Here is a 103216-nt window from a genome sequence, read left to right on the forward strand (position 1 = left end):
GGAATACACAAGCTTTTGTTTGATTGATATTTTCTTGGGGGTGCTCAGGCTGGAATCAGCCCCTTGGCATCCTTAGCAGCAAGGGCTACATGTGCACATTATCTCTGGCCAGCTGGAATTACTAAGTAATTCCAGACCAAGTGGCTGGGTAAACAGGAGGAAGATTCTTCCAGAACTTCTGTGAACACTGGACTCTCCAGGCTTTGATTAAAAACAGTTTATTATGCCATCACAGAAATGCCATAGGGAGTGGAGTGGCTGCTGCTGCCGCAGCCGCCAGCATCCACTTACCTCCATCCACAACTGCCAGAGCTGAGACAGGGAGGAGTTTCACATTACATGACATGACTCAGGTTCCCCAACACAAGTGCTGATTCGTATGTCCTAAGGGAGCGGTGAGAATACACATTCAAGGGATTCTTTTAGGAGCTATGAGTTCAAACAGGCCTCCAGTCACACTACTTCATGTTCTACTTCAAGCTGCAAGTCGGAAGCTCTGTAAAACAAGAAGTACAGCTGTAAGGAGCAGGCTTTCAGCCCCTCCCTCCTGCCACATTTCTGGGAGGTGCTGGAGATGTACCAACAACTTCGGGGACAAGCAGCCTTGAGGCCTGAGACAGCGCCCACTCAGAGCCAGTCATCCTGTTGATGGTAGGCAGGGCCGGGATGAGAGCAGGTGACATGAGGTGAATGTGATTGGCATCAGGGAATGCCAGGATGGTGAGTGTACTGGCTAGTTTTGTGTCAACTTGACACAGCTGGAGTTATCACAGAGAAAGGAGCTTCAGTTGGGGAAATGCCTCCATGAGATCCAACTGTAAGGCATTTCCTCAATTAGTGATCAAAGGGGAAAGGCCCCTTGTGGGTGGGGCCATCTCTGGGCTGGTAGTCTTGGATTCTATAAGAGAGCAGGCTGAGCAAGGCAGGAAAAGCAAGCCAGTAAGGAACTCCATGGCCTCTGCATCAGCTCCTGCTTCCTGACCTGCTTGAGTTCCAGTTCTGACTTCTTTGAGTGATGAACAGCAGTGTGGAAGTGTAAGCTCAATAAATCCTTTCCTCCCCAGCTTGCTTCTTGGTCATGATGTTTGTGCAGGCATAGAAGCCCTAAGACAGGGAGGGAGGCTCTGGTAATCCCAGCACTCTGGAGGAAGGGGCAGAGGAATCAGAACCAAGGTCTGCCTCGGCTACAGACTTTGAGCATTGCCTGAGTTTCGTGGGACCTGGTCTCAAACACACAAACAGGAAAAGAGGGGCAGTGCCCCAGGTCCTGAGACAGAAGCAAAGGTCCAAGAGAGCTATGGAGGCCAGTGTCTGGTGGACTCCAGGGAGGGGAAGATGCTGTATAAGGAGACAGCCTGTTACCAGGAAGTGCCACTCATTACACACTCACCAGACACTAGTGGTGTCTGGTAGATGATGCTGTCAGGGTAGAAGTGGGGCTGGCTGTGCCCTGCAGAGTGTTCAGTTAGCTTCCTCATCTCTGCTGCTCCATGCCATGGGACATTCCAGCCAAAATGTCTCCAAATGCATAGTTTCCCATTCCTACATGTTCGAGTGTGTGTGTGTGGCTGCACATGCATGCTGTACAAGCTTTGCAGCCAACCACAATGAGAGAAACAGGTGCTCTGGGAGAGAGCATGGCCTTGGGGACTTCCACTTGGGGACACAACCTTGCTATGGGACATTCTCTAGAACTCATGACAGACTGAGATGGGGTGTAGGGTAGCCCAGTCTGGCCTAGCTTCTGAGCTGTGCCCTTACCTCCTGTGTGACACCATGTCCAGTTTATGGGCTGTGAGGGATGAAGCCCAGGATCCAGCCTGGCAGGCCAGCACTACCAACTGAGCCCCAGTCCCAACCCCATTGGTTTGTTTTGTTTTGGCTTTTTAAAAACACTGTCTTGTATAGCTAAGGTTAGCATTGAATGTCTGATCCTCCTGCCTCCACCTCAGAGTTCGGATAACAGGTATGCACCATCATCACACCTGAGTGACCAAAATTTTTTCTAGTTACTGAAGATCACCCAGCTGAATTTTAGCTGGCTGGATTCCTCTTGAATTGACTTCAGGAGCTGATGAAAAACCAAGGGTATATACCAGGGGCTGGGGCATCCAGCCCCCTCACAGGCTTGGGTGGGGTGAGGGGCTAAGTGAACAACCTCCTCACCTGGATTCCATCTAAGGCACCATCTGGAGGTCCAGGGGGTCATAGGGTGACACCCGCATATCCTGCAGCAGAGCTTCTAGGCTGTTCCTCAGCGTGGCATAGGGTGGCTTCTCCTCGTAATTGAGGGCCATCACCACCTTCAGGTACTCCCGCAGGGTCTCTGTGGTCAAGACACCCAAAAGCACAGGTGAGGCCCAAGAGGTGGTGCTCGCAGCCCCCTGTGCTCAGCGCCACTGGGAGTCCTTGTATCTGCTGTCGGTGTGTGAAGCATCAAGGGAGCAGCAGTGGAATGGTAAACACCAGAGTGCTCAGTGGCCAGCCATCACCAACCCTCACCCGCTGCTCATCCTGTACTACTTCCCAACAGATTCCTGAGCAAACCTGTGGGCACCTCTAACACAGGGCCTGCAGGTTCCAGTCGAGGCAGGAATGGAATGTGAGCACAGAGCACAGAAGGAACCACTGAGCAGAGGGAAGCACTGGGCATCACATCACGGTGACTGACCGGCATGAGTGGCAGGCAAGCCCCATGTGCAATTAGATGTCCTTTAAACATTTCTTTCTTTCTTTCTTTCTTTCTTTCTTTCTTTCTTTCTTTCTTTCTTTCTTTCTTCCTTCCTTCCTTCCTTCCTTCCTTCCTTCCTTCCTTCCTTCCTTAAAACAATTTATCTTTATTTTATGAGCACTGGTGTTTTGCCTGCAAGTGTGTCTGTATGAGAGATCTTGGATTTACTGACAGTTGTAAGCTACCATGTGGATGCTGGGAACTGAACCCAGGTCCTCATGAAGAGCAGCCAGTGCTCTTAACTGCCAGGCCATCTCTCCAGCCCTTAAAAAAATTTTCAACCATTGGAAAACACAAAACAGTATTAAGTTCATGGCAGCAGAAGAACAGGTGTGCTACACTGCAGGAAACCATGGAGTTGGCCTGGTCTTGTTACCTTGAGAGACATGCGACATGGTTTTCATACTCATATGTCTTTAAGAGTCCATGGCTCCTAGGGCACAAGGTGCCTTCCAGTTCCTGAGGGATCAATGCACTCCCTCAGGCAGTAAGGCACGCAGGCCACTTTGTGTTTCTCTGTATGTTCCCTTAGAAGGCAAGGAAGCGTGGAATCCTGCCATGACAACTGGTCTCAGACACTAATCTCATATACTCTGTATAGCTTGCAAACACCATTGTATCCTGGCAACTGCACATATATAGATCCTGGCAAATGCCACTATATTCGGTTTCTTATAAGGGTATAAAAAGTGTGATTACTTTCAATAAAGTTGTCACAGCCTCAGTCTTGCTGTGACTCCTTCAACCTGAGCCTGGATCCTAATCCAGGCTCTTGCCAGTTATACAAGTAATTTTGGCCCTCTAAGTGCAGGTGCTTATACCACACAGGTTAGAAGAAAACGGCTCTTTTTAAATTTAATTTGGGGGAGGGAGGAGTCTATAGAGTCTCACTCTGGCTATGCATGGTGGCGCATGCCTTTAATCCCACTAGTTGGGAGGCAGAGGAAGGCGGATCTCTGAGTTCCAGGACAGCTAGGACTACACAGAGAAATCCTATCTCAAACCAAAACCAAAACCAAACAAAAAGTTTTACTTTGTAGCACAGGCTGGTCTTGAATTCCTTAGTCTCTCAAATGCTGGGAAACAGGCCAATACCATGATTAACATTTTGTTGTTTTGTTTTTCTGAGACAGTCTCTATATAGCGCTGGCTGGCTCAGAACTCACAGAGATCCACCAGTCTCTGCCTTTCAGATGCTGAGATGGAAGGTGTGCACCACCACTCCTGCCATGATGGTACCTGTAAAAAGTATATTGACTTTTATGTGTGTATGTGACCGGATGAGTGTGTGGAGTGCCCTCAGACAGCAGGAAGTGTCCTGGAGTCAAGCAGTGTCAGTGTGGGAGCTGGACTCAGATCTCTGCAAGAGCAGCAAGCGCTCATAGCTGATGAAGCCTCCATCCCAATGGTACTTTTCCCTAACAACCATTTACTGTGTGTGTGGACATCAGAGCTCAACTTGTAGTAATTCTTTCTTCTCACCACGTGGCTCTTGAGGGAGTGCCTGTACCCTCTGAGCCATGCCAATAGCCCTACCGTGGTATTCTTAATTTTCAGGTGTATTTATGATACATATGTGTACTGCTCTGTACGTGCAGGGCTGTGTGTTGAATGAGACACACATACACATACAAAATAAAATAAATACAAGTTAAAAAAAAAAGCTTAAAAAAAAAAGTACGCGTATGTAGGCATGGTGCTTGCCTGTGATCCCAGCACTCAAGACCAGCCTGGGGACCACAGCAAGTGTGAGGCCAGTCTAGGCTGGTATAGGAGACCCTGTATCAAATCAAATAAATACAATGTATAGAGTTCAATTAAAATAACTGAAAAATAAACTATGTGTACAGGCAGGGGAAACAGCTTGGCTCATTGGTGAGCGCTTGCCTGGCATGTACCAGCCCTGGATTCCGTTCCCAGCTTCGAACAACTCAAGGACTGTGTAAATGGTTGCAACCCTGCTACTACTGGGAGACACTGAATATTTTTACTGAATATGTTTGCTTGTGTCCTACAGGAAGCATACATAACACGAGACTGGGCAAACGAGGAAAAAAACATGGCAAAGAAAGGCCTCCAAGCCGCGAGGCTTGCTGGCACCTCCCCCTTTAGGACATACCTGAGGCCCTGTTCCAGCGGCCACATAGTCCCACGAGGGGCTCGGGGCTGTCCAGATACCTTCAGGGGAGAAACATGTGGGACAGGAGAGTGATGTGTTAAGATGAAGTGTCCTCTAAACACATACACACACCCCACTTAGGAAAGACAGACACGACTTCAGGCTCCTCCCTCAAGGCCCCTTTCCTTCTGCTTCTCTAGTTTAGACGGTCAGGCTGGCTCCTATCATTCATCTGATCTCTCCTACAATCAGCCAAAAGTTCTCAAGCCCCACCCTCCTGCTTCTCAGTCCCTACTATGCTCCTGACCTGCCTATGGATCTACTTCAGGCTTCCTGCTTCTGTGTGTGTTCCCTCAACTGCTCACTCTTTTCTCAGAGATCCCATCTTCCCAGGAACCAGCTACCAATCCCGGAGACAGCCAGGAAGTCTGACCTCTGTTAGCACCTCAGTCTCCTGTGAAGGCCATCTTGGACCTTCAGGGCTTTCTGCTGTCCTTGGTGCTGAAGCAATACCCCAGGCACCCAGCAGATGGCACATTTCCTCACAATCGAGCAAGCCCTAAGACCAACACTTAGTCATCCCTGGTTCCGAAGTGGACAGCATCGAGCCTCCTTTCAAAGTCATCTGTGTGCTTCGATTTCCAAAGAGGAATCCCTGCCGCTATCCTAGGTGCTGAATGGCAGTTAGGAGGCACCAACATGGGTGTGTAGCTGTCCTCGGTGCTGAACGCCAGCACACTGCTTCCTTCTATCACTAACAACTGTGTAACTGCCAAGTACAACTGCCAAGATCTAAAGACTCACTGAGTCTTTACCTCCTAATCCTGGAGGTATGGAGGCAGGGTGACTGACTGGAGCTGTAGGCCCTCAGACTACAGCCTGTGAATAAGTTGTGGTGTGTTTCATGCAATGAGCATGAAACCCTGTACAGAGTGCTTACTCCCTAACTGTGTATGCTTGTGACTCAGGTGCTGCTTACATAGCAGTCTACAGTGGGAGAACACCAGGGCTCACATGGCTCACAGAAGTCAAGGTCACCCAGCACCCAGAACAGTGGGCCAGAAGCCGACCCTGGGCAGCACGGTCCCAGAGCCCAAAACTGTCTCCTGCTAGAATGCATGGCAGAGAATTCACATGAGGCTGCAGAAGGCTGTGGCTCTCTTGAGTGGCTGCCTACCCATCCCTTCTGCTCCTCACAGGGGTCTGAACTCCTCCCCTATCAGAGGAGAGCTTGGGCTAGTACAGGGTGCTGCAGACCCTCACACTCACTTCTGCTTCTGCCTAGTTATCTTTTCAGTGTTGGGAAGGCAATTTGTCCATGGCAGGGACCCATAAAGCCACTTGAGCATACAGTAGCCCAAGGTCTGGAGATCGCTGCGGCGGGAGGGTCCTGGGGAGAAAGGGGGAGAGGTGGTGGTTTAGTCTAGCTGTCAGACCTCTTCATGTGTCTACCCCCAGCTCTCCACTCCAGCTGTGAAAACCATCTTAGCCATCACTGCTCAGTCCCTGGCTTCCCTTATACTCCCCAAGACTCTCACATACTCTGCTGCTGTCACCCACTCCAGTATCCCATTGCCCTGTCTGCTCATCCTCTGTTAATACAGTTATCAAAGGAGCCCTGGGTGCCTGTGCACCCGGCCTGGCCTCTCATCTCCCAAACCATTCATTTCCCCACATAGTTAAGTGGGAAGATTGTGGTGCTGAGCTACCTCATCATAGAGGAGAGAGAACAGGGCACTTTCCTTTTGCCTCCTAACTCACTCTTCAGATGGCTGCGCACTAAGATGCAGTGCAGGCACTCCCCTGGGCAGGGACCTTAGTCTGATGGAAGCATGTGTGCTGGCAGAGGGATGGTCATGACACAGATTCAGAAAGAGGGGCTGGGGGACCTGTGGAAGGCTGTCAGCCCTCTTCGCACATTTTCCCCGGATAGCCTGCTCCTCTTGTTCGGTGCTTAATTCCCATAAGACTACAAAGATCTCATGCTCCAGTAGTGAATGGCCCACGTTTCTGTACTGCCCTTCCTAGGTGACCCTAAAGCAGCACTCATCATCTCTCAATTCTGCCAGATTAGAAATCTGAACCTCTGGAAACATGAGATTCCTGTCCAGCTGTTCACGTTCCTGGGTTCTAGATCCCATATCCCTACTACTTAAAGGCCACCATACAGCCCTCCTTGGTTTTGAAGAAGAGAACAAATTCCCTTTCATGGCCAGGACACCCCTACAGTCCCAGTCCCCACTAGGGGACTTTTATGCTCCTCTACTTCTGGTGTCTATTATGCATGATCCAGAATGTGGAAGCCATGGGTGTGAGCGTAGCACGTAGGAGGCATGTCATGGTGGAGCCACTCTCACCGCATCCCTTGTGCAGGTCCATGCTAATGAACTCCAAGTCCCCATCGTGTGGACTCCTGCTGCCTTCTTTGTAGGCCACGTGTTTGCCACCTGGGCAGTATCGGTAGGTGAAGCCATAGCCCACCAGGGTCACCTGTGGACAAGGAGGAGGCACACAGACCTGAGGTTAGGGCTGCAGACTCCAATGTGGCATAGATGCCTGTGTCAATCGCTGCCTATCTAATCCCAGCAGCTATAAAGGGGGAGGCATGGGGCTAGCTATGACTGCAGGAGGCCACACGTGAATTCAGCAGCATCCCTACTTTGGGCCTCAGCTGAGATGCAACACTATGGTGGACCAAGTGTGGAGTGGGGGCTGCTAACATTGCAGGCTAAAGAGTAGAGAGCAATGGAGGGGAGACAGGGAGAAGACAAGATACATCTTCCACAGGCTGGAGAGATGCCTGAGCAGTTAAAAGCACTGGCCGTTCTTCAGAGGCTCTGCGCTCGATTTCCAGCACCCACATGGTAGCTCACAATAGTCTCTAACTCCAATTTCAGGGAATCCTACACCCTCACAAATATACACATGCACGTGAAACATCAATGCTCATAAAATTAAAATAAATAGTTCTTGAAAAAAAAAAAGATGCACCCTTGAAAGGCATGCTCTTGGGCCCCACTCCTCCGGATTCCCACCACCTTGTAAAGACACTTCCAAATGATGGCGCCAACAGTCGAGAAGTCCAGTGTAGAGTCAGAGCCCTTTGATCAACTCACACACAAAGCCCAACTCTGAACACTAAGTGGGAACTGAGCTTTCAACACACAAGTGTTGTTGTTAGTTAGAACAAGCTTAGTTCTGACCGTGCTTGAACTCCTAGCACTCCACCTGCCTCAGGTCCTAAAGCTCCACCAGCACATGTGCCTTTGGAGAGACTCATATCCAAATGCTAACACTGGTTTTGGAGACCCCTCAAGGCCAGGCTAACCTGAAACTGTATGTAGTTGAGGATGACTGAACATTTTTGTTTTGTCTGAGACAGGGTCTTTACACAGCCCTGGATATATTGGAACTCACTATGTAGACCAGGCTAGCCTTGACAAACTCAGAGATAACCTGACCCTGCTCCCCAAGTGCTGGGATTAAGGCATGCACCATTGCAACCAGCTTAGGGTAACTGAACTCCTGATCCTCCTATCACCACTCTCTGAACGCTGGGATGATAGCTGTGTGCCGATATGCCCAGTTTATGTAGTGCCAGAGATGGAACCCAGGGTTTTATACACGTTAGGCAATGGAGCCACATCCCCAGCACCACAAAAGTATGTGTGTGTGTTGGAGGGGTCTCACTCTCACCTGGCTCAGATCCTCTGGATTCACAAAGACATTCTCAGCTGTCAGGTTCCCGTGAACATACTCGTTTTCATGCAGATACTCCAGAGCATCCAGCTGGAGGAAGGAGGTGTTGAGGTGGGATGACAGAGCAATGACAAATGGGGAAGGGGCAACGCTGTCAACCTGGGACCATCATTGTGAGTGGAGTACCTTGCCAAGTTCTAGGGTAGCATTCACTGTGGTGGCAAGCCTGTGAAGAACTCAGCAGTCAGCTGGTGTGTGGCTTTTCCTCTACCTCCTGTGCTGACTTAACGTTCCCCTGCAGCTGCACTGCACTGCACCCTGCAACTGCACTGTACTCTGCACTGTCAGAGCTCTGCTAAGTTTTCTAAGAGAGAAGGCAAATGGTTAAACTCCACACTGGGGGTTCTAGGTAGGCGCTCTGCTGTTGAGCTACATCCCTTCCCAGCAATTTCTGCCTGTCTGTTCAGCTCCACCTTTTACAGGAAGCTTTAGAGTGCTGTGAGGACTCATCTGAGTGTCAGTCACATCCTGCTTATCTCTGCAGACACCTCCTTGACTCTGGGGCTGAGACATCCATCAAGTACCACTTGTTCTGTTTCTAGTCTCTCCCTCCCCTGGCCAGGATGCTCTGCAAGCCCATCTTCTTCCAGCCGAGCCTTCATCTTGCCTCTAATCTTCTTAGTCCAGCTCAACTCCGCATGGCTTGAGGGTCTTTCTGCCTCATCTGCCCAACTTTCTCAGGGATCCCAGTATCCCCTGCTACTTACCTGGAACTTGCAACTCTGTGATAATCGCTTGCTGCTCTCTGCACACATCAACCGCCCCTCTCCCCACTATATACTGAGCTACAACATTTACCTCACCCAACAAGTACATCACTCCCTTGGTACTTCTATCACTCCAGCGATGTGATCCGACTTCTTCATTAAGCATGGGTCATTTCTAAAAACCAACTGTTTGCCAGAGCCCTATCCACCTAACTGTGAGAATGAAGTCATGAAGACAGGGCTGGCTGCCCTCTGTTCCACCCCAGCCAGAGGAAGCTTGGTATTTGGTGACTACTGAGAGCATGAATGAGTCAATGAATGAATATGAGAGTAAGTGAATGAGTGACATCTGTACAAGCTGTGGTGGTCTGAATGAGATGTCCTCCAAATAGTCTTGGGTATTTGACAACTTGGTCCCTAGTTGGTGCAACTGTTTGAGAAGCATTAGGAGATGTGGCCTTGAGGGAGGTGGGTGTTACTGGGGTTGGACTCATGGTTTCAAAAGCCTCCTGCCATTCCCATACACACTCTGCCTGTGCTCTGTGGCTGTAAGGTATGAGTGCTTGGCTGCTCAGCTGCTCAATGACTGTTACTGCCACTCTGCTATCATGGACTCATCTCTCTGGAACTGGAAGCTTTCTTAAGTGATCCTTTCTAAGGGGAGGTATTGATACTAACATCCTGTTTCCTGATTGGTTCTTGATTTGTTAGTAAAGAAGGCTGGGGGACAATTGCTGGGCAGAAAGTACAGGTGGGACTTCCAGGTCCCAGGGGAAAAAGGCAGATGCGAGGAAGGGGAGGGAGCTTTTTCTGCCATGCTTTGGAGGAAGAAGAACACAGCAGTCATGAGAGGTCTCGGGGAGAGCTTGGGCCTATGGACTCCACTACAGGCAGGTGGCCAAGGCTGCTTGGCAGGGGCTAAGTGGGACTAGCCACTCAGCTTAGGGCAAGTGGAGAGACGGAGATAATAAACTGGAAAGGGCACGCTTTTCAATGTGGGAGGTATCTGCCCCCAGCAATTGTGTCTAGAAGGTAAGTTGTAAAATGACAAGCTGTGTGTGTCTTTTATCCTCAGGTTCAGGGAAATTGGAGAGGATTGGTAGCAGGGTCATCCCCAGAGCCAGAGGTGGGCAGTACAAAGGGAAGGTGGGAGGGGCCTGAGCGCAGTCCATCATGGCAAAGGCAGTAGTTTTTTTTAAAACTACACACAACAGTCCTTGGTCATAGTGTCTTATCATAGTAAGAGAAGAGTAAAAGATAGCCTTGGCCCAAGTGATCTCCTTAGCTTGGGAAGTTCTCTTCCATAACACCACGAGTCCTTGTCCTAGTGCCTTGCTACTTTCCACTCATCCTGAGAGTCCAAGCTCACAAGCCATGGCCTGCGCCCTCTGTTCCAGGCTGAACCTCCTGGCTGATCTTACAAGGCATTGTCACCCCCCGGGGCTAGACCACTTGCATTCTGCCCTCTGTGTATCCCATCCCTGAAGATCACTTTATCAGCCTGATGGGGAAGTTGGGGTTTAAAGAGGATGTGGGATGGTTTTGAGGTACGTACCAGCCTGCAGGCCACCTGCAGCACACATCTCTCTGATACCACATGCTTTGGGTTGTCATCCAGGGCTGACTGAAGGCTCCTCCCCAGGGTAGGGAATACTAGGAACCTAGAACACAGAGGACCTGTGGAGCTGGAGATGTGCAATGCCAAGCCCTGCAAGATATTCTATAGGGACTGGGCAGTGCTGGCAAGCCAGGACAGTAGTCTCCATCAGTGCTAATCTACAGCTGTGTGTGCCTGCTGTTGGGTTCACTGTCCCGCTTTCCTGTAAGTTCTCACACTGCAGTTAAGGGGACTGAGGTGCCTCACCCCTTAGTTCTTACCCAATCCATAAACAAGTCCATTTACTTCTGCCAATGCCCACATCCTGGTTCTAGGCAAGCAAGGAGCATTTTAGGTGTCTCTTAGCCCCTGCCCTCTGCTGTTTCTTTTCCCTTTCCCTCTGCTGCCCAGATTGAAAAATTAAATGAAAATTTAAAAAGCACAATTACAGGACAGTGGGGCTTTGGTCACCTGCTGTTCTGCAAGTGAAGCTGAATAAACTCAGCATTTGGCAAGCTGGACCTATGCTAATCATGAGGCACAGTCCCATCCTGAGGGAAGGCAATCCCTTTATCCTCGAGAAATGCCCATCCATGCCATACAGAGACCAGCAGGCGGGGGCGGCGGGGATGGCAGGGGCGACCAGCAAGTGAGGAGGCTCACCTGTACTTGTCCTGGTGAATGCCAAAGCCGATACAGGTGGGGATGGCCAGGAGTGGGAGCAAGAACTGCTTCTTCCACTTGTTCACTGCAGGAGGCAGAGACTCGGGGTCAGATCCATGGCCAATGCCAGTCCCAAAGAAATAGCCTCTGCTTAGGCCAGAAGCAGAGAGAACCCATACAGACTCTAGGTCTCTTTATTGGTTCTCATTGGTCTGACAGCCTTGTGGTGTCAGGGAGAAGAGGTGGGGACAGGTGGGCACATCTGTGGTCCATGTCTACAGGTGACTTCTGAGCGAGCATGCACAAAGCTGGCACAAAGGGAAGAGGGTAATCGCAACAGGGCAGGGCTTTGATGGGCTCAGTTGGCAGAGTGCTTTTACATTAGATAATGTTCTATCCACAGCACTGCATAAAAGCTACTGTGGAGGAGCACACTGGTAATCCTGTTACTCAGGAGGCCAAGGTCTTCCTTGGCTACATTTCTAGTTCAAAGAACCCAGGACTTCATGAGACTGTGTCTCAAAAACAGAAAAGAAGGGAGGTGATCTCTGAGTTTACAAGTAAAGCTGACAAGATTAATAGAAGTCTAGCCAGCTACAGCATCACTGGGCCCCTGTGCTACTGCAGAGGACTGTGTGTGTGTGTGTGTGTGTGTGTGTAGACCTGGCCAGGTACAGGTGAGCAGGGAAACCCATGGGGGCCAGCATCTCAACTACTACCTATGAGGTGAATCCTTCCCACCAGGCCAGTTTCAGGGCAGCAATACAACAGGACTGAATGCAGCTGGACAGGGGCGGAGCACGCAGAGTAGCATTTCCACAGATTTATACAACCTGTGCATGGCTCACAGAACACAGAATAAAATGTGAGTAATTTTGTTTTGAATGTAACCAATTTGGTTAAAAGTTTCCCTAACAATTTATGATGTCACAGCCAGCACACAGTGTTCACAACAGTCATCGCGTATTTCTTAAGAGCTGCTACAGGCCAGGCCCACCTGTCTGTCCTCTGAGGTCGGGGGGCTGAAGGTGATGGGGGCTGGCTTGTGTGTGCAGGAGAGATGCACACTCAGGCCTTCGGCCACTTCATAAAATACCTCGAGGACCCTGTCACCCAACCCAACTGCCCTGCCCAGTCCCCGTGGAATACCTTGCAGAGGCTTGGCTACTCTCTGAAAGAAGTTCTGCTCATTGAAAAGGCGCCCATCCTTGGAGTCCTGGGGGTGACAGGGGAACAGAACAGAGACTGTCACACCCAACTCCCTTAGACAAGGGCCATAGATTCCCACAAGACCTCACTGCCGCCTCAACAGATTCAGTCTCTTCCTGTCCTACACCAGATCCAGTTCCTGGACTGCCACGACTGAGCAGGCTTTGCTTCCTGGTGCCCAGCAATCTTTGATTATTTTATGGTAAAATCCACGCATTTGCCCCCAGATATGTGGCCCTCAGCTAAAAACCTTAATTTTCTAGCCTCCTTTTCAATTAGGCATGGCTTCATGATCAAGTTCTGGCCAATGAGGACATGACCAGAACTTCCAGGGAGTTCCAGATCAACCTAGCCTATGTACTGAAAACCTGTCAAAAACAAACAAACAAAAATATGTATCAGGGGCTGAAGGAACAGCTCAGTGGTTAAGAGCACAGGCTGTTCTTGCAGAGAGCCCAGGTTTGGTTCTCAGAGACTATCATCAGGCAGCTCACAACCACTTGTAACCCTAGTTCTAGGGGGGCTGGCACCCACTCCTGGCCTTTGTGGGCACCAAACATGCAAGTGGTACAGATATACAGGCAGTCAAAATACTCCTATACATAAAATAAATATATATATTAAAGACTGGGTCTTTTTCATATATATCTATACACACATCTCCATCCTTCCATCCATCCATCCATCCATCCATGAATGAATCAGCCAAGCCTAATTTTTTAGTTATACATAGTACTCTTCCTTGGTTCTTGTTTTTGTTTTGTTTTGTTTTGTTTTGAGACAGGGTTTCTCTGTATAGCTCTGGCTGTCCTGGAACTCACTCTGTAGACCAAGCTGGCCTCGAACTCAGAAATCCGCCTGCCTCTGCCTCCTGCGTGCTGGGATCACAGGCGGGCGCCACTACGCCCGGCCTTTGTTTTTTTGTTTTTCTCCCTTGGTTCTTATGACCACAGTGTTAGACACAGCGAGGTTTCTGTCCAACACCCTTCTCCCTTTCTCTCTTCTCCTGGTCTCCCTTCCCTTCCCTTTCTCTCTTCTCCTGGTCTCTCTCCCTTCCCTTCCCTTTCTCTCCCACCTCTACATCCCCTTAATTCTTCTAGGACATGGCTTCATGTATCTAAGGCTGGCCTCAAACTGCTGGTGTAGCTGAAGACTGTGAATGCCTGATTCTCCTGCCTCCACATTCTAAGTGTCGGGATGACAGGCATGCACCATACCTGGCTTGTGTGGTGCTGGGAATGGAGCCTGGGACTCTGCATGCTGGGCAAGTACTATACCTCCTGAGCTGCATCTCCAACCTCTCCTTTCTTCTTTCTTTCTACCCACCTCTCTCCATTCCTTTCTTCTTATCTGTTAAGTCTGGAATACAGTAGCTACCTCAAAGGCTTGCTGATAGAGTCCAGGGACAGTGCATGGGGCTCACTTAGCTGGGCTCGGCAGCAGATGGCACTAGGTCTTGGGGTTCCTGCAGAGACTTATTTCACCCTACATCCTCTTGCTCATGCTATCACTCTCTCCACTTCCTGGCTGCCACAACTGGAGCTGCTCTTGGCCACACCCCTCCCACGTGATTGACAAGAGAGCTGCACTGCTTGGCAATGGCTTCCCCATATGACAGACTCATAGTTCTGAAACCAGGAACCAGATAAATCCTCCCTCCCTTGATGTGCTTTACCGACATTTTGTCACAGTGACAAAAAGGTGATAAATACAGTAGTGACAATCACACTCTATGTATGAGGTGGGCAGCAGAGGAAAGGTAGGCACAGGAAGCTAGCTGTACTGATGCAGAAACTTGAAGCTGACAGGGGACGGGGTTCCATGGTCAGGAAACATCAGAGGCAGATGTAAGGACAAGCCTCACCTCTGCTCCCCAGTATGAGGAAGGAATGTGCCCAGCCAGAGTCCCACGGCTATTCACAGACCAGGAGCACCCTGTTTTCGGGGAGGGCTCGGTCAGCGGTCAAGCATGAATTTGAAAAGCCCCACACCTGCCTGCCTTTCTCAGCTGCTTGCTCCTGGACCACTCACCAGTTTGAGTGAGAATCTCCACTTCTGGGTCCTTGATTCAGAGGGGATGGCAGAAGTGGGCTCAGCTGTGGAATGGCCAGAGAGAAACATTAGAACAGAAGGGGAGTGTCAGGGCCTAATCCTCGAGCTGCTCATAACCAAGGACCAGTTCTCTGGTTCCCATGGGGAAGTGCACACTTGGTGCTCAGCAGCTGCCCTTCATGCCTTCTGCTTCCCTATCTTCCTTCCTCTCTTCAAAGTTGCAAGGGCTGAATCTAGAGTCTTGTATTAGCCAACTGTGATACATCTGTCAACTTGACACAACCCAGAATTAAGTGGAAACAAAGTCTCAGTGAGGGATTGTTTGTACTGGTTTGGCCTGTAAGGGAGTGTCTTATTTGATGTGGGAGAACTTAGTCCATGTAGGTAGCTCCATTCCCTCGGCAGGGTTTCCTGACTGTTAAGAGTGGAGACAAGCTGATCACAAGTAAGCAAACACGCATCCAACCCTTTTCTTCATTCTTTATGGCTGTGACCAGTCCCCTCGAGTTCCCGCCTTAATTTTCAGGTTACTATGACCTGGGACTGTGGGCTAAATGCACCTCCTTCTCTCAAAGTGGCTTCCTGGCAGTGTTCTGACACTCCACCACCTCCATCACACCCCCAGCTCTGATGCCTCATTGTGACCATCAACTTGATGGGCTTGAGGAGAGGCAAGGCTGTGCAAGCACAGTTCTGTGTGACTCTCTGATGACATCAGAGATTAGGGGGTCCTCGGGGCTCTGACCTGAACAGTGTGTTAATCCTTTGAAGGATTCAATTATACTGGCATCACTAGGGGATGGGGCTAAGCTGGAGGAAGTGGTTGTGGCATGGCCCTGAAGGCCATCCCTTGCCCTGGTCACTCCCTAGAATGCTCTGATTCCTGGATACATAGTCTGGGCTCCTCTGCTCTATGGTTCCTCCCTCCTGAGCCCTAGCCCATCTTTCCCCCTGAACTTGCTGTGCTTGGGAATCATACTTCGTCTGTGTGGTGCTGCATGGCCTGGAGCATCCCTGTGCACTGGGACAGTGTGTACCTTCATAGAGAATGCCTTGGTCATCCCGGATCTGCAGGGCCCCCAGGGTCCAGTGTTTCCCATTCTGGTCTGTCAGCTCTGTCCCTGTGGGCAGAGCCTGGAGTGAGGTGGTCACCCGGGTCCGCTTCAGAGTCTGAGGGCTCCGCCTGTTGGAAAGTGGGCTGCCTTTGGGAGTCAGGGATCTTCTCCGGGTGCCTGCAGGGAAATGACCCCATAAAGAGAAAGCAGAATGGAGCGAAGCAGTGCCCAGGACACTGCTCCTGATTTTGTTCAGGAATTTTTCCTGACTTCCCACAGAGCAGAATCTTTGCTCCACAATACTGGAGACTGTCATGAATCAGGTTTGGACTCCTCCCAGTGTGGTAAGGATTGTGACTTAGACATAACCCATCAGAATTGAATCTGAGATGAAGCATTCAAGGCAGATAGTGGGGCCAGAAGAGGGATAGATGGCTGGCAGAAGTCAAAGGAGGATAGCACATTAGAGAAGGGTTTTACTGGTTACAGACATTCACCCAAAGTGTCCTGAAATGGGTCTTGGCTATGTGCTGAGCTATGCAAAATGCCCAGAAATGTGTTAAGACTCAGGCTTGATCTTGAAGGGCCACCAGACAGGCTCTCTTGCCCAACACTGTTTGGAAAGATACAGAGGAGTCCTGTATGGTCCTTTCCAAGACTATGCAGGCCAGGAAAAGAGGCTGCAAGGGACATGGGATCATGAGTGATGAGTAGATCAATGAGGGCATGTCTGCCAGAGGCAGCAGAGAAGCCCACACATTCAGGAAGCACTCCAAGAGATCAGGCCTCTGAACGGTCAGGGTGGGTGAGTATGGCAGGCCAGCTGGAGGTGAAGGCACACTGGTCTGAGGGAATAGATGAACAGAGTTTAGAGGTGGACAGCCCCTCAAGTGGCCTTTCTGTTTACAGGGACCTGGAGTCAGAAACACAGTATGTGTTGCTGCCTTGTTGGAGTAGGTGTGTCACTGCAGGAGTGGGCTTTGAGACCCTCCTCCTAGCTGCCTGGAAGCCAGTCTTCTAGCAGCCTTCAGATGAAGATGTAGAACTCTCAGCTCCTCCCACACCATGCCTGCCTGGATGCTGCCATGCCCCTGCCTTGATGATAAGGGACTGAACCTCTGAACCTGTAAGCCAGCCCCAATTAAATGTTATCTTATAAGGGTTGCCTTGGCCATGGGGTCTGTTCACAGCAATGGAAACTCTAAGACAATGTGGTTTACATGTCAGACTAGACATGGCTAGAGAAAGAATTTGTGAACTAAAAGATAGAGATGAAGAAATTACTCAAAAACTGAATGTAATGGCATATTCCCATAATCCCAGTACTTGGAAGGCTGAAGCAGGAGAATTGCTATGAATTCCAGGCCAGCTTAGGCTATATAGTGAGAACCTATCTCAAACAAACAAACAAACAAACCAATGAAATTGTCTAGAAAACAAACAGAATGACAAAAGTTAGCAGATGGAATAGGTACTGTTTGTGGAGTGATGAGAGTCAAGGCAGAGACCATGGACTATGGGCCATAGGTCCACTTGGGGGGTGAAAGGTATCTATGGGGATGGACAAAAGGGACACTGGAAAGATGCTGGGAAGAGGTTCAAGGCAGGAATGACTGGCTGGTGCTTCAGCTGGAATACCAGCAGTCTTTTCTTATAACACTGTTCTAATTTTTAGATTTTATTTTTAATTATGTCTATCTGCCTATTTGTGTGGGGGCTGTGTGTTTGTGTTTGGTTTCTGTTGTCTGGGTGTTTTCACAGGAGTCTAGTGGCTGTGGAGGACAGAGCAGAGCACTGATCTCTAGGATCTGGAGCTACAGGTGATGGGGAGTTGTCAGACATAGATACTGGAGACTGAACCTGAGTGCAAACGCCTAACTGCTGAACCATCTCTCCATCCCCTTGCCCCCCACCCTGCCAAACCACCCAGACAAGGACCAGTCCCAGCTCTCACCTGTGGCCCTGTCAGGAGAAGTCAAGGTGTTGTCTGACCCAGAACTGTCACAGTCAGAGTGGAGGGAGAGTGGGAGAGAAGTGACAGTGTGCGACCATTTCACTTTCTTGGGAGAGGTTTCAAAACTGGAGTTCAGGTTTCTCCTGGAGCCTAAAGGTGAACCAAATGCAGATTAGCATTCTGAGGGAAGGGCCATCTGTGCACGGCGAAAGCCATGCTTTGCTCTGATTTTCGCAGGACAGCTCTGCTCTCTGCTGCCTACTGATGGAGAGCGCTTGTTTCCTGCTGTCTCTCCTCCACTAGCCCAGCCTCTTTATTCACATCGTCCATCACTTGTCATTCTGATGTCTTCTGGCCAACTTCTTTTTTGAAAATATTAATGTAGTGTATTATTATAATACAATGTAATACACTGTAATACCATGGGGTACTTGTGGAGGTCATACAGTGACTTTTGAGAACTAGTTATTTCTCTGCACTGTGGCTTCCAGGGACTGAGCTCAGTTCTTCTACAGGTTTCTGCAGCAAGTGCTTTCATTCTCAGATCTATTCTGCTGGCTCAGCAATTTGGTTTTGTTTAAGAGAAAGATTTTCAGCAGGGCAGTGGTGGCGCAGGTCTTTAATCCCAGCACTTGGAAGGGAGAGGCAGGCAGATCTCTGAGTTTGAGGCCAGCCTGGTCTACAGAGTGAGTTCCAGGACAGCCAGGGCTACACAGAGAAACCCTGTCCCAAAAAACCAACCAAACAAACAGAAACACAAAAAGAGAGCTAAGGCCTTCTTAAACTCAAGAAGGTTACAGTTGTTCTCCCTAGGTCTCCTAGGGCTGGGGTTACACATATGTGCTACTGTGGCATGCTTTTGAATAAATTCTCCAGCTCTTTCTTCTACTTGAAGTGGAAACTTCTACTTCTTTGGAAAGTCAGTTGTGTCAAATGCTGGTTTGCTGGGGCACACAGGTGAAAGGCTGTTTTCCTGAAGCAGACCCAGGTGAAAGGATGTTCTGCTACAGACATGTGAAAGGGCCTGTGATGAAGGAGTCTATGTATGACCCCACAGACAGTGGGAAGAGCACAGAGCATTGGTTTGGTCTGTTCTGCCTCGCTATTCTTCCCTAAAGACATGCATGTATTGGTTCTCGTTGTTTAGCTCAACTTGTGATAATACCACCACTGAGAGAAACTTGCCCAAGAACTGCTCACGAGGATCCTGTGGCAGCTGCTGCTTCACAGGGCTCACCTCAGGCCACCAGGAAGACTGGCAGTTTCTTCAGGATTGAACTACAGCTGCCTGGTGTCTGCCTGCCTAGAGGACTGGTCTGCAGCTGCTGAATCGTATTTGGTGTTTGCTACAGGACTGAACTGTTGCCCAAGGAGATCAAGCTCGCTCTCAAAGAGCTATTGCTGAACAGGTCCACTCCCCCCCATCCTAATAGCTCTTCTCTTCCACTGCCTCTGATGAGTGGAGGGCTAGAGGAGGGGTTGGATCCTTATTAAAAGTAGGCTGCAAAAATTTTTGCCTACATCTACTTCATGAATTCTCTCTCCAGCTGTGTCTAGTCTGGCATTTAAAGCATACACCTTCTTACTGCATAATTATGTACACATATATGGACTTAAAGCACTTTTATTACATTCTGCAAACATATTAAACAACTGAGCCATCTCTCCAGCTCCATTTCTGTCTTACACTTGAGACAGAATCTCACTCTTTAGACCTGGTTGCAGCTGTTAATTCTGAGTGATTCAGTGATTGCAGACTCCTTGAACTTCTTTATAATCCATGTGTATGACAAGTGGCACACCCCTGTAGCATGGCAGTTGTCAACTGCCATGATGATCACTGGAAAGCACCATAGAGGCCATGGATAAAGTGGAATTTTTGGGCTTCTTTGGTGACTCACTTGGGTCATGTGACACTTTCCTGGAAACTGTCTTAGGAGAGGATGTTTTGCTGAGAACAGACAGGTGGGGTTTTCCTGGAAGCTGCCTGGTGAAAGGGCATGTGACGTTTTGCTAGACAGGATGCTTGAGAGGACATGTGATGTTTGCAAGGGCTAACCCGACAGGCAGTGGAGGATGCTGTGGCATTAGTTCCCCTTGGAACTCTTTGCAGCTGGTGGCTGGGCTTTGCTAATGCTGGTCTTCAGTGATGACACTGTGGCTTTGGTTTGCCTTGCCTTTTTTTGCAGATCATCATTTGTCATGGTAGAGGGAAACACACCAAAGAACTTCTAGAGCTGTTCCAAAGGCTTTTTGCTGCTTCCAAAGACTTGGCAGAGCCTCAAGGTTTCCTCGGGATCCAGCTGCTGTTGCTAATTCCTGAATAGTGTTTGCACGTGGATCGAGCTACGGCCACTGACTGGTGTGAACTGAACTGCTGATGTCCTGACAATAAAGACTGGAATTGCCCCAAAGAACAATTTCTACAGTTCCACATTCTCCTTTGCCCTATTAACCTTTCTTTTCCACTAACTCTGGTGAGTGGTAGCCTAGAAGGGAGGTTAAAGCATTTAAGAATCATTATTAAAGTAGGTTGTGAAAATGGAAGCCTACACCTGGCAAGATGGCTCATTGGGTAAAGGTTCTTGCTACTGAGCCTAAGGATGAGTGTTCAATCCTCAGGCCCCACATGGGAGAGAGAACACAAACTCCTGTAAGCTGCCTTCTGAATGCCACATGTGTGCTCTTGAAGAAATGTGCACTGAACACTCAGTGTTTTACTATGCATCCAACATAGTCCAACTCTGGCCTTGCACTGTAAGTGCATTACAGTCTGCTGAGGAGCTGGGACTGTGTGGAGGGGACAGGGCTACACTTTACTGAGTTCAGCCTGGTGTGCTCCTGCTCACTTCAGCTGCATCTCCATCCTCTAAGACACAGCTGCACCATGTCCAGTCAAACTGTTTGCTAAAGAAAAGTGTCACCTGCTGACCCCTGCAAAAGAAAAAGTATACCCATGTCTACCTCTTGTAGGCATACATTTTTTTGCAATCTACTTTAATAAATGTTCAACCTCTCCTCTTGCCAGAGTAGAAGAGAAAAGTTAGTAGCATACAGAGAAGTGAACCTGTTTAGCAATAGTTCTTTGGGGGTGACATTAATCTTCCTAGACAGCAGCTCAGCCCTGTAGCAAACACCGAATCAGACTCAGCAGCTGCAGACCAGTCCTCTAGGCAGGCAGACACCACATGTGAACCAGCAGCTTCACTCCAGTCCTGAAGAAACTGCAAGAGCTGCTGAAGAGGCAAGCTGTCACAGGAACCTCATAAGCAGTTCTTTGGAGAGTTTCTTTTAATGGCAGTGTTACTACAGCGGAGCTCAGCAATGGTCTTCGATTCAAGGCGAACCAATGCATGGGTGTTGTTAGCAAAAAATAGTGAGACAGAGCAAACCAAACCAATGCTCAGTGCTCATCTCCCACTGTCTGTGGGGTCATGTTTATACTCCTTCATCAAGCATCCTTTCACATGTTTGCTGTGTCAGAACATCCTTTCTCCTGGGTCTTCTTCAGGAAAACATTCATCCCTGTGTCTGTTTTAGCAAGACATCCTTTCACCCGTGTGCCCCAGCAAAACATCATTGGACACAACTGACTTTCCAAAGAAACTACAAGTTTCCAATTCAATCTCTGCTTCTGCAACCGTGCTTAACCGTAACAGAAACTTCCCTTCTTGTGATCATGAGACCCAGAGAGCACCCTGACAGTCACATAGTCAGGGATTTCAACACTGACCAGCTACAGGAAGCTGTAAGAATCTGCAGGACTGGGCATACAGGAGCTGTAAGAAACTGCAGGACTGGGTACACAGGAGCTGTAAGAAACTGCAGGACAGGGCGGGACTTCCTGGTTCCTACCTGGAACGGATGACACATGAGGCGTCACGGCAGGCTGGGTGCCTCCATCCTCCTCTACAGGCAGGGCCTTGCCACAGTAAGGGCAGAACTTGAATGATACCTTGACACTTTTGCCACAGACTGGACAGAAGGAGATCATGCTGAAACACAGAAAGGGAGGGGACAGGAATCAGAATGACACCATCAGCACAATATGAGCTGAGAGTAACGGCAAAGGCAGTGTGCAAGCAGATGGAGGCCGGATGTCACCCTCGGGCCGGATGTCACCCTCGGGTACTGCTCCCCAGGCACCACCCACCTTGTTTTGTGAGGCAATTCCTCTCACTGGCCTGTAGCTTGTCAAGTAGAGAAATCTATCTGGTCCTCCTGTCTCTGACTCCCCAGGTTAGGATTATAGGTGTGCACCATCATACCCAGATTTTTCTGTGAGTCCTAAGGTCTTTATGGTGTCTTAGCTTTAATTATCAACTTCACAACTAGACTCAGTCAAGAGGAATGCTTCAATTGAGGAATTGTTGGATCAGATCTGCATGTGGGGGGATTGTCTTGACAGATGTAGGAGGACCAGCTCACCGCAGGCAGCACCACTGCCTATTAGATGGTCCTAGGCTATATAAGAAACCCAGATGTTTCTGGAGATTTGGCTCAGTGGTTAAGAGCACTGACTGCTCTTCCAGAGGTCAGGAAGGACAGCCAGAGCTACACAGAGAAACCCTGTCTCGAAAAACAAACAAACAGCCGGGCGTGGTGGCGCACGCCTTTAGTCCCAGCACTCAGGAGGCAGAGGCAGGCGGATTTCTGAGTTTGAGGCCAGCCTGGTCTACAAAGTGAGTGCCAGGACAGCCAGGGCTACACAGAGAAACCCTGTCTCGAAAAAACCAAAAAAACAAACAAACAAACAAACAAACAAACAAAGGACTTATTCAGCTCCTAGCTCAGGTCATGAAGGCAGGGAAGGCACAGTGGAAGCTTGCAGCTCATGGCGGTGGCACTGGGAGCATGTGGCTGTGATCGTTCCCATTCCTCATCCTGAGGAAGCAAAGAGCCGCGCCCAGAAGCTCCCTGTCTGTGGCCTTCTGTCTGCCAGCTCTGCTGTAAGCCCAAACAGCTCACGGCCCCAGACCACCACCACCAGCTGGGGAAGGGCAGTCAATCACATGGACCTGTTGGGGATGTGTCCCATTGAAACTACCATCGGGTTTGCCAAAGGCATAAATGCTGGGAGGTTTTAAATTTTCTTTGTTCATGTCTCTTTCTCCTTCTCCCTTTAGGTATCAACAAAGTTGAAGCTTAGATGGTGACTCTGGAACCACCAAATCAAAACTGGATGTGGGCAGCTGTCCAAAGGTGGCACCAGGGAGACTTGGGGCTGTTTCCACCGTGGCACTGTATAGCCTAGACTGGAAAATAACCCAGTCCACTTGACTTACTTCTTATATAAAAAGTGGTTTGGAAACCCCTGGAGGTTTTATGTCTGTAAACTCTATGTATGTGTGTCTTTTGTTTGAGATAGTGTTTTAATTACTTTCTTTGCTGTGATAAAATATCTGGACAAACGCAGGTTAAGGCTCCCAGTTCAAGGGTACAGTTCATCACGGTGGAAGCCACAGTAGCCTAGCTGATCCCTGTCACGAATGCTCAGAGGCTTGTCTCCCAGGTGATCCTATTAGTCAAGTTAACCGTTCCATCGGGTCTTGCTGCATAACCCCAGTCCTCTGCTGATGCTGGGATAACAGGTGTCACCACCACACCTTGCTTTGCTGGTGGACTTTGGTCATCCTACGTTAAGCCCATTTGATGGCCTCTTGGAAGGAACAAGTGCCTGACTAGGTGAGCCTTGCCACACCTTGCTGGATCAAAGGAAAAGTCCACCTGCAGCCGTAAGAGAGGAGACAGTAGTGCTGGGCTGTTGGTGGGAAATAGGCCGCAGAGGCAACGGTACCTTTGTGGACTCAGGGTCTGGTCCTTGGATTACTGGGTTAGACACTCCATCTCGACAACAGCCTGGAAATGAACAAGGATGGAGACACTGAGGATCACTCCGCAAGTGGAAAGTTCTAACAGATACTGGGCAAATAGCCAGCAAGTGCTACTTGAATGCTTATTCATTCATCCTTTAGTTTAAAACTCATTTTAGGTTTTTTTGTTTGTGTTTTTTTTGTTTTTTTGTTTTTTGGTTTTTCGAGACGTGGCGTGGTAGTGCATGCCTTTAATCCCAACACTTGGGAGGCAGAGGCAGGCAGATTTCTGAGTTCCAGGACAGCCTGGTCTACAAAGTGAGTTCCAGGACAGCCAGGGCTATACAGAGAAACCCTGTCTCAAAAAAACCAAAACAACAAAAAAAAAAAAAAAAAAAAGGGTTGAGGCTTAATAGTGATGTATTTGTGTGTCAAGTTGACAAGGGGTAAATTGTTCTGGCTGGTTTTGTGTATCAACTTGACACAGCTGGAGTTATCACAGAGAAAGGAGCTTCAGCTGAGGAAATGCCTCCATGAGATCCAACTGTAAGGCATTTTCTCAATTAGTGATCAAGGAAGGAGGGTCCATTGTGGGTGATGCCATCCCTGGGCTGGTAGTCTTGGTTCTATAAGAAAGCAAGCTGAGCAAGCCAGGGGGAGCAAGCCAGTAAGTAACATCCCTCTATGGCTCTCCATCAGCTCCTGCTTCCTGACCTGCTTGAGTTCCAGTCCTGACTTCCTTTAGTGATGACCAGCAATGTGGAAATGTAAGCTAAATAAGCCCTTTCCTCCCCAACTTGCTTCTTGTTCATGATGTTTCGTGCAGGAATAGAAACCCTGACTAAGACACCAGCACACCCTGGTACCGACTTCTACAGTCAACATGATGAAACCCATCGGCTTCTTAGCTTCAGACCAGAATATCCTTGCAGGTTCTCACCTGGAAGCAGATGCTCAGCATGGCCCTGAGCTGGCAACATCAGGCTTTTCACCAGGTAGCCTCTATCTCTTCCAGCCTATCACAGCTGTCATCTCTCCCTCTTTACTGCAGTCACATCCTAACTACAATGACCATCAGCCTCGGCACCTTGTCACCGTGGTCTGTTAACCGAACAGTGGTCACAATGATCCAGTTATAGTCAGTTCTGAGGGTAGGCTGGAGGTCTCGGGGATTTAGAATGCACTGTTCTTCCAGAGGACCCAGATTGGGTCTCCAGCACCCCAGTCTGATGGGTGGCTCACATCACCTGTAACTTCAGCTCCAGGGGATCTGACACCCTCTTCTGGCACTTGCAAATTCATGCCATATACACAAACAGAGCCCATGACGAGTGCTGCGCCATCTCTAATGATGGTAAACAGGCACAGCCCTGTGGGTGAGTCGTCAGCAAATGAGTTCGGGCAGGCAAGCATGGGCTGAATTGCAAGCAGAGAAAGCCTCTCTCATTTTCTAAGGCATTCTAGATGCAAACATGTAGATAAGATACCATAGAAAAAATATTATACAATTGACTGCAATTTCTGTCTGGCACCTCAACCAAAGTTAGAATGTAAACTAGTTGTGCAGAATTTAAAAATACTCATCTTTATGATCTTTAATTTTGTGTATGTGTGTGTTTGCATGTGGGTATGTGTAAAAGGTCTTTGCTACTTTGTGAGGTTTTTTTTTTTCCTGCCTTTATCCCCCCTTCTCATTTCACCCCCTCCCTATCCCTTGATAGAGAAAAAGGGACAGAGGGAGAGAGATCGAGAACTCTGAATCTAATTTCTTCTTTGAGCACAACTACTAACAAACTGCAAACACCGCCCCGCTGCCCCACCAAACAACTGTCACTGTCCCCAGTTGAGGCCCTAGTATTTATATACTCTCTGAGAAGGTCCCAGAATTCCAAACGTCACACATTTGTAGAAACTATGTGCAGCTGGCACATATGGCAAATCATGAGCTGCTGGAGCAGAAGGCAAAGCTTAGTCAGCTGTGGGGAAGCAGCCCCATAGCCCCACTCCTGGGATTGAAACAAAAACATATTCTTAAATTTCTGTGTTTTTTAAAGAAATGAAAATTCCAGAATTTTCAGTACAGATATGTGCATGTGAACCCGTGTGAAAGCCAATCCCTGATTCCCTAGAACTAGGGTTACAGGCAGTCATGTGCTGGGAACCAACTTGAGTCCTCCGGAAGACAGTAAGCACTCAAATATTGAACCAACTCTCCAGTCCTTAGGCAGGGCTAAATTGTTTTTTAAAGACAGTGTTTCATGTAGCCTAGGCCCACCTTGAACTTTTGATCCCCCGGCATTTGAAACTCCTAAGTGCGGAGCTTACCCAAGCATACATCCAGCTTTAATTAAAATGAGGTGCCTGTTACTATGTAGTCCATCCTAGGCTGTCCTGGAATTCACTATTCTCGAAAATCCTCCTGACTCAGCCTCCCAAGTGCTAGAACATTACTGAATTTAGAGCTACTCCTAGGGGAGGTGGCAGTTTGGGTCTATAATGCAGTAAGTGTCTGTTGCGCAGATCCTTGCATACAGTAAGTGCTCGGATCTTGAGTGTTGAGGTCTCCTGTCTAAGGTTGCACATTCAGTTCCGACTACTGATACTCAAGTCGGCTTTTATTATGCACCCATTTGTTTAGTTCATTTATCCTACGTATGAACATCAGCTTGCTACCATCAAGTATGCTCCGGATGCAGGAACGCAGCACAGCAGAGGACCAAAGTCTAAACTCCTCCACAGGTGCGGAACTGACACTTCCCTAAGTAGCAGAGACTGGACCGGGGCCCCACAATCCGAAAGAAACCAGTGGCGAGGTACCCCTGGAGGAGGAGCGTCTGACATTCCTCACAGGCTCCGCCCAACACCTCCCCGGCAAAACAGAGCAAGTGGGTGCTCCCCCCTCCCGCCCCCAACCCCAGCCTCGGTCGGTCCTCAGGCGGTGACGTCACAGGCTGCCGGACCGAGCGGCCCCTCATCAGTGTACTTGAGGGAAAGCCGTGGGTGCCGTGGGTGCCGAGGTTTCTCACGGCGCGGACTCTCGCTCCGACCCGGAGCAGAAACTTGGACTCACCTTTACAGTTGCCCCACAGAAACTTCCGGGGAGGGAGGGCGAAGGAAGGGCTGCGCGCGCATCCCCTGGCCGGCCGTGCGACAGCAGCGTCCAGACGCGGCCTATTTCCTCTAATACAGGGCATCCGGACACGCTGTGCCCTGCTGGAAACTCCATTTCCCAGAAGCCTGAGCGACACTGATTAGTCCATCCCCCTAATTGCTCACCGTTTTTCCCGGCCTTCTCTGGGGTGGTTTCCTTCTACTGTGGTAATCTGACGCCAATCTTGATGAAATACGTGACAGCCACCAATCAAAGGTCCTGTTGCCATTTCTAAACTCTCCTGGCTTCTGTGCCCTCTCTGTAATCTCAGTTTTGCCTTCCAACTGTATCTATGGCAACCCGCTGTCACCTCCAAATGGAATTTTCGGGGTGTAGAAGGTGAAAGTAGTCCTATAACAGGGTAGTGGGCCATCCAACCTTGGTGTCACTTAGCCATGAATCTGTTTCCTCTCTACTTCCTAGAGGGCTCAGTGGGTGGAGACCAGAGGTGGTGGGTCCTGGAATTTGGCGCAGAGTTACCTGGGTGGGATAAATTTGAGGAGAAGTTTCTGGAACCGGAACTTCCTCAGAGGAATTTCTCCCTGTACTCTGAGGGAGCCCTCCTCCTCGTGAAGAGTTGGGTTTTCTTGGGATCCCGGAAAGCATATGTTCTCTGGGCTGCCAGCCATGCTGAAGTACGGAGACACGGAGCCATGCCGAGGTATGGACACTAAGCCCAAGCACTCATGGCCTTAGTCCTCTGTGGCCGGGGTGGGCGGCCCTGACAGAATCCTGAACCCTTGCGTGCTCACAGCCCGGCGTAGGCCCGGCTCTTACGCTGGGGTTTCTTCTCGTGACCAATACCTACATGATGACCCAGAGACATCTGTTGCTTCAGTTTCGGGGTATCAGATCTCCTGTTTGACCTCTAAAGGCACTCAGTTGTACACACATAGCACTTTGAAGCAGTCATAAACAAATTTAAAAGGAAAGAATATTTGTATCTATTCTTTGAGCATCTCAAATGTATACTGTTATGTTGTATAAAAAAGACAGGGAAAGAGAGGCCCATTGGACTTGCAAACTTTATATGCCCCAATATAGGGGAATGCCAGGGCCAAAAGAATGGGAATGGGTGGGTAGGGAAGTGGGGGGCGCTATGGGGGACTTTTGGGATAGCATTGGAAATGTAATTGAGGAAAATATGTAATAAAAATATTAAAAATTAAAAAAAAAAAAGACAGGGAAGCCAGAGATCTGTTTGGTAGGGCGAGGTATGGTGCTGGGGAAGGGGGTGCCTCTGCGGGCCCATGCTGAGGCATCCCTTCCCCTTGAGGTACCAGCCACAGTGGGTATAGTGTAGAATAGAGTTTTTTTAGGGCATGGGGAGGGGAGTTGAGAGGTAGTAGAAACAGAGAAAGGTAGGGAGCGGGAGTAGAGGCTGGCCATGAACACGTGTAGAGAGAGGGGAGAGGGGAATAGGGCAAGAAGGGACAGAGAAGGAAGAGAGTGTGGGGAGGGAGGGGCAAGCAGCCCCTTTTATAGTGAGTCAGGCATACCTGGCTTTTGCCAGGTAACTGTAGGGTGGAGTATAGAAGAAACGCTAACATTCCTCCGTTTTAGCTTAATTTAAAAGAAAGAAAAATTAGAAAGAGGGAACGGTGAAGCAGGAATAGGGTCATCATGATCTCTAGCTACTTCCTGTTGATGTTGGGGCCGCGTGTCTCTGGGAAACCTAAAAAGATGGGGATGGGGATGTTGGTGAAGTCTTAGGAGAATTGGCTGTGTCCTTGCTGCCCAGGGGCTGTGGAACCAACTGTGGATAGACCAGAGTAGAAGTATCTGTGGCTATGAGAGAAAATTGGAGCATCTGTGGGTTGCTTCTCTGGAGCTGTCTTATGTGTAGATTTTGAGTAAATGGCTTGGATTTGGCAAGATGCTGAAACACACACACACGAGGTAGAGAATAAAGTTAAGTACGTTTGGGAGAAAAAAAAATTAGGTCTTTGTGGCTTGGGGTAAAAGGAGTCCCAATCCCAGGAACAGGAGAGCAATCTCACCCTCTGGAATGGGTAGCCAATGAGAACGTAGGCTATTGCTTGGCAGGTGTACTTACCTGAATGGAGACTATTTAGTCTATAAGAAGTAGATTGGAGTGGGTTTCCTGTAGTTTGTAAGTTTATAAAAGAGATAAATTTGTTAACAGCATGAATAGTCTTTAAGATGAGCTTAAGGAGGACAAAAACTTTTCATGGAGCAGAAGGAGCAAGAAGGGATTTTTTTTTTCTGTCTAGGATACTGAATATGTATGTGTATATATTTCTACATATGTATATATATGTACATATATATATATATATATATATATATATATATATAGTAAAATGAGAAACAACCTTAAGTCCATTGTTAAAAGACAACCAAGGAAACTTATATTTGAACTTGTGAATATGAAAGTGGGTCGTATAGTGGAATGTTTTATTAGGGTTAGGCTGATTTACAAGAACTCCACTGGTTAATGTTAGGGCAATGGCATAGCAAGGAGAGGAAATCTGAAGCATTTAGTCACTGGAAACCGAGTTTAGCTAAGGAAGTAGCAGAAGGTTACATCTGTGAAAGGTCACATAGGAACTTGTGTGTCATTATCATGAAGTCCGTGAGCAAGGCAAACCTGGCTGACTTTGGTAAGAGATTTGGCAGTCTTAGCTAGTTAACAAGTTGACTAATGAGCTAATATAGTTGTGGATTACCTTTGAGTAAGGAGTTAAGCCTGTTTTCTAGCTGTCAAGCTTGGCTGTCAAATCTGGGAAGAATGCATTATAATCTAGGTGTCATGTACTAATTAAAATGACAGAGGTTGGTCTAGAGTCCCAAAAGTTCCCAGGTCCCTGTGGTCTTCATGGCAACTTGGGCAGAGTCAGTCTGTCAGGCCCAGAAGATGAAAAACTTTTTCCTGTAGAGTAAATTAAATACGTTTGAAATGAGAAATGACCCACCTTGACTTAATCATTATAAGACATTTGACTCTCAGGGTATCTTGTTTGTCCACAGTATAGACCAGGCCCTGGCAGGGGACAAGGCAATAGATTGGTGCTTCTCAGTGGTTGTCATATCACAATCCAGCAGTCTTGTCTCTGTGTCCATTATCTTCTCAGAGACCTTGGGGGGTGGGGTCACTATTAGACTTTGGGAGTCTCTGTCATAAACTTAAACGTTATTATATTTAGCAGATTTCTGTATTTAAGGCAGTAATCTCTAACCTTTTACTGTTTAGAAATCTCAGCCTTAGCGCCATCTTCCTTGAAACTATTGCGCCATGAGTGGCAGAAAAAGCAAAGCACAAGAGAAGAAAGATGAGGCAGAGGTTCAAGTATCTTAGAACAGCAGAGACAGACATTCAGATGAATCTGAGCGGCACAGTGTGAGGGCTGTGCAGCTCGCTTGGCGGCCTGTGGTGGCCGCTGTGGCCGAGCAAAGTCCCTGCAAGGAGGGCGGGATGGATGGCTATGGGAAGGTGGAGCGCTTGCGCAAGTGAGTGGGGCAGGGTGAGAGCTAGTGCCTGAAGAGGTGTTCTAGTCTAGCGACTCTGCTCAGGTGGTGCAAAAGAGCTTGCATATGTGCCACGAAGCACTGAATAGCTGACTTGAGGCAGGGGGTGAGAGAGAGCTGAGGATAATTAGGCAGCCGATGTGGGGCAGCTCAGCAGAGCAGAGTCCTGGGCAGAGAGTATGAGAGAGATGTGGGCCGGGTGCAGGTGAACTGGTAGCAAGAGAATGAGGGAGGAGGGAAATTGCCTATGGATCTCTAGCGAGAGCTTTTTTCACAGTGCCAGTTAAGGGACTATGTAGAGATACTGCTGCTTAATGAACACAGAGACCAAGTTTGGCCTGTGAATTAGACCAGGAGGCATCCAGGGATGCGGTGCTAACACAAGCAGACATCCAAGTCTTGGCTTACCGGGTCATCATGTGGAAGCTAGTGGTTGAGTGGGCCCCGGGCCCACGGGAGAACAGTTTACCTATGTTTAGGATTTTTTTTTCAGCAGCGACAAAAAACTGCTTCCAAGACAGAGAGAGGGTTACCCAAGGATTAGAGGTCCTATAACAAAGGGCCCGTGAGAAGACTAGTCATAAAGACTGAATGTCTTTGTCCTCAAGGACACTACAGGGTGGCTGCAAGCTCAACAACTCTCTTGGGACAGAGGGATGTTTACACGTACCAGTGGGGGGAGGAAGCTCCCAGTTCTCCGAAGGTTGGGTAGATTGGTCTAGTGAGGTATCCGGTGGTTGCCCATGTGGCAGTGGGAGATGTGAACCTCAGAGTTTCTAAATCCGAGTCTCGGGCACCAATGCTGTGATTTATAAAAAAGAAAGGGAAACCAGGGATAGGGTGAGGTATGGTGTGGGGGGAGGGGGTGCCTCTGTGGGCCCATGCTGAGGCTCCCTTCCCCAGGAGTTACCAGCTACACGACAGGTACAGTATAGAATAGAGTTTATTTAGGGCATGGGAAGAGGAATTGAGGGGGTAGTAGAGACAGAGAAAGAGAGAGAGAGAGTAGAGAGTGAGTAGATGAGTAGAAGCCCACCCATAGAGAGAGGGGCAGGGGAATGGGGGAGAATGGACAAACAGTAAGAGTGAGGAGGGGGTAAGCAGCCCCCTTTATAGTGAGTCAGACACACTTGGCTGTTGCCAGGTAACTATGGGGTGGAGCCTAAAAGAAATGTTGACATATACAATGTATCTTGTTCATATCCACCTCTCACTTTCCACTACCAAAAGGTGTGGCCCAGTATGGCCCCAAACTGGCTATTTGGCCTTTACCTATTCAGCATGGCCTGTGTAGTTTATGTATATAACCCAGGCAGATCCTCCCATGTGCAAATTTATCTTAACATCTAGTTTATAATACCCAACACAATGTACATGCTATGCAAATAACTATTATACTAAAAATAGTAGCACCTGTATATGTTGGAAACATACAGAATTTATGTTTTCTTTTATGTACATTGGTGATTTGACTACATGTATGTCTGTCTGTGTTAAGAGTCCCTGGAACCGGAGTTACAGACAGTTGTAAGCTGCCATGTGGGTGATGGGAGTTGAACCCCAGGTCCTCTGGAATAGTAGCCAGTGTTCTTTTTTTTTTTTTTGAAAGCGACCGGCGCTAAGAGCGCAGCCAGTGTTCTTAACTACTGAGCCATCTCTCCAGCCTCGAAAGATAACAGGATTTTTGTTGTTGTTGTTAACAGGATTTTTAAAAACCATTTTTTAAATGAGTTTGACTGGATCTGTGAATGGAGAACCCAAAAACATATGTTGTTTTTGTTACTGTGGGTCATGGCTTAAGGAAAATATAGGTAGTGTAGAAACAGCAGTTGTCCAGGTAGAATGAAGAGATTAATTCACCTGCCCCAAATTCTACAGAATATAATCAAAACTCCTAGCAACATTGTTTGAACCCATTCATCTAGATACTGCTTCTGCTAATAATTTTTTACTTTTTTTCAATTTGGGTTTTTGTTTTTTGACATTGATTTGTATGAGTGTTTTGTTTGCACATATGTATGTGTACCAAATGTATGCCTAACACGCACAAAGGTCAGAAGAGGGCATTCAATTTCCTAGATGGATGTGAGACACCCCATGGGTGCTGGAAACCAAATCCCAGTCCTTTGAAAGAGCCACAGTATTCTTAACCCATAAGATGTCTTTCTAGCCTGGTCTTTGATAGATTTGGTGACAAAGATAGAGGCCAGATTAGATCAGATTAAAAGTAGGTAAAGCTAGGTTTATTAGGAGAAAGCTCTTGAGTGGGTTCACAGATCTCACAGGTAGAGGTCAGTGAAGTCACATATCTAGGTTAAAGCAATGGGGGTTTATAGAGCTTAGACCATGTGCCAGCTTGGATCTGGGATTGTGTCCATATATGGCCAAAATGGGCGGGCACTCATTGGTGGGTTAGTAGAAACAGGGGTGAAGGTTGGGGTGGGGGTGGACAAGGGGTGATGTTGTGTTAGCCCAGAGTTTTCTCTTAAGGATGGGGGAGTTTTCTCTTGTGGGCAGGGTTGAGGGAAGGAGGGCAGATGGGGTTTCTCAGCTTGTGCTGGGAATGAGCAGGGGTTCCAGCCTGTCTTGAATTTAGGTCTGCCCGCCTTACTTCTCAAGTGCTGGGATTAGGGTGTATGGCCAACCCACCTTTTCGTTGTTAAAACACAGTCTTGTTATGTATTCCTGGGTAGTTTTAACCTAGAAGTCTTTCTGCCTCAGTTTTCTAGAGTTGGGTAGGTGTGAGACCCCGACTTAGAGACCTCCCTGGAAGGTAAAGCCCCTGGACATTCCCCAAGCTTGTTTTCCCTGATCTCTTAAAATACAGCCAGAAGCCGGGCGTGGTGGCGCACGCCTTTAATCCCAGCACTCGGGAGGCAGAGGCAGGCGGATTTCTGAGTTCGAGGCCAGCCTGGTCTACAAAGTGAGTGCCAGGATAGCCAGGGCTACACAGAGAAACCCTGTCTCGCAAAACCAAAAAAAAAAAAATAAATAAATAAAATAAAATAAAATACAGCCAGAAAGAAGCTCTTTGTTCTCTATAGCCAGCAAAAAGCCTTTTTGTTTCTGAGCCTTACAGCCAGAGATGTGATAATTGTAATTTTACCAAGGACACTCGGCAGAGAAGAACTCTCCTCCCAACTCCTCCCAACTCTCCTCCCAACTGCTCCCAATTCCTCAGCTAGCTGTTAAAAGCCCCTTACTGTTACCACTCAGGGTTGAACTCCCCTGCCCTGCACGGCCTGAGGAGTTCATCCTCAGCTAGCTGATAATAAAACTTCTTGCAGTTTGCATCAGGTGTGGTTTTCTCTCGGGTCATTGGGGTGCTGGCCAGCTCATCCCGGGACTTAAGCAGAGGCCCAACATCGGGGGTCTTACATAGGCATGAACTCTGATGGTTAGCTTTGCCCTGTACATCAGCACTGTGCTGCTGCTGCCTGGACAGGAAGCAGGATTGAAGGGTCTGAGGAGAGCTTCCTTGCCAGATCCCAGGATGTGTGTGTGTGTGTGTGATGGTTGTGAGGTTGGTTTGCAGGTTCTGAAGCTTGATGGAATTTTAGGGATGGGATAATCTCAGTAAATACAATTGTCATTTGACCCCTACAGCAAGTTCATGCTGGGACTTGTCCTGCTACTTTTGATATTTTGGAGACACATTCAGCATGAACAGGAAGGCAGCCATAGAAGGATCGGAGACTTTCTGCAGCTCTGCTAGCGGGGACCATGGAAGGGAAGGAGGACGACCTTAAAAGAGGTTGCTGGAATCAGCCAGCTGCGGCTGAGGTACGTTGACGTCTCTTTGAACTGAATCACTCCTAAAGGAAAACCAGTGTTCCTTTGGTTTGGGCTCTCTGTGACTCCCAAGTCGTCTTTTGGGGGTGGGAGGATGGCTTAAGATAGGATCTCACTTTGTAGCTCAGGATGGCCTTGAATTCAGACTTATATATTTCAGTCTCTTAGTTTACAGGAAATAACTGGGGCAGAGGGACAGTCAGATGGCACCAAACGTAAACAAGTGTCACTTCCAGAATGGAAGGCCTCAGTTCCTTTGACTGAGAATGGCGCTCATGTGGTCTCAGGCTAGTGGAACTATTGAGAAGGGATTAGGAGGGTGGCCCTGTTGCAGCAGGTGTATCAGGGTAGGCTTTGTGTGCTCTCTGACTCTTGCCTAAGGTTTGAGATGTGACCTCTCTGCTGTGGCTGCCCACATGCCTTCACTCCACCATGACAGATGCTAGCCCTTTGGAACAGTAAACCCAGTTAAATGTTTTCTTTTGTAGGTTGTCTTGGTGATGATATTTTATCACAGCAATAGAAAAGGAACTTAGCATAGAAGAGTGGAGTGCAGTCAGACTAGATGCCTGTTTGCCATATAATCCAGATGCAGGGCATAGACCTTAAATTTGCTTTTATAAACACCATCTAGCACCTCTAAAGTAGTGGTTGTCGGGCTTTCTAAGGCTGTGACCCTTTAATACAGTTCCTCCTGTGGTGACCCCAGCCATAAAGTTACTCTCATTGCTACTTCATAGCTGTAATTTTTCTACACTTATGAATCATAGTGCAAATATCTGTATTTCTAATGGTCTTAATTAAGTAGGTCATTTAAGCCCACAGGATCAAGACCCACAGGGTAAAAACCACTGCTCTATATAAAACAACATCTTAGATGTTGTTTTATTTTCTCTGTGTACTTTGCCTGTATGTATGTATGTATGTATGTATCTATGTATGTATGTGTAACACATGTGTGTCTGGTGCCTTCACAGATCAGAAGGGCTCTACCTCTGACAGTTGTGAGCCACTATGTGGGTGCAGGGATTCAAGCATGACTCCTCTGCAAGGGCAGTAATGTTCTCAGTCACTGAGCTATAAATTCAGTTCCCGATCTGTATCATTTTAATTTTAGGTTGTTGTTTTTGAGACAGGGTCTCACTGTGCACCCCTGGCTAACTTGGAAGTTACTATGTAGACCAGATAGGCCTTGAGGCCATAGAATTCCACCTGCCTCTGCCTGAAGTGCTGGAGTTAAAGGTGTGTGCCACTGTTCCCAGCTTGTATGTAGGATTCACATATGGAACAGGCATTCAGAGATGCTTTTTAAAAATGTTATTATAAATGATCACATAGCTGGGCAAGGGATATAGAGCAGACCCAGTCACAGGAACTCAGACGTAGCATGTGTAGACAGATCCAGCCCCACACTCTTGGGTGATGATAGTCTGGTTGCCTCATTCCTCACATCCATCCACTGGTGTGCTGTCTGAGGAGCAGTCATATTAACGTGGAAGTACTCACAAGCGAGGTGCTGCTGCCTGACTGCTGGGTCCATATTCTTGTGTTTTTACTTGTTTCCATGATTGAAAATGTCTATAAAGAGCACAAAGCCAAGTGTGGTGGCGTGTACCTGTAATCCCAGCACCCAGGAGGTCCAGCCTGAGTTACAGAGCAGGACCCTGTCTCTAAACAACAAGAACAACAAAAACTTCCAAAATCTTATATTTTGGTCAGGCATGATGATGTGCACCTTTAATCCCAGCACTCAGAAGGTGGAGGCAGGTGGATCTCTGTGAGTTCTGAGACAACCAGGGCTGCCTGGAAACTCTGGTCTTGAATAACAAAGCAAACAAACAAAAAACTTATTTATTTATTTATTTATTTTTACTTTTTTTTGAGACGTGGTCTCTCTACATAGCCTTGGTTGTCCTGGAACTTTCTGGGTAGATCAGGCTGGCCTTGAAATCCCAGAGGTTGATGTGGCCCTACCTCCCAAGTACAGAGATTAAAGGCAATGCCCCCACACTTGGCTCCTTAAAATCTTAAACTAACAAGTAGGTAAACTTTAGGGGTAGCAGACCTGGGTCTCGTGCTCTCGGTGTGACCTGACATTTGTCACTTTCCCAAGGCCCCGCATCGTTACCTACGGGGACGTTTGGCCTCATCAGGCTTGCTGGGGCCCCTTTAGCCCTGAATGGCTGACAGTGTGCTGCATTTCAGGAGTTCGAGACCCTCAACGATGTAGCCATGGATTTCACCGTGGAAGACTGGAAAGACCTGGAGTCAGAGCTGGACCAGAGAGACCTGTTCTGGGATGTGACGCTGAACGACTACCAGGACATGTTCTCATTTAGTAAGTGTTATCCTGACCCGGGGATCCTAGTCACTGCCCTGCTTTGTGCCATGTCACCCACAGGATGCCGTCCTGGCACTTGGGCTGGCAGTGCTGTCATCTAGTACATGGTGCACAGGATACCTGCTCTGGTCCCTGCCTGGCTTCTTGCCTTTCCTCTCCCTTTCCTGCTTATAACTGTCGAGCTTCTCCTTCAGCAAGTGGCTCAGGATCCCATGGTTCCTCGGCCCCATCAGAACACACTGTCCTCACTGAGCCTGGATTCTCTTGTGGCTCCAACAGAGTCCACCTCCTTGCTGTGTCATCTGGAATGGGAGCTTCCTGGGGTGAGGACTGGTGATCTGTTCTCGTCACTGGTCTTCCAGTCCCCTCTGTGGATCCTGACGAGCACTGTTCAGCTCTGGAAGTGACTGTGCTTAAGCCCCACCCTGTGCTTAGTGCGTCTACAGTGCTCTCCTGCTCAGCTCCTCAGTTAGTCCCCTCTTGGCTAGGTATTCTGAAACAGAACTTCAGAAAGGAAAAGTCTTCCCAGCTGTGCTCCCAGGGGGTGGGGAGGGAGCACCTGAGCTTACTGATTCACTAGGAGTACTCAGAGAGCTCAGGCTATGGTCACTGCAGTAGAAGAACATAGCATAGGTTGCAAGAATGTGAGCTTGCAGAGCCTCCATTGAAGACACATGGATGCTCTGAGTCTCCAGCAATGGGAGGATTGCTGGCTAGTTTCATATCAACTTGGCACAAGCTGGAGTCATTGGGTAGAGGGAACCTCAGTTGAGAAATTCTCCTACCAGGCAAAACTGTGTAGCATTTTCTTAATTAATTATTGGTATGGGAGGGCCCAGCTCACCATGGGTGGTGTCACTCACTCCTGGGCTGGTGGTCCTGGGTGCTATAAGACAGCAGGGTGAGGGAGCCTTAACATCAAGCCAGTAAGCACCACTTCTCCATGGCTTCTGCATTAGTTCCTGTCTTTTCTTAGTGATGAAATGTGATCTAAGCTGATCTGAGTTACTAACTAAAATAAACCCTTTCTCCCCAAGTTGCTTTCGTCATGGTGTTTTATCAACAGCAGTAGAAACCTTACTAAGTTAGGAAGTGAGCTGATGCTTGTTCATGGGCCCTTCTCCCTAAGTCTCAGAAAGAAAGCAGGACTTGTGTGTGAACCATGCTGGTATAGGAGCATTCCCAAAGTTCAACTGTGCTAACGACACTCTAGTGGGGCAGCCAGAATGCCAGCTCCACTGTCTAGATAGCAGCCTCACAGGAAGAAGGCAGAAGCCCTCTACTCCAGATGTTAGTAACCAAGTTATGTGGGATTGAAAGACTCTAAGACTCCCAAAGGGAGACACTCACTCAAGCCTCGGGACAGCCGCGCACCCAAGAAGACACTGAGACCGAACTTAAGATGTATAGAGAGTAAGATTTAATACAGCAACGACAAGAAAGCACATAAAAAGCACATATACCAGAGGCTCTGGGGTCGAATCTCATACACCCAGCATGGTGCAGAGGAGATTCGACAACCAGCCAAAATTTTTACAGGCTTTTATAGGAGAAGGGCAAAGGGGAAAAGTACAAGTTTTACGTCACCAAGGGGTTCTGCCAAGGGGCTTTACATAACCAAGGGGTCGTGTCCTATATTTTGGCAATGTACTCGATCTATTGGAACATTCTGGGGTAGTACCAGGAGGCCCCTATCTCAAAAATGTTCTTGGAACAGTCCTCAGTTAGGAGGGGTAGGACTAGGTTTGTTCCAGGAGACCCTTTATCTAAAAAATGTTCCTGGAACAATTTTCAATTGGGAGGGGATACCTTGGGGTAAAAAGTTCAGGAGTGCTCTGGGAACAGTCTCTGGATGGGAGGGGTAAGAGAGTTCAGGAAAAGTTCAGTTTTTCCTCTTTCAGGATGATCAAAGAAAGAGGGTCCTCCAGGATGAAATAAGGCCTTGCAGGCAACCGAGAGGTCCAGCTTCTGATGGATTGAATCCCAAACAGCTATGTAGAAGCATAATTATTGAATGTTGCACAAAATTTACTTTTAGGGTAAGATTTCAGTCCTTATTGTGCACTGTTTGCAGTACTCGCTAATGCAAGATGTTCCAGGTTTGCCAGAAGCGTCTGGTGACTAAAGTCATACGAAGGCTGTAAAGCTCCTTCAGCAGACGCCTCTATACACCACACCACAGAGAGCAGCCCCTCTCGCTATACACCGCACCACACTGGGGCAGCTTTTCTTACCTGCTGCCTGGTGTATAGCGACGGAAGCAACTCAGGAGATCTGTCAGTGTCTTTCAGGTCTTAGCCCACAGTAAGAAGTGCATTGATGCCGACTCCTACACAGATCTGAATTCCTGCAGACCTTCTGGGCCCCTTTGTCTGCGTGGAACGGGTCTCTAGTCGCGGGTGGGCAAAGCGTCGGATGAATTGACAGGCAGATGCACACAGGAGAGGTTGTGTAGAATCTGAATGTATTTTGTCGAATCGAGCATCAGACTTTTTATACAGAAGACAATAAGGAAGTTGGGTGACATACCCGCAAGGTACAAAGAGGTTACTGGATTATTACATAAAACAGAGGAATGCAAATACAGAAGGTCTAACAGGAACCACCTGGGATAGAATTCATTGTTAACAAATGGGATCAACAAGGGCTCCACCTAAGATTCACTTAATCTTAGAAGACAGGGTCAAGGGCTTCGTGCCCTTGCCATAGTTCCTATTTTAGTCTATTGTATAGTCCACCTTCCCCTTAGGCCATTGTAAATATGTGTGTATGGGTGTAACTCAGCTATAGTCTTAGAAGCCAGGTGTGAGGTCTTTACTCTCCTAGGGCAAGGGCTTTCACACCCAAGTCATGGTTCTAACTAGGGAGTTCCGGTCTAGCTAACCATCTCATGAATAATGCAATACTCTAAAACCACAGCCCGCTCTACTTCCTAAACCATTGTAAATTCCTGTATATGGGTGGAACTGGGCTATAGTTCTAAGTATCTATTTTGGTTTCTCCTTCGGTCAGAAACTTCCTTCTTCCTTGGTGATGGTAGATTCCTGTGAAGGACAGTGACCTAGCTTTTACTCAAAGTGATAGTGTAATACCAGCGGCAGTTCCAAATGTCACTGAATAACAACATTCTTACTAAATTCCAAGTCCATGGTCTTGCTCAAGGACGTTCTAGGATTGTTGGAACACTGGCTTTAGCTGTGACAGAATTCAAACTTAAAAGGCACTTATAATAGGGTAATACTAAAAGAGAGCACGTGGATCTATACACTGGACTAACGCGGGAATGGAAAATTAATATATGGGTTATTGAAAACGCCAGACTCTAGGAGCGAGTTTCTGTGAAACTCTTTTGCCTCGTGAGTAGCTTTCAAGCCTCAGCCTGTCAAGCTGACTCAACCAGAGAACGTGACACTGAATGATGTATATGCCAGAATGCCAGAAGTGCCTGCTGAGCATCTAGATGCCTTCCGTATGTTCACTGACAGTAGGATTGTTCTTTCTCAGCAGACACTCCGCAACCCAGCCTGACTTCCCAGCCAGATGTCAGGGAAGAGCTAGAAGCCACCAGTACTGGTAAGTGGGAGGAGGGGCCCTTCTGGACTCTCCACTGGACCCCCAGCTGAGATCCTGCCCAGCCCCTAGCATGTCTGTCTACTGTCTGCACATGCTGGTGTCCAGCCTCAACACTTTCCCCATTGTTTTTGGATGTTGCAGAGGTGCCCTTGCTTGGCATGCCTGTTGTGTCTCTTCCTTTGCTTTCAGAACAGGCACCTTGGTGCCTCTCCAGAGCCTTTTTATTCCAAGGCTCAATAAGAGAATGGTTTCCACCCTCAAGTCAATATATGCACCCTCCTGCTTTTGGCCTCTGAGCACATGGACCTCTGGTTTCCATCTTCTACCTTCTGCCTGGCTCAGGCACAGCCACATTTGGGAATAAGTCGGGCCATAGCCAGATGCTGTCCAGCATAGCTACTCATTTCCAGTGCTGGGCAGCCCTACACTATGTGATGGCCTGATGCCACTGTGTGCAGTGGAAGAAAGAGGGAGGGACTATACTGGGGTACAGGAGGCTTCATACAGAATTCCTCTATCACCATAAGGAAGACTCAGAAGCAGAGACCGTGGTCTAGCTTCACCCATATGGACAATCCACAAACCTGTTCCTTGCTTACTGCCACTTGGGAGGTCATTCATGTGAGCTCTCTGCAGCCTCCTGCTCGTGCTAATGTTCCTTGATGGTGAACAACCTAGGCACATGTTCCCCAGATCTGAGTTGTTTCTGCCACTTCATCATATAGAGTATTTCCAAGCATGGACAGCCTACGTTCATGTACACACATGTACACAAATTTATTTGCAGATCTCCAATAGTAACAGCTGTGCTAAGCTATCAGACATGCCTTTCTCTGCTGCAACATATGCTGCTATAATGAAAAGTCCTTAGCCGATTGACCTTTGTAGTCTCAGGACCCGTTCTCATTCATAGCACAAGAGGACCTGATACTTGTTGGTTAATATTTTCTATGCAAGGGAAAATATGAGCAAATGTCTGGGAAAGAGGAAACTAGAAACCAGTGTAGGCTGAGAGCAGCCTGGTGACAGAGTAGGGCAAGAGATAGCTTTGAAAGCTTGGCATGGCCAAGTCCAAGAGACACTGAACAGTTCTCTGAGATGCTCACTAGATGGGGAGCCACCCACCATAGAAGTGATTTGGATGAAGATGATGATGGTACAGGGTGTTAGAAGAGGGGGCAACAACAGTGTGGAGAGAGCAATGAAAGATCCTAAGAGCATATGCTGTGTGCTCAGGAACATGGGTTAGATAAGGGCTGAGCTGCTTGTGCCACTTCCTTAACTATGGAAAATAAGGTGTCCACTTTGGACTCCAGAGGGGCTCACATGCTCCTGCCTGCCTTCAAGGAAGCACACCACAAATGTAAACTGTCACTATGCTCTGTGTGTGTGTGTGTTCCGGATGACACTGAGGACAGTGAATTATCCATAATAGAGTTCATTACCTGAGTTACACAGTGCTCAGACTCTGAGAGCACAGGGCAATGAGGTGTGGGTAGTCAGGACAGTCTTAGCCTGGGGAAGTGGTACTCAGACTGGGTATTAAAGGACACACAGACATATCAGGTTAAGGGTATCTGAGCCCATAGAACTAGTTATAGCACCAAGAGGGGATGACTGCTATGGGGCTGCACAATATGCTATGCTGGGCTGGTATGCTGCTTGTATTTGTCTTTTCCAGGAAAGATGCTCTGGACAGATGTAATCAGAGCAATGTCAGCTTGCTTTAGTAGAAGTTCCCAGGGCTAATAAAAAAAGAGGTGGGGGCCCACGAGAAACCAGGGACCGGATTTTTAGTTGCTAATGATGGAGATAGGAAAAGAAGAGTGTTAAAGCCGTTCGGGATGGTCTGAAAGAAATTAGTACCTGAGTCAAGATAAGGTGTTGGCCCTGGGTTCTAGGATGCAGGACTGGGTGCATGTGAAAGATATCCCTGTCATCAAGGACCCAGGATGTCTTGAGTAAGATTTTGATAATCTGTGGTTGCCACACCCACTCCAGTGAAAACCGTGTGACAGGCCCAAAAGCTTGGACGCAGTTCTGAGGCAAAAAGTTTCACGGAAACTTAGTCTCCTAGAGTCTTGGCATCCAGTAGCACGAATGCTCCAAACTTGTCCCTACATCAGTCGGTGAACCAATATGTGTGTTTTCTCTCAATATTGTTTTATTATAAGTGCCTCTATGGGATGATTTTTGACATATAGCTAAGTTAGATTAGCCTCCACCAGTGTTCCAATATCCTAGGAAATCCTTGAGCCAACCTTGGGCTTTGAGTTTAATAAGAATGCTACTTATTCAGACAAAATGCCTCCAGTGTAGACAGTGAAAGAAATCAGGTATTACAATTTACTGGAAAAGAGCTAGAAATCTCAGGGCTAGTCTACTAAGTAAACTTAGAATAACAGCCATGTGCAGGAATTTACAATGGCCTAGGAAGAAGGAAGGTTGTGGTCTAAGAAGAAACTAGGGTAAATACTTAGAACTACAGCTGAGTCACTCCCATACACAGGAATTTACAATGGCATGGGGGGAAGGTGGATTATACAATAGACTAGAATTGGAACTATGACAAGGGCATATAGCCCTGACCCCTGGCTTCTAAGAATAAGCTGACCTTAGGTGGGGCTGCTTTTGATCCCAGTTGTAAACACTGATTTTTATCCCAGTTGTAAACACTGCCTGGTTCCTGTCAGCTTTTGTGTATGCATTTTTCTGTTTTGTGTAAAGAGTCATTTTGCATCGGGTGACCTCAGTGTACCTTGGATGACCTTACTGTATCACCTAACATTCTTATTTTCTTCTGTAATATAAGTCTGATGCTCCCTTTGAGAAATTACATTCAGATCAGCACTCTCTCTGTCAGTGTCTGTTTGTCACCCCGCCAACTCCTTGCCCACCTGGGTACTGGGACCCTGATTCTTCTGCAGGTTGAGGTGCCAACTGAGTCCAGTCCGTGACATGTCGTATAGAGGAAGGAGCGGGGAGGAAGGTGGCATGCCTGCGAGGTCTTTTAGTGACCCTGGTTTCATGGTTATGATGATCATGGCCAAGGCTCTCATTCTCTGCTGAATCCTTGCAGGCTCTCAGCTCTCTGTGTGACCACCTGAGCTTTCCATTTCTTATCTCCTGCCATTGCCCGCCGGAACATCACTGACAGACACAGACCTACCACACTTTTCTCATGGATACTCTCAGGCCACAGCATAGTTGTCCCACTGGCCCAGAGAACAGAAGGCATTTGTACATCACTCCCCTCTCTTTCTCTTCCAGAAGTGCCTGAGACCAAGAACTCTCCTTTGCAGAATGGTTTCTTAGAAGAAGACTTCTCCCAGATTATGGAGATATTTTCCAATGGGCAACTCAACTTTGAAGCCTGTCTAAGTGAGGATTGGCTAAATAGTTTTCTCGGAGACCCAGAAAGTCTTCCAAGACCTGACATCAGCAACAAGGAAAGCCCCACGGATCATCAGAGTCATGAGTCCAAGAGCGGCCTCAGTCCTGGGCCTCCCCTTTGCACAAGAGAGGATGCTGTGATGTCTGCTAGTCCTGAAAAGAACCTCACTCCAGTGATACTGAAGGAATCCAGGAGTGACCTGAGCCAGCAGGACTCTGTCCAGGGACACGAGAAGCCATATAAGTGTAGTGAGTGTGGGGAAAGCTTCAGCCAGAGTCACCACCTCATCCAGCACTGGGTTCTCCACGCCCCAGGGGAGCCTCCTATATGGCGAGAGCAGCAGCGAGGTCTCAGCCAGGGTGCTCACTTTCCCATGTGTCCAGGGACTCCAGCAAGCTATGAATCCTACGCGTGTCAGGAGTGTGGGAGAAGGTTTAGTCAGAATGTGTACCTCCAGTGGCATCAGAAAATCCACACTGGAGAAAAACTTTGTAAAACTCAAAGTGACAGCAACCTAGAAGGGCTCTCTAGGAGTCCAAGTGACGAACCAGGAAAACAGCAGCCGAGTAAAGACGCTGACTCAGCAAAACCAAGTACCATTCACAGTCAGGACCAGGAAAACCCACCTACTAGTGAAAGTTGTGACCAAGAAAACCTGCATGAGAGCCAGCCTGGTGACAGGCCATCCATTCTTCATCCAAAGCCTCTTAAGCATCAGAAAACTCCTACAAATGCTAAACGCTTCAGATGTAAGAAGTGTGGGGAGACATTCAGTCGGGCCTTTCATCTAGCTAAACACCAGAGAGCCCACGCTCAGAGACTCTGCAAGTGCGCTTCGTGCCCTGCCGTCTTCAACCTAAGCAAGCATTGCTTCCAGCATCGCAAAACACATTTCCCCAGCGCGGCCTGCGAGTATCAGGGATGCAGAAAGAGCTTTAATCGGCGCTCATCACTCATTAAGCACCAGGCTATTCACAAAGGAGAGAAGCCGAACAAGTGTGATGAATGTGGTAAAGCTTTCAACCACTCCAGCACCCTGAAGATCCACCAGAGGGCCCACAGCGGACAGAAGCCTCACAAATGCAGTGAGTGCGGGAAAGCCTTCTGTCGGAGAGCAGATCTTACTGAGCATCAGCGAGTCCACTCGGGCTTCAGACCCCACCAGTGTCCCGTGTGTGCCAGGACTTTTAACCGACCTTCACACTTGGTTCGAGACCGGCTGAGACATGCTGCAGAAAGGCACTTTGGCTATGCTAAATGCAAGGAGACCTTCGTCTATAAAGAACAGCTAGAGCGGCACAATAAAACCCGCACCTTCGAGGGCTTGCATGAGTGTAAGCAGTGTGGAGAACACTTCATTTGCAGGTCAGCTCTGAATTGCCACCTGAGCATACACATGAGAGACAATACAAGTGAGAAAGTTGTGGGTCAGAACTCACAGCACACCGAAAAATGCTTGAAGAATACCAAGTGTAGAAAAGCCCTTAACCACAGCAAATACGTAGGGCAGCATGAGAAGATTCATGCCCAGGTGACATCCGGTGAGCGTGACCCATGTGGGAAAACCTATGGCCAGAGTGTGCCGCCCATATGCCATCAGAGCATCTGTGCTGCTGTGAAACCAAATGAATGCACTGAGCCTGAGAAATGCATTCACACCTCTGCCAGTGAGCACCAGCCTTCCCAAAGTGAGCCATCCTTCAAGTGTAACATATGCAACAGGGCCTTCAAACAGAGTGCCCACCTTGCAAAACATCAGTTGATTCACATTACCGAGAAGCCCTTTAAATGCAACGAATGTGACAGAGCCTTCAAGCAGAGTAACTACCTCATTCTGCACCAGAAGACTCATACTGCAGAGAAGCACTTTGAATGTAGTGAGTGTGGGAAAACATTTCATCAGAGAGCCTGCCTTTCTAAGCACCAGAAAATCCACTCAGGGGAGAGGCCCTTTAAGTGTGGTGACTGTGGGAAAGCCTTCATCTCTGGTGCCCAGCTCATCCGACACCAGAGAATTCACACTGGGGAGAAGCCGTACGTTTGCCAGGAATGTGGGAAAACCTTCAGCCAGAGCTCGTGCCTTACCCTTCACCTTAGAATTCACACTGGGGAGAAGCCGTATACATGCAGCACGTGTGGGAAAGCCTTTGCTCAGAGAGCAAACCAGAGGAAGCACGAGAGAATTCACACTGGGGAGAAGCCCTATGCCTGCGGGGTGTGTGGGAAGGCCTTCGGCCTCCGCACCCATCTCAAGCAACACCAGAGAATTCACACCAAGGCCAAACCATAGTGTCCAGACTACTGTCAGGAAGCCCTCCGCAGCTGCACTGCTCTGAGCAAACGTCGGAAGCTTCACACTTGTAGCAAGTAACACTGCCGAGAGCCGCTTGGTTACAGCGGAGTCCCATACTTCTGAAGGCCTTCATTTGAAGCCAGCCATTGAAACCAACCCATTGCAAACCTCTGCTCTCTATAAGTTCTAATAAAAATTGCTGAGGCAGATTGTACAGACGCATTCCATCTAGACCAGCGGTTCTCAACTTTCCTGATGCTGCGACCTTTTAATACCTCATGCTGTGGTGACCTCCAACCATAAAATCGTTTTGTTGCTACCTCATAACACTAATTTTGCTTCTGTTATGAATTGTACTATGAAGTTTTCCAGTGGTCTCAGGCGATCCCTGGGAAAGGGTTTTTCCACCCACAAAGGGGACAAGACCCACAGGCTGAGAACTGCTGATTTCAGAAGCTATATAATGTCAGGATTTGGTGGTAGACTTTAGAGCCAGTCCACCTGGATAGAATTCCAGTTCTGTCTTCCTAATTAGCCTTGGGGAAATCATAAAAGCTTATTAGTTTCCTCATCTGTAAAATGGGCATAATATCCATATTCCTCAGGGCTCTGGTGAGGATTAAATTTTGAGCATCTGCTACCTGGCCCACAGGAAATGTTTGCTGTTGATGAAGTGTGGATGAGTGTCTAACTATCTAGTACAAATATGATTGTACGATAAAGACAAATAGTAAAGTGTTCGCTGTGGTTAATGTTCACTGGCTACTTTTTTATTTTTTAGAATTTATTTATTTTATGTATCTGAGTACACTGTCACTGTCTTCAGACACACCAGAAGAGGGCATCAGATCCCAATACAGATGGTTGTGAGCCACCATGTGGTTGCTGGGAATTGAACTCTGGAAGAATAGTCAGCACTCTTAACTGCTGAGCCATCTCTCCAGCCCCGTTCACTGGCTTTTTTTTTTTAATATTTATTTATTTATTTATTTATTTATTTATTTATTTATTTATTATGTGTAAGTACACTGTAGCTGTCTTCAGACACTCCAGAATAGGGCATCAGATTTCATTACAGATGGTTGTGGTTGCTGGGATTTGAACTCAGGACCTTTAGAAGAGCAGTCAGTGCTCTTAACCACTGAGCCATCTCGCCAGCCCCCCCACCCCCCCATTCACTGGCTTTTAATGATTTCCCATTTTCCAGCTTTTGCTCAACTCTTTACTCTATTTAATACCTGGCCTTTTCATTTCTTAGCATCTCTGCTTTATTCTAGATTTTTTTCCACATATAAATTCATATAGTAATAGTTGCAGATTGCTAAAACTTATAACCGTCCGAAATTGGAACTCCCTATTCATAGGCCGCCTCTTCTCACAGTCTCCCTCTATTTAAACTGTTACGTATACAAGAACCAGGTTTGTTATGGAATCACTGACAACCAATGCAAACATCTGGATTCACGGGTGAAATGTCCTAACAGCTGGGGAAGTTCAGAAGCTGCCTGAGATGCTAACACATAAGGCGGCGTGCGTGGAAGACATCACTGGTGACAATCACGTGTGACAGTCTTTGCAGGAATGTGGGCCAATCCATTCTGTAGGCATTCTGCTAGGCTTCCGGTCAGGTATGCTAATAGGACTGCCCTTGCCCCCAGGCAAGGGAATTTTCTTGTCCAACAGTGGCCATCTTAAAAATACTTTTTATGCCATAGCAAGTTCTGAGGCCAACGAGGATTAGTGGTGAGCCCAGAGGGCAAGAATCCTTCCTGTTGGGACTCTTGGCCTATCTAAGCCCTTCCCACTAGAAACCTCATGGAAACACAGTGCTGCAGTGTCCCCTTGTCAGCCCAAGGCTTTTGTGTTCTACCCGAGTAGCCTGTATTAAGCACAAAAGAATCTTAATGTGCATGGATACTTAACTAATAACACATTTGGGAAGCTTAACATAGCTGGTGTATGTATACTTGGTTTTAATTTTGAAAGTTTGAAACATGGTCTCACTATATTTGAATGGCTGTCCTGGAACTCCCTATGTAGTTCCAAGCCTGCCTCCCAAGTACTGGGATTAAAGGGGTGCACCACTGTGCCCAGCTTTTATTTATTTATCTATTTATTTATTTATGCTTGTACTTTCTTGGGATCCTCTGGCTGGGATTGGATTTGACATGAGAACCTACCTGACCTTTGGGTCCAGGCTATAATGTTGACCATTCTCTTTCAGGCAGTGTTTACTTCCTGCATGTGATATCTGCCCTCTGGAGCTAGCTAATCTAAGAAACTGACAGGCGGGCTACAAAAGGTATTCGGGCAGAGTGGCCGAAGGCAGGGATACACACTAGTGGGATTTTTGTTTTATTTAAAGGGTGCTGTTGTTGAGAAGATATCTTGAGAAGCATCCAAGCTGTCTCCAACATTCATGTGTGGTGGCTCACAACCACCCGTAACCCCTGCTCTTAGGCATCTAACACGTGGCTTTCTTAGGGTACTTGTTCTCAGGTGTCTATGACCACTCATAAGCACGCATGAATACACGGTACAGAAAAGGAGACTTTAAAGAAGTGATCAGGCAGTTTGGGCTCCAGTGATAGAGACCAGAAGTGTATGCAAGTAGTTGGCCAGGGTGGGCATGGGCAGGGGGCACTTGTTTCTCTGATATAAGTTTTGGTCTGAGTCTCGGCTCTTCCACTCATCCTGGTCCAACACCTTTGATCAGTTGCCGGCTAGGCAGAGTCCCAGCTGCCAGTTGCACACGTACTAGGGAGGTGGGGATTGTCTCCATGAAAAGTTCCAGTCGGAGAGAGACAAAGAGAGGTCAGAAGTACCCTAGGTTCAAGTTACAGAAGAAAGAAAAGGCAGTAGGCTGTGGAGTGTGGAGTTAGTTCCAGCTACTCTAAAAACCAGCCAGATATGTAACTTTCATTTTCTCAAAGTCTACTTTTTCATGGAGGCTCTTAAATGCTTTAACCTCCCTTTTAGCCCTCCATCCACTAGAGGTAGTAGAAAAGAAAGGATACAGGGGAAATGGACCCGTTTAGAAATGGTTCTTTGGGGCTGGTGAGCTGGCTCAGCGGATAAGAGCACTGACTGTTCTTTCAAAGGTCCAGAGTTCAAATCCCAGCAACCACATGGTGGCTCACAACCACCTATAATGAGATCTGACACCCTTTTCTGGTACATCTGAAGACAGCTACAGTGTACTTATTTATAATAATAAATCTTTTTAAAAAAGAAAAAGAAAGAAATGGTTCTTTGGAGCAACTCCATCTGTGTTCTCAGGAAATCTGCAGCAGTTCACAGGAGGCAGCAGCGACAGCTCCATCTGTTCGCAAACACTTGATGGATGTGCCAGCAGTCCACTTCAGTCAAACACAAATCAGCAGTGGGGACCCAACCTAGCACGAACAGCCAGGCCTCAGTCTTGGCATAAGTCAGCCTTGGGGACCAGGAGGAATACCAGAAGTTCTTGGCTGTGTCTCTCAGGGAAGCAAAGATTAGCAGACTCGAAATCCACAAGCGTTGCACAACTAGCTCTATAAGCAAGCCAAGTTCAGCCTCCTGCACTGTCTGTAGAGTCCTATTTATACCCTCCAAACATGGAGGTCTTGTCTCAGCACCTGCGTCTGAATCAGCTGACATCATTCTGTCAATCAGCCTGAGTCCAAGGAAGTGACAAAAAAACCTCGGCAAACAACCACAAGTTTTTTTGGTGTGTTTCTCTCCTTGGAGTCCCAACAAATGGAGCTCAACTATACAATGTAAGGTGAACCAATACATGCCTGTTGTCATCACGTGTCCTTTCAGATGCCTGCTCTTCTCGCTCCTGTGTCTGCTTCAGTGAAACGTTCCTTCACGAGAGTGCCTTAGCCTTTCACCAGTGTCCACTTCGGGAAAACTCCTTCACGTGTTTGCCCCAGCAAACACCATCCCACAGAAGTGACTCTCTAAAGAACCCTTAAGTTTCCACTTCACATACCTTTGGTAGTTTATACGGAACAATTCCCCATAGTGATGCAGGGTGGAAGGCCAGAATAAGGTTTGGGCAGATTTTGTATCTGAGAGGATGTGTTTCCTGGTTCATAGATGGCACCTCCTCCCATTGATGAGTGGAGAGTCATGAGGCTTCCTGCCTCCTCAAGGCCACACATCAGCCATGTTGGATGTGGGGTTCCAAATGCGAACATGGGGAACGCATTCAAATCATAGCTGATGTGGGAAGGGTTAAATGAGTGCCAGGGAAAGGCCGGTCTCAGACTGGAGGCCATGTGGGCAGAGAGAACAGTGGGTAAATAGACAAACCTGGGAAAGCCTGCTGCATTTGAAGTGGAGTTTGGGTGAGATGTTTTCTGGGTGAGTGTCCAATTGCTAGGACATAAATCTAGATCAGGAGGTGGTGACCTTGCCGCCATGAAGAGTGATCCTATCCCCAACATGAACCTATAGGGCCAGAGAGATGGAGTTCAATTCCCACATCAGATGGCTCACAACCACCCAGAACTCCAGTTTCAGGGGATGGAAACCCTCTTCCGACCTCCATAGCATCCCCCCCCCCCCACACACACACATAAATAAGAATTGTTTTTAAAAATACAGACCTAGCCAGTAAAGAGGCAGTGCTGCGGAACAGAGCATCGACAGAAGCTTCAGGCCTGCATCCGCCTGCTCCTGAAGGCAGACTTCCTATATTAGCCAGTAATTCCCTTTCATAAAGAAGCTGGGTAAGAGCACCCGACTGCTCTTCCGAAGGTCCGGAGTTCAAATCCCAGCAACTACATGGTGGCTCACAACCATCCGTAATGAGATCTGACTCCCTCTTCTGGAGTGTCTGAAGACAGCTACAGTGTACTTACATATAATAAATAAATAAATCTTAAAAAAGAAAAAAGTAGGTTGCAAAAAAATTTAAAAAAAAAAAGAAGCTCTTGGCTTGGCAGGAAGTCTCTATTTAATAAGCCATTGAAAAAATGAACAGGGTGTAGTGGTACACACCTGCAATGCACCAGCACTTTGGTAGTAGAGACAGGAGAATCCAGAGTTCAAGGTCAGGGCAGAGGAGATAACTCTGGGTGAAGCTGTTGCCTTGGAAACAAGGATCCTGAGAATCTGACTTTGAAGAATACTTCCCCCAACGAGGGGCCGAGAGAAGAAAGAGTGCTCATTACACCCCTAACTGGGAATACTGTGAGAAAATGTAGCACAGAGAGCAGACGGAAGTCTAACCAGCAGTGATGTAGACAGCTGACATTCCTCACTGAGCCCCAGTGCTGCAGACAGCAACCAGGAGTGGACTGAAGAGGCTAGAATGTCTCCATGCTGTGGTTACAGCAAAATAAAGCTACATCTGTTCAAAAGCTACGGGTGAAGAATATAGAAAGTGTGGAAGCACGTGACACTGGCGGGGAATCGATGGAGGGTCTCCACGTGGAGGTGAGGAAGGGGCTTTCACACTTGGCAGTTACATTTCATGGCAAGTGGGCATACACAGTACAGAGGAGCAGGAAGACACACACTCGGGAGAAACTGAGACTCTAAGCTATGCAGATAGAAGAGATTGGTGCTTTCATGTTTCTGGCCATGTTTCAAATTATCCTTTATAATGAGCATAAGTTACCTGACCAAAAAATTTCATACATACATAAAGATGCCAAACATCACTGCCAAACACTCAAGCAGCTACTGTCCCCCTTTTGGATGGGAAAATGTCACAGGCTGCCCTGTTGGCAGGGAAGCCTGGCTTCAGTGGTAACACATAAGGTCCGTTTTCCTCAATCTTGGACCCCGCCCAATCTCAATTTATGTAGTTATTGGTTCATGGTATTTCCTGTCTGCTCAGGAACCTGGGTGCTTTGGCAAAGGGAGCCAACTAGAGTCTTCTTTGGGACCTACATATGTGGTTACTAGGTAGAACATCTCTGAGCAGGTGGTAACCATGTGAACTGCCGCAAGTTCTCAGGGCTGGAGGGATGGCTCAGCAGTTAGGAGCGTATACTTACTGTTCTTGCAGAGGACCCGACTGCAGTTCCCAGCACTCTTGTCGGGGTGGCTTACAACCATCTGTAACTCCAGCCCCAGGGCATCCAGTGCCCTGTTTTGGCTTTCTTGAGTATCTGCACCCTTGGGCACATACCCATACATAGACATACACATACATATAATAAAAAATAAAAACCTTAAAAAAAATAAAACTTTGTACCAAGCTGTGGTGGTGCACACTTTTCATTCCAGCTCAGGAGGCAGACAGGCAAGTCTCTGTGAGTTCAAGGCTAGCCTAGTCTACAGAGTGAGTTCCAGGACAGCCAGAACTACCCAATGAAACCCTGCATTGAAAAGCAAAAAATAAAAACAAAAATAAACTTTAAAAAACTTTGCTTAAGGGGGCTGGAGAGATGGCTCAGTGGTTAAGAGCACCGACTGCTCTTCCAGAGGTCCTGAGTTCAGTTCCCAGCAACCACATGGTGGCTCACAACCATCTGTAATGGGATCTGATGCCCTCTTCTGGTGTGTGTGAAGACAGCTACAGTGTACTCATAATAAATAAATAAATCTTTAAAAACATTTGCTTAAGCTATTTTGATTCTGTATATGAAAGAGTCCAGGCAAATTCATTATGGCAACAATAGTGATCATTATTGCTGACCCAGTACATACCATGTATTAAATATCACCACATGCAATGGACTGTTCTAACCTTGTTCAGGGTACTGAGTGATTTAACTACCAAATGGTCACCTAGATTTTCAGAGAACTGCTGAAGCCAGAGACACTAGGCATGGAGGTCAGCAGGGAGGAAGGGGGCTTGAGATGAGGGTGGGCCCAGGGGGAGTTCTCTTCAGAGAGAGAGGATGCAGGCCTCAAGGACCAGCCATTAAAATGGGAAGAAGAGGGACAGTGAGATGGATCCCTGGGTAAAGACACTTGTCACCATGCCTAGCTCCCTGGGACCCACATGATAGAAAGAGAATGGACTCTCGGAGGTTGTCTTCTGACAGCCGTGCAAAACACCACAGCATATGCACACCCACAATATGGACACACACATGTACACGTGCACAAACACAGATAAGTTCAATTGAAAAGAAATATGTACAGCAAAGGACCAGTTATTATTTTTAAAAGGGAGAGGAAGACAGGCCGGGCAGGGAGCCTGCAAGCCTGCGCAGAAAGCCCTGAGCTATGAACGCCCACAGAGGGCAGGGAGTTAGATGGTTACAGGTCCAGGAGAGGTACGGTGACACATGCTTGTGATCCTGGCAATGGGACACGGAGACAGGAAATTCAAGGCTTCTCGGCCACCTGGAGCTACAGAGCAAGGCACTGTCTCAAACACTGATAAGAAAGGGGACCAGCCTTTCCAGGAAGGCTGGGGGGGGGGCCCCACCCCACCCCCGTGCTGGAAGCTTCTGGAATTTTGATTCATGGTACAGCTCCTTCTAGCCAGGCTCCACGCAGCCCCAACTCTTCCATAGTGAAGTCCACCCACCACATCCTTGAAGGTCACCAAGTGTGCAACGATGGAGAAGATAAACCAGTATCTAACCAGCAGCACAGTGGAAGAGTCTTTCCCCGCTGCTTTTCTGCCCTCTGCTGGGAGGCCTATAGAAGGTACTTTTTCTTTATTTTCTATTTCTTTTTCTTCTTTTCCTTTTGGAAATGGCCTCACAATATAGCCGTGGCTGGCTAGATTCAAAGTGATCTTCTTGCCTCTGCCCTTCAGCACTGGCATGAAAGGTGTGCACCACCATGCCTGGCTCTACCTCTTCTTGGCACTCACTCACTGTCTCACTGTCTGGAAACTCTCACAGTCGCTACTTGAATGGGTGAGGTGTTAATCCCACCCTTGAGCTGAGCTGTGGAGCATTGCACACGACAGCTGTATGACACACACATGCTATCAAGCCTCTGTCTGTGTGCAAGATACACGTGGAAGTCCAGTGTTCTCCACGGTCCAGTCTCTGATGCCACCCCAAGATCCTGCCCCAGGGATGAGGCTCAGGGATGAACACAAATATCCTCCTCTACTTACTGGGTGACATGAAGTCTGCTAGACTTTGTCCTGAGGTCTCATCTCAGAGCACGCTGCCCCTGCCCTCCCAACTCCCCACAGTTCCCAGCAGTAAAAGTTCCCCCTCACTGTGGCTCTTCCCTAAGGAGTGGAGGGTAAAAGAATCTCACAGCATACATGGAAGACAGTATTCACTGGGGGTGGGCGGGACACCTAGGCCAAGGGAGCCTAAACTCACTTCTATTGGTTCTAAAGGTGCCCTGGTGTACAGGGTCTGCTGTATTCACAGACTCACTGTACATAACTTCAGATTACTTTGAAATGCAGGTCCTCCTTTCCTTCGCCTTCCAAGTGCAAGGATTGCATGCTTGCACCAGCACACCCTATTTACACAGAGAAGGCACTGGGCCCAGAGATTCCTGCATGCTGTGTGTGCACTCTACCATCCAGCCTTTTTGTGGGTTCTGGGAGTGGAACTCAGATCCTCAAGCTTGCAAGGCAAGGACTCTACTGACTGAGCCATTTCCCTAGCCTGACCTTGAACCAACCTTTCTTAGCCAACTCCCACGCGCTGCGATTCCTGGTGGACACCAGCTCTCAGTTTATTCCAGGCTGGGGATAGAACCCAGAGCTTTGTGCACGGGAGGTGATCTTTCTATCAACAATACATTTTATTGGAATAAATGTAAGGGTGTTTGGGGTTTCCCTCTTTTCTTTTCTTTTGTTTTTTTTTCTTTCTTCTTCCCTTCTGCAATCTTCCCACTGAAGTCTGCCATTACCCTTACTTCATGGGAATTTCCCAGGGACATGAACAATGGATAATTAAATTGTGCTGAAATTATAACGTGATGAGGACTTCTAGGGAACACAGTCTGGGAAGGGGAGACAGACGGTTATTAAAGAATTACACCATGGCAATTATCACAGCTTTGGTGCAGGCATCCCAGGGGGATTCCTGTGGGAACCCAGGGAGGCAGCTGACAACTCCCCCTGGGCTGGGTGGGAGTGAGAGAAGGCTGGCAGCCAGAGAATCTAAGGGGCTTTTACAGCCTGGCTAGGCAAGGTATGCATGCCTGCAATCTCAGCACACAGCAGGCTCGGGCAGGGGGATGGCTGAGAGTTGGAGGCCAGTGTCAATTACATAGTGATTTTGAAGTCAGCCTAGGCTTTATAGTGAGCTCCAGGCTAGTCTGTGTTACCAAGTGAGTTCCAGACCAGCCTAGCCTAAAGTAATGGACTCTACAAAACCAGGCATTAGAGATCCAACTCGGAAGTTAAGGGCACTGTACTGCTGGTGAAGAGGACTCCAAGTTCAAATCCTAGTACCCACACTGGGCGGCTCACAACTCTAAACCTTCAACACCACAGGGTCTGTCACAGTCTTCTGACCTTTGAAGACACCCCCTCCCTGGTTGGGATCAGAAGTCTAGCCCTGTTCTCTCTTTGGCTCAGCCATTGGGTGATCAGCTTTTATTGACAAGTCAGAGAATGAGTGGGGAGCAATGTTATGTTTACACAACTTTCAGTCAGGAGAGTCTTAGGATAGGCATCACAAGGCCATGTACAAAGAAATCGGTGTTTGAATAATACAAGGATAACCTTGACACAGGGCACAATAACAGTATGACTACAATACTGCACATATGGCCTGGTTCCAAGAGGCCAAGAAGGGAGAAAATTCTTTTTTACAAAGCTGCAAAGCAAGGTCCGCAGTGATCTATTATGAATCTTAAACACAGAGCCATCTCCCGACTTCGAATAATGTCGTCCTTCTCCCTTGGTTGACTGAAGTATTGTACTTGGCAGTACAAGGGCTGCCAGTTTTTAATACTGCTGCCACCTTCTCCTACGCTAATCTATACGACTTCCTCCTTGACCATTTCCTGTTGTGCCATCCTTCTCTGTTTTTTTTTTTTTCCCTCTGTTCTAAGGGCTTCTATAGTAAACCATTCAAATCCCAGAGTCATGAGCATGGTGGGTTTTTGTTGTTTTATACCCATGCATAATGAGTACATAGGCCAAGGAGAACAGTCCAGCCCGCCCTGGGTGACACTAGGCTGAACAGAACAGGGTGTCCAAGCAGTGTCTGGCCGTGCATTGCTCCATTTTGTAAAGTAGTTGGTTTGGCTTGAGTTACTCCATTTTCAGCACAACTGGCACAACACGTGCTTGTATCTAGAAGCAAATAGCTTCTATTTGCCAGTACAGGAGCCTCAAAGTGGTTGTTTATCTAAGACAGTTAAGAAATCAATCCACACCGGGCTGTGTTGGCATGAGCCTTTAATTCCAGCACTCAGGAAGCAGAGGCAGGTGGATCTGTAAGTTCGAGGCCAGCCTGGTCTACAGAGTGAGTTCCAGGACAGCCAGGGGTACACAGAGAAACCCCGTCTCCAAAAGCAAACAGCCACTCAAAACAAACCAAAACCAAACCACATCTGTAGCTAAGTTGGTAGAGTGCTTGTCTGGCTCACAGAAAGCCCTGGGTTCGATGCCAGCACTGCATAAACTGGGTGTGGGGTGCATGCTTGTCGTCCCAGCACTTGGGAGGTGGAGGAAGGAAGGAAGATCAGGCGTTCAAGGTTATCCTCCACTACATATTGAATTTGAAGAGAGACTGGGATACAGAAGACCCTTCTCAGCAAAGAAACTCATGAAAGTTATCAACCCCGAGCCTAAGATGCTGCCAAGTTCCTGGAGTAACTCAAGACAGTCAGAGTGACAGCCAGTCAGGAGATGACAAGGCGGGGGACATTGGTTCCCATGTTCCTGCAGTCTATCTGTTGTCAAGGAGACCCAGTGACCCCACAGCTTGAAACTCCCACCTACTGCCACCGTCCTGCGGGATGCATGCGCAGGCTGCAGTCCGGACTTAGTTGGGTAGAAGCCCACGGTCCAGTCTACACGTTCAACTGGGACTCTGCAATGACAAGCTGGGCTGAAGCTTTAGCAAATTGGAAGTTGGTGTTGACACACACACTTTTTTTCCAGCCTTTAAGAAAACTGCACGGGATGATGGACTCCACGGTCACAGACCCTCGCGCAAGAGCGGAGACCTTTGGGGAAAAGTTTCCAGAGCCAAAAAGCCCTGAACTATGTGAACTCCTTCCCTCAACCTTTTTTTGTTTGCTTGTTTTGTTTTGTTTTCGAGACAGGGTTTCTCTGTGTAGCCCTGGCTGTCCTGGAACTCACTCTGTAGACCAGGCTGGCCTCAAACTTTTAAAAAAAGATTTATTAATTATATGTAAGTACACTGTAGCTGCCTTCAGACACACCAGAAGAAGGCATCAGATCTCATTACAGATGGTTGTGAGCCACCATGTGGTTGCTGGGATTTGAACTCAGGACCTCTGGGAGGGCAGTCAGTGCTCTTACCCGCTGAGCCATCTCGCCAGCCCCTCCCTCAGTTTCTTTTGCTTGCTTTCTCTTCTCTCCCTGCATGCTTGTCTCTCTCCCATCTCCTTATCTCCTTCTGTCTGTCCTTTTGTTTCTTTTGATTCCTTTTAAATGGTTTTATTTTATGCTTGTTGCTACTGTGCTCTTTTCTCCACTTATATAGTCCAAGATCTTATCAAGGGAACAGTGCTGCGCATGGCCAGCAAATCCTCACACCTCAGTTTATGTGCTCAAGATGTCTGTCGTACGAATGCCCAGAGGCCTATGTTACACGAGGTTCTAGATACTGTCAAGTTGACATCACTAACCATCACATCCTGTCTTTAAAAAAAACAAAAAAACAAAAACAAAGACAGCCCTCCCCACCCCTAAAAAGGTAAGAAGAACCGCGTATGCACTCAGAGGTGGGATGCTCGCCTCCACCCAAGGCAGTATGTTTAATGTCCAGAACTACACAGAGAGAGAGCACTTATTAAAACCACAGGGTCAGGTGTCCACGGGGAATGTACAGACATTAAAGAATTCACACAGATTTTATTAAATTTATTTTTCTTTTACAAACACCAAAGTCGCTGGCCTACTTCAGCAGGAGTTTCCGGTTTTGCCTGTAGGTACAAGCCCTGGTCAGAAGGAAGAAGAAGTAGAAGGTTAAAGTGGGTCAGGTGGGCATGCCTGTTGTTATGGCAGTTGAGAGGGTTGAGACAGGAGGATTGCCCTGAGTTCCAGACTAACCTTGGTTACAGAGTGAGACCATATATCAAAAAATCCAAACACTTGGGTTGTGAGGTGGCTCACAAGGTAAAGGAAGCTGCCAGTAATCTGGATCTGTACCTCAGGACACACGTAGTGACGGCGAGAACAGACTCTAGCGTGTCGTCCTCTGACCGCCACAGGCCTGTCTTGGTATGCATGTGCTACACTTCACACACACACACACACACACACACACACGAGAGAGAGAGAGAGAGAGATGGATGGATGGGTGGGTGGATGGATGGATAGATAGATAGATAGATAGATAGATAGATAGATAGATAGATAGATGATAGATGGCAGCCAGCTAGATGATACATGGATATATTGATAAAGGATAGCTAGCTACCTAGAGAGATGATAGATGGATGAATGTATAAGTAGATGGATAGATAGGTGATAGATGAGATGGATTGAGATTGAGAGATGGGGGAAGACGGAGGTCAGAACTGACCCCACACATCAGAGGCTCAACCAGAGATACCACTGTTTCTGGTCAGGACTGGGAGACTATGGAATCAAGGCAACCAGGATCAGGGATGGATGGACAGAAGGAGAAATAACCGAAGGAAAGAGGCCGAGTACCATGATGGAACAGCAACCCTCTCCCAGAGCTATACCCCTCACTTTCCCACTTCCCAGCTTCGCCCAAGTGGCCCTTTTGGAAACAAGTCTTTGCCAGTGTAATTAAGACAAGCTGACATCACTGTGGGTTTAGATCCAGCCTGTATCCAAACACCGGGGTCATTATATGGGAAAGGCAAGGCCTCTGTGAGTCTCAGACAGAAAACAAAACACCTACCTAATGAACGGGAACCTAGATGTCCCTTGCTGAGACTCACACTAACGGCAACATGAGGCTGTGGATATGACATGGTGGGACAAGTGCTTCTTAGCACACTGAAACTTGGAGCCACCCGCACCTCTAAATGACATAGGCACAGTAGTGCACACATGTAAGCCCGCCCTAGGGAGCTGGAGGCAGGGACATCAGGAGTTTCAGGTCATTCTCAGCTACACCATGAGACTGAGTTTGAAACTAGCCTTGGCTGCATGAGACCCTGCCCCCTAAAATCAAAGTGGGAAAGAAAAGACAAAATGTAAGAGGAGAGCTTGGCATCTCTGCCTTCAGCTCTCGCCCATCTCCTTTGCTCACCGGCTTGCCTGTGTACATCTGGGCAGACCCAGCCTCTCTCTCCCACTTACAAACTGAAGCCAAAGCTAAGAGCAACTGGGATACCTTATTGCCAGCTGTTTATGGCATCCTGTCCCAGACCAGCCTAAAGGTCGTTGTCCTAAGCCCTTAGTCTCCTTGGGTAACAGAAGCATGCAGGGTTGGGTGGGCTGGAGAGAGAACTCAGTGGTTAAGAGCACTAGGGGCACAGATTTAAGTCCTTCTACCTATTTGATGGCTCAGAACCATTTGTATCTCCAGTCCCAGGGGATCCAGTGCCCTCTTCTGGCAGGCACACTGTGCACAAACTTACATATAGGCAAAAAAACCAAAAACCAAAAACCAAAAACAAACAAAAAAAAACCCCTCATTCACATAAAAACAACAACAACAAAAAAATAAATGGATCAGTCTGGGATGAGCTCCCACTGGCCAGCGCTGACCTCATGGGAACGGGCTTGCTCCCTCAAGCACTTCACACCGACCTGCAGAAGCAGGTCTGAGATTAATGGCTCAGTCAACCACATCTTGACTGGACCTGCTCACAGCCCCTACCCCTATGCCAGGTCCTCCCTTGTTTAATGTGAATCTCTAGTCACCAAGCTGCAGCTGCAATACTTGAATTTCATCTCCCCAACATGGCCACTGTGATGAAAATGTCTTCCTTCCTGCCTACCAAGGACTTCTGTTTGCTTCCCTTGGGGGAAAGTGGCTGACCTAGTCATTTGGAAGCTGCCGGCCAGGGTCTCCAGTTACATAAAGTTAGAGGCAAAGCTCAACTGGAAGATACAAACTAAGGAATGTCCAGGGTTGCCAGCTGCTAAAGGCAGCCGAAAGACCAGTGTGGGATCAGCAATCCACCCTCAGGGCATCTTTTGCCAAACTCATGATATAGGATGTCTGGCCTACCAATTTTTACATTTATTTATTTTTATGTGTGTTTGTGTGTGGAGTGGCGTGCATGTGGATGTCTGCAGAAGTATGGGAGCCAATTTTCTCCTCCTGCCATGTGGGTCCTGGTGTGACAACTCAGGTTATCAGGCAGATGACTTTATCCACTGAACCATCTGGACAGCCCTAGATAATAACTTCAAGAGATGAGAACTGAATATAGGCTTCAGACATGCGCCATCCCTCGGCCATATGCTGGCAGAGGCAGCTGCTCTACCGCTGAGACACACCCTCAGGCTCTCAGTGGGGGAACGCTAAACAAGGGCTCTCCCTGAGCCATGCCCCCATTCCTCCCAAGAATACATTTCTGTGGCTCTAAGTAACCCCATAGGTAGATGTGTCCCTCCTGTGTGCCCTGGCTATGTCCCATGAGCTATTAGGTTTCATCATTAATGCTAGGCTAATACTTGTCATTCCAGTACTAAGAAGTCTGAGGCCAAAGATAAGGTGTTCCAGATCAGCCTGAGGTACATGAGACCCTGTCTTAAAAAAAATTACATCTGGGCATGGTGGCATTTGCTCTTATTCTCAGCACTGGAGAGGCAGAGGCAGGTGAATCTCTGTGATATGGAGGCTAGTGAGGTCTACACATGGAGCCAGACTAGCCAAGTTTACATAGTGTTCTGTCTCAAAAAGGTTTCACAAATGACTATATCAATGGCAGTGTTGGTGAAGAATATATAGACAATCCTGCTAGGCAAACCTTGGTATGATCTGCACATCCATTCTCTTAGTTTCAGACAGGGTCTCACTGTATAGCCCTGGCTGTCCTGGAACTATGTAGACCAGGCTAGCCTTGAACTCTTAGAGATCCAACTGCCTCTGCCTCTTGAGTGCTAGGATTAAAGGCATGTGCAACTTTTCTCTTCTTCTTCTTCTTCTTCTTCTTCTTCTTCTTCTTCTTCTTCTTCTTCTTCTTCTTCTTCTTCTCTCTTCTTCTTCTTCTTCTTCTTCTTCTTCTTTTCTCTTCTTCTCTTCTTCTTCTTCTTCTTCTTCTTCTTCTTCTTCTTCTTCTTTTCTCTTCTTCTTCTCTTCTTCTTCTTCTTCTTCTTCTTCTTCTTCTTCTTCTTCTTCTTCTTCTTCTTCTTCTTCTTCTTCTTCTCCTCCTCCTCCTCCTCCTCCTCCTCCTCCTCCTCCTCCTCCTTCTTCTTCTTCTTCTTCTTCTTCTTCTTCTTCTTCTTCTTCTTCTTCTTCTTCTTCTTCTTCTTCTTCTTTTCTCTTCTTCTTCTCTTCTTCTTCTTCTTCTTCTTCTTCTTCTTCTTCTTCTTCTTCTTCTTCTTCTTCTTCTTCTTCTTCTTCTTCTTCTTCTTCTTCTTCTTCTCCTCCTCCTCCTCCTCCTCCTCCTCCTCCTTCTTCCTCTTCTTCTTCTTCATTCTCCTCCTGTTTTTAATGGAAGAAGGGACCCACAAAAATAGGGGGACAAGCTGGGGGCCTTTGTAGCTTTGTGATTTAGGGGAGAGAGAGAGAGAAGGAGAGAGAGGGGCAGCCATGCAGGAACCCGTGCAGTGGTTCAGAGCACTCACTGGTCTTACAGAGAAGCAAGCTTGGTTCCTAGGGCCCACATGGAGGCTCACAATTACTTCAACTCCAACTCACGGAATCCTTCTACTCCTTCTGGCCTCCACTGGGCTCTGCACTCATATGCACACACTTCCCACAAAGACACACACACACACACACACACACATACAGAATTAAAAATAATGTCTTGCTGGCAGTGGTGATGCATGCCTTTGATCCCAGCATTTCGGAGGCAGAGGCAGGTGGAAATGTTTAAAGCCAGCCTGGTCCACAGATTGAGTTAGAGTATAGCCAGGGCTACACAAATCCTGCCTCAAAACAACAACATCAACAACAATAACAAGAGTCTCAAAAGAGAGGTAAGAGAGCAGGAGAGACACAGAGCAATGAAGCAGGATGGGAACTGACAGGCATAGTGATGGGGGACATCAAAGACCCCTTTATGCATCCATTTTTCCTTCTTTTCCTTTCTCACTCTTCCAGCCCCCTTTCTGTCTTTCCTTTTTGAGATTGAATCTCATGTAGTTCAGGCTAGCCTCAAACTCACTATTTAGCCAATGATGACCTTGAATTTGTGACCCTCTTCCTCCACTTCCTAAATGCTGTGGTGGCAAATGTGTGACACCACACTCGATTCATCTAAACCTGGGGACTGAACCATGGCTTTGGACATACTAGGCAAATACTCCACCAATTAAGCCCCGTCCCCCACTTTCTGAGATAGCATCTTTCCGTGTAGCTCAGACTGGCCTTGAACTTCTACCCATCCTCCTGCTTCAAGCCTCCCAAGTGCTGGGACCGTGGTCATGGACCACCACATCTGGCTGGTATCCATGTCTGAGGGACTCAGGGACAAAGGGGTTTCTGAGTAACTCACGCGATCAGGATGACCAAGAAGGTTAGGATGGCCAATCCGACAGTCACCAAGTCTCCCACCAACACCATGTTCCTTGGTTTGTTGTCGTCCTGGAATTTCAGAGTCATGCGGAACTGCCCATCCTCTGGACAGGGAAAAGTGAAACTCAGCTTTAACCACTGCCCTCAACGGCCTCCTCCACCTCAGCTGTTCAGAGGCTATCCACCCAGCCATAGATCAGGCTCCCAAGTCCCATTCACCTAAGGCAAACACTGCAGCCCAGCCTGTCCCAGCCACAGCCCAAACCAAGGGCTGAGTGAACCACACTTCTTGTTGGCTGTGAGAAGGAGGCAAGAAGTTGGACCCAAACCCAAGGAAAGAGTTGGGTGTGGTGGCTCAAGACTGTCATCTGAACACTTGGGATACTGAGGCAGGAGGACCACTCTGAGTTGAGGGCAGTCTGGGCTACTGACTGAGACCCTATCTCTTTTTTTTGTTGTTGTTGTTGTTTTTTGTTTTTTGTTTTTTTTTTTGTTTTGTTTTTGTTTTTCGAGACAGGATTTCTCTGTGTAGCCCTGGCTGTCCTGGCACTCACTTTGTAGACCAGGCTGGCCTCGAACTCAGAAATCCGCCTGCCTCTGCCTCCCCAGTGCTGGGATTAAAGGCGTGTGCCACCACGCCCGGCTGAGACCCTATCTCTTAAAAAGGAGGAAGGGGGGAAAAGGAAATGAGGGGAAGAGCAATGGAAAAGGGAGAGAAGGAAGTGATAAAGAGGGAGAGAGGAAAGACACCAACCCAGAACACAAAACGCACACAACATCTCCTGGCAATGTGCTCCACAGTTGGAGACCACCGCCTCCCCACCCCACCCCTTCACGAGCTTCCTGGCATCTGTCCTGCATCTTCCCCTCTCTCTTCAGCCCTGCAATGCCTTCTGTGACCAAGACTCGGCTTGACCTCCAAACTGTAACTGTGCCCTACCCACCCTCTGCACACACTGAAAGAATAAACATTTTGGTTAAAAATAAAAATAAGTTGGGCAGGGTGGCACACACCGTCGTCAGGCAGATCGGTGTGAGTGTGAGGCCAGCCTGGTCTACAGAGGGAAATCTTGTCTCAACAAATCAAAAAACAAAACTAAACAAATAAGCCAAAAACAAAACAAAACAAAACAAAAGTGAGCAGGTAAGCCCTTGTGTTGGGTCCTAGTTGGAATAAATCATCAGCTGTGGAAAGATTCAGGTGACAATTAGGGCACTGGTGGACAGGTGTGAAATTGTCTGCTGTTGCCGAGGTCATGGCCTGGTAGGTGGGTAACGGTGGCTGCACAACTGTGAGGGCCTGAGATTGAATCTCAGAACCTACATTAAAAAGCTGGGGATAATTATACACATTTTCTAACCCCAGGGCTGTGGGAGGCTGAGACAGAAAGATTGCTGAGACTTCTTGGGTACCAGCCAGGCTCCAGATCCAGCAAGAGACCCTCTTTCAAGGGAGCATGTTGGGGAGACGCAGAGGGGATACCTGGTGCGTCTTCCTCTCCACGGCCACATGTTCCCACAGGCCACACGCACACACAGGGAACTTCTCTGTTATCAAGAGACCATTGTGGTGAGAGGAGACAGTGTCCTTAGAGCTACGCGGACTGTGTGGGAGAAGCAGGTAGCCGTGGTTCTTTCTTAAAGACCGTGGTGTCTGAGTGAGAATGGTCCCCACAGGCTCAAAAAATACTCGGTCACCACAGAGTGGCACTGTTTGAAAGGACTAGGAGGTGTGGCATCCTTCGAGGAGTGTGTCACTGGAGGTGGGTTTTGAGGATTCAAAAAGTCCATTCAAAGCTCAGAGTCTCTCTCCCTTCCTGCTGCGGGCACATCTGGATGTAGAGCACAACTGCAACACCAGTAAAAATAAATTGTTAAAAATAAAATAAATTCTACTGCAAAGACTACAATGAGTCTTTTAGGAGGAAAAACATTGCAGTTCAATGTAACATGAGCCCTGAGACCTGAAGAGAGGGAGGGGAGCCATGATAGAGTAGGAACAGCAGAGCGGTGGCCGGGAGGGTGGGTCTGCACCGTCCACCCTGCTATAAGGATATGGGTGTGCATAGAACGTTTGAGTGACTGAATTGGTCTTTCCATGCTTTTCACGTAGGAGAATATCCAAACATAAACCGTGTTTTCTGAGAGAGCATCTTTTAAATGTGTGTGTGTGTCTGTCTGTCTGTCTGTGTCTGTCCGTGTGTGTGTGTGTGTGTCTGTGTGTGTGTTTGTATGTGTGTGTGTCTGTGTGTGTGTTTGTATGTGTGTGTGTCTGTGTGTGTGTTTGTATGTGTGTGTGTCTGTGTGTGTGTTTGTATGTGTGTGTGTCTGTGTGTGTGTTTGTATGTGTGTGTGTCTGTGTGTGTGTTTGTATGTGTGTGTGTCTGTGTGTGTGTTTGTATGTGTGTGTGTGTGTGTGTGTGTGTCTGTATGTATGTATGTGTCTGTATGTGTGTCTGTATGTGTATGTGTGTGTATTTGTCTGTATGTGTGTCTGTGTATGTGTGTGTGTCTGTATGTGTATGTGTGTGTATTTGTCTGTGTGTGTGTCTGTATGTGTGTCTGTATAGGTATGTGTGTGTCTGTATGTGTGTCTGTGTGTGTGTTTGTATGTGTGTGTGTCTGTGTGTGTGTGTCTGTCTCTGTGTGTGTGTCTGTATGTGTATGTGTGTGTCTGCATGTGTGTGTGTATCTGTGTGTGTGTCTGTGTGTATCTGTGTGTGTGTCTGTATGTGTGTGTCTGTATGTGTATGTGTGTGTCTGTATGTGTGTGTGTGTCTGTATGTGTGTGTGTGTCTGTATGTGTGTGTCTGTATGTGTATCTGTATCTGTATGTATGTGTGTGTCTGTATGTGTGTATGTCTGTATGTGTGTGTTTGTATATGTATGTGTGTCTGTATGTGTGTGTCTCTGTGTGTGTGTCTGTATGTGTGTGTCTGTGTGTGTGTGTGTGTGTCTGTGTGTGTGTGTGTCTGTATGTGTATGTATTTTTGTTTGTGCCAGAGGTTAGGTATCTTCTTTAATCCCTCTCCACCCTGATTTTGATGCAGGGTGTCTCACTGAACCCAGTTCTTACAAATTCGTCCAGGCTGGCCACTGAGCTTCAGGAATCTACTTCTCTCCCTTACTACCCAATCCCCGAGTGATAACTCTGTAGCTCAGGCTAGCCTTGAACTACAGATCCTCCTGCCTCAGCTTCCCAAGTGCTTGTGGGGAACATTGAAACAGGACTCTACAGAAACAAAGACTGTGGGGAGCCTTGAAACCATGCTGCAGGAGCATGGCTCTCTCTCCTATGCTACCCTTGGCTTTTCCAAACCCGCAGCTTACCAAAGCAGTATTTTTTCTTGATGCACTTGGGCGTGGTTTTCTTGCAATATAAACAGTCCAGGACCTCCGCTTTGAACGAGTCTGGGCAGGGTGAGAGGGAGACGTGGAGAAAAGCAAACCCCAAGAACTGGCAAGAACAGTGGGGGGAACAAGGGGAAAAGGAGGTGGGGTGTCTGTATGTGTATGTGTGTGTGTCTGTATGTGTGTATGTCTGTATGTGTGTGTCTGTGTGTCTGTATATGTATGTGTGTGTCTGTATGTGTGTGTCTCTGAGGGTTGCAGGAGCTGCTACCCAGCACAGCCGGTGGAACAAATGCCATTCATGTGAGAAATGGTTTTTGAAAGACTAAATGGAATTTTCATAGGCCAGGTGACCAAATGTTCTGATCACAGAATATTTAGGGTTATGTGTGCTAAGGGTTAAACTCAGGTGACAATTAGGGCATTGGTGGACAGGTGTGAAATTGTGAAATTGTGCTCTACCACTGAGCCACACCCCCAGCACCTCACTGGGGGATTCTAGGCAGGGGCTCTACCACTAGACCACACCCCAGCCCCTCACTGGGGGATCCTAGGTGGGGGGGCTCTACCTCTGAGCCACGTCACCAGCCCCTCACTTGGGGATTCTAGGTGGGGGCTCTACCACTGAGACACATGCCATCCCTTCACTGGGGTTCTAGGTAGAGGCTTTACCATTGGTCTACATTGCAAGTCCACTTTTTTTTTTTTTTTAAATCCTGAGACAGGATTTTGCTTAGTTATTCAAGTTGTCCTTAAACTTGTGATTCTCTTGCCTCAGCCTCCATCAGTAGCTTCTATGATAGACCTGGGCCCCCATGCCTCTTCCCCCTTTGTAGACAACCAAATATTCTTTGTTGCTGTCATTTAACACTGTATGTATTTCCTGTGTGTGTTCATTCACACAGACGTACATGAATGGAGGCCAGAGAACAATGTGGAAGTCTGTCTTCCAATCATGTGGAACAGAACTCAGGTTGTCAAGTTTTTTTTTTTTGTTGTTGTTGCTTTGTTTTGTTTTTAAAGCAAACACCTTTACCCTCTGAGCCACCTCATTGGTCTCGACATTTATTAATTTTTAGATCTGCTACTTTTGGTCCTGGAGCCTCCTCTGACAAAGGTGGGCACGGTGCACCTGACTCCTCCTTTTCCCGTGCAGCCAGGAAGATATTTCCCAGGATCCCTTTGCAGTGAGTTACACCCTCGTGTCCTCTACTGAGTCAAAGGAAGATGAAAACTGTGTTGGGTATCATTCCAGGCCACCAAACTCTCTGTGTGGTTCCCGAGTCTCAGAGGCCAGTATAAATGCCACATACCCAGTGGTACCCACAGTTACAGAGTTCCTGAGGCCCCAGCTCAAAGACTAATCATTTTCATGAGTCCTTAAAAAGCAAATCTTTAGGAGCCAGAGAGATGGTACAGCTGGTGAAGGTGTTTGCCAACAAGACTGGTGACCTGAGTTTAATCCCCGGGACCCACAGGGAAGATGGAGAGAACCAAGTTATTCTCTGACCTCCACATGTGTGCTGTACAAACACACACACACACACACACACACACACACACACATTCTAATAATATAAAATGTAAAACAAACAAACAAAATGACAAGCTGGGGGTGGTGGTGCACACCTTTAATCCCAGCACTCTGGAGACAGAAACAGGAGGATCGGTGTGAATTCTAGGCCAGCCTGGTCTACCGAGTGAGTTCAGGACAGCCAAAGCTACTGAAACCCTGTCTCAAACAAACAAACAAACAAACCCAACACAAATCCTGAGGTTGTCTTGGTAACTCATGAAATACCAGCACTGTTGAGGGGGAGGCAGGAGGACTGCCATGAGTTCCAGGTCAGCATGGGTTACAGAGAGAGAGAGAGAGAGAGAGAGAGAGAGAGAGAGAGAGAGAGAGAGAGACCTTGTGTCAAAAAAGAAGCAAAGGCAATTGGGGTGGGAGGAGTGAGACAGAGATAGCTCAGTGGATAAGATGGCCGCCTTGTAAGCATGAAGATTCAAGTTCAGTCCTTAGAACGGAAGAGTTGGAGGTGGTAGTGTGTGTAGTCAAAGCTCTGAGAACGAGGCAGAGGGATCCCGTGGGGCTCACTGGGCAGCCAGCCTAATCAGTGACTTTCATGACACCAAGAGACCCTAGCTCAGAAACCAGGGTGGGGCTGAAGAGATGCCTCAATAGCTCAAAACCTTTACCAGTTCTCAGATCCCAGCCCCACTTGTAGTTCACAGTCATCTGCTCATGCAACACACATACGTGTACACACATGTATGTGCACATACACACATGCATGCACAAACACGCACACATATACACACACTTGTGCATGCACAGATACACATATATGCAATACACATATGAAGGCACATACACACATTCGTGCACAAACAAATATACACATGCTCGTGCATGCACATGAACATACATACACGCATGTGCACACGCATGACCCATGCATGCACACATGTGCTTTCACATTCATGCATACAAGCATGTGAGCACACACATGCACATGCATGCACTCACAACAAACCACCCTCCCTTGATGACGAGGGGTTCATGGTTTTGTGGTAAAGTGAGTAGGGCATTGAGGTTGATTTGGGAGGAATGGGGAATAGGTTGTGGGTGCGGAAAATTAGAACTCACGGCAAGCTTTGTGGTCACAGGCTGAAAGAGAAGAGAACCGATATGAGGGACATGCAGACATGGTAGCTTGAGAATTGAATTGGGAAGGGATCAAGGGAGAGAAGGGGGAAATCTGGCAAGATGGGGATGCTGGGGGTCCCAGGAGTGCTATTAGGAGGGAAAGAACTGGGTGGGGGAGAAGGGGCGGCACCTTTCATTTCATAGTCTCTCAATGCTCTCTTTAGTTCCTTGATGGCATGTTCCCTGAAGCTCACCAGCTCTTCCAGCAGGGGAACATCTGAGGAGGGAAGAGATGCTCGTCAGTGCAGGTCCTCATCAAACCTCCAGCCACTTACAGAGCTGTCGGACTGGGCTACAGAGCTGGCTCAGTGGTTAAGAGCACTGGCTGCTCTTGTAAGGAATGTAGGTTCAGTTTCCAGCTCCTACATGTTGGCTCACAAACACCTGGAACTCCAGTTCCAGGGGAATCTGATGCCCTCTTCTGACACCCACAGGTACTGCATGCACAAATGGCATATAATACATGCAGAAACAAAGAACGCCCAAAACCCCAAAACATTCATACACATAAAATTTTAAGAAGTGCTCCAGATTTTAGAGGTTTTCATTTCGGTTCTTTGCAAAAGTAACCTGACTGTCCAGAAAGAATCTGAATTCTGGAAGGCTCCCAAGTGTGTGTGCAGTATGTGTGACTTAAACTGCGTGTGCAGACTTGTTTGTGCTTGAATAACGGCTGGTTCCCGTGAATCCTGGCACCTAGAAACAGCTGCTTATCTGCCTCTCAAGAGCTTCGAGGCTGGCTTTGAACTCTAATTAGAGGGATTCAAAGTCATGGTCCTCTTGCCTCAGCTTCCTGAGTTACTAGGATGACAGGCCACGGGTTTACTCACTGGTGGAAGGTTATTACAAATGTTAGATTTTTTTTTTAAGACAGCTGTAGAGAGACAGAAAGAAAGGCTTGGTCCGACCTTAGATGGGACTGTGCTTATTCACCGCAAAGAAGTAGATGGCCAGAATGCCTACAGAGGAAGAAGCCACCCCTTATCCCATTGAAATGATTTCTGTAGTCTGCAAAGAAAGCTGGGAAATGTAGTCTTTCGGCAAGACACTGCCAAAAACACCCCATTTATAAAAATCGAAGTGTTTGAGAGATACAAGAAGACAGAAGTGTGTGGCTGGCCACACCTAGTGATGGGCATTATAGAGATGGGAGTGTCCCGCATACATCGTCAACTCTGTGTGACTTTGGATGGGTCACCTGGCTTCTTTGAACCTCAGCTTTTCTCCCTCTCAATCCTTTCTCAAAGTCTGCCTGTCACAGCAAAGGACACATGCCTACCCAGGGGAGAAGCAGGGCATGCGGAAAGGAAGGCCAGGAGGTGGCTGAAGGGTCTCCCACCTGTCTTAGAGTTAGCCTTTATATACTGGGCTTGGTTCTTGAAGGATGTTGCCACTTTTTCCAGTTGATCCACGACTGCAGACCAGAAGGGAGGCCCTGTCAGGTCAGAAGGCCCGCAGCTCCCCGGGCCTCTCCCCTACGCACCCAAGCACACACCCACTTTCCCCACGAAAGCGTTCACTGCATAGTCCCTGAAGAAAGGCCCCTCCATGCTCAACAGCAGGGCCTGAGCGCGCGCCTGCAGCCCTTCCAGATGGAAGCGCTTGGTGACGATGGCCTCACGCAACTGCCTGAGCTCCAGTAGCACTGACTGGTCGCACTGCAGGCAGCCCCATGCCCCGGGGCCGCCCAGGCCACACAAAAGCACCAGGGCCAAGGCCAAAGGCATGGTGGGGACTTTGTGACCTCACAGAGGAGACCTCAGAACACTGTGTAGCTCTGGAATCCAGTTACTTAACATATTTATTGAACACCTGCTGGGTGCTGTTCTAACCCCCATCCCCCACCCTCACCCCCTCCACCCCCACCCGGCCCTCCTCCAACCCCTAAAGCCTGGCTGAGAAAGACTCAAGTGGCCTGCCTTACTGTAGGCTAAATTTACTAACTCAACAGACTTTCTTGCTTTCCTTCTTCCTCACGTTTCTTTCTTTTTTCCTCTTTCTTTCTTACAACATCTTACTAATTTTCAAAGCCAGGTACGTCTTTAATCCCAGCACTCTGGAGGCAGAGATAGCTCTAGGCCAGCCTGGTCTATACTAGTGAGTGCTAGGACAGCCAGAGCTATATAATAAGACCTTGTCTTGGAATAGGTTTGTTTGTTTGTTTGTTTTGAGACAGGGTTTCTCCGTATAGCCCTGGCTGTCCTGGAACTCACTTTGTAGACCAGGCTGGCCTGGAACTCAGAAATCTGCCTGCCTTTGTCTCCCGAGTGCTGGGATTAAAGGCGTGCGCCACCACACCCGGCGGAATAGTTTTTTAAAAAAATAATTTTTGAGAATTTCACAGACACATACAATGTATTTTGATCCTATTCATTGCCCCAAATACTCCCAGATCCACACCCAGTTTCTTTTTCTCCTCTTCCTTTCTCCAGCCCTCCCTCTCCCTATTTCTAAGAGTGTGTCACACAGCCCAGGCCGGCCTTGAACTTTATATTTATCGAAGGATGACGTTGAACTCCCAATCCTCTGGTCTCAACCTCCTGATAGTGGTGATTACAGGTGTGCAGTACCTTATCTAATTGTAAGTCCAATTTTAAAAGTTCAAGGAGCCAGTGAGATGGCTCAGCAGGTCCTCAATGTTAGGCTAAGCAGAGAAAGGTACTTGGCTGGTCTGGGTCAAGCTGTGCCACTAAGAGATCACACCACACAGTAGATCTAAGGCAAGAATGTTATTATGAGTGGGGGGGTGGTGGTGGTGGTGGTGGTGGTGGTGGTGAAGGGATCTCTAGAAGAGAGACGGGGAGAGAGAGAGAGAGACAGACAGACAGACAGAGAGACAGAGAGAGGCAGAGACAGAGACAGAGACAGAGAGACTGGGAAACAGAGAAGAGACACAGAGAGAGACATGATGTTGAGAGAGACCTTTCAAAGGGTGTGCACATCCCACTGAAACGTAAGCAGCTTGTAGCAACAGTGGAGATGGGCTGCCCCTGGCAGAGGGGCAGGTGATGACTTAAGCTGCTGGAGCTGAGTGGCTAAAAGTCAGGCTGGGGGGAGCACCTGATTTACAACACTTAAGTATGAGGACCTGAGTTCAATTCCCAGGACCTACACTGTGGAAGGACAGAATTGACTCTCCAACGTGGGTCTCTGAACACACATTCACCATGGCACGTGCCCCTCCCCCAATAAACATGTAATTTAAAAAGTGCTTAGCACTGAGCGTGGTTCATAGCACCAGCTGGGAGCCTGACCCCCTTTGCCTGCTTTTGGGACCCTAGGAGAGTGCCTAGTCTTATCAAAACGTGATATGCTAAGATTAGTGGATGTCCCTGGGAGGCTTGCCCTTTTCTGAAGGAAAACAGAGGAGGAGTGGATCTGTGGGAGAAGGGGTGGTGGTGTGGAGGACTGATAGAAGGGAGGGGAAACTGTAGTCTGGATGTAATATATGAGAGGATTAAAAAAAAAAAGCAATAGGTGTTCTTGCATAGGAATCTGAATTTGGTTCCCAGCACCATATGGCAGCTCTAGTTGCAGGGGTCTGATGCCCTCTTCTGGTTTTTCTGGGCACTACACCCATGTGCACCTACACATAATTAAAAAAAAATTTTCTTTTTTGGACTTTTTGAGAAGGTTTCTCTGTGTAGCCTTAGCTGTTCTGGAACTAGGTCTGTAGACCAGGCTGGCCTTGAACTCAGAGATCTGCTTGCCTCTGCCTCCCAAGTACTAGGATTTAAGGCATGTGTCACCACTGCCCAGTCTTAAAAATAATTTTTTTTAAAAAAAAGTAGACTTAAATTCTGTGTTATAAAACTTGGTTTAGGACACTTGGAATATGTGAATCTACTTCAAGTGAGAGTGTTACAAGTTTTCATGACAGTGTGGTGACATCCTGACATCCTGTCCGGAGAACACAGAGAATGGCTGACTCAAAGGAAACAAAGTAGCTATGACAATCCCTCTGCTGGCTACTGTGTGCACCTAATGATTGCAATAGCAATGTTCCCAACAGGACATATTTATTTAAGTAATTCTGAGAACTAATGTTACATGTTTGAGTTTTTAAAACTACTCAATTTTATTTATACCTTCCTTCCTTCCTCCCTCTCTCCCTCTCTCCCTCTCTCCCTCTCTCCCTCTCTCCCTCCTTCTTTCTTTCTTTCTTTCTTTCTTTCTTTCTTTCTTTCTTTCTTTCTTTCTTGACATTGTTTCTCTGTGTACTTTTGGCTGTCCTGAAACTCACTCTGTAGACCAATTGGCCTCAAACTTAAAACTCATAGAAGAGCGCCCGCTTCTGCCTCCTAATTGCTCAGATCAAAGGCATGCTCTGCACCGCTAAAAGTAAGTATTTTTGTTACTTTATGTGCACCACCTGCATGCAGTATCCAAAGAGGTCAGTAGAGGGCACCATACTTCCTGGAGCTGGAGTCACAGGTGGCTGTGAGCAGTGTGGGTGCTGAGAACCAAACTGAAATCTTCCATGCAAAAACAGTGAATGCTCCTATCTGCAGAGCCCTCTTTCCAGCCCGCTCCCCCTCTCCATTTCCTGAGTGGTGGGCTTACAGGGCGGGTCTCCACATGTGGTGTAGCATCCTAGCATGGCGGCAAGCACTCTACTGACTAAGGTGCACCCCTAGAACCCGAGGGATTTTTTCCTATTTTTTTTATTTGTTTTAAGACATTTGTGTTAGGAGAATCTTTTTGTACACTGTGTGAAGATATTTCTCTGTCTGCCCTTGTCCGTCTAAGGCATTCTCTGATTGGTTTAATAAAGAGCTGTACAGCCTATAGCAAAGCAGGATAGGAAAGAATAGGCAGGACTCCCTGGCAGAGATAGGATCTCTGGGAAAGAGTCTGAGGGAAGAGATTCGCGAGTGAGACACGGAGGAGAGATTTGCCAGCCAGATGTGGAGAACGAAGCAGGTGCCGGACCAACTGAAGGGGAAGTAGCTCACAGGCCACAGAGTGGGTTTACTTAGATGGCTAGGTTCACTCAGAGACCGGGTTGAGAGTCTGCCAAGCTAAGGCCTAAAGCTTTCATAAAAATATAGAAGGTCTCCGTGTCATTGTTTGGGAGATGGTGGGCTAATAAAGTCATGTTATAAATTTGTTTTAAGAATTTTTTTTTTAAGTTTGAAGCCAGCTTGGTTTTCTGAGTGAGTTCTAGGACAGCGAGAAAACTACACAGAGAAACAGTACCTGGAGAGAGAGAGAGAGAGAGAGAGAGAGAGAGAGAGAGAGAGAGAGAGAGAGAGAGAGAGTATAAATACTTTTCACAAGATTTATTTATTTATTTATTTATTTATTATCTATCTTATCTTTTTCGAGACTGGGTCTCAATATGTGGCCTTTGGTGTCCTGGAACTCACTGTGTAGACCAGGCTGTCCTCAGACTCACAGAGATCCATCTGCCCCCGAGTGCTATGACTTAAGCTGTGCACTACCATACCCAACTGTAAAACTTGTATTTATTTTTATGTGTATGAGTGTATAGTTGCATGTATGCTTGTATACCATATGCACGCAATGCCCACGGATGCCAATAGAGGGCGTCAGACACCCAGACCTGGAATTACAGTTGATTTTGAATTGCCATGTGGATACTGGAAATTAAACCTGGATCTTCTACCAGAGTAGTCCATGTAGGTAAGCCATGTCCCTAGGAAATACTTTATCTTTCTTTAAAAATTACATTTATCTATTTTTGTGTTGGCAGGTATGCCTGTGGAGGTCAAAGGGAAAATCTGGGAAGCCCGTCCCCTCCTTCCATTTGGGTCCCGGGGATCAAGCTCAGCTCCTGAGTCTTGGTGGCCAGCGTCTTGGTGGTCCACTGAACCATCTTGTCCAAACCCCTTTCACTTGAAATGGGGTTTCACCCTGCACCCCTGACTTGCCTGGAACTCACTACATAGCTCAAGCTGGCATGAAACAGCTCTCTTGCCTCTGTCCCAAGGGCTGAGTTGACAGACATTTTCTGCACCAGGCTTGTTTTCTTTTTCTAATGTTAGGGACAGTTTCCTGAGTCCAGACATCTTGGAAACAAGTTCCATCTTGCTGGCAGACTCAAAACTGAGTTTATGTCCCCAGTGCCTGGAGCCCAACTCCTGTCCTGCTTCTTTGGGTGTTTCATACTTGTCTGTTAACCACTAAGGGCTGCAAAGAGGGAAGATGCTCTTATCCTGTTATCTAAACTAAGTCACACAAGTCAAATGTGCTGCCCGTCTTGACATAACCGACAACGTGCGGCATGCCCACTCCTTTGTTCCCATATCATTCTAACCTTCCAGGGTCAGAGTCCAGGAGGGGACCGGGTCACAAAAGCTGAATCAAGGACCCTGAAACCAGGTGACCTGGATAAAACCCAACCCCCTTGTGTGAAAATATGATTGTTCAATGCAGCAGACCGCCCTGCTCCCCCTCTCTTTTTGTTCCCACCCTATAAAAATGTCATATGTCTGTCCCCCCTGGGGATGCAGTTCAGATCTCAAACGGGTTGCCTCCCTGAGCACTCTAAAGTTTTACTTTTTAAGTTTCCATCTCTGAAGTGAGTTCTTGTAGCAGTATTTCTGTGACATTTCTATGTATGTTAAGGTCCTGTTCACCAATTAGTTCTTGATCTGTCTGTAAAGAAGCTATGGGCCAATTGCTGGGCAGAGGAATTGGTGGGACTTCTGTGCCCCTGGAGGCAAGTTGAGAGATGCAAGGGAGGAGATACAGTATTCTTCGCCATGCTTCTAATGAAGAAAAGCTGACCAACTATGTGAGATCTTGAAACAGAGTGGCCACACAGGCTGCTCCTACAGACGAGTGGTCAGGGATGTTTAGCAGGGACTAGGTTCAACAGACCAACTAAAGTGAGGTCAGGTGGGAGGTGCGGAGATAAGAATATTGATAAGGGCAAGCTTTTCCAGGCAGGAAAAACCTACTATCATAGCCCAGCCATGGGGTCAAAAGGTGAGTTGAAATTGAACAACTGTGTGTCTGTGTCATTTATCCATGGATTCAAGGGAAACTGTGTGGGGGGTTGGTAGTGCGGCCCGTTCCCAGAGCAATGGTGGGGTAACAAAGCTACACCCAACATGTTTTCTTGGCTTCCACCCCAAACCTAACACTTAGGTGGCTAGCAAACAGTCTGAAGTTACAGATGTAGCTGCTATAATATTGTAAACTGTAAAAGAATTATATATTCTAGCCAGCCTGTATAAAAGACACACAAACAACCTGCATTTTATTTACAAGCCCAGATTGGGCATCTTCAATACTAGTCTCATCTGTATTCAAACCATGTGCCCCTTGTTACTTGGTGTTTTCAGTCTCATCCTGACTGTTTTGCTCCCTCAGTCTGTCAGGTCTCCTGGTCCATCCCCTCTAATGGAGACCCCCGTTCTCTGCATCTCCCAGTGGTCTCTCCTGAGACCCCCCACTCACTCCATCCTCAAGTCCCACTTTTCTTTCTCCACTGCCCAATCATAGGCCCTAGCCTTTTATTAACCAATTAACTTTAAGTTGGGGAGCAAGTTTTACATAACAAAGGCTAGCATATGTGAGAATTCTTTTGTCTGGATGGCAACCAGATCTTGGGGTTCAGAGTTTAGCATTTGTATACATAGCAGCCGATCACCACCCCCCACCTCAACACACACACACACACACACACACACACACACACACACACACACACACACACACCAGTGAACAGACATGGCTGGCTTAGTCTGAGCAGCTGAATTGAATTTACATGTGATTGGGATAGCTTAGGAATGATGGAGGACGCCCAGGGTGTCATTGTGCCATGTCACCAGTAGAGTGCGCTCACACTAGTTAAATTCTCTCCCTGACCTTTGCTAGCGAGCTGTGGCTCCCTGCAGCCTGCACTTGTAAGGTCCAGGATTACCCAGCAGACTAGCAAGCTTGAGACCACTGTCTGAGATAGACGCCAGCCTGTTGGCTTGTGCATGCTTCTCCTCTTCCGTCGTCAAAGTCCCTCTTTAGGACAGTGAGCTGCACAACGGCCACAAAACCGGGCTTGCTCAGCTTCTAAACCCAGAACTCTCAGATCCGGGTATGAGGCCCAGAATTGCTTTGGTTTCTCTGATGTTAGCCACATCAGTAAAGAGTGATTTAGTAAAACATAGATGAATTAAATATCATCTGATATCACACCCTAAAATTTTACATTTCAATAAAGGCTGAAGGATTTACCACACTGAGCTAGACCCCAGCATCAAGGAGGCTGAGGCAGAAAGATGGCCAGTTCTGTGCCTAGAATCCCCCAGTGAGGGGTTGGGGGCATGCCTCAGTGGTAGAGCCCCTGCCTAGAATCCCCCAGTGAGGGACTGGGGTATGATTCAGTGGTAGAGTTTTTTTTTTTTTTTTTAAGCTGGTGTGAGGCTCTAAGTCCCAGTTCTTCAAAGTAAATAAAAAACAAAGCCAGACCTCCCTGGTCCTGAAGCTGTTCAGAGGGCCATCGCTAGATCATATGCAATGTACCCCTTACCAGTGTGCATCACTCATATGCACACTGCACACTAACCATACGCAGTGTACAGCACTTCCCTGGCCCACTGGGAGGATTTTTGTTTGTTTGTTTGTTTGTTTTGTGGATAAAGTTACCTTCCAGGATTCTTTCTGTCCCTTGTAATTTTTTAAAACAAACTTTACTTATGGTTTTGTGTGTAACTGTCTGTTTGAACCAAACAGCTGCCACTTGGAGAGTTCAGCCGTAGCCCCTCGAAAAAGGATGGGGACACTGGGCTTGCTGACACATCGTGGTGGGGTGGGGAAGGTTCGGGGCCCCTGGGCCTGAGTGCCCAGCTGCCTCTTACCACTCGTGTGCAGTGCTGCCTTCGCTGCATGTGACCCCGGGGAGCAACAAGAGGGTATAAACAGGTAAGGGTTTGGGGAAGCTCCATTTGTGGAGCTGTGGGACAGCTCTCATCCTCACTGGGTAAGTCAGGTGCTGTCTGTTTGAAGAAGTGCACCCCATCCCTAGAGGTAACTCCTTACCTACGCTTTGTAAGGAAAACCAAGGTTGAGCAGAGTGACCTCAGAGAAGCCGTGCTTCAATTTATTATTGCAAACTTAGGAAGGAAGGAAGGTAAACCCTGCCGGCATGTACTTCTGGGAAGGAATTTTAGCCACATACGTGTGTGTATGTGTGCCTGACAGCTGTCTGCAGGTGCCCATGGAGACCAGAAGAAGATGTGGGATCCCTTGATATTGTAGTTACAGATGGTTTATGGGCTGCCCAACATGGGTGCTGGAAATTGCAACCAGGATTTTTGTAGTGTGTGCTTTTAACCACGAAGCCATCTCTCTAGTTGCCCCCTCCTCCCAATCAGTGGATTCACCTTTACAAAAGAAACATGTATTTACTTATTCACGTTAGTGTTTGTGAATGTATGGGCTCCTGTGTGTATCTGTGTGGGGTCCTTATACCTATGTGTGTGTGCAAAGGCATAAAGAACCTGATATCCTCTGAGACTCTGTTCTTTGAGGCAGGAGCCCTCCCTGAACCTGAACCTCATGCTTTCCCAGCCGGGCTGAAAGGAACAAGTTCCAGGGACCCTCGTGTCTCCTCTGGCTACAGCACTAGGACTCAAACTACTTGGCCAGTTACACAGCGATGCAGGCTGAGCTCTGGCCCTCATGCGTCGCTCACAGCATTTCCCAAATGCTAAGCTCTCTCTCCAGCAAGCCACAACATCTAAAAACCTTTTTTACACTAAGCATTGGCGGTGCAACACCTTTAGTCCCAGCACTTAGGAGGCAGAGGCAGGCGGATCTCTGAGTTCCAGACCAGCTTGGTCTACAAAGTGAGTTCCAGAACATCCAAGGCTACACAGAGAAACCCTGTCTCTGTGTGAGGCTCTAAACAAACAAACAAATAAGTTAAACCAAAAACTCAAACCCAACAAACACAGAAACAACCTACAAAACCTTTTTTTTTTTTTTTTTGGTTTTTCGAGACAGGGTTTCTCTGTGTAGCCCTGGCTGTCCTGGAGCTCACAATGTAGACAAGGCTGGCCTTAAACTCAGAAATTCACCTGCTTCTGCCTCCCAAGTGCTGGGATTAAAAGGCATGCCCCACCACGCCCTGCTACCCCCCCTTTTAACATTAAAAAAATGTGTGTTGTGTGTGTGAGTGAGTGTGTGTGTGTGTGTGTGTGTCGATGGGGGGCATGTGTGGTGCCATACAGCATATGTCCAGGCCAGAAGACAACTTACAGGAGCTAGTTTGTTCCTTGAGGGCTCCAAGAACTCACATCACCAAACTTGGTGACACACTCCTTTACCCAGTGAGCCATCTTCCCAGTTCCCAGATCATTTTTAATGATGTCCCTAGCTTCCATGTGCTGACACTGTTCCCACCACCTTGGAGATTTCTTGGTCGTGGGGGTCTTTGTGACAACTACACCCAGTAAAGTAACAGTCCACGGAGGTAAGAAAGCACAACTCAGTAGCTGCTGTTGGGTCAAATTTCAGGGCTCTCACCTTAAGTCATTCCTTATAAGCATATTTAAATACAGTGAAATTTAGTGAAGAGTTTCCTGGTGATAAATAACTCCTTCACGTGTGCACAATAAAGCTTGGGGCATGACTACATCAGAACTCTTTTGTAATGAGTAACAGGAACGGCCGGGCAACCTTTATGTAAATGCTGGGGCCGCACAGCTGCAGAAACATCTCCTGCAGGAGGACCTAACTGAGGACTGCCTGACCAAGGATTGCTGACATAGACAATGCCAGCCAATCGGGAACTGCTGTTTAGACGAGATGCCTTCTTGAGACCAATGTGTCGTGGGTGGAGGGTATTAAAGGAGCTTTCAGCAGTGTTCAGGTGAGCTTGCCTTCAAAGTCTGTGTCTTTGACTCTCAGCCACCTCACCTCCAACCCCCAAGGGGAGGTAGGGTCAGGGGTCGAGTAGCCCAGGACAGGCACAGGCAGCAGTGAAGTATATGTGACACCTTCCATAAAGATATTCTATAGATTAACAGAGAAAACAAGCTCACATCAGGGTCTGGGGGAGAATCCGGTGTGGTCTCAGCCACTCGGCTAGTGCAGAGGTCACCAGGCTGCTAACCATGTCCATTCGCAGCGTCCCTTTGAAGGGACAGCCCCTGTTTCTCATTCCTGGCTTCTCTGGTGCTTTTCTGTGAGCCCAAGGGCCTCTGCCTCCCTGGCTGAGCACACCAGGCAGTTTCATCCAGGGACCTGCCAGGGATGGAAATACAGGCTGCTTCCTGCAGGTGACAGGAGGCTCCTGTGCAACCAACTGCCCGCGTCCCGAGGGAGACCCTGACTCATGGGTACCTGGAAAGGGCATGCACACAGCTGATGCACACAGCTGTTTGGGGGTTTGTTTCACTATTTTTTTTCCGAGACAGGGTTTCTCTGTGTAGCCCTGGCTGTCCTGGAACTCACTCTATAGACCAGGCTGGCCTCGAACTCAGAGATCCACCTGCCTCTGCCTCCTGAGTGCTGGGATTAAAAGTAAGTAGTATGCCACTACTGCCTGGCTTTTGTTTTATTTTTCAGTTATCAGGAAAAAATGGGTTGCATTATGATATCTGCACGCACACGTCACTGTCGCTTTGCTGAGTCACCCCTCATGACCCTCCCACAGACAGTTCCTTCCCGACCTGTCCTCCCTTTTCTGTTGACACAGGGTCTTTTTCTGTAGCCCAGATTGGCCTGAAACTCGTGGCAATCCTCTTGCCGCAGCCCTCAAAGAGCTTCCTGTCTTCATTTCGCCTGTCTTCTCTTTTTGCCTTTTGTTGTTAAGACAGGGTCTTGTAGCCGAGGCCAACCTAGAACTGTCTTTGTAGCCAAAGATGACCTTAAACATCCCAGAATCACACCCTGTTTATTATACAGAGTTGAACAGGGGGGCAGGATTGTTGCATACAGCTGGGCCAGGGGTCAGGTTTAACCGTCTCTGTAGGAGTGATCTCTGCAGGGCAGTCTTCAGGTTGTAAATATCCAAGGAAAGAAAGCTATGGTAGACACTTTCTGCACACACCATCCATCAACACTGGCCTCCAATCCCCAAAGGAAGGATTTGTGGCACCCTGGGTCTGGGGAAGGCTTTGCCATTGGCTTTGGGGGTGCGTGGGGGTCCTTAACATGGCCACGCCCATATCGATAATACCCGCCCACTCAAGGGCTTCCCCTGCTCCCTAAAGCCCAGTGTTTGGCACCTACAGGAGGTGGACCCGAGCGATGGTGGAATATAGTTCCCTGGCACCAGGCCGCGCGTCTGCTGTAACCCTCTCTCCTTGCTGGGCCGCAGGCCAAGCTCCTCTAACCGTCCCACATTCCTTCCTGCCTGCCTCACACCACCGGCAAATGCCTTTAGTGTCATGTTGCCCTGACCCTGCACCTGCCTCTGTCTCTAGCTGGGTCCCAGGGAGACTGACTTCATTGTGCCTCAAAAAGGGATGAACGGGAGAGGTTGCTGTGTGGATCAAGAGTGGAAAAGCTGGCCTTCATTCCGGCAGCCCACAAGGTATTCTATGACTGGGCGTTCTGTGGCCAAGAATCTGAGAGGTTTGTAAAGGCCTGTACACACTCTGGGAACTGAAACATAAACAGGAGAGATGCAGAGATGCAGGGACCAGGACTTGTTTGCATACTTGCCCAGGAGCTGAGGAGGGAACCGGGAGCTCTCAGTCTCTCCTACTGAGCCAATCCCCAGCCCCGCGCAGTGGGATTCTAGGTCTGGCCAAGGTAACTACAGCTGAGCTATGCCTTTTACCACGGTCTGGGAGTGTAGATTAAAGCAGGACCCTGGTTTTGGGTCATGACCTTCCTTGTCTCTTGCTCACTTCTACTTATGCCAGGCTGGCTGGCTTGTAAGCTTCAGGTAGTTCCTGTCTCCACCCGGATTCTCCCAGGAGAGCCACTCTGCGATTACAGCTGTGAGCGCCCCGCCCCCCACTGCATCCGATTTATATGAGGGTTGTAGGGACCTGAACTGATGTCATCACATTTGTGGTGCAACCTACTGCACCATTTCTCAGCCTCCCTCCCTCCCTCCTCCCCTCCCTCCCTCCTCCCCTCCCTCCTTCCTCCTCTCCCTCCCTCCCTCCCTCTCTCTTTCATGTGTGTGCCACAATATGTCTGTGGAGGTCAGAAGACAGCTTGTAGGAGTCGGATTCTCCCTCCATCGTGGGCATCTTTACACAGCCATCATTTGTTTCCTCTTTTTCTTTCCTTTCTTCCTTTTTTTTTTTTTTTTTTTTTGAATCAGTGTTTCACTATGAATCCCTGACTGGCCTGGACAGAGTTCATTATGTAGACCAGGCTGGCCTTGAGCTTACAGAAATCTGCCTGCCTCTGCCACCACCAAAATACTGGGATTAAAGGAGTATATCACCTATCTTGCTCATCCTCATTTTTTTTTTACTTAAAGAAGTTTCTTTTTAAGTATGTGAGTACTCTGTCGCTGTCTTCAGACACACCAGAAATGCGCATCAGATCCCATTACAGATGGTTGTGAGCCACCAATGTGTTTGCTGGGAATTGAACTCAGGACCTCTGGAAGAGCGGTCAGTGCTCTTAACCACTGAGCCATCTCTCCAGCCCCTTGACAAGAGTTTTTATTAGCACACATTAGTCATCTGTAACCCTGGGTCTCATGATGACACCTCCGCACATGTATGCAGTGCAGTGTGGCCGTGGTCACCCTCATTTCCCTCTCTTGTCCCCCTCGAACTCCACGGATCCTCTTCCTTTCCCAGAGAGGCCGCCTGCTACTCTCACGTCCTTGTTATTTCTTGGAGACCCAGAGAGTCTAATTCTTCTAGGAGCATGGGTGAGGGGTTAATTGAGGGCGCCTGGGGTGGCTGCACCACTGAGGAAATGTCTCTCCCCTGCCAGCAACCATTGCCTGTTGCAGAGACCTCAGCTAGAGGTGGGTCTTGTGAGTTCTCTGTTTTGTAGGTGGTTCTGAGACACTGGTTCTGAGACAGTCTCATACTGTAGCTCAAGCCAACTTGGAACTCCCTGCATAACCCAGGCTGGCATCAGAGTTGTGGCAATCTTCCTGCCTCAGCCTCCCACAGACTGGGACGACAGGTGTGGGGCCCCATGCCTGGCCACTCTTCTGAAGGCTGAAAACATCCCTTCTGTGTGTCTGCAGCCATGTCTCCCATCTAGGCCAGCTCTGCAGCTTTGGGTGTGGCCCTTATTCTGGGTGCATGTGTGTTCTACTTTACAGTATCGAAGGCCTTGAAACCACAACAGTTTACTGGCTGGAGCGCATGGGCCCAGGAGTGATCTAAGGCCTTGGCCTGCCCTTAGACACTTCACCCCTACTTCTGATAGGGACAGGAGGCCATGCCCTAGTCACCCATCCCTACTGTGAGGCATCACCCCAGCCTTGGGGTCACAGTGGCACATGCCTTTCCTGGGCTGGGCTGTGTGGCCAAAGGTTTCGGAGAAGATTAAATAATGTGTTTAAAGGCATGATCTGATGCAGTCACCGCTCAGAAAGCATTTGTGCTTAAGGTGGCATGGGTGTGTCTGAGAGAAAAAGGAAGGCCATGACTACTAGGTATGGCTGTCGGAGGAGAAGTCCTATTGTAGCTAAAAGGAGAACATAGCCAGAGGCAGAGACTAGAGTGAACAAAACCCTGAGCCTTGTGGGGAGAGGGTAAAGGGAGAGGGGGGAGCGCTGCCCATCAAGAGGGGTGGCCTGGGCCAAGAAACCAGGAGGGTAAAGTAGACAAAAAGACCATGTACCCAAAATGGCTGGATTATATAGAGAAGGGCAGTCCAGTACCTGAGTTGGGGAAGTTAAGAGGTGGGGTGGGTGGGGAATGCCAGCCAGAAGGACCCTGTAACACACTGGTTCTCAACCTGTGAGGTCGCAGCATTCTTGGGAGTCAAATCACATATCGCAGGGGTCACATATCAGATATCCTGCATATAAAGACACTTACATTACGATTCATAGCAGTAGCAAAATTATAGTTATGGAGTAGCGGCGAAGATAACTTTAGAGTTGAGTGTCACCACAACATGAGGAACTGCATTTGAGGGCCGCGGCGTTAGGAAGGTTAAGAATCACCGCTGTAGGGCTGGTGAGATGGCTCAGTGGGTTAGAGCACCCGACTGCTCTTCCGAAGGTCCAGAGTTCAAATCCCAGCAACCACATGGTGGCTCACAACCATCCGTAACGAGATCTGGCACCCTCTTCTGGAGTGTCTGAGGATAGCTACAGTGTACTTACATATAATAAATAAATAAATCTTTAAAAAAAAAAAAAAAAAGAATCACCGCTGTAACAGGTAGGGACTGAGGGATGCTGGGAGAACCTTGGTGCAGGTTTGATTATGCTAAGCACGCACATCAGCCATTTGTCTAGGGTCTGAGACCCAACAGTATCCATGGAAGGTGGGGGTGGGGGGTGGGAAGCACTGAGGTGGTTTCTGCCTGTCCCTTAAATAGGGGCATCCGATTGGGACTCTTGATCCAAATTCTCTGCATCTTTGTCTTTGTCTGTTCCTGGCTTTCTCTGCCTCATTGGGCTCTCTTTCTCTCTTCCTCTCTCCCTCTCTCCCTCTCTCTTTCTTTTTCCCTTTCCCTTTGTCCCTCCCTTCCTTGGATGTGTGCATGTCTCTGTCTGTGTCTGTCTGTCTGTGCAGTCTCTCTCTAGTTTTCTGTTCCTCCCTCTCTGCCTTCCAAGGCGAGTCATGACATTGTCCCCAACTCACAGATGAGCACACTGAAGCACGGAGAAAGCAGTAAGCGTCCTTGGAATCAGTCAATCAGGGAAGCACCTGTCTTGACCCCAGCAGCTGGGGGCCTGGATCTGAGCTAAGTAGCATCCCTGTGGTCTGAGCACCCCCCCCCCATACATTCTTCAGGTTAACAGCTTCAGGGTTGCTGTGTTTGCAGGGTGGGGTTGCCAGTCGCATCCTGTGTCCTGCAGGCTGTTAAACTTGTCCTCAGACTCCTCCCCTAAATGCTGGAACATTCCAGTGAAATCCCAAGTACTTAGGTTAACTCGTGTTCCCCCCTCCCCCTTCCTTTTCCACCTGGTCTCCTGGGCTCATAGGTGGCCTTTGACCCCCCCCTCCCCCAAGATAACAGGCAGATAAGGCACTGTACAGTCCAGTGAGAACTTCTGGTTTTGCTTTCGAGTTTTCTCCTTTGGCCTTGAGAAAGAAGTCACGCTCACATACCCCAAGTGCGTACTCTCAGGAGATGTTACTGCATTTACTAGCAGGTAGAGAAACTGGCTTGGTGAGTCAAGCCTGGGGCAGGAGGATTGCTTCAAGTTCAAGACCCTCTTGGGCTATAGAGCTAGATCCCATTTCAAAAAACTTGAACCAAACAAGGCTGGCAATTGGTGTTAGACCTGGGGGAAGTGGGGGGCCGGCATTTCCATGACTGTGTGATTAAGCAAGCTTTATTCAGCGGTGCACAGGGACTGGCCAGACCCTGCCTCATCCTAAGGATACATTAGGTCCAGGAAACAAACCGTTCTTGGAAGGTGTGGAGACTTAACGCTGTGCAACAGTGTATAACACTGTATAACAATGTGGCTCCTGCTTTGGTTTCACAGTAGCTCCGTTAGTAGAGTGACTGACTGACTGCCTAGCATGCAGGAAGCCTGGGCTTTAGTCCCACAACAGAGAACAAACTAGGGATGGTAGAGGCAGGAGAATCTGTAGGCCATCCTTGGCCACATAGTGAGCTTGAGGCCAGCCTGGACCACGTGAAACCCTGTCTCAAATTAATAACAGCCTTGGGATGGTGGCATACACGGTTAATCCAAGGAGCAAACCAAAATAGCAATAATAAGAGTATAATAGGAAAACCTAATAGACGGGGGTGACCTCCAATGCCCACAGCCATTGCTTATCATATATTGAACAGAATGACTTAAAAAACATCACTGCCAATTCCAAGTGTTGGCAAGGATACAGAGCAACAGGAATTCCAGTCCTTCAAGACTCAAAAAGTATCTGGGTAATGGTGATGCACACCTTTTATCCTAGCACTCGGTGGCAGAGGCAGGCACATCTCCCAGTTCAAGGCCAGCTTGCTCTACAGAACTAGTTTCAGGGCATCCAGGGCTACACACAGATACCTTGTCTCAAAAAACAAAAACAAAAGGCCCAAAAGTGTGACAATATCACATGGCTCTGGGCTTTAACTTCAGACAAGGTCTTGCTAAGTTTCCCAGGCTGGTCTCAAACTAGAGATCCTCCTGCCTCAGCCTTACAGGTACTGGGATGATGACTGGCCTGCACCATGGTGGCCAGGCTGGAGTTTTACATTTCTAACCTGCATCTGGGAGGATGCATCTGGTCCATGAATCACTCCAGAAGCAAAGCTCTAGGCAATTTTGCAACCAAATCCCCAATGAAACTTGAGGCCATGCTGGGTAGTCCCATGTGTGCTGTAAGATGGGGGGGGGTGTAGCTTAGTGCAGGGAGGGGAGGGGGAAAAGAGGGAGCTGATGAAGACAAGAAGGCAGGAGAAGGGGAGAATGACTGGGGGAATGTGGCGTGGCTGCAGCAGTCAGGATAAAGTGGGTTGTGCTGCAGTAACAAGCAAGTCTTAACCTCAGAGCCATCTAGTAGTGTAGACAGGCCCCCTCTTGTCCATCCCTAGCACAGCGGGCTGAGGCTGTGATCTTACCTGCTGAGCAGGTGGCTGAACCCTCTCCTCTTGGAATGTTGCTTCCAGTTACCGAGCAGAGCAAAAGAGAAGCCCTTCCTCTTCACCCGCACCTGCTGGGTGGTGCTGGGCAAATATCTTAGTCTTTCATCCTTTCACAGGGGATGAGGATTTTATAGGGGATTGCTACCCCAGAGCCGCTAAGAACATTCTAGAAAAAGGCTGCCAAACTATTTCTGCATATTATTGTTCTTCAGGCACTGTCTGTGTGCCTGTCCATGATGCACATGTGTCTAGGCAGGGGCATGGGGGTGGTGGTGGTGGGATTGGTGACGTCAGAGGACACCTTTGTGGAATCTGTTTTTCCTTCCAATTTTTACATAGCTTCCAGGGAGCAAACTCAGGGCTCCAAGTTTGCATGACAAACACCTTTACCCACTTAGCCATCTTGCTGCCCACCCCCTTGTTTTAAGATATGGACCTAGGCTTGATCCCCTAAACTCTGTCAAATTGTCCTCTGACCTCCTCGTGTGTGGCACGAGTGCCCCTTCCCAATAAATAAGTGTAAAACATTTTAAACTTTATTAAAGCTTCAGACGGTGCTGCAGCACTGGTGGGTGGCATCAGGAGGCTGTTGGCTCCAGCAGGTCCCATTTCCGTGACGTCAGCTCAGTCACCTGCTAACAGACCATATGACCCAGCACCTCTCTGCAGCTACAGTTTTCCATACACAGCTCATTGATGCAAATAATGAACTGTTTGTTTTGTTTTTTTCTCAATACACATTTAACAAGCACTTTGGGCTGTGGGAATATGTGGTCTGAAGGACAGCGCTTGGTAACTAGGAGTTAATGACCAATGTTCATGGAATAATCACAGCCTTGGGTTGAGAAACTGCAAACGCAGGAGGTGATAGTTTAATGGGTCTGAAGGTACCAGATTATGGGGAAAGGTGGCAGGGCCTAGAGGTTTCAAAGTTCCATTCCTTTTTAGAAGATGTATTTATTTTTATTTTATGTGTGTGGGTGCTTTGCCTGTAGGTATGTCTATGCACCACGTGCATGCAGTACTCACTGATGCCAGAAGAGGGCGTCAGATCCCCTGGGACTGCAGTTCCAGATGGGTGTGAGCCAACATGTGGGTGCTGGGAATTGAACCCAGGTGCCCTGCAAGAGCAAGCAGTGTTTTTAAATCCTTGAGCCCCCTCAGTAGTCCTTCATACTTCCATTTATTTTTAGTCAAGTTCTCATGTGGTCCAGGCTGGCCTCGGAATCTCTGTGTAGCCCAGGATGACCTTAAACCCCTGGTCCTTCTGCTGAGCTCTGGGGTGAGAGGCATGCACTGCTCGGCTCTGTTCATGTGGTGCTGGGGATGAAGCCCAGAGCCTCCTCCTCCTTGGCAGCAAGCAAGCTGCCAAGTGAGCGACACCCCCACCCTCAAACAGCCATCTCGGCTGTACTTTGGTTTCTGGTTCTTATAGTTCATCACCTCAGCCCTGTATGTCTGGCAGCAATCTTTATGACTCAGCCACCGGGTGTTGGCTGCTGTTGTGAGCAGTATACATTTGTGTGAAACACATACACACACGGACACACAGACACAAATTGTGACTGCTTGTTGGTGGCACACATCTGAAATCTCAGCACATGAGAAGCAGAGGCCGGGGGAATCTATCTCTGGGAGTTAGAAGTCAGTATGGTCTACCACGCGAGTTCCACGACAGCTGGGCTGTTACACAGAGAAGCCCTGCCTCAAAAAGCCAATAAGTAAGTAAGTAATTAAGTAAGTAAACAAATAGAATAAAAATTGGCTGTTTAAAAATTTTTAAATAGTGTTTATTTATTTTGTGGCTGACAAGATGGCTCCGTGGGTAAAGGCTCCTGCTGCCAAGCCTAGAAACCTGAGTTCCATCCTGCGTGGTAGAAGAGGACAGCTCCACAGGCGTCCTCTGACCTCCACGTGCTTTGTGGTCTGTGTGCCTCCCCCAAGCCCTCTTCATCACGAATAGAAAGGAATAAATGTGAAAAAAATGTTTAAAATAAATAAAATTTTAAAATATATTCATTTGTGTATTAAAAAACAGGCTGGGGGTGACTTGCAAGCTTGTCCTCTTTTGCTGGGTGGACGCTCAGGACTAGGGTTGGCAGTGAGCAGCCTTACCCACTGAGCCATCTCTCCAGCCCTAACTCAATGCTTTAAAAGACACCACCACCTAATAGTGTGCTGAGCGCTCACCACCCACCCGCTGTTTCCCTGACACGGGCTGACACTGTCTACCTCACTGTGGCATTCCCAGCCTACAGAAGTACCTGGCACACACAGGGGACAAACTCAACCATGGCAGAAATGCACACTTTGAGGACTGGGAAGACAGCTCAGTTGGTTAAGTGCCTGGCAATAGTGACCTGGGTCAGATTCTTAGGACTCACAAAAAGGCAGGACACAGCATCATGTACCTGTAATTCCAGTGCTGATGAACGGAGACAGGAGGGGATAGCTAGGGCTTTACTGTAGTCAGCCTAGTTGAACTAGTGTCCCTGCCTCAAAAACCAAAATTGAGAACTTCTGAGAGAGACCCCTAGGCTTGGCCTCTTCCTCCCCTCCCCTGCCATGAACAGGCACACACATGCACACGCACTTCCCTCCCTGAACACACACACACACACGTACACGTACATTTAATTTTTTTTATATTTGGATTTTGAGACAGGGTCTCCTTATGTTGCCCAGACTGGCCTCAAACTTAAAGCAATCCTTCTGCCTCAGACACCTAAGTGCTGGCATGAGAGGCCTGAGCAGTAGGCAGCACTTATACATTAAAAAAAAAAAAAAAAAGTTAGCATAGTCACTAGAGGGATGTGAGTTCAAATCCCAGATATGATGCTTAGTTGGCTCTTTTTGTGCTGCCATTCACTTCCCTGCCACACATAACTAAGTACACACTTTGTGTCAGTTCCCTTCTAGGATGTGGTGACTCCAGCAACAAAGAATTTCCCATCACGGGTGGTGATGCACACCTTTAACCCTAACATTTAGTAGGCAGAGGCAGGTGGGTCTCTGTGGATTTAGGGTCAGCCTGGTCTACGTAGACAGTTCCAGACCAGCTAGGGCCACACAAGTGAAGTCATCTGGGAGGTCACACTTCCAAAAGGAAGCCTGGCAGGTGTCAGGAACTAACAGCAGACAGGCTGGTGTGTGACCCACACCTTGGTGCAGACATTCAGAAGAGTCATGGCGGGGGGTGGGGGTGGGGCTTCTTAGAAGGCTGGGTACAGGTGGATGCTGAAGGTTGGAGGGAGGAGAAAGGATCTGGCAAAGTCAACTGCTTCTGTAGAGATAATTATGTTCCCAGAACCAGGAGGCAGAGCCAGAGCAGTGCTGGGTCCTGGGGAGCCACAGGAGTTGGATCCAGGAGGCAGAATCAGTCCTGGGCATAGAAAGACTTGGGAATAGAGGCAGGGCAGGAGGGATGAACTGGAGGCTGAAACCAGCTGGGAGAGTCTTAAACTTGTGAGGCATAGGGAGGAGAAGATAGGAGCAGGGATACTTGGTTAGCGGGCTGGGTGGGGAAGTGCAGGCCGAGAGCACAGTGCCCTTGCATCCACCCAGCTGACTGCCAAGATGACACTGGCCTTGAGAAGAATGGCCAGGCTCCTATCTCAACAGGAGCCAGCGCTTCAGAGAGATTGTCCTAGGGATGGCTGGGGCCCAGGCCCAGGGCTCAAATGGTTAATGCCTCTGCGGTCTTGAGAAGAGGGGGCTGAGGGATCCTGACAGGCAGGTGCCCTGCTTAGTAAACACTCATTACTGGGCAAGCAGCCATCTCCACCCCGGCCAGTTAATCTCATTCTCTCCCAGGTCCTTCCCCTACTCCATTAGGGGGAATGTGGTACTTTCCTGTAAACATTCATCTGTATCCTCTCAGGGGAACGTGGTCACTGCAGGGACAGGCCTCTCCCCACCCCTGCCCCCAAGACTTGTAGAATAATCCATGAGGATGGAAATGTAGGATATCCATTCTGACAACATGGTAGCTACCAGCCTTGTGGGGCTCTAGGTGACTTAACAATGTGGCTGATAAAACTGGGGGATACCAATCCAAACCCCACCCCCAGCCTGGTCTCCCACGAGGAAGGAACCACAGACCACAGGTGGCCGGAACCAAGGACAACTCAGCACCGGTGTCACCCCCCCACTCCTCCCCCCCCCCCCGTGTCTCTAGCCACTATCATGTGCAGTCTGCTATACACTAGTTAATCACACACCTGCCTTATCCGCACACTCCACCTGCATTCCATCCAGAACCCTGGGTCTTCTGGAGGCCCTAGGGATGCCAGCCACTGTGCCAAGTCACAGGGAACCCAAGGCAGGGTACACTTGAAATGGGCATGGACATAAACAAGACTCGGAGCTGAGCAGGCTGAGAAGGCTTCCTGAAGGAGACAGCCTGCAGCCAGGTCTTCCCAAAGCGCTGAGGCTGCTCTCAATACAAATGGAGTTGGAGATGTGACTCTGGATAAACACGCACCTAGCAGGTACACGGCCCTGGGTTTCATCCCTATGCCCACGTAAACCAAGCGTGGTGACAGACACCTGCCATCCCAACAAGAGGGAAGTAGAGACAGGGGGATCAGAGATCCAAGGCCATCCTCAGCTGACGACAGCCTGAGCTACGGGAAACCCTGTCTCAGAAACAGAGATGGGGGCGGGATCGGCAGCATCGCACGTCTGCAGAAGCCGTTTTTTCCAGTGCCTAGTACCAGATGTTGATGGATCGATTAGCTTTTTGACAGCTCTGTGTGATAGATGCTTTATAGTCACTTCTGCCGCCTGGGGAACCTGAGGCACAGGTGGATTTCTGTCTTCAACAAGGCCCTCTGGGGAAGGACTGGAGTCTGGGAAGCATCTGAGCAGAGATCGGTGGTGGGGAAAGAGCAGGTGCAGGGAACTGTCTGTGGGTGCAGTTCCCCGTCTCTTGTCCACCTCATTCTCTTCCTCTGTTGCTTATGTTTCCCGTTAAGACTCCCTCTCTACCTGAGCCCTCCCCAACCCACAGTCACCTTAGGCCTTCACTGTGCCCTGGATCACTCCTCGCAGCGTCTCGTTGAGTAATTCCAGCAGTTAGGTTCTCCTAACATAGCCTATGTCCTTAAACTTGAGCTACAGGCCTGCCCAGTCTCATATTGTTGCCTGTGACAGTTCATTTTCAAGAAGCCTCCGGGGGGGGGGGGGCTACATGGAATTTAAACTCATTCAATTATTCAGTCATTCATTTTAGAATGCTGAGGATCGAACCCAAAGCTCTGACATAAAAGCCAGGCACTCTTCCACTAAACCACGCCCTAAACCTCTCACTGGGGGATTCTAGGCAGGTCCTCTACCACTGAGCCACGCCCCAGCCCCTCACTGGGGGATTCTAGGCAGGGGCTCTACCACTGAGCCACGCCCCCAGCCCCTCACTGGGGGATTCTAGGCAGGGGCTCTACCATTGAGCCACACCCCCAGCCCCTCACTGGGGGATTCTAGGCAGGGGCTCTACCACTGAGCCACGCCCCCAGCCCCTCACTGGGGGATTCTAGGCAGGGGCTCTACCATTGAGCCACACCCCCAGCCCCTCACTGGGTATCCCAGTCAGGTGGTCTACTGCCGAACCAAGCCCCAAGCCTTCTTTATACTTTTTATTTTGAGACAGAGCCTCACTAAGTTGCCCTGGACTTTAATTCTCTCTGTAGCGCCAGTAGGGGTTAAACTTTACGATGCTTCTGCTTCAGCCTCCCAAGGAGCTGGGATGCCATCCTTTGACACACGATCAGCCTATGATTGTTTGCCCCTAGAAACTGGCGAGCAAACCTTATTTGCTTATGTTTCCGAGACAAGGTCTCTGGTTGTCCTAGCTGACCTCAACTTATTCTATGGACCGAGGCTAGCTTTAGAGTTTTGATTCTCCTGAGTGCCGGGGTCATGCAGTAAAGTGTGGGTGCACACATGTGACATCTATTTTATTGTATCACTTCCCCAAGGAGCTGAACCCAATCTGGCTCCTCACCCACAGGCTGCTTGAACAGTGCCACCATGTCCCAGAGTCCTTCTCCCGTTGTTTGGAAGTGGCGCTGCTGTGTCCTGGGACATAGTTCACACTCTCCTTGACTCCCACTGTTTACGGTGGATTTTGAAACCTTAGCAACATTCCCGCTCCAGAGAAGGGTGGAGGAGGGGACAGCCAGCTCCAAGGGCCAACAGTCCACGGTGTGTCCCAGAGACATGAAGGACAGGTGAGCCTCTTGAGGGGCAGAACCTCTCCAGACTCACTCACTGGCCCAATGACTGTTCTTGTTTCTTCTTTTCTTCTTCCGAAGGAGACAACACCGTGGGCGGCAGTTAAACAGCCCTATTAAGATTGTGATTGCTTGTGCTCTTTGGCCGAGTGTTAGTCCCAGATCTTGTACAAGGACATAGGAAGTGGGGTGTTCACCATATTGCCATCTGTAAAGGGAATGGAATGTGCAAAAGTCACTCGCAGCTCCTCCCAGGTGAGAGGTACAGACGGAGAGAGGGACGGTGCTCACAGAGGACCGTGCATCAGGGAAAGAGATGGAGTGGAACAGAAATATAAGAGTTTAGAAAGTCCCTCAAGGGCTCGGAGGTGGTGGTGGCAGCGCATGCCTTTAATCCCAGCAATCGGGAGGCAGAGGCGGGAAGGTCTCTGTGAGTGTGAAGCCAGCCTGGCTTACAGAGTGAGTTCCAGGACAGCCAGGGCTCCTCAAGGCATGTTGCTAAACAGGAAGGACAAAGTCGAATTCCTTGTGCTAAAGATACTATTTCCTAGGTAAGAGTCACAGTCTTATACACATAGATCCTATTTCCCTGAACCAAAATCTTAAGGAAGGCCAAGGAGATGACTTTGTCTCCACAGGACTTGCCACAAAAGCATGAGGACTTCATCCCCTACCCATGGACACAAGCTGGGCATGGCAGTTTGTGCCCTGTAGTTTCAGTGCTGGGGAGCAGAGACAGAACTTGGGGCTCCATGGCCAGCTAGACAAGCCTAATTAGGAAACTAAACTCCATGTTCAGAGAGGTCCTGTCACAGAAAAACAAGGTCCAAAGCTGGAGAGATGGCTCAGTGGTTATAAGCACATACTGCTCTTACAGAGGACATGAGTTCAGTTCCCAGCATACACTCTGGGCATCTCACAGCTGCCTACAACTCTAACTCCAGGGGATCCAATGCCCTCTTCTGGCTTCTGTGGTCACTGTGTGCCCATGCACCACACACACACACACACACACAAATGCACACGCACGAGCACAATTGGAAAACAGAAATAGAGGCTGGAGCAATGGCTTAGCAGTTATGAGAGGTGGATATTCTTGCAGAGGGCCTGGGTCCAGTTCTCAGAACCCACATGGTAGTTTATAACTGTTCATAAGCCCAGTCCTAGGCGATCTAATGCCTTCTTTTGACCTCCTTGGGTACCAGGCATACACAAAGTGCATATGCAGACAGGCAAAATACCCTTATAGCTAAAATAAAACAAATAAATCTTAAAAAATGAAAACTAAATAAAACTAAGAAGGAGAACAATGAATGACAACACCCAACAAACTCACAATAGAACCTGCAGGGGTATCTGCCAGCCATTTCTCTGTATATGGAAATCTGGAGTTATTAAATGGTGTCAGTTGGCTTGAGCTAGAAGCACCCCAGCCCATCTATCTATATATGTATCTATGTATATATATCAAAGAAAGAAAGAAAGAAAGAAAGGAAGGAAGGAAGGAAGGAAGGAAGGAAGGAAGGAAGGAAGAAAACACTTGTCACAGAGACCATTGATGACCAATCATGGATGCCTTTATTGTTAGCTTTAATTGTCAACTTGACACGACCTAGAATTCCCCTTGGGAAGAGAGTCTCAACGAGAGACTGTCTACCCTGTGTTGGCCTGTGGGAATATCTGTGTGGGACTGTCTTTATTGGGTTAACTGAGGTGGGAAAACCCAGCCCAGTATGGGCAGTACCATTCCCTAGGAAGGATACTGTGTAAGAGCAGGCTTGGATGAGCAAGAGAGCATTTGCATCTGTTTCTGTTCTCAATTAATAAAAACATCCTGACAAAAAGCAACAGAGATATTTTACTTAACAATTCCAAATTACAGTCCTTTTTTTTTTTTTTTTTTTTTTTTGAGAAACTGAGTCAGGCACTCAAGCAGATAGTTACATTAATCCACAGTCAAAAGTAGTGAGAAACAAATGCACCCATGCTGCCTGCTTGTTTATGCACACCCAGCTTTCATCACTCATATAGGTTAGGGTTCCCTGCCTAGGGAATAGTGCCACCCACGGTGGACAGGTCTTCCTGAAATAATTAGCAAGCATAAAAATCCCCCACAGACCAACCCACTCTGCACAATTCCTTAACTGAGGCTCTCTTCTCAGGTGATTCTAGCTTGTGATTATGAACTAAGCATCTCATGATGTGTGAGACTTGAGCCATGGGGATGCTGGTAAGAGGTAGCAGGAAAGGGTCTATGTGAGGGCCTGTGTGTGTGTGAGGAGGAACTACAAAGAGGCCTGTGTTCTCATGCCTGAGCTACTGAGGGGAAGATAGCAGAAGTAAACTTGAAGATGACCGTGGGCCACATCCAGCAGGGGCCAGTGGTCTGACTGAAGGCTCTGAGCATGACTGGGGCAGCAGGGGGACTCAGTGATTAGGGTGTCTTCGGGCAACTTGGGTTCCAACAGGGTGGCTCAGACTGCCATGTAGGGAGCAGACATGGTCAAAGGCAGGTACAGGAGGTGATGGTGGCCTGGAGGTTAGATGAGTGAAAGTGGTAAGCAGGGCCGAGTGTGGCTACAAGGTGAAGGTCAACTGTGCAGTAATGAGGATAGGTGGACATAGGGGCCAAGGTATAAAGAGACATTCAGTGTGACAGGAAGAGTCTCTGTTCCTTGTCTATTGTCTATGGTCACAGGCCAGGTGAATCAAACAAAAAGGTTTTCCTCTTCATGTTGTTCTGGAGGGCAGGAAGCCCAGTACCACGGTTTTCCGTTTCCGTGATGCCATTATATTACCATGTACAGTGCTCCACACGGGAGCCAAGGCATGCTGGGACAGAGCTTGTGTTTATTGTATGGCAACTCTGTCATGGGCTAGCCTGCTCTTTCAAGATGACTCCAGGATGTCCAATCTGGAGAAGTGGCCTACTCACGGGATATGTGATTTCCTCCAAGATAATTATCCAAACTCTCACGATAAATAGTTTTTATGCAGGATAATTAGTTCGCTCTGAAGATGACTTATCTGCCCCCGTGATTATTAGCCTACGTGATCCACACATAGTCAGCTCAGAGGATAATCGGCCTACTCCTTTGATCAGTATGATCCTGAGATAAACAGCCTAGACTCTCTACAATTAGTCCACTCTAGTGATAGTGCATATTCCTGGGATAGCTGGTGTGCCTGCGGGGTGATTTGTGTAAGTGACAGCCCCCTGCTCCCAAGGTACCCGACTATGGTGCTGGTGTTAATTCATCCCAGTGAGTGTGTTTCATGACACCTCCTGATATCTTCAACAAGTAATGTCACTTAGATTTCAGCTAGGGACCAGCAAGATGGCTCAGCAGTTAAGGGCCCTTGCCTCCAAGCCTGACAAATATCCAGGATCCACAGGGTGGAAGGAGAGAACGGATTGCCTAGTGTTGTCCTCTGACCTCCACAGGCATGAGCTGCACCGGCCCGTGCACATGCATAAATAAGTAAAAGCAAGAAAACTCAACTGAGGGGCTTTAGAGAGCTGTCTTAGTGGTGAAGAGCACTGGCTGACTCTCCAGAGGGTCCGGGTGTGATTCTCAGCACCACTTGGCTTAGATCTATCTGTAACTCCAGTCCCAGGGGATCTGTCAGCCTCTTCTGGCCTCCAGAAGCACTAAGCAACAGGCAAACCATCCATAGATTTAAAAAAAATCTTTTAAAACACTAAGTTTAGCCAGGCGTGGTGGCACACGCCTTTAATCCCAGCACTTGGGAGGCAGAGGCAGGCGGATTTCTGAGTTCGAGGCCAGCCTGGTCTACAAAGTGAGTTCCAGGACAGCCAGAGCTAGACAGAGAAACCCTGTCTCGAACCCCCCCCCAAAAAAAAACCCCAAAAAACACAAAACAAAAACAAAAACAAAACCCACTAAGTTTAGCCAGGTGTTGGTGGCACACATCTTTAATTCTAGCACTCAGGAGGCAGAGGCAGGAAGATCTCTGAGTTCGAGGCCACCCTTGTCTACAGAGTGAGTTCCAGGACAACCAGGGCTACACAGAGAAACCTTGTCTTGAGAAACAAACAAACAAACAAACAAACTCACTAAGTGTCAGCCTGAGTTTTCGGGGGATAATGAAATTCAGGAGTGTGGGGAGATGCAGATTCTGTGACCAGAGCTGTTCATCTGACCCCTCTGGGCCATGTTCAGGGGAGCCAGGATTGTACACCCACAGAGTACCACCATCAAACACTCTGGTTTCCCGCCTCTAAGGGCAGAGCTAGTAGGGTCTTGGGACTCCCTGGTTGCTATGCTAATCCCTCCACTCCGCCTATGGAGGCTGGTGCAAGCCTTGTGCTTCACCAACATCCTTGTCTCCTGTGACATAGGAGCCTTCACGCACTGGCCTTGGGGCAGCTGTGAGCTCCAGGGTATGAAATATTTAAGACAGCCTGCACTCAGGATCTCCCAGTACAGGATGGCTATAACCAGCTTGCTCTGCCTCAGATATAAACACTCAATAAATCCACAGCAAAGTATTATCAGTGGTTTAGCTTGCTGGAGAAGTGGGATGGATGAGGGACATGGGGAGTGTCACTCTCACCGGCAGCTAGGTTACCTCATTGACTGAGGGGGTTTTGGTTTTGTTCTCCTTTTTGTTTGGTTTTTGATCCTACTCTGTGGCCCGGTCTGGCTTGGAACTGTTGATCCTCCTGCCTCCGGACTTTTGGGAATGAAGGTGTACACTACTATCCCAGACTCACTGTTTTAGTTAAAGGAAGTGGTGTTGGGGGATGGCTCACACCATGTGACCCGGAGGATTTGACATCAGCACCCATGAACCCTGTGATTCCAGAGCCCAGGAGATGGAGGCAGGAGGATCAGAATTTCAAGGCCATCATACATTGCAAGTTCGAGGTCAGCCTATGCTACATGAGATCTGTCTCATTAAACCAAACCAGTTGGCCAGGTGGTGGTGGCCCCTGCCTTTGATCCCAGAGCCTGAGAGGCAGAGGCATGTGGTTCTTTGTGTTCAAAACCAGCCTGGTCTACAGAGCAAATTCCAGGACCACCGGGACTACACAGAGAAACCTGTCTCAAAAACCCCCAACAACAGCAAAAACAACAAAAATAAAAACATAAAAAATAAACCAAACCAGTTAAACCATAAAATGAAAGCAGGAAAGGGGTGTCAGGTCCTGGGGTGTGTGTGTGAGCAGGCACTCAGGGAAGACCTCCTACCCCACGCCCAAGAAGGGAAGGAGTGGGGCTGAGCAGGACAGAAGTCTAGTGTGCATGAGGAGAAAACTAGAGGCCAGTGGGACTGGAGCAGGGTGTGTGTTCGTGTTTGTTTTCTGTTGTTGCTGTGATAAAACACCGACCAAATCCATCTTGGGGGAAGAAACGGTTTATTTGGCGTCAGTCCTGTGTCGCAGTCTATCATGCAGGGAAATCAGGGCAGAAACTCAAGGCAGGAGCTGATGTGGAGAGCATGGAGGGGTACTGCTCACTGGCTTGCTCCCCAAGCCTTGCTCACCCTCATCTCTTATCCAACCCAGGACCACCTGCCCAGGGATCCCACCGAACTGAGGTTCTCTCTTCTTGGGTGACTCACACTGACAAGAACTAGCCAGGAAAGGGAGGTGAAGGGGGATGGACAACACTTGGTGGCCCCAGTGGAAACCCTACTTGACCTCTCAGTGTGATCGGATTGTCCCCTAGATATGCATCCAGAGTGAGAGATGAACAGGAGGTGGCCAGGGGCGACCTGTGTCCTGCTGCCTCCCAGGTAGCCAGATTAACAAATCTTTCTGCTTGCCATCTTCTGAGATACCAAGACTGGGCTTTCCAACCTGCAGCCCGAGGGCCACAGTCACCCTGTGTATATGAATAAAGCTTTATTAAGACATGAGTTCATCCATCCATTCGCTCCCTCACCTCCACCTCTTATCAGAGCCAGATAGTTATAGCCCAAACCTTGATAAAGCCGGGGGGTTTCTTTTGGGGGGTGGGGATAGCTTAATGTACCATTGATAGACATAAGACCCAACAACCCCCTGTCCCAACAAGGACGTTGAAAAAACATGAACAAAAAGAGCCTATGCTGAACACTCTAGGGAGTCAGAAATCCTGTGACATGCCATCCCTGCTTTGGTACCCAGAAGAAAGTGTGACACTCTTCAAAGCTTCCGGAAGTCCAGGATCATATTGAGGAGTCCTCAGGGTACTGCTTTGTAGAACCCGATGGGTATGGCGTACCTTTCCCAATCCTTGTGCCGCAGGGTTGGGCACATTAAACTAACTCTTAGGCCAGAGTCTGACCCATAGCTTCTCACAAAGTGAGACACAAAACTATGTTCCCTTGACTCCAGCTCAGATGTGTGGACCACGGACAACTGCTTGAGTCCCATCTCACACCTTCCATATAGGAACCAGATCCTAGTGCCTCCTTTTGTCATTTTGAATGAGTCAGCTGAGACCTCCACAGTCTCCTCGTTAGGGTCAGGGTCTGTCTTGAAGTGCCTCATTAGCTCCAGGAACCGCTCAAGGATGGACGCAGAGTTACTATCCATGGAAGACAGACTCGGAATTGTCTCCATCTCAGTTTCTTCTGTCATAGCGGCAGCTTACTTGAGTTCCCTTCTTCAGATTAGCTGGGGAGTTTCTAATATCTTGCTTTATGCAGGAAATCCAGCTAGTCCCAAACGGGAGCAATGCCCAGAACACAGTAGGCACTCTAAATATTTCTTTTTGCAGAGCAGGGCCTGCCACTTGTCCCTGAACCACAGGAGGCTGCCAACTCTCTCTGGTCCTGGGGCTACTTCCAGCCCAGAGTCACATGGACCAGAACAACAGCCAACGACAGAACAACAGTAACCAAAAATAATGCTGGCATCATCCGAGCCTTTGCCTTGGAGAACATTTACAGGCAGAAACACAAGCTCACCCCTTGCTCTCTGGAGTCCAAGGTCCCCCACCTTTTGTGCTCACTCAAAACTCTTTTGCACCATGGGGCAGCCATCCAACCCTGACTCCCCATCTTTTCTCCTTTCTGCTTCTGATTCGCGCTTGAGGGTGGGGTGGGAGGGCTCTATAAGTTCATGTGTCTAATTATATGTTTTAGTTTCAAAATTAAAAGGGGTGGGTTAATTACATAATTTTCAGAAATATTTGGAGCGTGCTTGTGTCATATCCAACCTGTGACTCTCTTGGTTTTTCTGCCCTCTTTCCCTTCACAGAGACTGACTTCCCACTTCTCATCACCACGGGGGGGGGGGGGGTCCCTGGATGAGATTCAGGTCCTCAGACTAGACAGCACACAGTTTTTCTGGCTGAACTATCTCGCATGCTCTTCTCTGCATTTGTTGAGACAAGGTCTCTGAATCCGGCACATGCCAGCTTAGCTCTCCTGGCTGACTAGTGAGCCCTGGGGACCCTCCTGCCTTTGTCTGCCCAGAGATTATCAGCTTGCACCACTAGACCTGGTTTGTTACATGGGTGATGGGGGTGTGGAGGAGGAGGGACTGAAAACCCAGTTCTTTGTTTTTTGCACTGCAAGTACTTTACTGACTGAGCCATCTTCTTAGCTCTTATTTTTCTTTTCTTTCTTTCTTTCCTTTTTTTTTTTTTTTTTTGTTGTTGTTGTTGTTGAGACAGGTTCTCACTGTATAACCCTGGCTGTCCTGGAACTCACTATCTAGACCAGGCTGGCCTCAGATGCACAGAGATCTGCCTATTGCTGCCTCTTGAGTGCTGGAACTGAATGTGTGTGCCACCACTGCCTGGCCTTTTCTTTTTAGGGACACTATCTCACATAGCCCAGGCTAACCCAGCACTTCTGGTAAGCCCAGGTTGTCCTTGACCTGAAGGTCTTCCTGCACCCACCTCACAAGTGCTGGGATGACAGGCTTGAACACACCCGAATCCCTTCTATTTTTTGTGTTATATATAGTGAAACATATCATGTATGATTCTTATTTGTAATATATCTTAATCTAGAGTCTACCTGTGAGATAAAGCATGCAGTATTTGTCTTTTTGAAGCTGTCTGAGATCCTTTAGCGTGATTTGCAGTCCCGTCTATCTTCCCACAGAGAACATGATTTCTCATTACAGTCGAATAAAGCTTCATTGTGTCTGCACCACATTCTCTATCTATTCATCGGTTGCTAGACATCTAGGCTGCTTCCACTTCCTGGTTTTTGTGAATAGAGAAGCAGTGAGCATGGATGAGCAGATGTGCCTGTGGTGTAACCCCTCAGCGTGCTCTAGGCGCACGTCCACGTGTGGAGAGCTGCTCGGATGGTACTTCTAATTTTGGATTAGCTTTACAATGTAAAAAAAAAGGTTATTATTTTAAGTGCATTTTTTGATGTGCATCTGTGTTTTGCCTACATAAGTAAAATTACTTTATTATTTTATGTATATATGCATGCCTGGTGCCTGCAGAGACCAGAAAAATGTGTTGAATGCCCTAGAATGGGAGTCACAGATGGTTGTGTGCATTCATACAGATGCTACAATAGAAGCTGGGTTTACTACAAGAACAGCTGGTGATCTTAACCTCTAGGCTATCTCTGTTGCCCCTGGTTTTTGTTTTGTTTTTGTTTTTGTTATTGTTTTTGTTTTTTTTTAGATTCAGTTATGTGTATGTGTGTACACTTGCCTGTATTTATGTGCATCGTGAGAGTGCAGTGCCCATAAAGGCCAGAAGAGGGCGTCAGATAACCTGGACTGGAGTTATAGGTGTTTCTGAGATGGAACCCAGTCTAGGACCTCTGCAAGAGCAGCGATCAGCTGAACAGCTGAGCTATCTTTCCAAGTCAAATTTTTAGTTTTTTAAAAAACATTTGGGGGCAGAAGGGAAAACCTGGTGATTAAGAACATGCACTGCTCTTGTAGAAGAACCAGGTTCAATACCCAGAATCCACTTGGCTGCAAACAATCACTTTTAATTCTAGTTTCAGGAAAGCTCTGCTGTCTGCTGGTCTCCACAGACACTGCACAAATGTGCTGCAGACATACACTCATACACATAAACTGAAAACAAATAAATTGTTTTAATGTGTGTGCATGCACACACATGTGTATCTGTCTATGAGTGGGTGGGTATGTACATGGGAATACAGATGCCCCTGGGGCCAGAACGGGCGTCAGCTTGAAGCTGGAGTTAGTTGTGAGCTGCCTGATGTGGGTGCTGGGAGTTGAACTTGGGTCATCAGGAAAATCAGCACATGCTCTTAATCACTGGGCCATCTCCCCAGCTATTTTTAGTTTTTAAGAATATGTTTATGAGCCAGGTAGTGGTGGCACATGCCTTTAGTCCCAGAACTTTGGAGACAGAGGTAGGCAGATCTCTGAGTTCAAGGCCAGCCTGGTGTATAGAGTGAGTTTCAGGACAGCTAAGGCTACACAGAGAAACCTTGCCTGGGAAAACTGAAAAAAAAAATAAAAATAAAAGATACTCATTATTAGTGGCGAAGTATGTTTGTGCAGAACACCCACAACCACAGTGTATGTGTTCAGGGCAGAGAAAAATGTTCAGGAGTTGGTCCTGCGGGTCAGTAGGCTTGCCAGCAGGCACCTTTCCCAACGGAGTATTCCTGCCCCTCTCCTGTCTGTATGTGTTTGTGTGTGCACGTGCACAAGCATGAGTGGGGTGCATGCTGCCATGGCTCACTGCAGAGGTCAGAGGGCAGCGTGGGGGGGCTGGTTCTCCCACCACGTGAGTCATCAGGATTGGTGACAAGTACCCTTTACCTTGATGCCATCTCAGTCCTCATTTGTTTTTCTGACAAGGCTTCCGTGTGTAGCCCTACCTGGCCCAGAACTCACTATGTAGACCAGCTGGCTTCACTGTAATGGTTCTCTGCAGTTGTTGCCTCCTGATGTGGGCCCAGGGGTTGAACTCCGTGAATGGGGTTTGGTGGCAAGCACTTCCCCCTGGTAAGTCATTTTGCTGGTCTGGTGTTTGTTTCTCCATGAGGGCCATTCTGGCTGGGGTGATGTGAAATCTTGAACTCTGGATCCTGTTGCCTCCACCTCCAAAATGGTGGAATTACAGGTGTGTGTCCCTTCACTCTGTTCATGTGACGCTGGGGACCTAACCCAGGGCTTCATGCATGCTGCGCAGGCACTGTACCAACTGAGCCTCAGACCCAGACAACATCTTTCATTTTTGTGTAGTATCTTAGCTCCTTGCTGGATTTCCCCACATATTCCAGACTATTGCTTAGGTTCTCTAGACCCAGGCCATTCTGAGGGCTGGGATTAAGGAAGCTTTCATGGTCTATTTCTTTCTCTGGCCACACATGTCTGCGTGTTTCAATCCCTGTACCACTGATTTCCCTATTTCAGCTTATTTACCCCCGGGGAACCTCAGGAGAAGACCAGACACAGATAACAACGGGCTCACAATATAACTGAGAGTATCCTGCAGGTGGTGGTGGTGGTGGTGGTGATAATGATGATGATGATGATGGTGGTGTGTGTGTGTGTGTGTGTGTATCAAGGTCTCCAAGGAGACGTATTGGGACTTTAACTCAAGCATGTATTCTGGATGGTGTGATGGAGGATGGCTAGAGGTTTAGAGGCAGGGGCATGCGTCCTTTGGACTTGATTCTTTGGTCTTGCCTTATCCCTGGTGGTATCATAGAGACAGGAAGTGATCTCAATGAGGCAGCCTGGTCTCTGTGCCCACGCCTGTAAAATGTGTGCAGCAGCAGGGCCAAATGCATAGGCCTGGTGGGTCCATGTTTTGGGATTGAATGTACAGTGAGAGCTTAGAACTGTGTGTGTTCTCACTAAATGTTAGCAGGCATTAGAGTGGTATGGGTTTGCAGATCAGAGAAAATCCCCAGCAACCAAAGCCTGCTAAGCCATGTGTGGTG

The 103216-nt window shown here is 48.1% G+C and overlaps 3 protein-coding genes and 1 long non-coding RNA gene across 12 annotated transcripts; 1 reads left to right on the plus strand and 3 right to left on the minus strand.

The window, feature by feature from the left end:
- Positions 1–202: 202 nt before the first annotated feature.
- Vrk3 (VRK serine/threonine kinase 3) lies at positions 203–26960 on the minus strand. Of its 3 annotated transcripts, none has more exons than XM_021167312.2 (15): positions 26936–26960; positions 23644–23705; positions 21702–21841; positions 17847–17996; positions 15875–16069; positions 14817–14881; positions 12726–12792; positions 11577–11661; positions 10872–10977; positions 8547–8639; positions 7208–7340; positions 6120–6240; positions 4851–4909; positions 2167–2326; positions 203–496 (listed from the first exon to the last, which is right to left on the minus strand). In XM_021167312.2, exons 3-14 carry the CDS (start codon positions 21838–21840, stop codon positions 2178–2180), a joined length of 1362 nt encoding a protein of 453 aa, XP_021022971.1. In that variant the 5' UTR covers position 21841; positions 23644–23705; positions 26936–26960; the 3' UTR covers positions 203–496; positions 2167–2177. The 3 variants fall into 3 exon arrangements, with proteins under 3 accessions (XP_021022971.1, XP_021022970.1, XP_021022972.1); XM_021167311.3 differs by lacking the exon at positions 26936–26960 and adding an exon at positions 26730–26875; XM_021167313.3 differs by lacking the exon at positions 26936–26960 and adding an exon at positions 26643–26667.
- A 2-nt stretch (positions 26961–26962) lies between these two features.
- Positions 26963–46385, plus strand: Znf473 (zinc finger protein 473). Of its 2 annotated transcripts, none has more exons than XM_029479768.2 (5): positions 26963–27471; positions 33906–34082; positions 36297–36429; positions 39940–40005; positions 43276–46385. In XM_029479768.2, exons 2-5 carry the CDS (start codon positions 34023–34025, stop codon positions 45687–45689), a joined length of 2673 nt encoding a protein of 890 aa, XP_029335628.1. In that variant the 5' UTR covers positions 26963–27471; positions 33906–34022; the 3' UTR covers positions 45690–46385. The 2 variants fall into 2 exon arrangements, with proteins under 2 accessions (XP_029335628.1, XP_021022968.1); XM_021167309.2 differs by having other exon boundaries at positions 26964–27471; positions 39937–40005.
- An 11230-nt stretch (positions 46386–57615) lies between these two features.
- Positions 57616–70171, minus strand: Izumo2 (IZUMO family member 2). 5 transcript variants are annotated; one of them, XM_021168216.3, is made up of 7 exons: positions 69940–70171; positions 69784–69858; positions 68575–68661; positions 68385–68405; positions 65714–65794; positions 62364–62487; positions 57616–57707 (listed from the first exon to the last, which is right to left on the minus strand). In XM_021168216.3, exons 1-7 carry the CDS (start codon positions 70169–70171, stop codon positions 57665–57667), a joined length of 663 nt encoding a protein of 220 aa, XP_021023875.1. In that variant the 3' UTR covers positions 57616–57664. The 5 variants fall into 5 exon arrangements, 3 of the variants coding, with proteins under 3 accessions (XP_021023875.1, XP_021023876.1, XP_021023878.1); XR_002378407.2 differs by lacking the exon at positions 57616–57707 and adding an exon at positions 63867–64232 and having other exon boundaries at positions 62427–62487; XR_002378406.2 differs by lacking the exon at positions 57616–57707 and adding an exon at positions 63867–64232 and having other exon boundaries at positions 62427–62487; positions 65714–65840.
- Positions 70172–86691: 16520 nt separating this feature from the next.
- Positions 86692–91281, minus strand: LOC147003261 (uncharacterized). 2 transcript variants are annotated; one of them, XR_015047747.1, is made up of 3 exons: positions 91139–91281; positions 87153–87244; positions 86692–86755 (listed from the first exon to the last, which is right to left on the minus strand). It is a non-coding gene; the product is annotated as an uncharacterized LOC147003261 (long non-coding RNA). The 2 variants fall into 2 exon arrangements; XR_015047746.1 differs by having other exon boundaries at positions 86692–86758.
- Positions 91282–103216: the final 11935 nt, after the last annotated feature.

Source organism: Mus caroli, unplaced genomic scaffold, assembly GCF_978045245.1.
Source record: "Mus caroli unplaced genomic scaffold, Mus_caroli_1 scaffold_8, whole genome shotgun sequence".
Lineage (NCBI taxonomy): Eukaryota > Metazoa > Chordata > Mammalia > Rodentia > Muridae > Mus > Mus caroli.

What these genes read in the sequence shown, in the direction of transcription:
- Izumo2 (XM_021168216.3), bottom strand. Translation starts at nt 70,171, where the DNA reads ATGCCTTTGGCCTTGGCCCTGGTGCTTTTGTGTGGCCTGGGCGGCCCC. An exon ending in GAGAGACTATGAAATGAAAG is followed by an intron (nt 68,406 to 68,574) that starts GTGCCGCCCCTT and finishes CTTCTCTTTCAG; the next exon opens with CCTGTGACCACAAAGCTTGC. An exon ending in TTCTTGGTCATCCTGATCGC is followed by an intron (nt 57,708 to 62,363) that starts GTGAGTTACTCA and finishes CCTTCTGACCAG; the next exon opens with GGCTTGTACCTACAGGCAAA.
- Vrk3 (XM_021167312.2), bottom strand. Translation starts at nt 21,840, where the DNA reads ATGATCTCCTTCTGTCCAGTCTGTGGCAAAAGTGTCAAGGTATCATTC. An exon ending in ATCCAGAGGATCTGAGCCAG is followed by an intron (nt 7,341 to 8,546) that starts GTGAGAGTGAGA and finishes CCTTGTCCACAG; the next exon opens with GTGACCCTGGTGGGCTATGG. An exon ending in GGACCTGCACAAGGGATGCG is followed by an intron (nt 6,241 to 7,207) that starts GTGAGAGTGGCT and finishes CTTTCTCCCCAG; the next exon opens with GACCCTCCCGCCGCAGCGAT.
- Znf473 (XM_021167309.2), top strand. Translation starts at nt 34,023, where the DNA reads ATGGAAGGGAAGGAGGACGACCTTAAAAGAGGTTGCTGGAATCAGCCA. An exon ending in ATCAGCCAGCTGCGGCTGAG is followed by an intron (nt 34,083 to 36,296) that starts GTACGTTGACGT and finishes GCTGCATTTCAG; the next exon opens with GAGTTCGAGACCCTCAACGA. An exon ending in CCAGGACATGTTCTCATTTA is followed by an intron (nt 36,430 to 39,936) that starts GTAAGTGTTATC and finishes GTTCTTTCTCAG; the next exon opens with CAGACACTCCGCAACCCAGC.